The sequence below is a fragment of the Doryrhamphus excisus genome, linkage group LG10, assembly GCF_037039965.1.
Source record: "Doryrhamphus excisus strain RoL-2023G ecotype Guam linkage group LG10, RoL_Dexc_Guam_v1.1, whole genome shotgun sequence".
Taxonomy (NCBI): Eukaryota; Metazoa; Chordata; class Actinopteri; order Syngnathiformes; family Syngnathidae; genus Doryrhamphus; species Doryrhamphus excisus.
Genome location: NC_136366.1, coordinates 5,620,383 through 5,739,560, shown reverse-complemented (window position 1 = coordinate 5,739,560; position 119,178 = coordinate 5,620,383). Strand labels below are relative to the sequence as shown.

The 119,178-nt window shown below is 45.6% G+C and overlaps 12 protein-coding genes and 1 long non-coding RNA gene across 30 annotated transcripts; 8 read left to right on the top strand and 5 right to left on the bottom strand.

Annotated features, from left to right (window-relative positions):
* Positions 1 to 783: 783 nt before the first annotated feature.
* dlk2 (delta-like 2 homolog (Drosophila)) lies at positions 784 to 2,946 on the bottom strand. Its single transcript, XM_058064756.2, has 6 exons — positions 2,731 to 2,946; positions 2,309 to 2,369; positions 2,179 to 2,236; positions 1,987 to 2,117; positions 1,774 to 1,915; positions 784 to 1,715 (listed from the first exon to the last, which is right to left on the bottom strand). Exons 2-6 carry the CDS (start codon positions 2,361 to 2,363, stop codon positions 1,019 to 1,021), a joined length of 1,083 nt encoding a protein of 360 aa, XP_057920739.2. The 5' UTR covers positions 2,364 to 2,369; positions 2,731 to 2,946; the 3' UTR covers positions 784 to 1,018.
* Positions 2,947 to 5,218: 2,272 nt separating this feature from the next.
* tjap1 (tight junction associated protein 1 (peripheral)) lies at positions 5,219 to 17,702 on the top strand. Of its 4 annotated transcripts, XM_058064740.2 has the most exons (10): positions 5,219 to 5,513; positions 6,363 to 6,517; positions 7,595 to 7,623; positions 10,575 to 10,736; positions 11,737 to 11,803; positions 12,293 to 12,322; positions 12,533 to 12,640; positions 15,012 to 15,095; positions 15,175 to 15,846; positions 15,956 to 17,702. In XM_058064740.2, exons 2-10 carry the CDS (start codon positions 6,398 to 6,400, stop codon positions 16,490 to 16,492), a joined length of 1,809 nt encoding a protein of 602 aa, XP_057920723.2. In that variant the 5' UTR covers positions 5,219 to 5,513; positions 6,363 to 6,397; the 3' UTR covers positions 16,493 to 17,702. The 4 variants fall into 4 exon arrangements, with proteins under 4 accessions (XP_057920723.2, XP_057920724.2, XP_057920720.2 ...); XM_058064741.2 differs by lacking the exon at positions 12,293 to 12,322 and having other exon boundaries at positions 5,220 to 5,513; XM_058064737.2 differs by lacking the exons at positions 5,219 to 5,513; positions 6,363 to 6,517 and adding an exon at positions 6,532 to 7,462.
* On the bottom strand, positions 17,393 to 19,058 carry dnph1 (2'-deoxynucleoside 5'-phosphate N-hydrolase 1). Its single transcript, XM_058064764.2, has 4 exons — positions 18,429 to 19,058; positions 18,273 to 18,338; positions 18,088 to 18,198; positions 17,393 to 17,987 (listed from the first exon to the last, which is right to left on the bottom strand). The coding sequence occupies exons 1-4, from the start codon at positions 18,562 to 18,564 to the stop codon at positions 17,851 to 17,853; spliced, it is 450 nt and encodes a 149-aa protein (XP_057920747.2). The 5' UTR covers positions 18,565 to 19,058; the 3' UTR covers positions 17,393 to 17,850.
* LOC144901051 (uncharacterized) lies at positions 18,724 to 23,472 on the top strand. The gene is made up of 3 exons (XR_013629239.1): positions 18,724 to 18,749; positions 18,841 to 19,158; positions 22,672 to 23,472. It is a non-coding gene; the product is annotated as an uncharacterized LOC144901051 (long non-coding RNA).
* On the bottom strand, positions 19,930 to 24,503 carry yipf3 (Yip1 domain family, member 3). Its single transcript, XM_058064761.2, has 9 exons — positions 24,239 to 24,503; positions 22,736 to 22,936; positions 21,486 to 21,592; positions 21,373 to 21,418; positions 21,203 to 21,295; positions 21,002 to 21,133; positions 20,813 to 20,926; positions 20,615 to 20,738; positions 19,930 to 20,542 (listed from the first exon to the last, which is right to left on the bottom strand). Exons 1-9 carry the CDS (start codon positions 24,302 to 24,304, stop codon positions 20,418 to 20,420), a joined length of 1,008 nt encoding a protein of 335 aa, XP_057920744.2. The 5' UTR covers positions 24,305 to 24,503; the 3' UTR covers positions 19,930 to 20,417.
* Positions 24,504 to 24,752: 249 nt separating this feature from the next.
* ncoa4 (nuclear receptor coactivator 4) lies at positions 24,753 to 31,811 on the top strand. Of its 2 annotated transcripts, none has more exons than XM_058064748.2 (10): positions 24,753 to 24,917; positions 25,974 to 26,088; positions 28,521 to 28,661; positions 29,039 to 29,130; positions 29,368 to 29,476; positions 29,812 to 29,913; positions 29,996 to 30,718; positions 30,797 to 30,988; positions 31,054 to 31,146; positions 31,225 to 31,811. In XM_058064748.2, the coding sequence occupies exons 2-10, from the start codon at positions 25,975 to 25,977 to the stop codon at positions 31,228 to 31,230; spliced, it is 1,572 nt and encodes a 523-aa protein (XP_057920731.2). In that variant the 5' UTR covers positions 24,753 to 24,917; position 25,974; the 3' UTR covers positions 31,231 to 31,811. The 2 variants fall into 2 exon arrangements, with proteins under 2 accessions (XP_057920731.2, XP_057920728.2); XM_058064745.2 differs by lacking the exon at positions 24,753 to 24,917 and adding an exon at positions 25,804 to 25,880.
* A 322-nt stretch (positions 31,812 to 32,133) lies between these two features.
* Positions 32,134 to 35,931, top strand: LOC131119628 (uncharacterized). 2 transcript variants are annotated; one of them, XM_058064755.2, is made up of 3 exons: positions 32,134 to 32,306; positions 33,797 to 34,360; positions 34,432 to 35,931. In XM_058064755.2, the coding sequence occupies exons 2-3, from the start codon at positions 33,804 to 33,806 to the stop codon at positions 35,243 to 35,245; spliced, it is 1,371 nt and encodes a 456-aa protein (XP_057920738.2). In that variant the 5' UTR covers positions 32,134 to 32,306; positions 33,797 to 33,803; the 3' UTR covers positions 35,246 to 35,931. The 2 variants fall into 2 exon arrangements, with proteins under 2 accessions (XP_057920738.2, XP_057920737.2); XM_058064754.2 differs by lacking the exon at positions 32,134 to 32,306 and adding an exon at positions 32,839 to 32,999.
* A 325-nt stretch (positions 35,932 to 36,256) lies between these two features.
* prph2b (peripherin 2b (retinal degeneration, slow)) lies at positions 36,257 to 41,590 on the bottom strand. Its single transcript, XM_058064760.2, has 3 exons — positions 40,743 to 41,590; positions 38,751 to 38,997; positions 36,257 to 37,043 (listed from the first exon to the last, which is right to left on the bottom strand). The coding sequence occupies exons 1-3, from the start codon at positions 41,321 to 41,323 to the stop codon at positions 36,849 to 36,851; spliced, it is 1,023 nt and encodes a 340-aa protein (XP_057920743.2). The 5' UTR covers positions 41,324 to 41,590; the 3' UTR covers positions 36,257 to 36,848.
* Positions 41,591 to 41,756: 166 nt separating this feature from the next.
* On the top strand, positions 41,757 to 47,949 carry tspan14 (tetraspanin 14). 4 transcript variants are annotated; one of them, XM_078793904.1, is made up of 10 exons: positions 41,757 to 42,107; positions 42,249 to 42,308; positions 43,911 to 43,991; positions 45,376 to 45,426; positions 45,488 to 45,634; positions 45,704 to 45,874; positions 45,945 to 46,061; positions 47,104 to 47,154; positions 47,227 to 47,340; positions 47,402 to 47,949. In XM_078793904.1, exons 2-10 carry the CDS (start codon positions 42,288 to 42,290, stop codon positions 47,465 to 47,467), a joined length of 819 nt encoding a protein of 272 aa, XP_078650030.1. In that variant the 5' UTR covers positions 41,757 to 42,107; positions 42,249 to 42,287; the 3' UTR covers positions 47,468 to 47,949. The 4 variants fall into 4 exon arrangements, with proteins under 4 accessions (XP_078650030.1, XP_057914878.2, XP_057914846.2 ...); XM_058058895.2 differs by lacking the exon at positions 42,249 to 42,308 and having other exon boundaries at positions 41,761 to 42,107; positions 47,402 to 47,948; XM_058058863.2 differs by lacking the exons at positions 41,757 to 42,107; positions 42,249 to 42,308 and adding an exon at positions 43,123 to 43,425 and having other exon boundaries at positions 47,402 to 47,948.
* Positions 47,950 to 49,105: 1,156 nt separating this feature from the next.
* Positions 49,106 to 67,018, top strand: eml4 (EMAP like 4). 7 transcript variants are annotated; one of them, XM_058064627.2, is made up of 24 exons: positions 49,106 to 49,419; positions 51,444 to 51,626; positions 51,711 to 51,810; positions 54,711 to 54,896; positions 55,220 to 55,360; positions 56,951 to 56,976; positions 57,182 to 57,217; positions 57,716 to 57,839; positions 59,524 to 59,673; positions 59,747 to 59,816; positions 60,636 to 60,746; positions 60,816 to 60,911; positions 61,003 to 61,137; positions 62,210 to 62,345; positions 62,879 to 63,027; positions 63,113 to 63,238; positions 63,333 to 63,464; positions 63,539 to 63,606; positions 63,676 to 63,764; positions 63,846 to 63,943; positions 64,731 to 64,818; positions 64,884 to 64,982; positions 65,075 to 65,205; positions 65,993 to 67,018. In XM_058064627.2, exons 1-24 carry the CDS (start codon positions 49,395 to 49,397, stop codon positions 66,419 to 66,421), a joined length of 2,928 nt encoding a protein of 975 aa, XP_057920610.2. In that variant the 5' UTR covers positions 49,106 to 49,394; the 3' UTR covers positions 66,422 to 67,018. The 7 variants fall into 7 exon arrangements, with proteins under 7 accessions (XP_057920610.2, XP_057920611.2, XP_057920612.2 ...); XM_058064628.2 differs by lacking the exon at positions 57,182 to 57,217; XM_058064629.2 differs by lacking the exon at positions 54,711 to 54,896 and having other exon boundaries at positions 49,107 to 49,419.
* A 376-nt stretch (positions 67,019 to 67,394) lies between these two features.
* Positions 67,395 to 73,335, top strand: setd4 (SET domain containing 4). The gene is made up of 14 exons (XM_078793901.1): positions 67,395 to 67,594; positions 67,703 to 67,866; positions 68,561 to 68,641; positions 68,714 to 68,809; positions 68,871 to 68,908; positions 68,979 to 69,067; positions 69,135 to 69,368; positions 69,441 to 69,500; positions 69,569 to 69,698; positions 69,767 to 69,941; positions 70,043 to 70,121; positions 70,183 to 70,263; positions 71,113 to 71,236; positions 72,335 to 73,335. The coding sequence occupies exons 2-14, from the start codon at positions 67,815 to 67,817 to the stop codon at positions 72,509 to 72,511; spliced, it is 1,416 nt and encodes a 471-aa protein (XP_078650027.1). The 5' UTR covers positions 67,395 to 67,594; positions 67,703 to 67,814; the 3' UTR covers positions 72,512 to 73,335.
* Positions 72,179 to 78,315, bottom strand: cryzl1 (crystallin, zeta (quinone reductase)-like 1). 2 transcript variants are annotated; one of them, XM_058064633.2, is made up of 13 exons: positions 78,107 to 78,315; positions 77,790 to 77,867; positions 77,591 to 77,663; positions 76,653 to 76,697; positions 76,499 to 76,567; positions 76,121 to 76,254; positions 75,927 to 76,038; positions 74,570 to 74,590; positions 74,367 to 74,465; positions 74,192 to 74,307; positions 74,013 to 74,118; positions 73,193 to 73,238; positions 72,179 to 72,865 (listed from the first exon to the last, which is right to left on the bottom strand). In XM_058064633.2, the coding sequence occupies exons 1-13, from the start codon at positions 78,164 to 78,166 to the stop codon at positions 72,769 to 72,771; spliced, it is 1,056 nt and encodes a 351-aa protein (XP_057920616.2). In that variant the 5' UTR covers positions 78,167 to 78,315; the 3' UTR covers positions 72,179 to 72,768. The 2 variants fall into 2 exon arrangements, with proteins under 2 accessions (XP_057920616.2, XP_057920618.2); XM_058064635.2 differs by lacking the exon at positions 74,570 to 74,590.
* A 505-nt stretch (positions 78,316 to 78,820) lies between these two features.
* Positions 78,821 to 117,587, top strand: itsn1 (intersectin 1 (SH3 domain protein)). Of its 3 annotated transcripts, XM_078793898.1 has the most exons (46): positions 78,821 to 79,007; positions 83,504 to 83,561; positions 83,712 to 83,804; positions 83,904 to 83,967; positions 85,352 to 85,512; positions 85,591 to 85,770; positions 85,905 to 85,980; positions 86,073 to 86,182; positions 86,758 to 86,821; positions 86,898 to 87,035; positions 87,167 to 87,261; positions 87,819 to 87,958; positions 88,468 to 88,590; positions 88,666 to 88,815; positions 89,778 to 89,918; positions 89,994 to 90,081; positions 90,198 to 90,337; positions 93,962 to 94,045; positions 97,056 to 97,186; positions 97,260 to 97,534; positions 97,599 to 97,729; positions 97,856 to 97,870; positions 99,985 to 100,238; positions 100,314 to 100,575; positions 100,665 to 100,813; positions 100,971 to 101,050; positions 101,123 to 101,295; positions 102,260 to 102,305; positions 103,141 to 103,262; positions 104,514 to 104,637; positions 104,712 to 104,906; positions 109,214 to 109,335; positions 109,995 to 110,101; positions 110,185 to 110,286; positions 111,234 to 111,315; positions 111,403 to 111,501; positions 111,573 to 111,656; positions 111,763 to 111,846; positions 111,931 to 112,062; positions 112,220 to 112,300; positions 113,859 to 113,980; positions 114,045 to 114,127; positions 114,196 to 114,279; positions 114,347 to 114,411; positions 115,606 to 115,714; positions 116,335 to 117,587. In XM_078793898.1, exons 2-46 carry the CDS (start codon positions 83,534 to 83,536, stop codon positions 116,481 to 116,483), a joined length of 5,337 nt encoding a protein of 1,778 aa, XP_078650024.1. In that variant the 5' UTR covers positions 78,821 to 79,007; positions 83,504 to 83,533; the 3' UTR covers positions 116,484 to 117,587. The 3 variants fall into 3 exon arrangements, with proteins under 3 accessions (XP_078650024.1, XP_057920605.2, XP_078650025.1); XM_058064622.2 differs by lacking the exon at positions 93,962 to 94,045 and having other exon boundaries at positions 116,335 to 117,583; XM_078793899.1 differs by lacking the exons at positions 93,962 to 94,045; positions 97,856 to 97,870 and having other exon boundaries at positions 97,602 to 97,729; positions 116,335 to 117,584.
* The last annotated feature ends 1,591 nt before the right edge of the window (positions 117,588 to 119,178 follow it).

The window sequence follows — 119,178 nt, the reverse complement described above, 5'->3', positions numbered from 1 at the left end:
AAATAATGACATCATCTTGGTACGTTTATAATATGAAAACTTACATACTTACATAACGTTACATCAAAGTCAAATCTTTCCACGTTGTTAAAAATGTATGACTTTACATTCAAATGCTGCTTACCAAAATAAATCAACACTTAGCATTCACAAACAAATGGATACTTATTCAGACCCAGCCAGTATAACCAGTAGTTCTGAACCGAGTATAAAATAGTAATACACTGTGCATACTTTGATAAAATTGATGAATTTTATTTAGTGAACACAATGATTATATATGAGAGCATATTTTTCAACATTGTTATTTTGAAGCCATAAACTGTGTTGTCCTCATATGAATCATTAGTGTAGGATGTTGGCATACGGAGAGAAAAAACAAAGTCACCAGTCAATACCGGGTGGATGTACAGTGGGCTGGACTTTTTCTGGGCCTCCAAAGCCAATCAAATGGTGCAGACGCCCACTGAGGGCGGGGCTGCGTGTCCAGGTGTTCTTGAACATGGCAGACAACTTCCTCACCATCTTGCGGCTTCTGGCTCTGACCGAGAACCACATCAGCCCCAAACTGCAGCAGAGGATGGCCAATCTGCTGACTTAAGGTGAAAGGAAAGACGACAAACGAGGCCCGCCCCTCCAACCTACACCCCAGCATGCCTCCACCAACCCAACCCCGGACTGAACTTTTCAGAAGCTGGCTCGGGTCCAGTGGGTTTAGCTCTGTCCACTTCTTAAACATGTATAGACTCCGCCCCCTGACATATTAGGTCTAGGCGAGAGACCCACCCTCCAACATACATACTTCCTGTTTGTGAGACCAGCCAATCAACTCCTAAATAATAAACAGGAAGTGTTGGATTTTTTTAATACAAACATTTCCAAGACAATCACTGACCTCTGACCTGTAGCGAGGAAGGTGCGAGGAAGACATGTGGCGTGTTGCCACATTGGAGTGGCTTTAAGTCCAAAACGGCATGCTCTTATTTTGAAAAGTCGGTCTCCATGATGAGTGATGACGTCAGTGCTCATTAGCATAATATGAAGGCGGTATGGGGACAGGGTCACAGTTCAACTTCCTGTCAGTTGTGTGCAGAAAGTTCATGCGACAGCCGGCATGGTTCTGCTGCGCTCGCTGTCGCCTCCAGGGGGTGTGGCCACAGGCTCTGCAATGAGCGTGCAGCACGAATGTTGCGGTGAGCACAACCGCGACCGAAGTCACGGCCGCCAGCACCTGCAGTGAAAGCATCTCCGTTCTTGACAGACCAACGCTGCGCTCGCTCAGTGTCACCCTGAAGAGCACATCGACGCCGTCTGTGCTGTTGTCGGCCCCGCCCTTGGTCAGTCGTTGTCCTCGCCACTCATGGCCATCGCCGGTCCTCAGCTCCACCTGGCAGGTGAGACCGGCGAAGCCTGGCCGGCACACGCAGCGGAAGCTTCCGGCAAGGTCGAGGCAGCGGCCGGCATTGAGGCAGGGCCGACTGGCACAGTCGTCCATGTTGACTGTGCAGAAGCGTCCGGTGAAGCCGACAGGGCAAACGCACAGGAAGCGGTTGACGGCGTCCAGGCATGTGGCGCCGTTGGCGCAAGGCGCCATGGCACAATCGTCCATGTCGAACTCACAGCGTGGCCCGCTGAAGCCTGCCAAGCAGCGACAAGTCAGCTGGGCTGCAAAGCCGTGGTCATCTTCGCACTGGCCGCCATTTTGACATGCCGACCTGCAGGAAGTACATCACGTAAAGATGGCTGCTGGTCACATGACAAAGGCGAAGTTACCTGTTCCGCAAGCACGGCCCCGCCTTCAGCTCACAGTTTGGACCGTAGAAGTCTGGTGGACACACACACGTGAATTCGCCGTCGTCGTCCATCACACACGTGGCTCCATTGTGACACGGCCGCCGCGAGCACGCATTGAGGTCTGCAGGAGGATGGAGGTCACGTGGAGACATGAAGCCGCCGCAATGTAAATATGCAAAAGGAGGGACCCACCTTTGTCACAGAAGCGCCCCCCCCAGCCAGGCAGGCACTCGCACTGCCAAGGGCGCCGGCAGCTTCCGTGAACGCAGCCCGGTGTCGGCACGCAGCGTTCGCAGACCTCGCCTTCCCAGCCGGGGTCACACCTGAAGACGAGCAAAGAGGTGGAGTCACGCCCGCGGCTGATTGGACGACGCTATGACTCACCTGCACGCTCCTGAGTCGTCACAGCGACTGTTGGCCCTTTCACAGCTGCACTCGCCTCCTGAAGACAGAACGTCAACAATGTGGATGAAGAACTTTGACAACAAGAAGAAGGAAAAAGTCAAAGCATCACCTTCACTGTCACACTTGGCTGGTAGGATGAGCAGCAGCAGAACGCACGGAAACATGGTCACCTGCAACACACCACATCAGAACCTCCGCTACCTGATCATCAGAACCTCTGTAATGACCAGTAGAACCTTTTAGTAAACACTAGCACCTCTACAGTTCCCACTACTGTACTACCTTTAAAAGAGAACTTTAGTACAACCTCCGAGGTGACTATTAGAACATCTGCAGGGTCCACTAGAACCTCTACCATGATTACTAGAACTTCCGATGCTACAGCATGTAGTTGTCATTAGAACCTGTGCAAAAGGGAACCAAGAACATTTACAAGAGTTTTAACCAATGTTCTAGTGTAAAAAAAACCTGTGTAGAGCTTCTGGTCATCAGAGGTTCTTTATGGTTGTGTGTGTTGAGTGAGGTTCTAACCTGCTAGAAGAAGCGAGTCAGAACAGCCTGGAGGTTCCTCGTCGTCTCTGAAGTGAGCGTCAACATAACACACAAACCACCTGGCAAAGCACAATGGGAGCTTCGGGGGGGGGGGGGTGATGAGCCCACCCTCAGAATGGCAGCTGGACCCCTCGCTTACACACACACACACACACACACACACATTTTAGTATTTAACTGGAGGCTCGTCCTTGTTTGTGTAAATGTGCTAAATAATCACTAGAACCTCTGCAGCAGGAGAACACAAGAACCTTATCACAAAAACCTCTATCGCAGTAGACCACTAGAACCCCGACAGTCATCAATACAACCTGTGTAGCAGTAGAACACTGGAACATCTACAGTTATCACTAGAACCTCTGCAGCAGGAGAACACAAGAACCTCTACACTTATCACAAAAACCTCTATCGCAGTAGACCACTAGAACCCCGACAGTCATCAATACAACCTGTGTAGCAGTAGAACACTGGAACATCTACAGTTATCACTAGAACCTGTAGCAGGAGAACACTAGAACCTGTATAGCAGTAGAACACAAGAATATCTACACTTATAACTAGAACCTATACATTTATCATGTAAACCTCTGCAGCAATTGAACACTAGAACCTCTAGAGTTATCACTAGAACCTCTGTAGCAGAACACTAGAACCTCTGCACTTATCACAGAAACCTCTATAGCAGCAGAACACTAGAACCTCTCGAGTTATCACTAGAACTCTATAGCAGTAGAACACTAGAAAGTCTACACTTAGACTAGAACCTCTACATTTATCACGGAAACCTCTGTAGCAATAGAACACTAGAACCTCTAGAGTTATCACTAGAACCTCTGTAGCAGGAGAACGCTAGAACCTCTACACTTATCACTAGAACCTCTCGAGTTATCACTAGAACTCTACAGCAGTAGAACACTAGAATAGCTACACTTATCACTAGAACCTCTACGGAAACCACTGCAGCAGGAGAACAGCAAAACTGAAATATGTATAATATCATAATTGATATTATGCATAATATAGCTAAGCTAGTTTAGTGTAATAATAATAATAATAATAGTATGTATAATTATATCAATAATCATAGTATGTCATTATAACATCATACTAGCTAGTATAGTATGTATAATGATATCAATAATCATAGTATGTATGATATAATATTATGTCATTATAATATCATACTAATAGCTAGTATAGTATGTATAATGATATCAATCATAGTATGTATGATATAATAGTATGGCATTGTAATATCATACCAATAGCTAGTATTGTATCAATAATCATATTATGTATGATACAATAGTATGTCATTGTAATATCATACCAATAGCTAGTATTGTATCAATAATCATATTATGTATGATACAATAGTATGTCATTGTAATATCATACCAATAGCTAGTATTGTATCAATAATCATATTATGTATGATACAATAGTATGTCATTGTAATATCATACCAATAGCTAGTATTGTATCAATAATCATATTATGTATGATACAATAGTATGTCATTGTAATATCATACCAATAGCTAGTATTGTATCAATAATCATATTATGTATGATACAATAGTATGTCATTGTAATATCATAATAATAGCGTGTATTGTGTGTCATCTTCCTTTATGTTGTCCATGTTTGGAAAAGTCCTTGAACGTCTCAGCTGATGAACGGACACTGGCCATGACCTCTGACCCTGGCATGCTGCCATTCTTGTCTGATGACACACTAATGTGCACACGTGTGTGTGTGTGTGTGTGCGTGTGTGCGGGGCGTCCCGAAGAAAGAGTGAAGTGTGCTGATTGGAAAGATGGCATCCATGGGAACAGCTGCTGCCACCCGGTCTTCAACATTCCTGCCGACGTTCCCATTCCTCGCAGGAGTGTGGCGTCCGATCTGGATTGTTGTGAAGCAGCTGGGCATTGTCCTCGTCTTTCTTTTGCACAACCATAATCTTCTCGGCAGCTGCTGTGTGTATGTGTGTGTGTGTGTGGACATGTTTTGTCCAAGGAGAGTTCCAAAGTAAAGCAACGGGGGTGGGCAGACAATGAAGTAAAGGATCTTCATGTTACTTTCCATACATCTGCAGTTCACTGCACAACCACACGGGGGAGTGCTTCCTGTACGATGTACTGTATTCGGCCTTGTCACTGAAGCGATATTAGCTATTATCCACTATTAAACAATATACAGCTATTAAATAATAATGGACCATGTGGCTAATGGCTAATAAACCAAAATACCTATCATTCTCCTAGTAAAGCTTCGACTAGTTCGACTTCGTAAAAGCAATTACTAACACGTCGTAACACATTTTCAATGGGAGGCAAGAAAAATAAGAAAAAGGTTTGTAAAGACAAAACAGGAACAAAAGCAACTTGATTGATCATGTGATCACGCCCTGACGTCACGGCGAGAACAACGTCACTACGCACAGAGAACGTCGGGAAAGGGGAGGGGAGCACGGGATTCCAGAGGAGGATTACCCATCATGCCCCGCGGGCGAAGATGGCGACAGTTAAGGCGAAGAGCACATCAACTTTCTCCGAGTGATTTTCGTCGCTTGTTCGACGTCTCTTCAGCCACTTCTGGTCCTCTCGCCGCGCAGCTCCGCCACCACCTCGACGGCCGAGGATCGTTGCTCGCTCCCGGCGTCGGATCGCCGAGGAACCCGCCGGGCCGGAGAGCGCAGCTTCGGCTAAAGTTTCCGCTTGTCTGGGGTGCCGTAGGCGGACCACCGGGCCCAACACCGAGGTGAGCAGGTTCGGGTGTGGGCGTGGCTTTGACTGATCGTTACTTTGCCCCCGGTGCGGCTCGGTCCGGGCATGTTGGACTCTGGTCACCGGCCTCTCGGCCCCGCCTGTTTCGGCTTCGGCTCGGTATCAGTTCGGCTTTATCAAAGTGTGTGCGTGCGTGCGTGCGCGTGCTTGTGTGTGGGGTCAGATGGAGAAGGACTGAAGGTGGTGCTGTTGCCCTTTGACCGCCGAGGAAAAGCTGCCTGCTCGTGCGGGCTTGTGTTGCCATGGCAACACATTGAACCCAAACACAATAATGGCATTTCTTGGCACTGAAACGACCATTTTCAACTTAAAGAAGGCGTGGGAAGAAAAACGGAAATAAAACATTGGAAGCAGTTCAAAAATGCCAGCAAGGCATGCTGGGTAATTGAATGCATAATGATTTTTTTTCCTTCTTTTTACCATTCTAAGAGGATGAGGCTGCTTCCAAAAACAAGACTAGTCGCTGGGCCTTTTGTGGGACGCTAAATCCTTTTTCTGTCTTTTGTCAAATGTTGACGCTCTTATGTTGAAGGTTAAAAGTCAGTTTGCTAATGTTAGCCTCATTGAGATCAATGCAGCTGCACTTCCTGTTCTGGAAACAAGCTGAGATCAATGTGTAGCCTGAGGCGCGCACACACACACACACACACGTTTGATGCTGATAAGTTGTGACAAGCTTGGACCTGGTTAGAGTGTGTGTGTGTGTGTGTTTGTGTGTGTATGTGTGTATGAGCAAGCGAGAGCGGGGGTCCCGTCACTTGCTGCTGAGGCGGTCTGAGGGTGCGTGTCTGCTTGGCGTCTCCTGACTGGTCTTCTCTGACAGGACTGACAGGAAGGAAGTAAGGACGGAGGCCCAGGATGACGAGTGCGGCGCCGGCCAGGAAGCCCTATCGTAAAGCTCCTCCGCAGCATCGTGAGACGCGTCAAGCCCTTCCCGCCACGCCGCCCCCTCAGATGCAGCAGCTCGATGACAGTCAGGTAAAGCAACAATCTGTAAACACGCCTCCAACTTCCCTTCAGACACTTCCTGCTGCGTGCAAACCACAACGCAGCATCGGGTCGCCACAAGGCGTCCCTGACGCATCGCTTTCGGCGTCTGACAGTGAACTGGACGTCTCAAGCTTGTCCAGTTTGGAGTTTTCTATTTCGCCCCTGCGGCGCTTCAGCTTTCAGAGCCGCCATGCAGAGATTAGCAACCATGTGACAAGCGGCTCGACGACACGGCAAAACGCCAGGAGACGCTGTGCGGACAAACAGACCCCGAATCGAGCGGCCGTTCCCCCCAAGAGCATCCTGAAGAAGCACGTTCCTCTGGGGGTGCAGCACCACTATGATGTCATCAGGAAGTCCAAGTCAGTGGAACTGTTGGACGGCAGCACGGGGCAGGACACCGGCTGTGTCCCGACTCGCTCTTTAGACGGTGGGCCGGCCTCCAATGTGCGGCGCTCGTCCAGCGTGCGGCGCTCATGCAGCCCGCCTTCACCCCGAAGTAGCAAACACTTGAAGTGGAACATGCACTTCCTGGAAGAGAAGGTTCGCTTCTCCAGCTTTCTGGATGAAATCACCTGCCGTGTCCTGAGCCCCGCCCACCTCACAATGCTTGGCAAGGAAGCCTCCGGAGTGCGAGGAAGCCCCGCCCCTCAGCATCACAGCCACTCCCAGAAGAAGCAGCACCCGGCGGAGTGCAAGTCAGCGCACCGCCGGGAGCGTTGGGATGGGTGGGTGGCAGCACTGCAGCAGTCGGAGCGCTTCAAGCCCCGGAGGAGGGAGACCCCCGAACCCCGGGAAGCTATCACAAAGGGGGCGGGGCATGTAGAGGAAGTGGTGAAGGTAAACGGAGGAGAAAAGTTGGATTGTCGACAGACAGATGATCACAAACAAGGACTTCCGCTTACTAAACAGGATGTAGTGTCACGTACTAAGGTAGGTTGGGACCCCATCCTCGTCCTCCCGACCTTATGTCCTACGTTTCCCACAATGCAACATTGCCTTCTTTTGCTGCCGCTCATCATTGTCCTTGTTTCCTGACCCTGTCTTTTTGGTCTTGTCTTTCAGGACGTTTTATCCGATTCCGACCGCATCAGGTGAGACGTCCTTCATTTTCTACCGCCTTTTAGTACAAATAAATAAAAATAATAATCATATTTAATTTCATGTAATTGCAAGAAATGTTAAAAAAAAAGGTTTCTTCAGTGTTTCTGTTCATTTTAGTGCCTGCTACAACTAAAGGCACTCAAGGTTGGTTGACAAATATCATGCTAAACCTATTGATGTAAGAACTGAAGGGATTTTGGTTATCATCAAGCAAACCATGGAAGTTTTCAGTGGTGGGCAAACTACGGCCCGGGGGCCACATTCGGCCCACCAAGTGTTTTAATATGGTCCGCCTGTTCTTTCCAAAGTATTTAATTGAAACATAACATACAATCTGGCGTCATGGCTTGGGACAACCTTTCGATGGTTTAGTAGATTTTTTTTATCAATTTGGTTATTGGATATGGTCTGCTCCTGAAAAATGGACACAAGCATTACAGGTCACATGACAATTTTACAGATACAATAATTCCACGTGGACTGTTGCATGTAAAATATATAATCTTTTGGCCAATTTAGTAAAATCAATGTGGCCACCCCTGTCTTAAATGAAGCTGCTATCATATCAGTCCAGAAAATGGTGTGTTTAGGTACATTCCAATGGATGGAGAAAGTGAGAACACAAAGGTGGTGTTATCATGTTTTTCAATGACTATAGCATTTTGTTAGGTGTGCACTTTATAATACTTCATAGTATTATAGTACTTTATAATTGGATAAGCGGAGGAAAATGGATGGATGGATGTACTTTATAATCCTATTAAAGTAATCCCCCCCTCCACCACCACCATTCTAGTCTAATTTGCATAATTGGCCATGACACAACAAGTGATTGTGTGTGGACGTGATAGACGCCGCTTTTTGGTTTGTGTCATAAGAAATGTGTGACATTATCGTGTTTAAAGCTTATTTAACAGCTGAACATGAACTTATTGATTTACGGCTGTTGGTTTGAGTTTGTGGAGCAGTAGGCGTGCTGGCGTGGCCCCTTATAACACGCATGGGCGATTTAAAAAGAACAATAACTAAAGAAATTCGCCTTTCCGCTGAGAAAATAAGACATATTAGAGACCGGGAGCAGTTCCTTGTTGGTGTTTTCTGCTCAGCATACTTCTGCTGCAGTTACTGCAGTAACTTCCCTGCAACCTGAATTATCCAATATCAGTTTATTCATTTATTCATCATTTTCTGGAAATATGATGTCATTGTTGAGTGTCCGTGGTGTCAAGACTGGCGGAGCGATGTAATATTGGTCTGTGTGGCAACACGTATCTGATGGCCTCATTCCTCCGATAGACTTAGTGATGCAGGTCAGGTGGTTAGCGTGACGTTTTGGAACATTTTTGGTTAGCGGTGACGTTTTGGAACATTTTTGGTTAGCGGTGACGTTTTGCAACATTTTTGGTTAGAGGTGACATTTTGGAACATTTTTGGTTAGCGGTGACGTTTTGGAACATTTTTTGGTAGCGGAGACATTTTGCTACATTTTCTGGTGGCGGTGACACTTTGCAACATTTTCGAGTCGAGGTGACATCTTGCAACATTTTTGGTTAGCGGTGACATTTTGCAACATTTTTGGTTAGCAGTGACGTTTTGCAACATGTTTGGTTAGCGGTGACGTTTTGCAACATGTTTGGTTAGCGGTGACGTTTTGCAACATTTTTGGTTAGATGTGACGTTTTGCAACATTTTTGGTTAGCGGTGACATTTTGGAACATTTTTGGTTAGCGGTGACATTTTGGAACATTTTTGGTTAGCGGTGACGTTTTGCAACATTTTTTGGTAGCGGAGACATTTTGCTACATTTTCTGGTGGCGGTGACACTTTGCAACATTTTCGAGTCGAGGTGACATCTTGCAACATTTTTGGTTAGCGGTGACATTTTGCAACATTTTTGGTTAGCGGTGACGTTTTGCAACATGTTTGGTTAGCGGTGACGTTTTGCAACATGTTTGGTTAGCGGTGACGTTTTGCAACATGTTTGGTTAGCGGAGACATTTTGCTACATTTTCTGGTGGCGGTGACACTTTGCAACATTTTCGAGTCGAGGTGACATCTTGCAACATTTTTGGTTAGCGGTGACATTTTGCAACATTTTTGGTTAGCGGTGACGTTTTGCAACATGTTTGGTTAGCGGTGACGTTTTGCAACATGTTTGGTTAGCGGTGACGTTTTGCAACATGTTTGGTTAGCGGTGACGTTTTGCAACATGTTTGGTTAGCGGTGACGTTTTGCAACATGTTTGGTCAGCGGTGACGTTTTGCAACATTTTTGGTTAGCGGTGACGTTTTGCAACATTTTTGGTTAGCGGTGACGTTTTGGAACATTTTTGGTTAGCGGTGACGTTTTGCAACATGTTTGGTTAGCGGTGACGTTTTGCAACATGTTTGGTTAGCGGTGACGTTTTGCAACATGTTTGGTTAGCGGTGACGTTTTGCAACATGTTTGGTTAGCGGTGACGTTTTGCAACATGTTTGGTTAGCGGTGACGTTTTGCAACATGTTTGGTCAGCGGTGACGTTTTGCAACATTTTTGGTTAGCGGTGACGTTTTGGAACATTTTTGGTTAGCAGTGACGTTTTGCAACATGTTTGGTTAGCGGTGACGTTTTGCAACATGTTTGGTTAGCGGTGACGTTTTGCAACATGTTTGGTTAGTGGTGACGTTTTGCAACATTTTTGGGGGTCTGTGACGTTTCGCAACATTTTTGGTTGTCGGTGACATTTTGCATCTTTTTTGGGTGACGGTGACAATTTCCAACTTTTTTGGGTGACGGTGCGTTTAAGGGGCGGTTATACCGCCACACACAAATGAACACTATGTTGGAATATCTTCATCATGAAAGTTTGTGACAAGCGTGGATTGTAATATTATGTAATGTTCTGTAGGCTACCTTAGGTGTGATGAATTATCTGTGATTGACGGAGTGTTGCTGGTTACAGAATCCTTCAGCAGCAGAATGAAGATCTGCGCCGACGCCTTTCTCTCTCCACTCACAAGATGGAGGCCATGGAGGCGGAGTTTGATGGTGGCCGCCATTACATGGAGGCGGAGCTAAGTCGAACCAGAGAGGACCTCGACAAGATGAGGGACAAGTTTCGCCGGTGAGGCTTGGATACTGGTGTCTTAGTATGATCTACTTATCATGGACAGTCGTCCCTCGTTTATGGCGACCGCGTTAAGCACATTTCTGCAAAGTAGGGTTCAGTATTAATGCACTGAATACTTTCGTAGTAGAGTGTGGACAACTTTCTGAATACGAGTTTTAAAATGATTAGAGCCCTGTAGACATGAAATGACACTTTTACGCTCTTTACATTCCTGCTAGCATCGCAACCTAGCAAGCCTCTCCGATATACTTATTCTGAACTTAAGCAACGGTTTCAAACGGAGTGTGGTAGAAGGACAAGGAAGCCAAAACCATACCACTTCCACACAGAATGAGGGGAGAAATTCTTTTCCCTCAATCTCAGCCTTGGCGTGTCTGTCTCATAGCAAGCTAGCGAGCTAACTAGTTAGCCTCTCTCAATATACTTATTCAAAACTTTTGTGTTTCAAATGGAGTGGGGAAAAAGGACAAAGAAGCCAAAAATATACCACTTCCACACCGAAAGAGAGGAGAACCTTTTTCCCCCACTTGACCTCAGCCGTCGGCTCAGTAGCCAGTCTGCATGCAGTCCATAGTCCAGCATAAAACAGCGATCATTTCTGAATCGCTACCACGATGATCACTTGACTTGAGAGTACTTGAAGTATTTGCATGGTCGTACTCTGGAAACCTCAGGTTTTCCCACAGGGCTGCAATCTATCTGTGGCTTGGAGTTGTCATGGGCTAACTGGGAGTGCTTCCAGATGCCTTCAGAACCTTCTCCTCTGCTTTCATGTTAGTCTCCAATAAGACCTCAATTGACTAAATATAGCCGTGACGTGCTCCCACGTCTACCAGGCAGGTATGAGGTGCGTTAAGATGCCATCTACTGTACGGAGTCGGAAGGACAAGCTGCATTCACACACACACACTCACACTCACACACACAGTCTCGTTGTAATGTTTTCATGAGCCAGGACCAAATGGAAATGAAGACTATTTTTTTCCCTCCACAGACTCCAGAACAGCTACACGGCGTCTCAGAGGGCCAATCAGGACTTGGAGGAGAAGCTTCATGCTCTGGTAACTCCCGGACTTTGATCAGGCCATGACAGCCAATCAGCAAGCCACTATTTCTCTTTTGGTGTTTAGCTCCATTTCTTTCTTTCTTTGACCTGTCCTTCATTTGGATGAAAGCAGTAACTATGGCAACCACCGACCGTCTCCATAACAACAGCATTTGTGGCCAGCTCCTGATTGATGGACAGCTGCAGAAACGAGGAGAGGGCGGGGCTATTCGCTACATGTGATTGATGAGCGGGCCAATAAGCGATCGATGAGTGAATGCAATCATTGATTACTAATGGTGGCGGAGGAAGTGGCCGGTTGCCAGGGGCGACGGGGGGGGGGAGAAGAGGCTTGGTTGCCATGGTTACGTCCTGCGTTCTGATCCACGCAGAGTTTGCCTCAACTGTTAAATCAATCGATAGATTTGATCACTTTTGTTTTTCCGCTTCCATCTTCTTTCACGCTGCTCTGTGATGGAATCATCATCATCATCCTCATCCTCAGGCTGCCGTCAGTCAGACCTGGGTCCATGCAGTTGGGTGCACCTTCATCTTCCTCATTTCAGTCTCACGGTCTCAAGTTAGCCCGTTAGCGTTGCAGTTCAAGTGTGCATGCTAGTTAGCGTCGTAGCATTGAACGCATCTTGAGTTTGTTGAGTGGTGAAGCGGTGTGTCATGTGGTCGACCCACGGCCTTCCTCATTGGCCGTCCGGTTGCTAATGTGATGCCGTTACTCCTCCCACAGCTACGCAAGGTGGAGAGGGACAAGAAGACCATGGACCAGGAGATCGTGGAGCTCACCAACAAATTGCTGGAGGCCAAGAACACCATCGACCACCTGGAGGAGCTTAATGTGAGGACCTTACTTTACATACCTGGACAGTCAAGCTATGCTAGCACCGGTAGCATTAGCATTGAAGAGCTAAACCTGAAATTCTCAGTTGGTGCACTTGAGGACTTACACTTTTGAGTACATAACTGCTGGTGGACTTATACTTAGTGTACACTTGTCTACTTACAGGCTTTTTGAGTGCACAAGTAAACACATGTCTATGAACACTTAGTGTTTTGAGTGCATAAATGTACAAAGTGTACAACTTTTGAGTGCACACTTGTCTACTTCGACTTTGAGTTCATTGGCGCAGACTGGTGTCATAGTGTTTTGATTGTATAAGTACACAATTTTATTTTATTCATCAGTGCACACCAGTGTACTTACTCTGGGGTATGACGCTTAGAGTGGTGTACTTGGTGTACTTTGAGTGCATAAGTGTACACTTGTCTACTTACAGGCTTTTTGAGTGCACAAGTAAACACATGTCTATTAACACTTAGTGTTTTGAGTGCATAAATGTACAAAGGGTACAACTTTTGAGTGCACACTTGTCTACTTCGACTTTGAGTTCATTGGCGCAGACTGGTGTCATAGTGTTTTGATTGTATAAGTACACAATTTTATTTTATTCATCAGTGCACACCAGTGTACTTACTCTGGGGTATGACGCTTAGAGTGGTGTACTTGGTGTACTTTGAGTGCATAAGTGTACACTTGTCTACTTACAGGCTTTTTGAGTGCACAAGTAAACACATGTCTATTAACACTTAGTGTTTTGAGTGCATAAATGTACAAAGGGTACAACTTTTGAGTGCACACTTGTCTACTTCGACTTTGAGTTCATTGGCGCAGACTGGTGTCATAGTGTTTTGATTGTATAAGTACACAATTTTATTTTATTCATCAGTGCACACCAGTGTACTTACTCTGGGGTATGACGCTTAGAGTGGTGTACTTGGTGTACTTTGAGTGCATAAGTGTACACTTGTCTACTTACAGGCTTTTTGAGTGCACAAGTAAACACATGTCTATTAACACTTAGTGTTTTGAGTGCATAAATGTACAAAGGGTACAACTTTTGAGTGCACACTTGTCTACTTCGACTTTGAGTTCATTGGCGCAGACTGGTGTCATAGTGTTTTGATTGTATAAGTACACAATTTTATTTTATTCATCAGTGCACACCAGTGTACTTACTCTGGGGTATGACGCTTAGAGTGGTGTACTTGGTGTACTTTGAGTGCATAAGTGTACACTTGTCTACTTACAGGCTTTTTGAGTGCACAAGTAAACACATGTCTATTAACACTTAGTGTTTTGAGTGCATAAATGTACAAAGGGTACAACTTTTGAGTGCACACTTGTCTACTTCGACTTTGAGTTCATTGGCGCAGACTGGTGTCATAGTGTTTTGATTGTATAAGTACACAATTTTATTTTATTCATCAGTGCACACCAGTGTACTTACTCTGGGGTATGACGCTTAGAGTGGTGTACTTGGTGTACTTTGAGTGTATAAGTGCACACTGATGTGTGTGTGTTTGTGTAAGTGTGTTCACAGCAGTACATTGTCAGTACCCGGATGTTGTACTCAACACACTCAAGTGCGCCACCCCCAGTCGTCGCCATCTTGGCAATGTAGAGGAAGGGGAAGGATTAGCTTGAGTAGTAGCAAATCACATCTACGCTAAAGTGTGTTGGTGGCCATTTTTAGGAACAAGGGTGATGTGCAGAGCTGTGGCAGCTAATGAGCAATACAATGAAGTTATGGGAAAGAGTATTTGAAGCTAGACTAAGGGCAAAAGTCAGCATCTGTGAGCAGCAGTATGGTTTCTCCTTGGACTATGATGTTTACAGATGACATTGGGCCCTGGAAAGGAGAGGAATGAAGATTAGCCGCACCAAGACGGAGCATATGTGTGTGAATGAGAGGGACCCAAATGGAAGAGTGAGGTTACAGGGAGAAGAGCTACAGAAGGTGGATAATTTTAAGTACTTAGGGTCAACAGTCCAGAACAATGGAGATTGTGAAAAGGAGGTGAAGAAGTGTGCACAGGCAGGATGGAACGGGTGGAGAAAAGTGTCAGTCGTGATGTGTGATAGAAGCGTTTCAGCTAAAATGAAAGGAAAGGTATACAAAACTCTGGTGAGACCAGCCATCTTGTTTGGTCTGGAGACGGTGAAACTGGAGGTTGCTAAGGTTCTCATTGGGAGTGACCAGGACAAGTGCACAGTGTACTTATGGAAGTATACTCAAATAAGTATTCCACACTCAACACTACAGCTTAAAATGCTGCCCCCTGTTGGCTGACGCATTGCTACCGTTAGCTTAGCATCAGCCACTCCGAGCATCCAGGAGCTCCTGACTGAGCATTGTTTTGTCCCTCAGGAACGTTACCGGCAGGACTGCAACCTCGCCGTTCAGCTGCTCAAGTGCAACAAGTCCCACTTCAGGAACCACAAGTTTGCCGATGTAAGTAATGCGTGTGTGTGAGGGGGCGGAGCCAGGGCATGTCGGCTATTGTCCTCACTGTGTTGTTGTTGTCATGCAGCTGCCGGCGGAGTTGCAGGACATGTTGAACAAACACATGAAGAGCAGCCTACCAGAGCGAAGCCCCGCCCCCTCTGGCCAGGACCCGGACACGCTCAGTTTGACGCCGTCCGATGTGGTCCCCACCTCCGTCATCGCTCGCGTGCTGGAGAAACCCGAGCCGCTGCTTCTGAACTCCGCTCAGTCCAGCAGCTGCGGCTGGCCCGTGGCGGAGGACGTCTTTGTGCATGTGGATATGACGGGCCCGCAGGCGGCGCCCGCAGAGGGACGCGGTCGTGACGAGGGCGGCGACGAGGACACGGCCACGCTCAACGGCTCGTGTCAGAGCCAAAGCAGTCTAGACGTAGGCGAGGAGGCGGGCGGCACGCCGTCCTTCGACAAGCTCAACCCGTACCCACCGCCGCCACCGCCCAACCCGCTGTACCCGGGTCGCAAGGTCATCGAATTTTCCTCAGACGACAAAGTGAAGATCCCCAAGAACAGCCCGCTGCCCAACTGCACCTACGCCACGCGCCAGGCCATCTCGCTCAGCCTGGTGCAGAACGACGACCCGCCTCATGGCAGCCCTACCCTCTCAGGCGGCGGCGGCGGCGGACGGATCCAGCCCTCGCGGCACGATGCCGGTGTGGAGCTGCCATCCAACCAGTCTAGCCCCTTCAGCAGCCCCCCACAGGTCAGTAAAGCCCCGCCCACATTCATGATGTCATTGATCATCAAATGATTGGGTGTTAATGTGGCATGGATCAATGATCGCGATCAGATGACTTAAACTCCGCCCACAGGCACCCAGCGTTCTCACTAGCTCCGGCAGCTCGGAGGAGGATCTTCTGGCCAATTGGCAACGTGTGTTCGTGGACAAGATGGCCGCGCAGCCGCAGCAGGCAGCGGGCGGGGCGGCTTCGTCGGAGCGCCATCGAGCGGCGTACTCCGATGGCGAGGAGGGGTCATCCGCCCACAGCTGGACTCCGAGCCGTGGCTCCAGCCTCGACACCGACACTGACACGGAGCCACGCCCCTACGGGAGGGGCCAGTACGGCGGCAGCGGCGACTCTGTGGACGGTGGCGAGCGGCTGCTAATGAAGCTGGATGAAGACGTCGGTAGCGGGGACACCGCGGTCGCGATGACGACGCACCACGCCGACGCACGCCGGGAAGAGGAGGAGGAGGAGCGGGAAGTCCCTCCCCGCCTCCTGGACTTTGACTCCGCCTACGCTGCGGCGGCGCTGCCGCGACCTCACAGGAGTCCCAAGAGGATGGGCGTGCATCACCTGCACCGCAAGGACGGCCTGAGCCACGCCCACCAGCACCTGATGGACTGAAGCCCCGCCCACCCAGGTTAGACATCACACCCACCCAGGATACAGCCATACGTGCACACGCTTTCCGTGCCTAACATCTGCTACCACGTCAGGTCAAAGGTCAGACACAGTCATCATCCACTGTGGGGCGGGGCTACCGTTTCTCATCAATCACAAAGAAAAAAAATAATTTTGAGTACTTTTATTTGTGTTGCGCACCGCCGCTAACATGTTAGCGTGCTAGCATGTTAGCACGCTTGTCTTCTCCTTTTCGTTTCTTGATAGAACTTTTTCTTCCTCACGACGACACGTGAATGATTGATTGATTGACTGCTATTAATCACCGCCGACATCGTTAATGTCAAATTCTGACGACGATCACGAGTCTTATTATTTCAAAATAAGTTATTTTCCGGTTAGGTAATGAGGTTACAGACGGCGCCACTGTTGCATTGTGGGACGTGTGTGTGTGTGTTGTGCTTGGCTAACATCAGGACTGTTGCTGTCCGGAATGTTCGATGGAAAAACGTGGGAGTTGAAACTGCTAACAAAATAAAAGCCTCATCGGCTGCTGCAAGAACACCCAAAGGCAGTGGAGTCTTCCTCATCTTCATCATTTCAATATTTCAGAGGAGACAGTCGGAGTAAAAATAGATTCACCTTCTACAACTTTAATGAGTCATCGCTTCTTGTCGTCGTCGTTTTTATTCTTTCTCTCAGGGGGGCCCCTCCTCTTCCTCGGTCGTCACGGAGACGCCTGGGCCTTGCTCTTTTAGATGTCCAAAAGTCCATCATTTTGTCTTTTAATCCTATTTTGCCATCAATATTTCTGAAAGGACAGTAAATGACATTGGCCACGTCCCACAATGCATCAGGAGGGCTGCACACAGGAAATGCTTGTCACACAAAAACGTCATTGTCAGTATTTTATTTATTAGTCGACGTGCTTTTCACAATCTGTGCTAGCTTGTTGTGTTTACTAAGCAAACATGTGACAACATGGCCGCTCTGCAAAGTGACGGACAGGAACTTTAATGTAACTCCGCCTCCTCGCCAACAGGTGCTCTCACCGTCGCTGACCTTTGCACTGCAAGCGTCCCGACTTAAACGTTCCCGTAATTTCATTTCCTTTACTTCTGTTTGACAAAAGTGCTTCAAATGATGAATGAATGCTTTTATTTTCTCAATTTGTAAGCTGATGTATATTTTCAAATTAAAAATGTCAAGACTTGTGGTGTCTTGCTACCCTAACTGGTCACGTGACCACGTTTGATGCTTCACTTAATCAAATGTGTTTATTGTGAAAAGTGGCCAGGAAGTCACAGGTCCTCTTATATGAGGGGTAGATGACCTTCAAAATAAAACACAGGAAGTACAATTCAGAGAGGCTCGGCTGGCTTTGTTTTGAAGAACTGGTACAGAATCTGGTCCAGAACATGGTCCAGGTGCTCCTCACTATAGTCTCGCACCATCATCAGCTCGCCATCTGCCGCCCCTTGGATCATGGCCGACAACTCTGTGAGCGGAAGTCACGTGGTGTCACATGACAACATAAAGAATGTAACAATTTTTGACAATGTTAGACATCGTTTATCTCAGCTAAACCAAGCACTTACTACGTCCTGATGAAGGCCTGAAGAGACACAGAATCCTCTTCCTCATCACGTAGGCGTGGCCAAGCTCGTAGCCCACGCCCAGCGACGGCTGCGTCACCTCGGCAACGACCGCTGTGGACGAACAACAACAGTTAGCAAGCATCCAACCTTCCAGGTTGACTTGCCGTAATGCTAATGATTGTTACCATCAGCTTGACGGAGCCAGTCCAAGTCCCGGTCGTGAATGATTCGGTCTTCTGACGACCCCTCTCCTGTCCAATCACAGCGGTGACGTCACACAATAAACGCTTCTATCTACATAGTACTCTGCCAAGTTATCACAGAGAGAAGTGACCTCTGACCTTTGTCCGTGAGCGTGTCGCTGCTCACGTGTTCGGTGAGGACGGTTCCGAACTTCTGAAGTTTTTGGACCACTTTCTGGTAAAGTTGCACGTCATCTCTCCCGCCACGGATACTTCCACAAAAATAAATCTTCATTGTTATTGTTTCTTTTATTCACTAAAGCTTTCCCAATGAACAAGCGAGCTCAAACTCCGCGTGTTACTTGTAAACGTCACGTCCGGAAATTAGCTGGCCAATCACAGAGCAGGTCTGCTCTTCTTCGTTCTCGACGGCGAAGTTCGAATTAGTGCATGAGTTGTCTTGGGGACAGCTTTTAAGACGTATGTTTAATTTTGATTACATCGTGCTTTAACGTTTTTAAGGATCTGATTAACATACCTACATTATGCGTCTGAAAATCATGTTCTACAGGGCGGAACCGGCGTTATGCGCAGGCGCCAGTCTCTGTAACCCGGAAGCAAATCATTCAATTCAAAGCAGAGGACGAAGTTTCATCTGCCGGAGCTCGAACTACACATTTCTGGACAACACCCAGAACGTAGGCACTCTGAGGTGCCTACGGTGCTCTTAGAAGGAGGATACAAACGTCTTTGCAGCGGTAATGGAGGAACAATGACTTATTCAGAGTCCCAAACCATCAAGCTAGTACAGTAAATAGCAAACCTGAAGCGGTATCGGGGTATCCTTCCAGCCGGTCTTTGCCACTGACCCGGATCCAGCAACTCCAAGGTACCACAAGCGCCATAGTAGTTCAAACTGTCACTATATTAACCTACTGTAATGACCCTTAGGGGTATTATGTGTTCCGTGTTGTATTTGAGCGTGTGTTGCCATGGAGAGATATGTTCCGGGGTTGGGAAGAAAAAGGCGTGACGGACAGGAAGTGAGGCAGAACCATTGTTCATTGTTCTTGGACCTTAATAAAAAAACAGGTCAACCAGCCAAAACATTTACCCGTGATGACTTTATTTGTTTTGGCTTATATTAACTCGACTATTGTATGTTAACCAGACTGTATTGGGCGTGTGTATTAAACAATAAGGTTAAAGACTTCCGTCCTGAAAGGAGCGTCAGCGCCATCTGGTGTTTTGGAATGCACACAGCACAGGACCAATCATCCAACTAGATGGCGTGCAGCTGGGGCGTTGTACTGGAATGTGGGCACATTGGGAAACCGAAGGATTTCCGTAATCCGACTATTTCAGTACATGGAAACATACGAATGTGTTACTTTGGGGGTGGAGGAAGGCAGGATCACGTAGAAGATATGGAAGGTGGATGGAAAAAGGTCATCATGGCATACAAAGGCGTTCCAGGTTATCGGCTAGGTGTTGTAAACACAGGAAAGGTTGGCTAGGTTTTGCCTTGAAATAGGAAATGTGTGTGTGCACGGTACATGGACACATCCCAATTTATACCAGAACAAATTTGCTCTTTAATGTCCCCAAATGAAGAGGAAATGTAATTATACATACAACACATATACATATATATATATATAGTATCTGTATGTGTTGTGTTCTAGTAGTAATAATAAAACAACATGACTTGTCATGCCTCTGACTCAGTGGGGACACCTACTGGCTTGGAGGCCAAATGGAAAAGGGTGCTGTCACGGCTAGTTACTGCAATGGGGGGCGCTGGCGTTCCAGCGCACTCCATCCCACCCTCTTCCTGGGAGCCGTGAGTGACAGCCATGAACGCCACGCCCCCTTATGGTCATTGTGAAGAATATCAAGCATTTTTTTGTGCAATGTGTTTTGTGATAGCACTGTTGCTAACATAAACTAGCTGGTGGTGCTGTGAAGAGTCATCTGGAGCCAAGGAGGAATAAATACCGCTTTACACGGAGTCGATGCGGACATGTGCTAAAGAATGCAACGTGTGGCTGATGGTTCGATTCCCAGAAACCAGAAGCAGACGTTCCAACTTTAGGCGTCACCACAACATAAGTTTGAAATAGAAATACATAGATGGCTTTGTGGGGCTCAAATGGCGACCGCTGCCATCGCCGCCGCATTCGTCACGGTGGAATTGAGCCTAACTTGGGGTACGTCTCTGGCCACTCTCTGCATGGCGGCGAAGTTGGGTCCTTCTAGGGAGTCCAGAATGCCTGAAAGCACAAAAACAGGAGGTCTTACACCTTGACAGAAAATGGAAGGTTGAAATGTGATGATGGAAGCACCTTCAACAATTTTGTGGTAGGCAAAGTGAAGGTAGAGCAGGAAGAGCATGTGGAGGAACGACACCGTCCCACACAGGAGGAGGCGAGGAGTCCGACCAACCGTACGAGACAGCAGCGCTGCTACCTGAAGAGATGACACACGGGAAAGATGCCAGAGTTACAGAAGGTGGCGTGACAGGTGGCAAAGGTCGCGGTTACCATGCGCAGGGTGGACAGTCCTCCCAGAAGCAGCCACAGGGCGTAGAACAGGAAGTGGAAGTGCACATTGTAGCTCACCAGGAGGACTACACAGTGGCCAAACAAGCCGTAGCCCTGAGCAGACGACAATGTGATGATGTCAGCAAAAACAGCATCTTGTTGGTGGTGGGGGGGGCTCTAGTCACTCACCAGCAGGGACAGCGTTTGCAACATGGTGATCTGAGCGTTGACCACATACGCAAGGAAGTAGATGAAAGACGAAACTCCAACCCAGTAGCCAAAGCACGTTCCGATGGCGGTCCCCATCAGAGTGCCTTCTCTCTGGAACATCATGGAACACCATTTGCTTTAACACATGTGTGGAGATTGTGTGCGTGTGTATCTTCTCACAATGACGGTCCCAGACGTCTTCATGCCGTGCAGCAAGATGGCAACCAGTGTGAAGACCAGCATGAGAGGTCCATACAGCTCGCCTGCAATCTTCTACACACACACACACACACACACGGTGAGGCAAGAGTGAGGACGGTGTGAGACCTTTGGACAGGAAGTGGGCATACCTGAGGGAAGTTGATCATGCGGACGGGGATCAGCGACTCAATTAACCTGCGAGAACACAACAATCAGCATGCAGTTGACAAGAAACTGGACAGGAAGTGGCTGCGACTCGTACCTGCTGCGCACCTGAACGGGTTCCACGTCAAAGTACGGCCTCAGGATGTCGATGTTGCCGTACAGGTTGAAGGCTCGGGAAGCCTGGCGTTTTCCCGCCTGCCACACCTGAAGACAACACATAGCCGTCTTTAAAGGGGGCCTACTATGAAACAAGGTGTTTTTCACCCTTTTCTTGTCGGGAGCTGATATTTTCCTGAAAGTAGTTCTACTGCTGATTACTAAAGAACAGAAAAGGCAGAAACAAACCTCTTTATTTTGTTCCATGTTTTTTTCCATGAACACAATATTCTGTCTGCCTTGAAAGATTAGTCACAATGGTCTAAAATGGCTGCTCCCGAAGGGGTTGTCTTTTGAAAAATGGCTGGGATTGAATGAATGATTAATTCCAGGGCCTTATCCAAACCCCAATGGAGCCCATCAGAGGAAGATTCTGCTAAATGCTCTGCAAACATTCCGTTTTCAGAATTTCAACACTTCAGACATGGCAGCGACGCCCGGGGTTTATTCCTATGACCGCGGCTGGTGTGAATTGCCAGACTGATTCGAACTCACACATCACGTTGATCATACACTTTCAGAGAGCTTCTATTTTTGATGTATTTACATGTAACTTCAGCAGCATACTAGTTGAGAAACACCGGAAAACAGCTTCTGATGTCAAAATAAACTTCCACTTTTTAACAAAATAAAAGCTCAAAAGACCCCACGTTACGCAACCAGCGCTCATTGCGACAAAGACTATGGATGAGGAACGACTAATGGAGGAGTGGGAGTGAGAGGAATTGAACCTCGTATGACCCAAAATAGTCATATCACAAACTGAAGGAGCGTGCTGCTCTTAATTTGAATGATCTCATATTGTGTTGTCTTGTTTGGCCTAGTGGTTAGCATGTAGGCCACACGGTCAGGAGATCGGGAAGACCAGGGTTAAGAGCTAAATGGAGGCCATCTAGAACATATGCTGTAGAACGGAGAAAAAAAGGCCAAAGACCCTAGTGTTTTGATGTGATGTTTTGAATATAATAAACTAGTTATGACCAAAGTTTCATTGCATTCAGACAAAACACTAAGAAACAGGGCCGATTAGAGTTGGGGCCCGTTTTTTTTGGGTCACCCTGTATAATAACGTAATAATTAAATATGTCATGATATCACAAGGCGGTTATACATGAATGTGGTTTCAGTTACCGGAGCCCTCTGAGCCAGGAACAGAACTGCAAACAAATTTGACTGAAAAGTGAGACTCACTTCATCCGCCACCTGCCTGCCCAGCTGGCCCTTTAACCCCTTCATGCCCAAGAACTCTCCGTCGTCTTCGTCGGCGTCCGCCGCCTCTGCCGCCACTTCCTCTTCTTCCTTCATTCTCTGATGTATCTCTCCCATGTCCTCAAAGCTGGAGCCCGATGTGTCGTCCATGTTCTCCATGTCGATGACTGCCGAGCCTCCGCCCTGGGCACAAAAACTGGCTGCTGATCCGACTTGGGTACTACAAGTCCCACAAAGCACTGCAGTCGCTGCTGTCTGGTCATGTTTCAGTCCTGTTGACAGTACTGTCACTCACCTAGCTGGATTTGATTGGCAGTTTTAGGACATGACTGAGGTGTCGGAAGCTGAGCACGTCAAAATTTTAGATCAGGGGTGTCCAAACATTTTCCACCAAGGTCCACATAGTGAAAAATCAAAAGGATGCACGGGCCACTTTGATGTTTTCTAATGAAACCCATGTAGATACAGCGGCCAGAAAAAGTACGTGAACCCTTTGGGATTTCTTTGGCATAACATGTGGCCTGATCTTCATGTAAGTCACCACAATAAATAAACAACATAAAATTTGATGTAATTATTGTGGCAGTTGCACATGGAATCGTTTACCACAAAGAGATTTCCCCTAATTATTATAGATTAAAAACGTACTCCTATCTGTGATTAATTGCGAGTTCACTATGAACAAAATGTGATTAATTGCGATCAAATATTTTCATTGATTCACAGCCCTAATTTATACGCTTTCGTGTGGAGGCTTTTTTAATACAAGGTTGTGTAGACACAATTTTTTCGTAAAAATATGCGGTTTAAAAAAATACCCTGCTACATGCGAACAAGGCCTAATAAGTTATATAAATTACAAGAAAATGTGAGGAAGGGTACTATTAGTATCACCTTTGCTCTTTTTTTTCATTCCCCCCCCCAATATTTTCCGCTGTAACCCTTTACAATAATTATAATTAAGTATTGTAACTGTATTACACTGTATTACGTCTACTGTATATTTTTGTATATTTTATTGTGAAGTGAGACCCTTTCCTCAAGAATAATCTTCGTCAATGTTCTTTTCGTTATATTATGACTTTATTCTACTACTATATTCCCATCGTAAAACTTTTTCGCTTTTCTGCAACCTAACTTTGTATGTTTCTACTAATGACATTTTATTATGGTAAAATTATGACTCTTTCTCGTTAGATTAGAACTTTTTCCTCTGAATAATTGCACTTTACGCTGTTGTAGTTTCCCTGTGAAATTGTGTTTTTAGAATGTGAAGGGGTCCACAAATGGCCGCTGTTCTGCACTTATTGGCTCCAAATTACACCTTTATTCCACGCCAAAAATATAAGAATACTGCCCTTGCTCAAAGCCACCATTCTTTGCCCTTCCTCATTTCCCAGTCAGACAGCCAGTCGACACACAGCACGATAGACAGATCCATGGGAGCCTAAAGACTATTTGCATGGCGTTAGCATGTTAGCTTACCTGGACGAGGTGATCGTCGAAGCTTCCCCATGGTTCCGTGTTCGTGTTCCCGGAGTTCGCAGACATTTTGTGCGCGTCTCAGAGTCTTCAATCACTTTACTCCGTCTTCGTGGCGTTTTTGTAATGGAAGCTCCCTGTGATTTTTACGTACCGATTACCGTTCAAATCTGATGGTTTGTATCTGTAAAAACAAATGACATTTTCTACACAGGGGAAGCAACTGTTTGACTCCGCCCGTGTTGGGGGCGTTACCAAATGACGTCTGTGAGCGATGCTACGTCATGACGTATACAGCAAGAACCCACACAAAACAGTCAGAAACCTAATTTTGATGTACATGAGAGTGATTATACATTTTTAAATAAACAAAATATATAAAAATGCCCCCACATCTTTTACTATTTCTATACGTCCCGAATGTAGTCGTGACTTGGTGCCTCCATGCCACGCGATGGCCATGACACTTCCGTGTTGTGTAGGCAGCTGACAAATGGCAGCACGAAGAAGAGGAGGAAGTCCCGCCCCTCTTCTTTTACGCTCCTCGGAACGCGACCGAGCTGTTTAGAGTGTTGGGGAAAACCAAGACATTCTGAACGGCTTGTCTCGCCAGGCAGCAGTCAAACCAGTCGGGATTGTTTCTGACGACTTTAACGTCAAGTGTCCACAACAGAAGCATCGGGTGAGTTTAATTATCCGTCTTGAGATGTGACAAAACCGGCGTCGACGAGTTTAGCTGCGCTAATGCTAATTTCAAAACGGTGTCTTGGTGTCCCCTACGGTGTTGTCAGTTGGCTTGAACCAATAGTCTTTGACATTTACACTTTGATGCGGAACACTAATTGGAACATTTCTTTGTTCGCTGCGCATGGGAATGCGTTTGTCGGTCGTGTTGACAATTGCTGGTTGCATGTGACGTCATCGTGCGGACGTGCAGGCTGACAGTCGGCGATGGCGGACATGTTAACAAAGCAAACGTTTAATTTCCACGACTAAGCACTTTCGTTTCCTACAGCAGTCGACCGCGTGTACGGGTATGTTTCTTGGTATTTTATCTCCACACCACAAAACAGCCATTTCGACTATTAATGTTAATTAATTAATGTTGTGTTGCTGAATGTTGTGACTATGATGATAGTGTTATTGGTTATTTGACATTGATTAAACCGACTATGCATTAATAGTCGTGTCTACAATGCTTAAAATAATAGTAATGCCTACCAAAGTCAGCAAAATGATCAAAGTGATATTTTTCCGTGCATTATGACGTAAAGAGACGTAAAGGTCAAGCTTGTTTTCAGTGAGAGTGCAGGTTGTTATCAGCTGTGTGTGTTTACAGCTGATAAGACCACGCCTTTTGCCCTGCAGGACATGTCTGCCCCTCCCCGAGTGGCAATGACAACTGTAGCATTGCACTTTCAAACAAATATAGAATGTCCGCAAGACACAAAACACTCCACGTGAGAGCGACCACCTCCTGATCCAGGTCAGAGTGGTCAGGAGGCGTGGCAAGCTGTCAGTCCTTTGGCCGAAGTCCGCTCCTTGTGTGCGATTTAGTCAAAGTGACTACTTAATGTCCCAACCTGAAAGTGTTTTAACTTGGGGGTTTGCAGCAAGTGTTTTTGGACCTGACCTCAACTAGCATGTAGGAGTTGATTTTCTTAGCATCAGAGGTCATGTGAGCCTATTTCCGAGCGTGCTGTGTCATGTCTCCTATTTCCCACTTTCCCCCGTCCAGGATGCCTACAACGAGCAGCAAGCTGAAGCAGTGCCTGCTGGCTCAGGATCAGCTGGAGAGCGCCATCAATGCCGTGATGAAGACTGAGCAGCAGCTGAGGGAGAACGCCAGAGAGGTGAGCATTTTCACCACCTGTCTGTTGTCCTATGTTGTTTAATTCTGCATGTGCGTGATGGTAATGGTACAAAGAGATTTCAACAGTGTATTTTCGAAATACTTAAAGTTTTTCAAAATCAAGTAAAAGCAAAACTTCAAAAAAAATTTCAAAATTAAATCCTCTATGAAAAAGTTTGAAGTCTTAATTTTTCAGGTCATGTGACCCGGCCCTATTTGTTATGCTCACACTGCAGCAAGACCCAAACAGGTCAAAGTCCACATTGATTGTTTTGGTCATGTCAGGTAAGCATGGCTTGTGTGAACCAGTGGTGTGTGTTCCAGAGCTATCGTGGCGTCACGTGCCACACACACTCACCATGTTGCTGTCATGACTGTGTATGGCAGGGGTCCCAACTTTCAGCTGCAATGATTAAAAATAAAATAAAATTACAAAACATTTGTAAATTTGTTGTAAATCAATATTAATTTTGGAAATATGGGCCATTATTTTATTCAAAACTCTATACACAATCAGAAATCCCAAAGTTTTTGTTGTTTGTTGCGAGCGGTGACTTTTTCGAAGGTCTTTGATCATACCACCTTTCTCCCATGCTGTATTTTTCTTTAATCACCTGTTTGGCCCCAAATGTAGATACTCTGCATGAAGGTTGGGTTCCGTTTACAACCTGAGGTTAATTGGTGCCAGCACACTGCCTGTTACCACACGCATCAAACAGTATTGTGTCATACAAACCTGATCAGAAGCTAAAACCAATTGAAAAATTGCTAGAATATACATATGTAGGCAATTCGACTGCAGTAGGGGCGGTCAGGTCGCACATATCCGACCCACACGTCATTTAAAAAAAAAAAACTGTCATGCCGTGCATACTGAGGCTTTGATGAAGGTATGCAACGATGTAGGCAAATGCTCTTCTTGTCATCCAAAAATGATTTTTCAGAGAAGCATCTCATGGTTCCTGACTCACACGCGCTCCTCAGAACAGACACTGCTGCAAGTTCTCCACAAACAGCCATAGACAAAAGTCTTGCCCTCTTTCTTCATAATCTGCTGTGCAGGATCATAATATTGCACAAAATCCTTGAAATTGCCACACTCTGCTGTAATCTTCACTTCTGTCAACACGGAAATGCATATGACTTCACACAAGAAGTTGCATTTCTTTGGTAATATGAAGGACCATATACAAAATCGGATTTTAACAAAACGTCCGAATTGGGTGTCGAATGCTGCATTGTGAATGTAGCCTTGAATCCAAATCTTGATCCTTTGGATACTTCCGTCATTTGAGCTTCTGTCTGTCTGTAGAAACAAAGTCTAATGGTAAACAGAGCCATGTCTGATTTGAGAATAATGTTTTCATTCATTTTTTGAAATTTATTTAAAATACAATTTTCACATTTTATAGGGCTGTCAAAAACAACATGTTAACGGCGGTAACTCATTTATTTCATTAATTATGTTACATTTTTTTGCGTAATTAATGCATGTGCACCATACGCCTTGGGTCCGACGGGTTTGTGGTCATAGAACAGTGGAGCAGTGGCGTGTCCTCAGTCCCAGAGCCTGACACTGTTTTAGAACTTCATTCTGACCTTCTCACCGTGCTCTGGATGGCAGGAGGGGACAACCTAGAGGATTCATATGTTTCTTCTAAAAGACAACCTACGGTGGTGCGTGTAGCACAACTGGCCAAACCACCGCTATTGTGGTGGAGGTGGTGGTGAGGGGAAAGTGGGGATGGGGAAAAAAAATGCGGAATTGGTGAAACTTCTTGTGAAGGTGGAGTGGTGTTCAAGACCCACTGTAAATGATGATGATGATGATGATGGTTGGCTGTGTTGGGTGAGAGATGAGAGAGTAGATGAGCTAAATGGTGGAGACAGGGACCTGACCATTTATGGACATTAGGGGGGTGAATATACTCCCATCACTAACTTGGGGTCCAACTGATGGATTTTCTCTCCTTTACAGTGTGCCTGACGTATCTGGAACCATTTTCAACATACAACCATTTCAAATACTATTATCAAAACTGAATATTTTCTTTTAAAAATAATCTGGCGCCCAAAGGGTTTATTCAGATGTAGAGTTTGCTACATTTGAAATTACTATAAATGAATAAATAATTAGCATGAAATGTTCATTGATTTTATTGATAAATGAATGAAATGTTTGGTATTATTTATGCTATGATGTGGAATATACTACATTTTAAAATTGACCACACAGACACACAAGCTGAATTTGCACCAGTATCGGAGTGGTATCATCCGCATCAGCCTCGATCGCAAATGAAATCATTTCAGTTGCACGTCACTACTGCAGTTTGTATTGATTTTGTGCATTTAATTTGTTGTTGCTTTTGTCATAGTTACATAATTACATAATTCATAATGAATAACGTTTGACGTTTGTGTTTATTTCAGGTGCGCTGGCAGCTGCAGAGCTGCGTAAGCCGGCAGCAGGAGGCGCTGCGCTGCAGGGAGGTGTGGCTGCTGGGTCAGATCGACCTGCTGGAGCACGTCAAGGCTGAAACGCTGCAGCAGCAGTTGCATCGTCTTCATCGGGTGATGACCTCTCTTTTTTTGCAAACACTCCATTGCCCCTCGTCTCCAGTCTAGCACTGTCCACTCTCTAGTCCCTATTGTTTAGCAACTCTCAGAACCAATTCCCTGCTCCTGGTAAGGAATTATGCATATTCATCTGTTAATCAGCCAAAAGTATTAACACAGAACAGTTTAATTACAGTTGGACAAACAGGAAACAATGCAAAAGTCATCCAAAGGATGACTGAAATGGACAAATGAACATTTAAGCTGATGTTTAGCGGTGAACACGTTGAAGAGAGGAGGGGAGGAATGACAGGCTAGTTTTTTAGGTGTTAGACAACCAGTGTACTCTCAACTGAGACTTTACCCTTGACTTTTTACTTGTGTCGTTGCAGCTGCACGGTCAGCTAGATGTGATCTCACAGCAGCTGCAGAACGCCAACAGCAGCAGCGACCTGAGCAACCAGCTGACCACCTGCATGGACAAGTAAGAAGAAGGAGCTTTATGTTGTTTTGTATGTGGCCAGAGCCTGCTAGGTGTTGTGTAATGTTGCACATAAGTTGCCGGAATGCTTCAATGTTTAGAATTTGTGAGACCGACTGGCGTCCAAAACTGCACTAAGCCCCAACCCGACTAACCCAGATGTTCTTAGTGGATTCCTGTTTCACAACTGCACTTGGTTGGACTCCACCATGCATTTTTTTCACTTGTTTGTGTTGTCAGGTTGTCATCTCTGAGTCTGATGCCGGAGGAAACACCTGAGATGAGCTTTGACGCCGACTCGCGCTCCCTAAGGGACGCCATCACCTCATTTGGCAGCATCAGCGCACAGGTAACACACATTGTCATTCCTAATTCTGGAACGTGTGTTTGAAAAGTGTAAATGTTTTGCCTCTGAGATCTCTGTGGTATCTTACCACCTACTCTGAGCATGTGTCTGAATACAGTGTACCTTGCTAGGCCACACAAGGTGGCTCCTCCCCCTCTATTCTCTGGTTGTCCTGATAGTAGTAAATGAATAAGGAATAAAGAGACACACCCCTTTGATGGCTAAGATATGAATATACTTCACTCTCTACTGTTGCTTTGACAGCAAAATACGATTGGACGGATTCAACGGCCAACAGCTGCTTACAATAGCTTTTGCAATGACAACTGTTTGTGCAGAAAATGGAGGCCGGAGTTTTGGGTAACTGGCTGCTGGAAAGTCATCCTACTGGACATCAGGTCAGCAGAGATTCCCAGGATTGGCTGTCACCGAAGGACACGGTAAGGGAGGCGGAGTCACATACACGGCATACAGTAAGAACTGATGTTTTTGTACCACTCATTGGAAATTGTGTGTGTGTAGACTTCCTGTCCTGTCCTGGAATCTGTGGACTTTTTCAAGGCCTGGGGTCAGCTCCGAGACCTGGAAACGTGGCTGCTCCGAGACCAGAAGCCTGTCGTCCGGCAGCGCACTACCAGCTGCAGCAGCTCCTCCTTCTCCATCGAGAAGATTGACGAGTCTGACTTGTGTGACGGCCTTCAGGATGACGACCTGAACGAGTGGCTGATAACCCCGCCCGTCGACCCTGCTGAGTCCGATGCCCAGCGCTGGCGCCAGCTTTTGAAGCCTTTTTCCGAGCGCTGGTCATGCGCCGACTGGCTGGCCGGGCCGAGCCGTCAGACGGCCGACTGCTCATCCTGCTGCCAAACCACCAAAGCCTTGGAGATCGAGAACCTGGGAGAGCTCAAGTGCCTGAAGACCCCATCTCCCGCCAGCCCATCCTCACCCACAGCCGCCATTACGACCTTGCAGGCGTGGCTGCAGCAGGCGGCGCCGGTCCAGCAGACGTGTCGGGCCAACGAGCTGTGCTCCAGCTACTCTGAGTGCGTCTGCGATGAAAACTGCGGCAAAGAAGCATTGAACGCATGGCTGCTGCAGCACGGCACGCTCGACAAGAACGGCGTCCTTGTTGCCACTACTGCCCCGCCCACTACGACCAAGAACACGCTGACCAAGACCTTGAATGCCCAGCCCACTAGCAAGAATGTGCCGCCCACTTTGCAGCATAGACAACAGGAAGAGAAGGTAGACTTGCATGTGATGATGATAACGGAGAGTAGATTCACTGGGTCTTGCTGACAGAACAAAATGGTGTCTTCACAGGTTCAGGCCATCCTGGAGGTGTGGCTTCACCCCTCCAACGCCCCCTGCAGAGGTTCTAACCTCCTCGGCCCCACTTTGTTTCAAAGACCTCTGGATCCAGAGCACTGGGTGCTTCCAAAGAACTCATCCAGTCCTGAAGTGACTTCAGCATCGGAGCAGGACAACAAATGGCTGCTAAAGAAGAAATCTCAGGTAGCCGATTTGAAAGACAGCAATTTGCAAATGAGACTGGTCTGACCGCTTGTCTTCTCCCACAGGAGAATGTGGCTCTGCCATCCGTCTGTGACTTGTTCTCCTGCATGAAAGTGGGCAGCGACAAAGAAAAATGGCTCCACAGGGCTCCGATTCAGGTAAGCGACAACAAGGACAAGGTTAATGGGACTTGTTAGCAGCCATGCTAAGTTAGCTGTCTCTTTCTCGTCTTCCAGATGTGACCACAAAGATGAGCTTTCCTTTGGCCTGTGTCACTTTATTGCTGCTTAGCGCACACAAGTTTCTTCAATCCTGCAGCCTTCTTTCCTGTGGTATTCAGCATTTGCTTCCTGCAAAGGTTCTTCAACTTCTGTGAAGTGCCCGAGTCAAACAGGAAGTGAACTTTTTAAATGTGCGCTGTGATCACTCCGTCAAGAATGAATAGTTGTGAATCTCCTGATCCACCATGGACACCATGGACTATATACAGGGTGGGTGGTGCTAGCAAGGGGCTGGGCAAAGTTCAACTTATTTTAACTCAAATATTTCTATGAAGCATATATTTTTTTGCATTTACATTGAACATTTATTCTGCCCCATTGAGGGTAATACTTCTCAAATTTTCTTTACTCTGCTACAGAGATGTACATGCTTCTGGATGACTTTTAATCCCATTATTTTATTTTAAAATTAACGTTTTTGTTTTAAGTTTGCTCTCTTCCAAGACAAGGATGAAAGCTCCACCAATGATTTTGACTGCGCAATGATGTCATCCATGGGCTTTTGTTATGATTCTCCACACTAATAAAACATGTTGACATCAGCTGTGTGTGAGTGACGTCACTAGTCACATGGCGACTTTGTATTTGAAGAGGAGTAGGCGGCACCGTCTGTGCAAGAAGACTAGATTGTATATGGATATTTATATAATATTGTTGAGTAATTACGCGTACATTAGTGAAGTGATAAACTTGCAGGACGTGGATCTGAATTGCAGCATCAATTTTCCTCCACTGTCTCAACGACACTGATTTGTCCCTTTTGCGTTATCCGTCAGAACAAAGCTTCGCGATAGTTCGTGTCAGTCGCCAGCCAATCAAAAGCGATGTTCGAGCAGCCCGTTGCAGCTTCTGCACCAATCAGAGGCGTCGTACCACTGCGTACGCGCCGCGGCGTCTGTCCCGCCCCCGCCGTGGTGCTGCAGCGGTGACTGGATCCTACGCTTCGGTTGATGTGGTCCAGCTTCGGCAGTCCAGCGACTCTAGTCGTTCCCGATCAGGATCGAAACAGGAGACGCGGTACCGTTCCGGATTAAGCTGTAAGATTCCAAATGAATTCCTTAATTGGCCAATGATGGCTGTGGAAGTTCTGACCGCGAACAGAAAGACGAGCGTAGCATTAGTTGGTGATCTAAAGAAGTTTCTGCAGTAACCAAATGTATCCTTTATCCTGCTTCCGTTTTCCTCGATGGAGGCATCCGATGAGTTGTGTGATTGGCTGGAGATACGCTTTATGATCTTCACGTTGACACAGTTTCATATATGTCAGGTTAATGACGCATACATGTACAGTACATTATTTCTTCTCCCTGCCCTGTCTACTTACCTTCACTTTGAGGCGGGACATCTCCAGCCAATCATAGAGCGCGTTATATGGCATGCTAATTTACATAGTTTTACCATGTCCAAACTGTCAATAGCAGGCGAAAACATAGCATGTTTACTAATCAATATAAGTCATCCCTTGCTACTAAAACAATCGTACTCCTTCATATTATATGACAAATATTCATATTTGAATGTTATTGCATTTATGTATGCTGTTTGGTGACAACGAACTATTTTGTGTGTGTTTCGGGTTTTACTTTGAAGGAGCACCCAGGGCACTTCCGCTGCTCCTAACCATTTAATCCTTTCCCACAATGCTTTGTGTCCACGTCCTCTTCTTCCTGTTTATTGTGACCGTCTCCGCCGGCAACATTTAACGTTCCTATTTGACGTTTTCCAGCTCGGTGAGTTCCTAAAACGCCAAAGCCTTTGTCAGCATTTTCGCTGTCTGCGCTTGGCGGCATTTTGGCCCACTTTACGAGCGAAGGTGGGGGGGAGGAATGCCCCCGCTGCTTCCTCGTCACTGCCGCCGAGCCCAGCAGCCGAGCCCCGGAACTTCATTCTGAAAATGATGTTTTAATGCCCCTCTCTCTTTGAACGACTCCAGATACACACCGGCCACATTTTAATATGTCTTGTGAATTTTGGCGCTTTGCTGCAATATTCGGCGGTGTTTTGCATCTTATATATGTTAGAAATAAGAAAGCTTTAATCATGGATGCACTGCTAGGCGCCTGTCGGTTTTAATCGTGACATCACCATCAGCCATTACATTGAATGCTATGATTCCGATTGATGCTTGATTCTCACTGTCATTTGTATTTATTTTGGCCCACTGCAGTCCAAAAAGAGCGATAGGAATGAAATGTGTGAGGTAGAGGCCCACACGCTAAAGAAGGGCTCTCAGAGACGGATAGTGCTTAAAACGTCCATCATTTGATTGGAGTCCGTTTCAAGTGTCCAATGTTTGCTGCAGCGGCACTCGGTTGTTTATGATGATCGAATTCAAATTAGTTTATTTGTGTCGATACGATATTTTATTGCATACAAGTAATTATTATCCCAAACCTGCTAAGGAAATCATAAATGTCACATTTGTCGCAAAATGGTTAAAACCCAAATGCATATTCTCTTAGTAATCACAGTATTGATTGGCTTAGTCCATCTGCCGACATCACTTCCTGTCCCCGCCCACTTCCAGCTTCAGGATGGAGGACTCCGAGGCGGAGCTGACGGTGTCGGAGGCGGATGCCCTGGGAGCGGACTTCATCACGGTGGAGTTGGACACGCAGCCCATCGAGTATGTGGTCAAATGGGCGGACGTGGGCTCCAAGTTCACCATCTCGTGTGTCAAGAAGGACTCGGACGACCCGGAGCTGAGCGGCGAGCAGCTTAAGATCGAAACGGACGAGGCCTTCTTTGCGCCGTACGAGGAGGTGTACCCCTGCGAGGTGATGGAGCAGAGCGTGGAGATAAAGATGGACTCTGACGAGGAGGACCACGAGGTTCTGGTGGAAGCGGGGAGCAGCCAGCTGGACGGCGAGGCCGACTCGGACCAGGCCCAGTTTGAGCCGGACGAGAGGCAGTACCGCTGCAGCTACTGCGGGAAGTGCTACAGCCACGCCTCCAGCCTCTACCGCCACCAGCAGACGCACGTCGCCAAGACGGCCAACCTCGTGCCGTCCGCTAAGCGCGCTTTGGAGCCCGCTCACCAGGATGCTCGATACACCTGCCAACACTGCGGCATGAGCTTCAAGGGCAGCAGGTGGGTTCCTGGGGGTGGAGTCTCATCATCTCGCTCATCAGCGGCAGGAAGTGAACATGTGTGTGTTACAGGATGCTGGGGAGTCACTTGCGGCTGCACGGAAAGAGGCGGATCCACCCGTGCAACATCTGTGGCAAGGAGTTCAACCACAGCTCCAGCCTCTCTCGCCACCGTCTGGTCCACAAGAAGGGAAAGGTCCTCCCCAAGGATTCCGGCCTCGCTCACAACACGCCCTCCGTGCACCGTTCGCTAAAGATGGGCGGCAAGAACAAGAAAGCCAAGCGGCAGAGGCAACCGTCGGCTATGGTGCAGGTGGCGGGCAGCGACAAGTTCTACGCCTGCCCGCAGTGCGACATGAGTTTCCGCACGTCCACGCAGCTGTCCAAACATCAGGTGACGCACGTGAAGGAGCTGCTGGACAACTACACGCCCGGCAAGGAGAACCTGGCCGAGACCTCGTCTGACCTCAAGATCCGCCTCAAGCTCTGCTCCCGCGACAAGCCCAACTTTTACACGCTCTGCAAGAAGAACCGGCGCCGCCGCGGAGGGCGGGTGGGCAAGCGGGGGCCCGCCCCCTCGGAGGAGGACGCGGGCGGGGCCGAGCGCCATGGCTGCAGCCAGTGTGGGAAGCACTTCAGCCACGCCTCTGGTCTGGCGCGACATCTGCAGAGCCACCGGGGGGCGGATGGCATGGAGCGGGGGAAGGCCCGTCTTCCCGGCGCCAAGACCAAGACCTTCACGTGCACCACCTGCAACAAGACCTTCATGCACTCGTCCAGCTTCTCCCGCCACAAGAAGGCACACCTGGACGCCGCCATTGCCGCTGCCATCGCGGAGAGGGGCGTCTTAGATGAGACGGCGCCGCTCGAAACCGACTCTGAGTGACGTCACATGACTGGTGGTGGTGCTGAGTCCAGGGGGCGGGGCCTGCTTGGGGACAAGGTGCTTTGTGGTCTGGTGTAAAATACGGTCAGAAGTGACGGCGGCCCGCCCCCCACCCTCAGCCACACTCCATTTCCCATCGGCCAACAGGAAGTGGAACATTCCCCAGCGGCGTGGTATCGACTTGTTTCTTCAGCCATCAAGTTGCGCTAAAAGCACTTCACGTCGGAACCTTTATCTCCAAATGTTTAATGTTTCCGCCCACTTCCTTCCCAAGTTATTTGATTGGCTGTTTCTGTTTGCATGAGGTCTCCAACCTGCAGCGGCCATCTTTTGTAGTTTCTGACCCCCGGGGACGTTTGGGATGTTGTTGTCATATTCGAAATATACAAACGATGTTGAAAACATCACCGGCGAGGAAGGAGCCCCTCCTTGTTACCGTAGCAACACGTTTATTCCAAGTTCATCATTCAGTTCCACTCATCGGTGGCGTGAAAACTGCTGGTTGGAGCGTGGCGTGTTGATGCTCGACTTGAACTATCTGACAAAGTTTGTATCAAAAAACTGTTAAAAAAAAAAAGAAGCTTGTGTCGTTCCCCTTTAGCCTCCATGTTGTATTGCATCAGTCTCGTGTTTGCTCATTAGCGCAAAGCAGTTTGACGTGTTTTTGTAATAAATTGTGAAAACAAGGCCTCGTTATGTTTTTTTGGAACCATACATGTTTTCAGTTGGATTTGTTCTTTTTTTGGACTGAAATCCTGTTTTAAAAATGCACTAAATGGTAAGTTAAAATCACACATTTAATTAGCAACATTTCATATATATGTTTATATAACATATTAATCAGCTGTTTGATGTTTCATATGGAGGAACACGAAAGGAAGAACACTGCCCTCTGGTGGCCACGCTGCTCCGGTGCATGAGCTGCTTTGTAGGCCGCGGGCGGGGCTTATCCGAGCTGACTAATTGGGGCGGGAAGTGGCCTGTCAATCAAAGGACCTTCACGGTGTCGCGTATTTGTTGTCTCTTTATTAGGAACATTTTTCCTGAATAAAATATATTTTCAGGATTACTAACATTTACGACACATCTACATCGTCATTTTACACGGCAAACAGCGTCAATCTCTTCTTCTCCAGCCAGGTAGGCAGTGACGGTGACACACTGTAACATGCAACACTTTTATTTGGATTTTTAACTAATAGCTCTGAGCGACAATGAGATCATTTCTAACAATAAAACATCTACAAATGAACACAGTCGCCCCTTTTCCACTGCAGGAACTTTCCTATTTATGCTGGTGTACACCACCCCACCCAGTTCCCACCAAAACAAAGACTATCCGTGTAAAAAGGTTCCCCCTAACAGTTTCGATGTTTCTACTCAGCCGCCATTTTTTGTGTTTGGTTTACCAGGAAGAGTCCCTGGGAAAGGGGCTTTAGTGTGTGTGTGTTTGTGTGTGTGTGTGTGTGTGTACTGCTTTGGCTTACAAGTAAAAAAAACTTTCATGTTAGCTTATTGTAAGAGAAGAATCTTGATGATGTGTTTATTTACAGAGTGTGTGTGTGTGTGCGTGCTAGCAGCTCTCTGCCAGTGGTTGGGGCCTTCAGGTGGCCTCCTCCCCGCCTTCCCCCACGTTGTTGGACTTGCCCGCAGTCTTGACCTTAGCCAGAAGATCCATCAACGTCTCCTTAACGCCTTTCTCCAGAAGCCAGCCTTCGCTCTCGCACTCGGGGTTGTCCGGGTCTGCCATGGTTTCCAGAGCCGTGCTAAGGTACTTCAAGCCCGCCATGTCTAACGACTGCAACACACACACACACACACACACACGGAAAGTTGAGTTTGGTTTCCATCATCACACTTCCTGCAGCCTTCCTAAACCAGGGACAACCAAAGTGAGGCACATTCTAAAAATAGAATTTAACAAGAACACTTCAATAAACAACAGCAAAAATGGAAAATAAAATATAAATATATAAATATATTAAATACCATCCTGCACCTTCCCAAGGTGCACGAGCCAATTAGGCACTGACAGGAACTTATTATCAGCCCTAACTTTAAAAACCAAGGAAAGGTATTTGACCAATCGGAGCCTATCTGACAGCAGGGGGCGGAGCTTGAGCTCAAGTCAAACAGATGTGAGCCGATTGAGTTCAGGATGCGACTCTTAAATCCGCCTCTGTCATCATGGCTTGTTGTTTTGACCCACATTGGCGCCAAACGCAGCAAGGCTGATCTTCCCAGAATGCAACTCGGTGCGGGAAGTCGGATTAACCCTTCTAGAATAGTCTCTGATCCTCAGTGAGCTTCCTTAGAAGCTTCTGTTTTCATCGGCTTCTACGTTTTCCCTGTCCGCACCCAGGAAGCCTTTCTAAATCACAATGATGACTTCCTTTTTTGTGCCGAGTTGTAAAGAAGTGCTCAGAAAAATGAATCATTTTGTAAATAACTACATTACAATTTATGAAAATGCCTATCAATTTTGGCCATTATTTCACAGGAAAAATAATGAAGGTGTTTCTTTTACTCTGATGTCACGTGGGGGTCAAAGTTGGGCGCACGCCATCACGTCTCTCACGCTAGTGGCTTCCATTCGTGATGTGCGATGCCGATTCGATGCCGATCCGATACCGACACTTTGTGTGATATGTCCATAAGGAATAAGGAATCATAGCATAAAGAAGACAAGACGTTTGCTTCATTTATCCATCAGGTCAATGATTTGACTATTATTATTATGATTATAATTATTTAAAAGAAATGATTACATTCAATGATGATTTATTTGAAACCCTGAAGGGGTGATTTACAATATACAAGAGAAAAAAAAAACGGCTGCACGGCGGACGAGTGGTTAATACGCAGACCTCACAGGGTTCAATTCCACTCTCGGCCATCTCTGTGTGGAATTTGCATGTTCTGCCCATGCATGCGTGGGTTTTCTCCGGGTACTCCAGTTTCCTCCCACGTTCCAAAAACATGCTAGGTTAATTAGCGACTCCAAATTGTCCATAGGTATGAATGTGAGTGTGAATGGTTGTTTGTCTATATGTGCCCTGTGATTGGCTGGCCACCAGTCCAGGGTGTACCCCGCCTCTCACCCGAAGACAGCTGGGATAGGCTCCAGCACCCCCACCCAGTGACCCTCGTGAGGAAAAACAGTAGAAAATGAATGAATGAATGAAAGAGAAAAAAACAGGACAAAATCATATCAAATAGTATATAATATATAATGATGACAATAGTCATTTAAACAAAGCAAGTCAATTACTACAATTAGTGAATCATTAAGTATTCCAGAATGAAGACATTATTGCAAATGACTGAAGCATCTAAAGTATCAATATTTTTATTTGAGGATCAATTTTAAAACACAAAGAGCCGGTATCAGAAGTATGGATATTTCCGTATCACTAACACTAGACTATCCACTATCACACATGAAGAAATGACAACAGCTGTATGACGCATGTATGCTTTGTGCTGATTGGCCGAGGCCTCTTACCTCCAGGATGATGGTGGTGATGATGAGCACGCCGATGGAAGTCATCAGGCCGCTGAAGTAGGAGAAGAGGGACTCGCGGCAGCCCCTCGTCCAGATGTTGAGCTCCTCGGTGCGGTGGTCGTAGTCGTAGTGGGCGGAGTTATTGGTCAGGTGATGCTGTATGCAGGGCCGAGGCGAACCGGGATTACAGCAGCTGAACGGGACGCTGTCCATGAGGAACTTCCCTTCCACGTTGCTGAGGACACGACTGCCAGGCGAGAAGACAACCAGGACGTCAACGCGAGTTCAAATCTGACCGCACGCCATCTTTTTATGACTGGCGAGACAATTCTGCATCATCATAATATCATATCTTCACATGAGACACGGCAATGAGATTCCAACAGAGAGTGGAAATGAGATTGAGACGACATGAGACTCCAACAGAGAGCTGAAATGACATTGAGACAACATGAGATTCCAAGTAAGAGTTGAATGACATTGAGACAACATGAGACTTCAAGTGAGAGTTGAAATTGGATTGAGACTTGTTATGAGATACCAAATAAGAGCTGAATGAGATTGAAATGACATGAGACTCCAACACAGAGCGGAAATGAGATTGTGACTTGACATGGGATTCCAAATGAGAGCTGAATGAGATTGAGACGACATGAGATTGCAACAGAGAGCGGAAATGAGACTGAGACTTGACATGAGATACCAAGCGAGAGCTGAATGAGATTGCAATGACATGAGACTTTGAGTGAGAGTTGAAATGAGATTGAGACTTGATATGAGATTCCAAGTGAAAACTGAATGAGATTGAGATGACATGAGACTCCAAGTGAGAGCTGAAATCAGGTTGATATGACATGAGATTCCAAGTGAGAGCTGAAATGAGACTGAGAAGTGGCATGAGATTCCAAGTGACAGTTGAATGACATTGAGACAACATGAGACTTCAAATCAGAGTTGAAATGAGATTGAGACTTGTTATGAGATACCAAGTGAGAGCTGAAATGAGATTGAGACTTGACATGAGACTCCAAGTGAGAGCTGAAATGAGATTGAGACTTGACATGAGACTCCAAGTGCGAGATGAAATGAGATTGAGACTTGACATGAGATCTGAATGAGATTTGACATGAGGCTCAAATTGAGAGCTGAAATGAGATTGAGACTTGACATGAGATCTGAATGAGATTTGAATGAGATTTGACATGAGGCTCAAATTGAGAGCTGAAATGAGATTGAGACTTGACATGAGATCTGAATGAGATATTGAGTGAGATTTGACATGAGGCTCGAATTGAGAGCTGAATTAGATATTGAATGAGGTTTGACATGAGGCTCGAATTGTGAGCTGAATGAGATATTGAATGAGATTTGACATGAGGCTCGAATTGAGAGCTGAATGAGATATTGAATGAGATTTGACATGAGGCTACAATTGAGAGCTGAATGAGATATTGAATGAGATTTGACATGAGGCTGGAATTGAGAGCCGAATGAGATTGAGACCACAACTGGAGCTTAATGAGATAGACTTGAAAACAGGCTGGAAGTGAGAGTTGAGACAGCGAATTGACATGAGACAACATGACAACATGAGCCTTAACTTGAGACTTGAGGCGGGCTTTGGAATGAGACTGAAATACCATGAGGTGCAAGATGAGAGCCGAGGAGCGTGAGGGTGAGTTCAGACGTCACTGACCTTGTCATGTCAGGAAAGATCACATCGTGCGAGATTAGAGACTTAGGAGAACTTTCACCCTCCTAATTCCTTCCTCATCCTCTGCTGACCTCATTCTCATTAGCTCTCTCGTGTATCCTCGCGTGCTCAGAGCTCAAGCAAGATGAGAAATAGTCATGAGCTCATTTGCATCATGCGCCACGGTAACGTAGCATGACAACACATCACATTTGTGTCCCCTCTAGATCCTCGTCCTACCAGGACGGAGATTTCTCTACTCTAGCGTGTCAAAAATCTATGAGGATGCTGAGACTCACTCTTTGATCTCGTCGTTGCTCATGTCCAGGTAGCGGTTGCTGATCCACTGGACCTCAAACCAGTCCCTGAAGTTGTTGTTCCCGCAGCAGCGGAACTCAATCTGCGTCAAGTCCAGAGTTCTTTTCATGAAGCAGCGCCCCGGCGTGTCGGTGTCCTTGTAGAAGCGGATGCTGTTCTTCAGACCTTCGGACAGCGTCAGGTAGACGGCGAACTGCATGAGGAAGCAGAGCAGCGCCACCAGAAGCAGCAGGACGTTGAAGCCGCAGCAGAGCAGCAGAAAGTTTTTGAGCATGGGCTTCCACTTGGAGAACTTGAGCGGGTCTAGGGAGTCGTGGCACACTTTGCCTCCGAAGGCGTTGAGGCCGCAGGCCAGCAGCCCCACCAGGATGAGCAGGTTGGGCACCAGGTGGCTCTCGCTCTCGTCCATCAACTCGCTTCTCTTGCGCAGCTCCACCTTGAAGAAGATGCCGAGGCTGAAGATGAGGATGCCCACGATGACCGAGAACCAGTAGAGCATCCATAGACCCTGGGCCAGCTTCACCCGCTTCTGCAGGTTGAACTTCACCGGCATAAACGGCATCTTCACGGCAGCACGATCCAAACGCGGGAACACAGAAGGCTTCCTCGAGAACCTCGGCGACGTCACAAGAGCTTCACAATGGGATCCGGGTGGAAGCGGCTAAAGCAACTCCAGCTTTTAGATCCATGGCGCCACACTGCATGTCAGGACAGTCCATGCTGGCCGGGGCCTCGCTGGGCTCCCATGGCATCCGCAGCTCCCAAACTTTCCCCAAAGCCTTCCGACTCCTTCCAGGGCGCTGGATGCGATTCCAATGGGAGCCCAAACTTGTCATGGCAAGCTGATAAGCCTGATCCAGTTAACACAGATCAGCTGATCACCGCTAATCAGACTTAGCTCTAATTGGCTTCGTGGAGGGGAGGGGGCGGTAGGAGGGGCACGGGGGGGGGTCCTTTCATGCCCTGGCATGACATCCGAATAAGGAAATAGCATATATGTCATGTATGACATGTACCTATCTACCAGTGGCGTGCAGTCAGGGGAGGATTGCCATGATGAAACATGAATATGAATATGAATGGCAGTCATTGTTCACCATTACTTCCTACCACCGACCTTCACAGCAGCGTCTTTCTTTCAAGCACATCATGATTTTTCATCATCCGACAATAGAACACAGAAGCAATGTCATATGCTAATGCGCACATTAAAGATATTTACATATTTTCATGCTTAGCAGATGGAATACCTGAACTCACCAGGAGGCCATTCGACTTTTACTGCAGCGTGTCAGACGCTTTCCTGGACAAGGACAGGAAGGCTGGACCGCATATCCGGATAGAAGGTAAGAGTTCATAAAATCATAATACATAATACGTAAAATGGGACTTGGAAGTATTTCAATTTGATGACATCATCAACCAAAGTTAATTACTTTCTTCTTTTTCTTGTCATCCTCTTGATGCAAAACCCGGATTAATATTAGAACCCCCCACCCCCCAAGTTTGGACTCCATGTCCCAGCCATGGAAGCCCGTTTCCCAATTGTAAGTTTAAATGATGATATCAAATGTCTAAATGATGATATCAAATGTCTAAATGATGATATCAAAAGTCTAAATGATGATATCAAATGTCTAAATGATGATATCAAAAGTCTAAATGATATCAAAAGTCTAAATGATGATATCAAAAGTCTAAATGATGATATCAAATGTCTAAATGACTATATCAAACGTCTAAATCATGATATCAAGAGTCTAAATGATATCAAAAGTCTAAATGATGATATCAAATGTCTAAATGATATCAAACGTCAAAATGATGATATCAAAAATCAAAATGATAATATCAAAAGTCTAAATCATGATATCAAGACTCTAAATTATGATGTCAAAAGTCTAAATGATGATATCAAGAGTCTAAATGATTATATCAAAAGTCTAAATGATGATATACAAACCGTGGATATGGCGAGTGCCATGTGATGAATCTCATAATTTCGATTTTTGATATCTATTATTATCTATCATTAATCTCATAATTATGGCTTTCTCACTTTTAATCTCAGAATGATGGCTTTCCAATCATGATTATGACATTTTGATCTCATATTTATTGGGATTTTTTTCTTCTATACACACGAGCCATGAATGTCACCACAGGCCACTGATGGATATTGTACTATATGTTTATTTACAGTCCAAAACACGAAACTTGTTCCTCCCACATTCCAAAAACATGCTAGGTTAATTGACGACTCCAAATTGTCCATAGGTATGAATGTGAGTATGAATGGTTTGCCACTCCCATCCGCAGGGTGGCAGTGGTGCGCTCTAATTTTTCTTAGTGCGCGGCAGCCAGAAAGCGATGAAAGAAAAAGTAAAAAGTTTCATTACCACAACTTTCTTCGTCTATTTGTTTATGTTGTTGCCTTTACGTTGACAAATATGCATTGCTTGGACGGGGTTATTGTTGCGATAATGTAATAGTGTTTAATCAGCCATATTCCTGCATTCGGTCAAACTTTACACACTTCCGCTATTTTTTTTACCCTTTTCTTCAACTTTTGGATGGTTAGGACATCGAAAACACGCCATCCGCCATCTCGACACAACAAGGAAAACAGTACGAGTTTCAAACCTATTTTTTCATGAACCGGAGGTGAGGAAGACTGTATTTGAACTTTGACGTGATGCTTTGATGCTTTATTCGCTCATTCTTTGACGTTTGGCAAGCTTGGATCATCTTGGCCGTTTCCGCTGAGACGTGAACCAAGTCAGCATTATAGAGCAGATTTGGTAAAACTTCATATAATAACCTCTCATACATACCAATCTGCAATCCGACATCTTCAACAAGGAAAACAACACATCTGGTGTACTTAGAAATCGGATTCCTTCCATTCATAGGTGATGAAGATTGACGATGTTTTTATTAGTTCATTTGTTGACGTTTGCTAAGCTAGCATGGCTCATCTTCGCTGTTTCGGGTGAGATGCGAACAAAGTTAGCTTCATGATTGAAGACGTTTGTAACACTAAACAACTTCACATACATACAATCTTGCATTTTTTGCTGTTTTTTGCAAATACAGCACTTGTAACGTGTCATTGTGTTTATGTTCATAGCCATTATTATTTGTTACAGATGTATTATTATCGCTATGTCAACGCGGAGGTCAACTGCTGCTACAAGTACATCATGTTCACTTACAACATCGTCTTTTGGGTGAGTTTGTACTTTTGAAAACAGTATTGCTAAACAGGCAGTGTTGCTACAGACACCTTTTCGATATGGTGACATTTTGAGACTGGGATAAAAAGCAAAATTAAATATGAATTACACCAACGACGTCACAGCAGTCCCTGTTGACTACTCATAATATTTACAGGAAGAATAAGAACCCTGAAGGCTTCCATCAAGTATATTTTAACGAAAAGGAAAGTGTTAAAAAAAAGGCGCCACCGAGTGGTCATTATGGGGCACAGCATGTCTCGTGCACACCCAGAACGGTATATAAATACAAAGGAAAAGGTTGTCACAAAGAAATATTACCACCTAGTGGTCATTATGGGGTATAGCATGTCTCGAGCACACGCCTAACTTTGCTAAATGGGACCTTTGATGCTTTCCCACTTCCTTTTCGTGTAATAAAGTGCTTCCCAAATAGTGGAGTGAGGGAACTGTCATGGGGGGAGGCTATCATTTCAATGCAGACCTACCAACATGTACAAATTTATAAATTGTATAAATATAAATAGTACTCAACATGCAATTTGACTCTTAAATTTTCTTCTAAGCTGTCCATCCTTGTTTCACTTTTCAGTCTTTTCTCTCCCTTAGGGGGAGCATGACAGAAATTAATTGAGTTAGCACTGTTGCTAACTTCTGTATCACCCAGCCTTAGTGTATATATATATATATGCATATGTGTATATATATATATATATATATATATACACATACACACACAGTGGTGGTTAAAAGTGTTTGCCCCCTTCCTGGTTTGGTATTTTTTTGCATGCTTGTCACACTTAAATGTTTCATGTAAATGTTTTAAATATTAGTCAATGACAACGCAACAGAACACAAAATGCAGTTTTTAAATAATAATAATACATTTTATTTGTATAGCGCTTTTCAAAATATTCAAAGACACTACAGAAAATGGAGTTGAATAAAAACGAGTAAACAGAGTAAAAGATACGTTAAAATACAACATTCATTCGTTTATACACAGTTAAAACATGAGTAAAAATGTGGCAGGGCACAGCAGTCCAGCACGGAGTGAATGGGGCAAAAAGTGATATTAAAGCACAACTGAGATTAATCGAGATTTATCGGTCTGGAAAAGATTTCCAAAGCAAGCTTAACCAAGCAAGATGGCGGCGTTTGAAGATCTGGCTTCTCTGTGGCACTACAGCGAACCATGACTCCCTCTTTCCAAAGACTGGACTGCACCGTGTTTGTTTACCGAGGAGACGCATGACGCCGTAAACGCTTGCTGTTGTTTACTTGACATGTGTAGCGTGACACCCCCCGTGGACATACCTGACCAACAAAGCCTTCGGCCATCTTCCTGGTGAACTGAACTAAACTGTGTGTGTTGCAGCTTGCTGGATTGCTCCTCATCGCAGCCGGGATTTGGGCATGGAGTGAGAAGGTGAAGCAGTCGTCATTCGCATCCCGTTCACAGACGTTACATCAAGTTTGTGTTTCAATAGGGAGTGCTTCAGAATCTGAGTCAATTGACCCAGCGTAGCGCTTTTGACCCGGTCTGGTTGGTGCTGCTGGTGGGCGGAGTTTCTTTCACTCTGGGCTTTGCAGGCTGCGTGGGCGCTCTGAGGGAAAACATCTGCCTGCTGAAGTTTGTGCGTATGAAAACACTCGTCCACCGCGTCGCCAGCCCTGCTTGTGTCACATTTGTGTTTCTGCATCAGTTTTCCGGCTTGATTTGCTTCATCATCTTCCTGGAGCTGGGGGTCGCCGTGCTGGCGGTGCTTTTCCAGAGTCAACTCCGGAACTGGCTCAGCGACTTCTTGCTGGCAAACATCAAAGCTTACGAAACGGACGACGATCTTAAGAACCTGATCGATTCGCTGCAGCAGACGGTAAAACTCGGGCAGCACGTTGTTGAAGCTTGCCTCCGGGAAAACATGGCCGTGCTCGTTTGTGTGACAGAGATCCTGCTGTGGCGCCGAAGGACCCAAAGACTGGGAGCAGAACCCTTACTACGGCTGTGACAAACCTTCTCTCAAATGTGGCGTGCCATTTTCCTGCTGCGTCGTCGACCCCGCGGTGAGTTGATCTCAAATGCCCGAGCTTTACTCGTGATACCAGATACTAAGTGATGAATCGGAAACTTGGCCAGACGAGGGATGCATTTTGTGTGTTGAAACATGCTAATACTGCGAAGGCTGTCATTTCATTAAAATATTTAATCGCAATTAATTACATTTTGTTCATCGTTAACTCCTAATTAGATTTTTTAATCTATAGAAAGCAGGGATGTAAATGACTCAACTATAACTAAAGAGATCAAATCATTTTCATTCATTAATTTTCTACCGCTTATCCTTACGAGGGTCGCGGGCATGCTGGAGCCTATCCCAGCTATCTTTGGGCGAGAGGCGGGGTACACCCTGGACTGGTCGCTAGCCAAATCACAGGGCACATATAGACAAACAACCATTCACACTCATATTCACACCTATGGACAATTTGAAGTGGCCAATTAACCTAGCATGTTTTTTTCCAATGGGGGGGTAACCGGAGTACCCGGAGAAAACCCACGCATGCACAGGGGAGAACATGCAAACTCCACACAGAGATGTCCGAGGGTGGAATCGAACCTGGGTCTCCTAGCTGTGAGGTCTGCGCGCTAACCACTTTATACTGAAATGTTCACTTCCCTCATCATATTCTTGTAAAATGACATGTACATTTTTGCAGTTTTTTTTTATTAGTTTCCAAATATTATTTATGTTTGATATTCTTTGTAAGTGTTGTTAGAATATTTGGACTTTATTCCCTTAATATTGTAACTTTTTCCAAAAATTACCGCTTTTTGTTGAACTTTATTTTTTTGTTGTTTTTTTCATATTACAGATATGAAGAAAAAAGTAAATATTTCAAATACTAAAATGTTGGTGTTCCTCCAAATATTACAGCTTTATTCTCTCCATTTTCCCTCCACACATTTCGACTTTATTCTTGTAAAACCACCACTGATTTTTCCATTTTATTATATTTGATGATGCTCTTCAGTAAGCTTAAATTTGGCCTGCACTAATTCACTGCATTGTGTGTGTGTGTGTGTGTGTGTATATACACGCTCTAGGACTCTGTGCTGAACACCCAATGTGGATACGGTGTGAGAAAGCTACAAGAGGTGATGCCACTTCCTGTTTCCCGTTGCCTGTTTCCAACGGACCAGCAGCTAACTTAAGTGTTGTTTTGAAAGAGCGAGTGGGCGGAGCACATTTACATGAAAGGTTGCATGGCGGCGCTGGAGGACTGGTTACCTGGAAACCTCTACACGCTGGCGGGGGCCTTCCTCGTCATCTCTCTGCTGCAGGTGCAAACAACACATTGTTGTCATCCTCGCCACTGTCGAGTTACCACATGTCTCCCATCAGATCGTGGGGATCTACCTGGCTAAGTCGCTCATCTCCGACATCCAGAAGGTCAGACTGACCTACTGAGCCTGGCGGGGAGTGTCGGAATCAGCAGTGCTTCTTTGGGAATCACGCCGGGATTCTCTGCCTTGATGCGGTTGCTATGGTGATGGAGAACATGGCGTCCACCTTGATGGGGTTGCCTTAGCTCTGTCGCATCTCCTTAACTGCTAACGCTTGAAGCCTTTTTGATCTATTTTGTAATATTAATTTTTTTCACCAAAATGGTGACGTCAGAGTGACCTGTCACTCAACTTTTAAATAAAGATGGCCAGGAAGTGGAGGTGGGTCATGTGACCCTTTGTTTTTTAACACTGGATTCCTTAAGTTCCACATCGTGGTCATCAAACGTCCAGTAAATGTGACAGTATTACTTTATTAAAGTCTTTTTTATATTCTTGCGTATTAAAGGTTTTTTGGAACAACGTTACCCACAATCCCTTGTTTTCATATGAATGGTAACACACGGCCTAAAACAGAACCATTTACCTCACTAAAAATGATAAATAAAATAAAATTTGTACATGCTGATGATTTTTATCATTTACGGTATGCATTCATCTATGACCATTTCAAGCTACAAGCTTTTGAAAAAGTAATATAAACTTTATATTACTTAACTTTATATAATAGTAATATAAATTTTGGATTTTCTTGAAAAAAAACGCCTAAAGAGTTAATGAAACACCGGGGGTCCCCTAGACCCATCCATCTATCTTCTAAGGTTGGGGGTATGCTGGAGTCTAAGCTAGACTAAAAGCTAAAGCTAGAAAGTTTATATTGCTATTATATAAGTTATATATAATAAATATATAAGATTTTCTAGAAAAAAAATGCCGCCTTAAGGATGGATAATGAAACGCCAGGGGATTTGCCACCCAGTTTGAAAATCATCCATCCATCCATCCATCCATCCATCCATCCATCCATCCATCCATCCATCCATCCATCCATCCATCTTCTAAGGGTGGGAGTATGCTGGAGTTTAAGCTACGGAGACTAAAAGAATGGATGGATGGATGGATGGATCCATCTTGTCAGGGTGGGGGTATGCTGGAGTCTAAGCTAGACTAAAAGTCTAAAAGACTAGACTAAAAGCTAAAATCCATCCATCCATCCATCCATTTTCTAAGGGTGGGGGTCTGCAGGAGCCTCAGCTAGATACCAACGTCCTTAAAATATGATTCAAATGGCCAGAAGTGTACATAAATACTATATTCTCATATGTATTTTTCCACTAATTATGAACCCCTCCCCCACACACACAAGTTTTACGTGTTATGGATGTACCTGTTACCACATGCATTGTCATCAAACCTTGTTGGTGTTTGAGCTGTGAGCATCGAACACCAAACTCCAGAGCTCCAGAGCCACATGTGGCCTTTCAGCCTCTTTGTTGTGGCTCTCTTTGCAATATTTTTTAACACCCGAGTGGGGAAAATGTCTTTGTAATGAGTTTTAAAAAATCCAACTTTGTGTGAGACGATGAACGCATCCTGGCTGAGTTCTGACTGCTGATTGGATGAGCCCGAGGATGATTTTTGTATGTCTTTAAAATGCACAGAAGGTGTGTTGTCATTCAATAACCGCAGGGGTGCGCTGCTGAGCTGCACACGTCCCTCGGTCAAACCGGAAACCCCTCCCCCCCTGCGCCCCGGAGAGCCCGCGCTGCCAGCGGGCGGAGTCGGAAGCTGGCGTGAGCGTCGGTCCGTCCGGTCTGTTCTTCCGCGGCTTCTTCCCCGCGTCCGTCGTCGGATCCTCCCGGAGCGATTTGTGGTCCACGTCGCGGCAGAGCAGGGACCTTTGGGAAGGAGGCCACCGAAGGCGGGAAGGGATCCCGCCAGCCAGCCAAGCCAGCCTGCTTGCTCGTCCGCCCGGCGAGGCTTCACGATCCGCACGGAGGCCCGCCGAGTGTCGCAGCCTGCTGCAGGCCCCCCGGTGCTGAGTGGTGGAAATGGACGGCTTCAGCGGAAGTTTGGGTGAGTGGAAGCTGCTGCCTGCAAAGGTCAGCGGGTCACCTGTGGGGAAAAACACGCGCGTTCGGCGGCGTTACACGTGTCACCGCTCTTCTGTTTTATTAAGGCTCTGCACCGCCCGCCCCCCGGCGGCTTAGTAACCACGAAACGAGCGCAACCCCTGGAAAGCCCTCCAGCTGTAAGAGCAGCTCACATGAAAACATTCTTGGTCTTTATTAACGCTTGGAATTCATCAGTGAGAACGTTTTTTAACCAGTTCAACAAGGCAGTGCAGCCTAAAGCAACCTTAAAACTTCGAATACTTTTAATCATTAACATCATGATATCATCATATTCCCACCAATTCGTTGCCACGCAGTGATTTCTCTCGTGCATTTTGTGTGTGTGTTTTGGCCTTTTAAAAAATTTGTTATAATATAACAATTTGTTATAATGTAATTTCACAAGGAAAAAACAGCAGCAAAAATTGAAAAATAATCAGCAATTTTACAAAAATATAGTAAACCACGAAACCCAAAGAAATCCAGCTGAATAGATGCAGATTCCGGAAGATCTAGAAAGCTTCCTGTGCTGGTTATTGTGTGTAGCTGCTCTATAGGAGTCCACAACTCAATACAACGGGCCCAAAATTAGCAAATAGGCCCCCGTTAACTTATGACACCTTGTTTTCCTTGGAGACCGGGCAGCTAGCATATAGCATTCATTCATTTCCTACCTCTTGTCCTCTGCGGGGGCGCTGGAGCCTATCCCGGCTGTCTTCGGGTCCGGGCATCTTCATTAAGGGGTACCCATGATTGTCATCTTCATTAAAGGGGACACATGACTGTCGTCTTCATTAAAGGGGACCCATGATTGTCGTCTTCGTTAAAGGGGACCCATGATTGTCGTCTTCGTTAAAGGGGACCCATGATTGTCGTCTTCGTTAAAGGGGACACATGACTGTCGTCTTCATTAAAGGGGACCCATGATTGTCATCTTCATTAAAGGGGACACATGATTGTCGTCTTCATTAAAGGGGACCCATGATTGTCGTCTTCGTTAAAGGGGACCCATGATTGTCGTCTTCGTTAAAGGGGACCCATGATTGTCGTCTTCGTTAAAGGGGACCCATGATGGTCGTCTCCGTTAAAGGGGACCCTTGATGGTCGTCTCCGTTAAAGGGGACCCATGATGGTCGTCTCCGTTAAAGGGGACCCATGATGGTCGTCTCCGTTAAAGGGGACCCATGATGGTCGTCTCCGTTAAAGGGGACCCATGATGGTCGTCTCCGTTAAAGGGGACCCATGATGGTCGTCTCCGTTAAAGGGGACCCATGATGGTCGTCTCCGTTAAAGGGGACCCATGATGGTCGTCTCCGTTAAAGGGGACCCATGATGGTCGTCTCCGTTAAAGGGGACCCATGATGGTCGTCTCCGTTAAAGGGGACCCATGATGGTCGTCTCCGTTAAAGGGGACCCATGATGGTCGTCTCCGTTAAAGGGGACCCATGATGGTCGTCTCCGTTAAAGGGGACCCATGATGGTCGTCTCCGTTAAAGGGGACCCATGATGGTCGTCTCCGTTAAAGGGGACCCATGATGGTCGTCTCCATTAAGGGGGACCCATGACGGTCGCCTCCATTAAGGGGGACCCATGACGGTCGCCTCCATTAAGGGGGACCCATGACGGTCGCCTCCATTAAGGGGGACCCATGACGGTCGTCTTCATTAAAGGGGGACCCATGACGGTCGTCTTCATTAAAGGGGGACCCATGACGGTCGTCTGCATTAAGGGGGACCCATGACGGTCGTCTCCATTAAGGGGGACCCATGACGGTCGTCTCCATTAAGGGGGACCCATGACGGTCGTCTCCATTAAGGGGGACCCATGACGGTCGTCTTCATTAAAGGGGACCCATGACGGTCGTCTTCATTAAGGGGGACCCATGATGGTCAAAATACTGGGTTTGAGGGGGCGTGGTCATATTTTGGACCCAGACTGCTGCGTCCGTCTATTCAATAGATGCTAACCTCCAGACCTTTGGTGCAGATGACAGCATGTCGGGGGTGAGCGTTTCGGATGTCAACGATCGATTGTGTGCTCTGGAGCTTCGTGTCCAGCAGCAAGAGGACGAGCTGACCGTGATGAAAGCGGCTCTCGCCGATGTCCTTCGTCGTTTGGCAGCTTCTGAAGACTCCGCTGCCTCCGCTAAGAAGCATCAGACGGGGAAAGGTGCTTATTGGTTTCCTTCAAAACAAGAACATGTCTTGGTGTAGGTTCTTCTAAATATGAACCTTGTCTGCTTCTTGCATCAAGCTTTCTCCAACTCGTGCATCACAAATGGAGGAACGTCTGGACGGAAGAGAGACTCCACCTCCGTCACCAGGAAGGAAACTCTGTCGTCCGCTGCCAAGAGGTAACTTTTTGAAAACATACTTGTTGTTTGTGATCAGGTTTTATTCACGTCAGTCATGAATGATGGATGACTTTGTATTATTATTCATGTAATGGGATTATTGATCTCTTCTGGAATCCAAACCAATTTCCATGTGCTAAATTGGACGTCACAGAGTACGAGAGAACCATTCCATGATCCTTGCAGCCATGACATGAAGCCCAATACAACTCATGTTCCTACCCAGAGTGAGAAGAAGTCCTGTAGAACTAATCTGTGTTTTGTAGAAGACCGACAGAACATATGTATGTTCTGTGGAGACCAGTGGAACCAGTTTGTGTTCTGATTTTCAACCACAGAAGTCGTCAGATGTGCCGTGAGCAATTATCCAATAGAGTTTTTTTTTTTTTAAATGAACACCGCTGTGGGAACTATTAATTAACTATTAATTAATGGTGAGAGAAATGTTTGATGTCTCGTACTAAATTGTGTCAGTGTGATGTGTTTGTGTGTGTGTGTGTGTGTGTGTGTGTGTGTGTGTGTGTGTGTGTGTGGAGGCGGAGGAGCAGTCATCACATCAATGCTAGATAAAACTTAAAACTACGACAGAAACGTTTAAGAAAGCTGAATCTTACTGTGTTCAGTGTTTACATTATACATACATACATATATACATTTACATACTAATAAATATTAGTTTAAACTTCGACCTGTAATATTTGTTATTATCACATACTACAGTATTAATTGGCCCTGTACCCTAGAAACCGCCCATGAATGATACGGGAAAAGGCCGAAATGATACTGTGTCAAAGCCCAGGGCAGTGATACTGATAAAATATAGAGTTTAACCATGTCCAGTATCAGCTCCCGTAGCTGTCCACTCAGAGCGCACTGCTCTGGTATCGTGCCCGTGAAACAACCAATCAGAGAACAGCTCACAAGTGCTTAGTGCCTAGTGCTTCTCCAGTCACCAAAAAACCCAAACTTGATTAATGGAACTTTAATTGTCAGACATTGATATGATAAGACTGTTAAAATATTATTGTTGAAATATTTTTGCAATTATTGTGTTTACACTGTTTAGATATAATACATGTAATAAACTGAAAATTTTCTGGAAACAAAATGGTCTTTTGATTAAATAGTATGTGATAATAAGATCAGTATTGTGCCAGTATGAGCACTGATACTGACACTTGGGGGCATGATACCTGGCCTGACACCAGACAAACCATGTGATAACCTATCATTGTAATTTTTTCATGTAAATTGACGTAGCAAAAGCAATATCGGCCACAAAGGGTGATGGAAAAAAATCTGTATCGGTCTGAAAAAAACCCACATTGGTCGATCCCTAATCCATACCCAGTGAATGAGCCGATGCACTCGTATCGCGTGCAAGCGCATTAATGTATTGATTAATATTGATTATTTTCCACACCCTTAGTGGTTTAAAGGCCAGCAGAGTGATGTAATATTGGTCCGTGTGGCAACACGTAGCTGATGGCCTCGTTCCTCCGATAGACTTAGTGATGCAGGTCAGGTGGTTAGCGGTGCCATTTTGCAACATTTTTGGTTAGCGGTGACGTTTTGCAGCATTTTTGGGTAGCAGTGACACTTTGCAACATTTTTGGTTAGCGGCTACGTTTTGCAACATTTTTGGTTAGGGGTGACGTTTTGCAGCATTTTTGGTTAGCTGTGACGTTTTGCAGCATTTTTGGTTAGCGGCTACGTTTTGCTGCATTTTTGGTTAGCGGTGACACTTTGCAACATTTTTGGTTAGCGGCTACGTTTTGCAACATTTTTGGTTAGCGGTGACGTTTTTCAGCATTTTGGGTTAGCGGTGACATTTTTCAGCATTTTGGGTTAGCGGTGACATTTTGCAGCATTTTGGGTTAGCGGTGACGTTTTGCAGCATTTTGGGTTAGCGGTGACGTTTTGCAACATTTTGGGTTAGCGGTGACGTTTTGCAACATTTTTTGGTGGCGGTGACATTTTGCAACATTTTTTGGTGGCGGTGACATTTTGCAACAGTTTTTGGTGGCGGTGACATTTTGCAACATTTTTGGTTAGCGGTGATGTTTGGCAGCATTTTGGGTTAGCGGTGATGTTTTGCAGCATTTTGGGTTAGCGGTGACGTTTTGCTGCATTTTTGGTTAGTGGTGACACTTTGCAACATTTTTGGTTAGCGGCTACGTTTTGCAACATTTTTGGTTAGGGGTGACATTTTGCAACATTTTTGGTTAGCGGTGACGTTTTTCAGCATTTTGGGTTAGCGGTGACGTTTTTCAGCATTTTGGGTTAGCGGTGACATTTTGCAGCATTTTGGGTTAGCGGTGACGTTTTGCAGCATTTTGGGTTAGCGGTGACGTTTTGCAACATTTTTTGGTGGCGGTGACGTTTTGCAACATTTTTGGTTAGCGGTGACGTTTGGCAACATTTTTGGTTAGCGGTGACGTTTGGCAGCATTTTGGGTTAGCGGTGACGTTTGGCAGCATTTTGGGTTAGCGGTGACGTTTGGCAGCATTTTGGGTTAGCGGTGACGTTTTGCAGCATTTTGGGTTAGCGGTGACGTTTTGCAAAATTTTTTGGTGGCGGTGACGTTTTGCAAAATTTTTTGGTGGCGGTGACGTTTTGCAACATTTTCTGGTGGCGGTGACACTTTGCAACATTTTCTGGTGGCGGTGACGTTTTGCAACATTTTCTGGTGGCGGTGACACCAGAAAACAACAACCTTGGCTCAAAAAAGGTTGAAAAACACTGGTCTAGAAGACCAGTGGAACCACTATATGTTCCGTGTAGTCCATTAGAGCCAGTATGCGTTGTGTAGAAGACCAGTGGAACCAACATGTGAAGCAGTGTATGTTGCGTCCAAGCAGCAGACATGAGGTTGACCAGGTAGATGTTTGTGTCCACAGTGACATGAAGAAGGAGGCCAGCAGCCAGAGGTCTCAGATGGAGGAGATCCATGAGCAGGAGGAAAGTCTGCACCCAAAGGACCAGTCCCCTTCCCCCGCCCCCCACGTTTCCCCAACAACACAAACTCCCCAGAGACCAACACAGCAGACGGTGGACAGTAGTAAAGGCCACGCCCCCCCTAAAAGGTTCCACCTTGTGTGCGTTTGTTTGGCTTCCTGTCGCTTGCTGCTCTAACACCGTGTGGCGCCGCAGTGCATTGTGGGTCTAAGGTCCCGTTCGAAACTCGAGGTGGCGACCTCCTTGGTGCTCATCTCCTCTCTTCCGTTGGCGTGTTTCTCCACTAACCTACTTCCTCTTTTTCCCACTCGTCCAGCAGATCCTTCTTCTCCGCTAACGCTTCCACCCAACGTCTGTCCTTCTCTAACACCTCCCCCTCGCCGTCTGGGATGAAGCACAAATGGGGCTGCCCTCCTTTTTCCTCATTGACACGTGTGTATGTGTGTGTCAGGGGTCCCAGCGTGAAGCGTTCTTCGGGCATGGAACGTTCCCACAGTAGCACCTGGGACGCGTCTGATGAGCACAGAAGCAAGCTGGTGAAAGCTGCGTCCACGTCCAAACTGCTGGCCAAGGTGGTGAAGAATGCGGACAGGTACCAACCCACACGACGTTTGTTGTTTCTTTTAGGAATGGTGGAACACAGGGTCAAGATTGTGTATGTGTTGCATTCAGGGACATTGTTCTCGCTTGGGAAACAGGAAGTTCAATTGAGTGTAGGGTTGGGTGATGTTTTTTCTGTAGCGGTATAGATTCTTCCCATGACAGGAAGACACAAATACTTTGCCTCCAGGTCTGAAATTCCCACATCAGACCTTGATCTGGAACTAAAGACGTCCATAGACGCCATTGAATGACTTAATTATCGACCCATATTCGATCATTTCGACTTAAATAAAACAACTATCATGAAGATTATCATTCAAAGGTCATTGCGGCGTGTTACGTTTACCGGTCTGAGACGTACCGTATTAGCTACCAATCACGCCGCATCACCACGTCACACACAATTCCTACTCCAGATGTCATAAGAACTACACACAACACAACAGGTGGCTAAAAAACAATACAATACACTACCAAGGTATAATGCAGAATATGAACCAACTCTAACCATGTGCTTTTTTTACCAACACAGCACAGCGATGCTACATTAGAAAGATCGTCTCTGTTGAGAAACATGTCGATAAAACGTTCACAGACAGTCATGTAGTGTATTGTTAATATCGTATATTTACGATCTTCACTTGCTAAATGTACTGCAAAAAGGTCAGCAAGGATAATTCATAATTCCGCCTACAGAGAACATACTCTTATTTCTAAAATCACAAATACTTCAACTTGCTGATATAGTTCATCTTCAAACAGCTAAAAATAATGCATAAGGCTAAAAATAACCAATTACCTAAAAATGTCATCCAATACTTAGAAATATGATCTCAGGGAAGAACTAAATTTGAAACACTTATATGCTAGAACTACGTTAAAAAGCCATAGCATTTCAGTATGTGGAATCAAACTATGGAATGGATTGAGTAAGGACCTCAAACAATGCACAACGATGAGCCAATTCAAGAAACAATACAAGCAGTTGATGTTTGCTAAATACAAGGATGAAGAGTCTTGAACCAGTCATGATGTGCTATATATATCACTATATTGACACGCACTATGGTACCCATTATGTCATTGGATGGTCATATCACCTCGTACTTCGGTACGTGATAAAAATAAAATAAAAAAAATAACTTAAATTATATTAGGAAAGCAGGAAGTGAACAAATGTAACAGTTACTGATTGTAAAAGTACCAGATGGAGGGGTAGGATTTAATAAGCTTTGCTTCTTCCTACTCCTTTTGGACATGTGGAACTGTGAACTGATTATGTGATGCATTCACTTGTAATCTGATGCATGTTCAAATGAAATAAAAACATTACCATTACTCCGCTGATCCAGAGCCTGAGTGAGTGTTGACTGTAGGAAGGCTGCGCTGCACAGAGATGCTTAATAACTGACAAGATGCTCACTCTCTTTTGTGTTTATTTCATAGAGAGCTAATACACACAGACACATGCGGAGTGAACACTCTTGTCATCCAGCCTGTGTAGCACAGGGATACTAACAGATGTATTTATTCGCTTATTCATTTACCGATTTATTTTTTTTTGTGTGTGTGCTTGCAGGCACAAAGAGCTGGTGGTGAGTCAAGGTAAACACTTTCTCTTCTCTGGGCTCCCAAAACAAGTCAATAGAAGGCAGGAGCTATCATCATCATCATCGTCATCACGGCCACAGTCGACATGTTCATAGACAATTCATTTTCACTCGCTAGCTCTCAGAGGCAGGTTGTCGTTCTTTTTTTGTTGCTGTCATTTTGTTTTTTGTTCAGTGATGATGTTGTTGTCTCATACCAGCCAAAATGTCAACCCGAGAGAAAAACAGCCAAGCCGGTAAGTGCCGACGACTCACTAGAGCGAGCTAGCGGGCTAACCAGCAGCTAACCTACCAGCATGCTAACAGTTTCTGAGGTGGGCCAATGGCGTCTCTCTTGTCTCTCTCTCTCTCTCTCTGCTCCCACAATCAGCTTCTGTCGGCCGCCTGCTTCTCTGTGATGTCACACCTGTTTGTGGCTCCGCCTCCTGCCCTCATTTGCCGACATTTTTGCTCGACCAGGTGCCCGCAGTCTAATCGATCGATCGATTCCGCACGTGAACTGGTTCAGCAGGTGTATCTGTCACTCGCTCCTTCACCTGCCTCGCCACTTCCTGTCCTTTTCGTCTTTGTGTGTGCTGTTGTGTGGGATTGTGTCACACGGCTCCAAACCGCTTTGTTCATTTTTCACAAAGTCTGTGGCTGTGGAGCTCCAATAAGCTACTAATACATATTTCACCAGCCAGCCAATCAATTCTCTCACTTATCGTGTCTTTTTTTTTTTGGTGTTGGGACAGAGGGCAACCACATCAAGATGTTCATGCGTGGTCGTCCCATCACCATGTTCCTACCCTCAAACGTGGAAAACTACGAGGAAGTTCGCACCGAGCTTCCGTCTGAGAAACTCAAGCTGGAATGGGTGTATCCTTGACTTGCCCCCGGGTTGCATCAGTACATTAGGGCCACATGTTAGCATACACCTGCGCCATGCTGCGTCTCTTCTTCAAACCTATACTGATGATTATCATGCTAATCATAAGCCATAACTTTAATTTTTAGAGCTACTTTTTACATTACCTGTTGGTTTGGACATTATTACCACATCACTACTACCAGGAGGACCAGAGTGTAGAGAGGAGGAACCACCTGGTGTTGCCCAGCAAGGTGCACTGTATTCAGGCACACGCTCCGAGCAGCCGGTGTGACGCCACGGATGTTTCTGGCCAACCTTTGGGTGCATGATGAGTTTTTTTTTCCCTTTCAAACGCAAAATAATGATGGTGCATTCATTGCACCTGGGGAATAGCATATGGGCTGAAGTTGAACATGAATAAAACGGCACTTGCATCGGATTTTACCGATATCCACAAACGCATCGCGATAAATCTTGATTTCTTCCTCGCTGCTTTTACTAGTTTTACTAGTAGCTGTATGTGCCTCACGAGTTCCGTCCGTATTCAATACAAAAGGCCAAATAATGATGGTGCATTCATGGCACCTGGGGAACAGCATATGGGGTGAAGTAGAACATTAATAAAACGCTGCTTGAATCGGATTTTAGCGAAACCCACAAACGCATCGCGATGAATCTCGATTTCTTCTTCGCTGCTTTTATTAGTTTTACTAGTTTTACTGTTTTACTAGTTTTACTAGTAGTTGTATGTGCCTCACGACTTCCGTCCGTATTCAATACAAAAGGCCAAATAATGATGGTGCATTCACAGCACCTGGGAAACAGCATGTGGGGTGAAGTAGAACATTAATAAAACAGCGCTTGAATCGGATTTTACCGATACCCACAAACGCATCGCGATGAATCTCGATTTCTTCTTCGCTGCTTTTATTAGTTTTACTAGTTTTACTGTTTTACTAGTTTTACTAGTAGTTGTATGTGCCTCACGACTTCCGTCCGTATTCAATACAAAAGGCCAAATAATGATGGTGCATTCACAGCACCTGGGAAACAGCATGTGGGGTGAAGTAGAACATTAATAAAACAGCGCTTGAATCGGATTTTACCGATACCCACAAACGCATCGCGATAAATCTCGATTTCTTCCTCGCTGCTTTTACTAGTTTTACTGTTTTACTAGTAGTTGTATGTGCCTCACGACTTCTGTCCGTATTCAATACAAAACGCGAAATAATGATGGTGCGTTCATGGCACCTGGAGAACAGCATATGGGGTGAAGTTGAACATTAATAAAACGGCGCTTGCATTGGATTTTACAGATACCCACAAACGCATCGCGATGAATCTCGATTTTTGATGATTCGTCATTTGCATCCATACCCAGTGAATGAGCCGATGTACTCGCATCGTTGTATCGATTATTGATTATTTTCCACACCCTTAATGTGTATGTGTATTATTTTATATAAATAACTAATTTATAAATAAATAAAGGATATGTTATTTTTAAAAGGATGAACCTGTTTGGATTAATCATCATGGCTAAATAAATCAGAAATAAATGAAAACACAACCAAACCAACAAATCCTTCCGACTTAGCCGCCTTCATCCATCCAAGTTAGACGAGATGTTCCATCAGATGTGGGTTTTAGAATCCCGACGTGGTGCTTCCTTGACCGTGATCCCCGCAGGTATGGCTACCGCGGCAGAGAATGTCGAGCAAACGTCTACCTGCTTCCCACCGGGGAGATCGTCTACTTCATCGCCTCGGTGGTGGTCCTGTTCAACTACGAGGAGCGGACTCAGCGACATTACATCGGACACACCGACTGCGTCAAGTGGTGAGCACCCCGGCCGGCTGGTCTCTCACAGTGCGTTTGATGTTCAATCAACACTTTCTTGTTCTATCTCAAGCCTCGCCATCCACCCAGACAAGATCCGCATCGCCACGGGCCAGATCGCGGGCGTGGACAAGGATGGACGGGTGAGCATAATCCTTGAACACGGAGTGAACACCGAGAGAAAACCCGTCAGGAATGCTTTCATGTTCTCCTGGCGGGGTCCGGAGATTTATCTTTGGGGATTTTGGAGTTCTTGTTCTAACCTGCCACGGCTTTCATCTTCCATAACGTTCCATCGTTTTCACTGCTTCCTGACAACAGGGAGGTTCAAAAGGGAATAAAATGAGACACAAATGCACACCGGGGTCTACAATATGCGGCCGGGGGCCTTTTGCGGGTTGCAGCTTGTTTATTGTTGGCACACTGTATATTCCCAAAACACATAAACAAGAACGTCAATGGAAAAAGAATCAAAAAGCGGAAACGTTAACGGGGTGGAATCAAACAAAACTGCAAGACTCTGCAGTCATTTTACAAGGAGAAAGTCAATCATGCTCCATTTTGTGCAGAACTATCAATATGATTATGTATTGATTAGGAATTGCGTTAAACAGGAAGTAGCCGTAGAATTGGATAAAGACTGAACAACAGCTTTTTATTTCAGGTTTGAACGATCTAACAGCAGGCACAATAATCTTTGACAGGGGCGCCCACGCCAAGCTAAAACTCAATTCCTGAACCATCACTTCCTGTCCCCACCACACCCCACCTTCACCCCCCCCCCCTTCCACCAGAGTACATTTAAAGCAAGAGTCATTCATGCCTTTCTCTTCTTATGTCTACTGTACTGGCTAATAAGAGTGTAAAGGTGACTATAGGGGTGCTATTTCATAGCTAAAGGGCTCTAATTATGTTAAACTGAATTGTCTTGTCCTTTGACCCTCCTCTGCGTTTGGTCTTAGGCCCTGCAGCCGCACGTGCGAGTGTGGGACAGCGTGAGTCTGTCCACTCTGCAGATCATCGGCGTCGGAACGTTCGAGCGAGGCGTTGGCTCGCTGGCCTTCTCCAAAGCGGTGAGTCACGTGGTGACCCAACATGGCCGCCATCTTTGTGGTTTGTCAACGCAAACGCATCTTTTGCAGGACTCCGGTCAGCATCTGAGCGTCATTGACGACTGCAACGACCACATGTTGACAGTTTGGGATTGGCAGAAGAAGTCCAAGATCGCAGAGATAAAGGCGAGTGCCGGTTCAACCCAGCGGCCCCCCATCATTCTTTATATTCCGCCCCGCAAGAAGGTGCTTAATTGAATTTCTTGATGCTTTTCAGACCACCACTGAGGTGGTCCTGGATGTGGAGTTCCACCCCACTGACCCAAACACCATCGTCACCTGTGGCAAGTCCCACATCTTCTTCTGGACCTGGACCGGGTCTTCCCTGGCTCGTAAACAGGGCATCTTTGGGGTGAGCAGCAGTAAGGGCACCCACCCCATTCTGGCTGACTGACGTCAAGGCAAAAGGTGGCCCGTGTTGGGCGGGGGGCGATGACAGTGTTAGTCCCAACAAGGACACGAATGATAGCATCAGAAGCTGAAAGTCATATTTTCAAAGTGGGTGGATGCAATCACGGCTCCATTAGAGGGGGAAGGTGCACGACACGACTCCATTAGAGGGGAAGGTGCATGACGCGGCTCCATTAGAGGGGGGGAAGGTGCACGACACGGCTTCATTAGAGGGGGAAGGTGTACGACGCGGCTCCGTTAGAGGGGGGAAGGTGCATGACGCGGCTCCGTTAGAGGGGGGAAGGTGCATGACGCGGCTCCGTTAGAGGGGGAAGGTGCACGACACGGCTCCATTCGAGGGGTACTCCGCTTCCCTCCCCCATTCCAAAAACATGCTAGGTTCATTGGCCATTCCAAATTGTCCATAGGTATGAATGTGAGTGTGAATGGTTGTTTGTCTATATGTGCCCTGTGATTGGCTGGCCACCAGTCCAGGGTGTACCCCGCCTCTCGTCTGAAGACAGCTGGGATAGGCTCCAGCACCCCCCGCGACCCTCGTGAGGAAAAGCGGTAGAAAATGAATGAATGTTTTTTAAAAAATGTCTGTTTTGGGCTGCATGGTGATTGAGTGGTTAGCACGCAGGCCTCACAGCTAGGAGACCCGAGTTCAATTCCACCCTCGGCCATCTCTGTGTGGAGTTTTGTGTGGGTTTTCTCCGGGTACTCCCACATTCCAAAAACATGCTAGGTTAATTGGCGACTCCAAATTGTCCATAGGTATGAATGTGAGTGTGAATGGTTGTTTGTCTATATGTGCCCTGTGATTGGCTGGCCACCAGTCCAGGGTGTACCTTGCCTCTCACCCACAGACAGCTGGGATAGGCTCCAGCATGCCTAGGATAAGCATTATAGAAAATCATGTGGTTGCTTCATGAGTGAATGATTTCAAAGGTGGGGGGGTGGGGTAGAAATATAAAAGGTTTCCATTCGTGGGGGTGAGACGTCCGACTCATCACACTGCTGATATTTTTCAGAAATACGAGAAACCAAAGTTCATTCAGTGTCTGGCCTTCCTCAATAACGGAGACATTTTGACCGGAGATTCTGGCGGAGTCCTCCTCATCTGGACCAGGAACTCCGCAGAGACCCCCACTGGGAAAGGACCAAGAGGTGAGGAGGGGAAGGGGTGATGTGGTATAGAATGGGACGTCTGGAAGCTGTGGCTTCCTGGTGCAGCAAAGATGTGATTGGAAGCGTAGGCGTGGTTGTACACTCCCCTCAACATTATTTAGTAAGTCATAAGTCAATAATGCATAAGCATGGAAATACAGTATGTACATTTTTACTTGTAGTATTGAAATATTATATATAATATATATATATATAAATACATCAAGTTACATTTTACATTGATTTACTTTCAAAATAGAATACATATATTTAATGTATATACAATTTAGCAATATATAGGAAAAAAAATACATTTATATTATATAAATACATGCAAATATGTATTTAAAATGACTTTAAATAAATATAGACATGTATATAAATATATTTTTAGCACTAATAGTATAAACTTTATACTTCTGATATTACAACAATATTCATTCTTATAAAAATAACTTTTTGATAATATCTGAACATTAAATAATAGAAGAATGAAATAAAAATATCCACCATTCATGAAAATGTGTGTGCAGCATTTCAGATTAGCCGCCAGGTCAAAGGTCACGAGGGCAGTGTGTTCTGCATGTGTGAAATGAGGAGCGGCACCCTGCTGACCGGAGGAGGAAAAGACAGGAAGATTATTCTGTGGGACCATGAAATCCGAGCCGAGCGTGATATTGAGGTTCCACACACACTCAGTGCATGAAGGTCACATGACCCGTGTTGCCATGGAAACGTGTGACTGAATGAGGCTCGTGTTGTTGAAGGTTCCGGATCAGTACGGAAGCATCAGGGCCGTATCGGAAGGGAAGGGGGAGGAGTTTCTGGTGGGGACGTCACGTAATTTCATCCTTCGAGGAACTTTCAATGATGGCTTCACGGTGGAGGTCCAGGTAAGACCACGTCGTTTTTTGCAGCGCCACCTTGTGCATCATGATGCTTTCGGGGAGCCGCCGTGTTGCAATATGCGTTCCACGCTGCATTCAGGGTCACACAGACGAGCTGTGGGGGTTGGCGTCCCACCCGTCACGAGATGCGTTCCTAACGTGCGCCCAGGACCGCCTGGTGTGTCTGTGGAAGTCCAGCGATCACAGCCTGCAGTGGAGCAGAAGCGTGGAGGTTGGTTGGGAGTTGGGTCGGGCTGGTGGGGAATGCAGACTTGTGACTCGGTTTGATCCCCCTTACGCCCGCAGGAACACGGACACTGCGCAGACTTCCATCCCAGCGGAGCAGTGGTCGCCATCGGGACGCATTCAGGAAAGTCAGTAATCCCGCACTTTTATCAGCTCCTCGTGCGTCACGCCATCTAACGCCGCTCCTTCTGACCAAGGTGGTACGTCCTGGACGCCGACACCACCGACCTGGTCGCCATTCACACCGACGGCAACGAGCAGCTGTCTGTCATGCGCTTCTCTGTGGGTGGGTGGAGTCCTGGAGGCGATCATGGAGTGGAGGGGCGGTCTTCATGTGCCTAAAACCCCTCCCCTCTTGTGTCTGCAGATGGCGCTCTCCTGGCTGTAGGATCTCACGACAACTTTATCTACGTGTACAGCGTGTCGGAGAGGGGACGCAAGTACAGCCGCTACGGCAAATGCTCTGTGAGTTGCATAGTGTTGCATCTCCGAAGAACGCCAGTCCTTTTACGAGCATGGAAATATTGCGGAAGTGGTTAAATGGAAATATTGCAGAAGTGGTTAAAAACTACTTGTAGAATGACATGAGTTGTTATGATAAAAATGTATTTAAAATTGAAGTTGAAGACATAGCTGCACCTCACAGCTAGGAGACCAAGGTTCAATTCCACCCTCGGCCAGTTTGCATGTTCTCCCCGTGCATGCATGGGTTTTCTCCGGGTACTCCGGTTTCCTCCCACATTCCAAAAACATGCTAGGTTAATTGGCCACTCAAAATTGTCCATAGGTATGAATGTGAGTGTGAATGGTTGTTTGTCTATATGTGCCCTCCAGCACCCCCCACGACTCTCGTGAGGAAAAGCGGTAGAAAATGAATGAAGTTAAACATAAAGATGTCTGGATGAGGTATGAGGTGGCTTGGGCGTCTGGTCAGGATGCCTCCTGGACCCCCACCCCCGGCTTCCCCCTGTTTACGACCTAAATACATTTTTTGACCCCCTATAATCACCTTTCCACTCCTATTAGCAAACATAGTAAGATATGTTATTCTTACCCTCCAGCTTCTCTCCAGTGTAGCATTACTGACACCTAGTGACCAGTGTAGAATACTACATACATCACAACGTTCCTTGAATGCGTCTTCTGAATGCCTTCTCATGTTTATAATGTCGTTTTAGCTCTAAACATGCTGAAATATAATCTTTTTCTACTTTGAACTGATGTTTATGTTCTCATGGTTGATGTGTTCCAGGGCCACTCCAGTTACATCACACACTTGGACTGGTCACCTGACAACAACTTCATCATGTCCAACTCGGGAGACTACGAGATTCTTTACTGTGAGTCCACAAAGACTCATCTGCGTCACGGCGCGTGTTATTACGGTGTTCTTCCATCCTTTCAGGGGACGTTCCAAACGGCTGCAAACTGATTAGAAATAAATCGGAGTGTAAAGACATCGACTGGGCAACTTACACCTGCGTGCTGGGATACCACGTGTTTGGTCAGTACCTTTTGGTGTCAGTGTTGGGGGAGCGCCATACTCCGTATTTTCCTCACGGGGACACTTCATAATGTCATGTCTGTGGGTGGCAGGTGTGTGGCCGGAGGGGTCAGACGGGACCGACATCAATGCCCTCATCAGGTCCCACAACAGGAAGGTGATCGCGCTGGCTGATGACTTCTGTAAAGTTCACCTGTTTGCTTACCCGTGCTCCACTGCCAAGGTGGGTGAAAGGTCACGTTCCGCCACGCAGCTGATCAATAGTTTGGAATAACCAGTTGGTGTGGAACTATAATCTCAACAGTAACTTCAATTCAGCCTTAGCCTCATCCCTAACCCCCTACTCTAACCTTAACCTCAGCCCCAACCCTAACCCTAGCCCCATTCCCAGCCCGAGCCTTGGCCGCAAAACCAGGTCCAACCCTAACCCCAGCCCTAGCTTTAACCTTAGCCCCGACCCCAACCTGAGGCTTTAAACTTAGTCCAATCCTAACCTTATCCATACCCCAATCTCAACTGCATCTTGCGCCTTAACCCCAGCCCCAAACCCAGCCTGAGTCTTAAACCTTAGTCCAAGCCTAACCTTAACCCTATCCCCAATCTCAACTCTGTTTCAGTAACGCCGACCCCCAACCCACAATTGTAACCGTAACTCCAACCCCCAACCGTAACCCCAACCTCGACCGACAATTGTAACCGTAACTGCAACCCCCAACCGCAACCCCGACCCCGACCCACAATTGTAACCGTAACTGCAACCCGCAACCCCGACCCACAATTGTAACCGTAACTGCAACCCCGACCCACAATTGTAACCATAACTCCAACCCCGACCCACAACTGTAACCATAACTCCAACCCCCAACCTCAACCCACAACTGTAACCGTAACTCCAACCCCCAACCGTAACCCCAACCTCCAACTGCAACCCCAACCCTAACCTCAGCCTCAATACTGTCATAACCACGTATGTGTGTATGTGCATGTCTTGTGTGTGTATGTGTCATTAGGCTCCCAGTCACAAGTACAGCGCGCACAGCAGTCACGTGACCAACGTCAGCTTCCTGTTCAACGACAGTCACCTGATCTCAACGGGCGGGAAGGACACCAGCATCATGCAGTGGCGACTGGTCGAGAAGTCCACCCTCACGCTGCCCGACAGCCTTCCTAGCCCCGCCCCCCCTCGGGTGGATCCCGTCTCCAAACCCGCCAAGGACGCCACCCCTCCCCCGACGGCCAACGGGGCTGAAGAGTTTTTGCCAGAAACCCCTCCGCCTGCTGAGTTAGTACTGCCCACCGCAGAAGTAACACCGCCTCCTTCTGAGGTGACTCCGCCCCCTTCTGACAGTACGATCAGTTTGAAGGACAGCTTGGACCCCAGCGATGACACGGCCACACCCAGTGATGAGGGGCTGCCCCCCCTCGCACTCCCTACATAGAGAGGGTGTCGGACATATTTGGAGAAGTTTTTTAATATTCCTCTCCAATTTGGAAAGAATCGTTTTAACCAGGATTGAAAAAATTCTCCACCATGACTCTTGATTTATTATTTCTTCTGCAAAAGTGAGAATGCATTCCTGTGCATTTTTTTTTACAGTAAACATCTGTAAGACGTGTCTCGTTTGCTCCAAAGTAATCCCTCACTGCAGACTGCAGGCTACATAAACCCCCAAAACTGTGACTAACAATGTTGAGGAGAAACTGAAGTGGGTTTCCGTTCGCAGTTAAGAGTCAGCCAATCAGGAGAGAGAATACCTGGTGGACTCACCTCTGGACCGTTTATCTTCAAAATGTCCTTTGTCTTTCTAAAAGTCGTTTTTTCTTTTTTTTGTACGCTGGTGTCCGAAGTGCCACACATCAAGCTGGATGTTGATGGAGGGGGCGGGGCTAGGACTGCTCTCCTGAGGGAACTTTCTGGATTCAAATGTATGTGACGTTAACGTTAATGTTCAAGTGAGCCATTCTTGTCTTCTGTCATGCATTCCTGTACAAGACGGTGGACCGTGGATGCAAATAAAAACGGATGACAAATTTGACTTAATTGCGTGACTCGTTGTTGTCCTAAGATGAACAAATGGATACAGTGCAGAAGTATCGCTATCTCAGTATCATGGCTACTGTACAGATGCTTGTCAGTAAATTAGAAAACTACATCCTAGATTTTAACTACACTTAAAATTCAGACTAAGGAAGTTGATTTGCTGATTAGAGCATAAACTAGTATTTATATATACACCAGAGTGACATTTTTCCCCACATTTTATGCGGTACCAAATTTAGTATTGGCACTTGTACGTTTGCGTCGTTGCTATCCCATTTACGTCCTGTAGGAGTCGGCAGCGAGGAGCGTCTCAAACGAGTTCCGTCCGCCCAAATCATGAAGAAGAAAACTTCCAAAGTCTGGTAGTGATGGGAAACTCGAATCCTTTAGTGACTCGAGATATGAGTCACTCACTAAAGTAATTCATACTTGATTCACTCATGTCACCCGTCACCGAGCACATGTACACACGTTGCGAATCGGATTCATAATTCACATGTGCCCATGTACAAGAAACCTGCTTGAATCGGGTTGCCTGACTTCCTTTATAACTGAGCTAGCGTTAACAGGGGTGAGTAAGTGAACGAGTTGGATGAAGTCAAATCGCAAAATTTGAACGACTCGTTTAATACTCATACTAACCCCTCTACTGTCTGGGTCCCTTGGATGCCGATGCCAGTAACAGCACTAACAGCGTGGTGACTCGATGCCGAGGAGAAGTCCAACAAAGCTATCCCTATATAGCCGTTTCTGGCGGCATGGAGTGGCCACTGAGCTAGGAGAGCCGAGCCATGGCTGATATCGAGTGGAAAAAAGATTCTCCTTTCATTCCGTCAGGAACTGGTAAGTGTATTCTCATTTGTCCTTCTTCCCCACTCCGCATTTAACACTTAAGTGAATTTGTGAGGCTAACTAGTTAGCTCGCTAGCTTGCGATACTAACGGCGACCATCTCTTATGTCCCTGCAGAGCTCCCGTAGCCTGACCAATGTGGTGTAAACAAAGAATGTCAGTGTAAAAGTGGTTGTAATTTCATGTCTAAAACAGTGTTTTTGAACATTTTTTTGAACCACGGCTCGTTTTTTATATTGGAAAAATCTTGCGGCACACTACTAACTTTATCACGTGCAACACTAAATCTATCGGAGGAACGACCATCAACCTACGTGTTGCCACACGGACCAATATTACATTGCTCTGCCAGTCTTGACACCACGGACACTCGACAATGACATAATTGTAGAAAATGATTAATAAATGTTAATAAAAAATGATATAGGATAATTCATCACACTAGGCACAGTGGTTGAAAATCACTGGTCTAAAGGGCTCTAATAATGCTTAGATCCGCCAAAGCCATAAACAAGTGTGATTTATAAGAACAGGGTGGCAAAACTGGGGATGTAAAGCATTCATTCATTCACTCATTCATTTTCTACCGCTTATCCTCACAAGGGTCGCAGGGGGTGCTGGAGCCTATCCCAGCTGTCTTCGGACGAGAGGCGGGGTACACCTTTTGACCTGTACCTTTTCTGCAGGACCAGGCGGGGCGATGAGAGGTCACGGACGAGCTTCAAGACAGAGAAAGAAGAAGAAACACGGCAGCGTGGTCCAATCAGGTGTGAAACAAGACACGTGTCGCTGATTCCCTGGCATCTTGTGACCTGGCTTTGTTGTGCGTGTCCATCCAGTCTCTCTGAGCCACCAGCGTCGGTGTGTGAGGCTGCTGAGGTTTCTTCACCAGCGAGGATTCACGGCAACGCCGCTGCGCCCGGCCTTCTTCTCTGGTACTCGCACATGTACTGTACGTTCGATTCAGTCGTTGACACGTGTCACTGGTATCTCCAGACACGGGTCGAGGTCTGCAGGCTGTCGGGAACGTAAAGGTAACGATGAAGCTGCATCACCTTGATTGGACGTTACGGTAATGGACGTGTCTTCTCTTCGTCCTGCCAGCCGGGTCAGCTGCTGATTTCTCTGCCACAGTCGTGTCTCCTCACAACCTCCACCGTGATGGACAGCTACCTGGGCCAGTACATCAAGAGGTAGACTGCACATACTACGATGTCAATCAGTGACCCAATGCTTTCTTTTTTTGGCCTGTCACTCCAGCATACCCCGCCCCTCGCCGATGTTGGCGCTCTGTGTCTTTCTGGTGTGTGAGCGCCACAGGGGAGAGGATTCCGTTTGGTTCCCCTATGTGGACGCCCTGCCTGCTGCTTACACATGTCCCGCCTATTTCTCCGATGGTGTTATGGCACTTCTGCCGGCCGGCGTGCGGCGGCGTGCTCTCGAGCAGAGGGAGGTGGTGCGAGAAATTCACTCCTCCAATCAGGACTTTTTTCAGTGAGTGTGGCCAGGTGTTTTCGGGGGAGGGGTGTGAAGGAGATTTCCACTGCAGTTTGTAATGTTCTTCAGGACCCTGCAGCCACTCCTCAGCCAGCCTGTGGAGGATGTGTTGACGTACGAAGCGCTCAGGTACACGCCTTCATCTTTTTGTTTGATTTAGCTGCAATAAAAATCTTAACGTGTGCATGTGTCCCCAGGTGGGCGTGGTGCAGCGTCAACACCCGCTCCGTCTTCATGCCTCAGCCACCCAATGAGTTTTTGCACGGACAAGACGTTTACGCCTTAGCTCCCTTCTTGGATTTCCTCAACCACCGGCCCGACGTGCAGGTAAGCAACCAACCAGAGCGGCGCACAGCGTTCAAACGCCTCGTCAAAAGCCTCTCCTCATGTCTCAGGTAAAAGCAGGTTTCAACCCCGCCACCAAATGCTATGAAATCAGGAGCGTTGGTGGGACGCAGCGCTTCCAGCAAGCCTTCATCAACTATGGTTCCCACGACAACCAGCGCCTGTTACTAGAGTATGGCTTTGTTGCCCCGGGCAACCCGCACAGCGTGGTCTATGTGGACACAGGTTGCCACAGTCCAACATTCGTACAAACACACACTGCTTCATATCCTTCTGTGGATGTAGAACGTTTGGAAAACGTTAAATAAAAAACCTTCATTGTGCAGCAAACCTCTGTGAGGTTCTGAGAGGTGACAGAAGTCTGGAGCAGAAGATGAAGTTCCTCAGAGAGAATGACTTCCATAAGTGAGTCGTGCATTGAGGTTTTGTTGACGTACGGATTCAAACTGTGTTCTCCTCCCCCCAGTAATCTGACCGTGTCCAGTGAAGGTCCCAGCTGGAGGCTGATGATGACGCTCAGATTGATGTCACTGCCACAAACACAATAGTATGACAGCAGCAGCTCGCATGCATCTGCTTGGAGGGTCACTGATATGATTCATCCACTTTGCTTAATTATCTTCTACATTGTTATTTTTTTGAAAGTGAACAGTACATTTGCAAAAATGACATTTGTAGGTCATGGCGCCATGAAACAATAAGTGTCTTTTCCAGAAGTAACTTCAGCGGATTAACGCCTCTCAGCTGAAACTGAGTAAACAATCCTGATTCGGTATATTTTTCATCAAAATATTAGCCATAGCAAAATGTTGTGTTGCTGCTGGATGTTTGTTTTCTTTTGCAAAAGACGAACGTGTAAGACGACAATGGATGAAGCAAGTACAGAGAATGAGAGACAGATGGTCGCCCACCTCCAGTTCCGTTCTCTGCACTGACCATTTCACCTTTCTTTACAAGAAGTATTTGGCTTGAAAGTATGGTAAAAATACATTTTGTAAAAGGATGCTATTTTACTGATGAAAAACAATGTTCGCTTTCCAAAATGTAACAATGTAGACCTTAATTCCAAACAACATAGTACTAGCAAAGAAAACATTCAAGCAATGTGGATAAGTCTTGTCGGGGACCCTGGAAAGGAAAAGTGCACTTACTTGGAATTGTGTCCATCATCCACAATCCTAATATGAAATGTGAAATATGAACACACATGCCTTTTCCACCGACTGTAAACGGTTCCACAGACCAAGGTGTCCCTACACCAAAAAATACTTCTCCTACAATACCAATGTCGTAACAATGTTTCACAGAAGGATTATGGATAATGGCAAAGTTCCCCAAAAGTGTAATTTTCCTTTGCACGCGAACAAATGAGCTCGGAATTTGGGTTTTTTGGCAGTCACCAGTGGAGGGCAGTGTTGCGCGGCCAGGAGATTGGCGAGGAGACCGAGCGGTGGAGCCTCCGTATGGCAGTGATGCTGTGTGAACGACTCCTGCTTGACACACTCAGAGCTCTGCATCAGGTGTGTGACCACACACACACACACAAGGGTTGTGAACGATACACCTATACGATGGATATCGGGTTTGACAAGTGAGAGATCGATTGATAAGAGTCGATCACTGGGCAAAACATACATTATAGCCATATTATTTATCTTAGTTATTGTGTAAAACTAAATGAATACAGAGCCACCAGTACCAGCCTGGACTTTTGTTTTTCAGAGAGACTGTGCACTGAACAAATATTAGCACTCCATAACGTCATCAAATTGAACCCTTATGCCACACGTGTTGACAGCCGGTGATTTCATTGACAAGCTCCTTCCCTCATACCAAAGGAGGGTTAATCATTAAAATCTCCTGCTTTAGTGACCGGCTGAGTTTGACACCCCCATTTGGGACAAATAAAAGTAGAGTAGGGCGGCACGGCAGTCTAGTGGTTTGCGCGCAGACCTCACAGCTAGGGTTCTATTCCACCCTCGGCCATCTCTGTGTGGAGTTTGCATGTTCTCCCCGTGCATGCGTGGGTTTTCTCCGGGTACTCCGGTTTCCTCCCACATTCCAAAAACATGCTAGGTTATTGGCCACTCCAAATTGTCCATAGGTATGAATGTGAGTGTGAATGGTTGTTTGTCTATATGTGCCCTGTGATTGGCTGGCCACCAGTCCAGAGTCTACCCCGCCTCTCGCCCGAAGACAGCTGGGATAGGCTCCAGCACCCCCGCGACCCTTGTGAGGAAAAGCGGTAGAAAATGAATGAATGAATGCTATCTGTGCAGTGTGGGAGAAAGTTCAAGGGCAGTTGGAAACTGTATCACTCATACTTCATGACTCATATTTCCAAAATTGATATCCATTTACATAAAATGTGATGATTTGAATTCTTTGAAATCATTGTGGACCCCCCCCGGGCTATGATGTGCTCCTTTACATATCTAAAGACACTTAGCTAATTGATTTCATAATGGAAGATTAATGTCTATATCAACAAATTTAATCATAGAATTGTGTCAAATCGTTGTTTTTAAACGACATTGTTGTTTTATTGTATTGTACCACTAAGACGTTTACACCCCTAACGCGCAAACACACACGCTGGTCATTGCTTATTCTTTCAGATCTCCAGGCTTCTCCAGCAAGGGGAGGAACCGAAAGAGCATCTGCAGGTTGTGGAGTCACTGCGGCTGGAGGAGAAATGCATCCTGGGAAGCTGCCTGGAGTCGCTACGACAATCGCTTGGCGAGGCAAGTGTGTCGCCAAGTCAACCGATAGGAAGGATGCGAGATGATGTTTGACTGCAAGCATTCGGAACGACAGCCAGAGAGACCGACCTTGACTCTGACATTGACAAAGATGACTTTAATCACAATGGCACCAAACATAGTTTTTATCCGTCCTTTAAAATGTCACTGTGTTGTTGTAACGCTCAACTTGGAAGTGTACCAACAAGATGCCTGTCCTGAACCGATGTGGAATATCTTCGCCTCAAATTGTGTCCTGATAAGAATGGAAAGGAAGTCCATCAACGCCACACACCTTACCCGTCGGCTGTTCATAGTTGCACAACAGTCTTTTTCATGTGCTGAAGCTGCACACTCTCCATGGCAACTGTGGCTTCCTGGAGAGATGCCGCCGCCTCGGGCTGGGGTCTGCAGAGACAGCGGATTTCCATACGGTCAATGGACAGCTTTTCTCCAAGATGTGGCTATGTCATACGCTCAAGAAAAAGGTAAAAGCAACCCTTTTTATCCCCACAAAAAGACCTATTTCTATTAAATATTGTTGAGCAGTCCGACGAATTCTGTGTTAGCGAGCCCTTCTCTGCTGAGATAATCCAGCCACCTCACAAGATGGAATTCCACAGGTGTGTCTTATGCTGGCCACAATAAAAGGCCACTCACATAAAGAAAAGTGTTGTGTGCACTCTTGTACAGGATTTGATTTATTATTAAAATAATCAGAATCATGCTCATTACCTGAGCACTCCAGATGACATCTTGTCCATGATGTCCTTCAATATATCTGCCAGCAGGCGGTTAAGGACTCCATCACTGTTGCTAAAAATACATACGCTCCAGCAAAATGTGAAGATGTGTTGAAAATTTGCAAGAATGTACATTTTGCACTGTTGAATCTTGAACATGTACTAAGTAGAGCTTCACAATGCAAAAAGAAGAAATGGAGTAGTGAGGAAAAACATTTTAAGTAATTTATTACCAAGAAGCATTAAAGTGCACTAGGCTGTTCATCAGCTGAATAAAAGGTTTAACCTTGGCCCAAATGATTTAGTGTCAGGTATTCACACTGCCATGATCTCTGGATGGGAAAGACCAAAAAGCTCACCTCGATCCAACAGAGAACACTTGGGGATGGATTGACTAAAATGGCAGATCAGTTCCAGACAGTGGATGCCCTCTGTGGAGCCATCTTCACCCCCTGGAGCAACATTCCCAACACTGGCATCAAGCATGCCCAAAGCCATTTTTGGGTGGGGGCGGGGGTTACGGCCTTAAACATTTGATGAACAGCCTATTTTTAATGCTTGTTTGCGATAAATTGCTGACTCGGTTTCTAAAACCTCACTCCATTTCTTGTTTGCATTTTGAAGCTCTACTTAGAACTTCCTAAAGATCCAACAGTGTAAAATCTACGTTCTTGCAATTGTCCGAATGTTTACTCGTTGGACAATTGTAGTAGTAGTAGTAGTTGAGTGTAGTAATGAATGCAGGTGCGACAATAATGTTGTGTGGTTTCATGGTTGCAAGCCATAAATGCAACACTATTAGCCAAAGATACGTAGATATCGTCCCTGCTGGGCCGCCGCCACCAACCAGGCTTCAGGGTTGAGGAAAGACACGCAGGCAGACTTCAAGAAGATCAGTCTGCAGTCAGGCGGGTCCAACTGTGAAACATAAGGACACAAACATGAGCATGTGATTCCTTCCTTCACTTCTGCAGTTATTTTGAAGACTCACTTGCAGGTCTTGGTGGGCCGTCACCCAGTGCCCCCCTACTGCTAAAACACTGATGATGTCATGCTTGTGTGGGAGGAGCATCAGCTCCTCTGGCTCCTCCTTTTCCTGCAAGAGTACTAAGACAAAACTAAATGTCAGCGCTTTATTTAAGGTGGTCTTTCATCCGTGTTTCTACCTCCAGAGTCCACAACTATGTCCACTCCCAGGCCCCCGGTTTCCTCCAGGACGACAGGAAGGAGGTCTGATGGGTTTTTGTAGACGGGAATCACCCTGGCTACCGTGGGAGGGCAGAAACACTATTAATGTGGAATTCTAGTCAGAATGGAATGTAAGAAGGGAGGATGCAAGCAGGGAATAATCAGACGGAAAAGGTCTCACCGACAAGAGGCTCTTGAACACCTGAGGAAGAATGACAAAGGCAGGAACAGAAGAAATTGATTTGTTTAAAAAAAGATAGCATTTTTCTCCCATCTGTCCCTGGCAGCAGTTAGACCTCTTTGTGTGTCCAAGCCGCCTTCGGTCCTACTGCTGATCAAGGGGGGGCCACTTCCAGGCCGACACGTGAAAGGCATAGTTGGGACGATCTGACATGAACTTGTTTGACATCCCATCAGCAGTGGGGTGCATCAACTGTGACTTGTATATAACAGACTTTTCTGTGATTTTCCCAGAATGACAACATCATTTCTTTTCATAATATGACTCTACAATAATGTATGTTTCCTTGAATATTTACACTTTATGCTAATATGAGGGTATTTTTTACTCATAAACCATTTTTCTTATTAGAATACAACTTTTTTCGGTCATAGTTTGACTTAATTCCTGAAAATCACAGCTTATTACCTCCATTTCTGGTCGTTTTTTTCAATCTTCTCATAATTCCAATTTTATTCCCATTATATTTAGACTTTAATCCCATAGTAGTAATACTTTCTCATCAACCTAACCCCCCCCCCCAAAAAAAAATCACCTTTTTCATAATGTTTTTGAATGATTTCTTGAATATTTACATTGTATGCTACTGAAATGACATTATATTCCCTCATATCACCAGTTTATAGGTTTTGGCTTTATTCTTGTAAACTTCCTGGAACTATTTCAACCTTCCTGATTTTCGGCCCATGCCAGACTTTATTCTTGTATATAATACAAGAATAATATTATTGAGTAGATTATAATATTATTGAATAAAACATAAATATTCCTGTAGCTTCCAATAAGGGTCTGGATTCTGGTTGAAGATATTTTGGACAATTCCTCTTTCCAAATTGCCAAAACATACCACTTCCACACAGGACGAGAATAGTTTTTTTTTCCACTCTATCATTAGGGACATGCCATGGCTGACTTCATGACTTCATGCAGTGTTAAAATAATGTTTCAATACTAACGCCTAGTGGCCAGAATACTACATATCGCTTGTATTTCCATATGTTTTGACTAATAATAGACCTTAGCCTGCCTCCATTTATTCATGTATTCATTTCTGAAAAACTGATTTAGCAAGGGAAGCACACAATGCAACGCCTAGTCAAAACATCTTCCTGCTGGAAAATGCTGAATGATGAGAAAACGCCCTCTGCTGGATTCGTACAATATGTGCAGCACTCATTCAAGTCAGCGTTTAAATAAAGAAATCATTTACAATAGTGAATAGAATAGTTGATCGGTATAATCAAACTGACAATGCTATTTAGTATTAGTACCTACTCCAAACGTGCACGTTACATACCTACACTGGGCCTCAGCTGCTCCAAGAAGGTGTGCTGCTGCTCTGAGTATGACGTGGTCAGAACCTTCACGCCGTGATAACACGCCAGCTGGATGCACATCAAACCAAAAGACTAAAGGTGGTGGACAGAGGGTCTCCATGAAAGTCTGTTTGTGACATGTGCACTATTGTTGTGACATACAGGATGCACGTACGCTGGCGCCGTCCATCACCAGGAGCGTGTGCCCGGCCGCCATGTGAGCGTGACTGTGAAGGGCGCTGTACGCACGGAGACCATCCTGCAGCGCTCCGGCAGCATTTACGTGGCTGAGCTTGTTTGGCTTCTCAACTGAGGATCACATTCACAGGTTTGTAGAGTTTGCTGGCAGCTTACAACCCCCTGACCTGAACATTGTGTGGTTGCACATGCAGAAACGTTCTCTTGTTCTGCATTCCTCATGACATGAACTGTTTCACAATATCTACTGCTTAGTAGTAGTAGTAACTATTAGTAGTAACTATTGAAATTTCACTCCAAAGCCCAGCATCCCTAACGTTTTGTGGGCAGTGTATGAAGGAAAATAGTTTGTTACCTAGATACTGTTCATCAACGTCGATGACATCACACAGGCCAGAGCAGGTGGAGTCCAGAGGAAGAATACCTGGTGTGCAAGGGGAAGAGACAGCGATCAGATAACCACAGTCGATGGTACAGGGTATGGTGCATCATGGGTAAGAGTCCCCTACCGACAACCTCATCGTCTGGCTGGAAGAAGGAAACCTTGGAACCCACTGCAGAGACAAACAGCCAGCAAATTATGTACTTATTTCTAACTTTTCCCATCATCCCCTGTCACAAGAACACATTACGCTGGACAATAAGTGTCATTCTAATTATTGCCCATAAATTATATTATTATCAACATTAATTTGAGACCCTTTTTGCATGGATGTAATGATAATGTATGAAATAGTAAGGCAAACACACTGTATCACAAGCGATAAACTTTAATTTTGAGTATTTAACATTGTGACTGGAATGTTAAGAGCTTTTAAAATCAATTTAACAAACAACGTAATACATAAAAAAAAATGAAAAAAAACACCAATTAAAATAAAATTGACCCTCAGTCTCTTTGGCAATACTTGCACTTAAATAAAACATAAAAATAACCAAAAACAATACAAAAATAGACCCCTATGTTAGGGAGAAAAGGAACTCCAATTGAAACAACCACAACTGGCCACCAGCCGGCTGGTAGCTAGCCTGTAGAAGCCCAGTAGCTAGCCAGTAGCTAGCCACCCAGTAGCCAGCCAGTAGCTCCCCAGCCAGTAGCCAGCCAGCCAGTAGCTCGCTAGCCAGCAGCTAGCCACACATTCGCTAACAATGCCTCATGCCACTAGCCAAAGGTACCGCTACATATTGGAGCTGCCGCCACTGCTGCTGTGTTTTTGTTTTGGAATTTGGAAAAGTTAAGACTAAGTGTAGCGTTCTTTTCTATGTTGCTTGTCGTGGCTGAATTAGCTGCCTCTTTTAGCTGTTTTTATAGCTTTAGAACACAGAAAGATGTGTGTTCATGTCTCACATAAGGATGGCGGATGATGGGCATAATTCCATAAGAAATGCACTTATCCTTTAAGACAACAGCATGAATGTCAACAGTGATCATTGTTGAGCTTCCAACCTTCTCGTACGACGCCGGCCACCTCCCTGCCCACGGGTATCAAATCCCTTTGCATGCCCACATCTTGGAGAAACTGCAGCAAGCAACAAATGCAAGGACTTCAACCTGATGCACCACTTGCACGACAACTTCTAACACATAGTGACACAGCAGAAGCGACGTTGGGAATATTTACATGAAATGACATGATTCCTGTTACCTTGAGGTCCAGAGGGCTGAGTCCACACGCCTTCACTTGAACTCGGACCTCATGGCTGCCTAAGACCTCAGGAAGAGTCTGGGGGGTGGTACATCACATAAAGACATTGCGTTAATGCGTTAATTATTACACAAATAAATAACAGATAACACACCATCGTTGGATTATAACCAAGATTAACTTCGTCAGTACCTTTTTTGTAATATCGTCAGACAAAAGTGTCGTCAGTTTTAGCTTTTAAATGAGATTTATTAATTAATGTCTTGTATTTACATCCATGAGCGAATTCAAAGACAAGCTTGACAAACATGACTCACCGCCTCCTGAATGACGAATTTCAGCTCGCCCCCATTGGTTCGGCAAAATAAGCCTTTCATGCTATTTCACTTTAAATGCCCGTTTACTGAAACTGTAAAATTTAATTAATTGTGTATATAGTTTATAACAGAAATGTGGTTAGAAACTGATATAGTTATCTCTCATTGCTCTGTTTGGTTTACTTCCTGTATCATGTGACTGCTTCTTCTTTTTCGCTCAACGCAATGGCTGCAGCGCCATCTGTCCACGAATATTGTCACTACAATAATTCGCTCATGCCATAAAAACATTTTACACTTTAAACATGTCAATACGATCCACATTAGTAATGCAGTTTTACTGGTATATTAATAAGATGTTAGCATATACATGTCTTTCATTGCAATCATACATGTTGCATATATGTTATTTTTTTCTACCTTTTATTTATTGGGTGCAGATTTTTATTCACAACAAGGTGGCCTCAGGATGTTCTAACAGCCTTAAAGTAGGCATGCCAATATCATATCTCTATCTGGATAATTTGTGTCTTTTATGACCCTCTTGTAATAGAATTATGCACTGTTAAATAAAGTAAAAAGTGTCCCTTTTATGTTAATAAGTAGTAAGTGTTTTGGCCGTAATCCCCAAAGGTCTCATAAAGCCTTCATGTAAATCCATCGCGAGATCACGTCATTGCCCTTTTGATTAACGTCAGGTCTCGCGATACTTTGTGGACGTTACCCCATTTTCCAACTGTCCGTTCAATCAGTCGGGATTTTGGTGCCGCTGGAGCGTCTCAGGGAAGCTTCTTTGGAATTAAAACTATACGAACAGGGGCCGCGTACGCCATTAAGTATCGACGGAGACGCAGCGGAACCTACTTTATGCAGTCTTTGACAATGAGGGTGTTACTATGAGGTGAGTTTGTGTGAGGATGCTAAAGAGGAATGTCCCTGAGCGGGCTGACGTTAGCCTCCGCTTTAGCATCGATGCTAGCTGTGTTTATGTCTTCATTAGATCCTCTGAGCTGTCATTCCGAGGTTTGTTGTGATCAAAGTGCTTCGTCTGCATTCCAACAGGCGTGTGAATCTGCTCAGTGCAATAAGATGACAAGGAATGATTCGCCACAGCCAGGAATTCCCAGCCAAGTGTTAGCCGCTATGCTAACGTTCAATCACTGCATCTGCACTGCGTGGCGTTCACGTTCCGTGAGCACTTGTCATTTGATGTCGACATCCTTGGTTGATCGAACACGCGGGAATCAGTCAGGAAGATGAATACTTTAATTTTTTTTAACTTAGTGGCCATTCCACACTAGCAGGATGCTAGCTGGTCAAAGCTGCCCAACCCTGTCAAGTGTTTCCTATTAAAAGGCAAGACAGGCATCTTGTTAGTGAAAATACAGCAGGAAATGAAGATTAAACATGCATGTGATGTCAACTTCACACGCCTGCATTAAGGGTTTTGCAAAGCTTTTGCCCGTGCTGAGTGGTTCCTATGGTAACGATCGTCCGCCCAAGGTTTGGAGGATTGCGCAACCATGAAACTCAATCTAGGCATTTCGATGCTTGTCTGGTGATGGCATATGTAGGCCTTTCGATGGGGTTAGGGATGGATGGATGGCTGGATGAGATGGGGTCACCTCTGTGACCTCTTTACTTTACAGCAGTGTGATAAGTCTGGTGTGTGTGTGTGGGGGGGGCATGTCAGCAGAGTGTGTCATAGTGAAGTGTGTGCCAAGCGGGGTGTGTAAAGAGATAATATGCTCATGTGGGGGTGGGGGTGGCTGCTGTACTTATAGGAACAAATATGTTTATCACATCTACTAAATACACCCCCCTTGTGCAAGATTTAGCACTGTAATGCAGATTTCCAAGAATGACCTCCTGCTGTCGGGACAACACTTTCTGTTTCCTTTTTATGTAGCTTTTAAATCAGTAGGTGTATCATGAGAAACCAACTTGACAAATTCACTTGCATGCCTGTTTGTTTTCCTCCTCTTGTGTGAGTCATTAAAGAATTTATCATCGTCCCCAGCTGAGTGCCCACAAGACGAGAAATTGTGTCCCGTTTTAATCTCCCAAGATCTTGAGACACCCTTATAGATTCGTGTGAATTGTTGTGTTTGATGTTTATGATGCAGTTTTTAGATGCATAAACATTGGACCATGAGAGGGGTCATGGGGCATAAGTGTGTGGGGGGGGAGAAAGTTTAAACCTTAATCTGTATCAGGGGGAATCTATGAGTGTGTGTGTGTGTGTGTGGGCTTAAACAGGCATCTGCCACAAGCCCGATAGCAGTCCATCATTCCAGTTCCATTCCAGTGCTCTAATTATGACGACTAATCCCATCAAAACAAATCCACCCTGGGAGTCGACACACAATAGAAATAGGACTCACACCAAGAACTAAGCCTTAGTTTTGTATGAATCATTAAATCTGACACAAGTTTCAGAGAAGTGACGCCGGAGATTGTGTACTCAACAGAACACAGTGGAACCCGTTGAAGTCAACAAAGAAAAATGGGTCGGTTTATGTCAGCATGTCTTCCCTGCGACACTTCAGCGTTTGAAATTTTGCAGCTCCATTGACGAGTCATGCTGTTTTGTCAGGAGGCAGATTAGTTTTACCCTACTGATGATGTGTTGTTGCAACAGTAATCGTGCTCACACATTTCTAGCAACAAGTCTTATTTGTGTCTTAAATGGCATATTTTTTGTTAATATGTCTACTATATTGGGTAATACAAATGTAAAGGTGACTATAGGGGTGTTATTTAATGTCTAGAAATCGCTACCAATGTAAAAAAACATACTTAAAAGGTCATAAACAGAGTTTCTATGCTTTAACGGCAGAAATATTCAACTGATGAAAAAGGAACCTTACTTCACTGAAATTCACTTATCACTTGATAAATGAGGGATGGCTGTATTGCAGCATCAAGAACCACAAAACAACCGGACAATTATATCGGACAGCTGCTACTCTTGACGAAAACTTTCTATCAGTCTTTGTGTTTATTATTTTCATGGTAATTAGACTTGGCCATCCACCCGTTTTCGATGCCACTTATCCCCGCTAGGGTCCCAGGTGTCTTTGGGCGAGAGACGGGGTACACCCTGGACTGGTGGCCAGCCATTCACAGGGCACATGTAGACAAACAACCATTCCCACCCATATTCATACCTATGGACAATTTGGAGTGGCCAATGAAGCAAATTTTTGGAATGGGGGAGGTAGCCCACGCACACGGGGAGAACATGCAAACTCCACACAGAGATGCCAAGCGCGGAATCGAATACAGGTCTTCCCATCTCTTGACAGTGTGGCCTACATGCTAACCACTCAACCACCGTGTGGCCCCTAGCCGTGTCACGATAATAGATATATAAATTTAACCCCCTCACATGCATCACTGGTCTTTACACCACTGACACTCGACAATGACATAATTGTAGTAAATGATTAATACATTTTAATTAAAAAAAACCCTCTATTGGTTAATTCTTCAAGGCACACTTGAAATTAGGTGGTTGAAAATCACTGATCTAGAAAGCTACAGAGTCCACAATTCAATAGAAAAAGTCAAAATTATCCAATACCTATCCAAGAATCGATAATTAATAGCACAATTACGTCTACTTGATGCTGCTGTTTTGAATATTCATTGTAGAGCACAAGAGCAGAGAACCACTCTTTCGCAACTGTAAACGTGTGTGTGTGTGTGTCCTCCTGACCCACTTAGGCTGGTTACTTTGTCCTCCAGTGCTGACGATACAGAGCCTGACGCGGTGTCACCAAGCTCCGTATGCCAGGGACACTTTTCTCCTGAAGATAGACGTTGCCTGAGGTGGGAAGCTGTTTCTACAGAGTGTCTTATCACTAAGTTTTGCGTGGAGAGTGTTTTAAACGCTCATGCTGAGTTTTAGTCGGTTTAGTGGCTTGCTTGGGGGCTGGGTGGGCGCTGCCAGGTCTGAATGTGATGAACATACCGACTGGTGCTGAGTTATGCACCACTTCCATCACACTTCCATGCAAGCTGAATGGTAGCTTGAGAGCCGCTATGTGAGACACACCAGCAACTTTACATTGAAAGAAGTCAATGTGAGTGTACACAACTATTGCATAAGAAGTGTTTTTACTTGATATAATTATACACCTATTTAAATAAGTTTACATCATTTTAATAACTCATTAATTTGTCTGTTATTTTTTTGATGAATTAGATTTTTAAAAACTACACTTTTAACTGCCACTTGTTTATTCTATTGAAATAATGTGAAATAATTTATTCATTCATTTTCTACTGCTTTTCCTCACGAGGGTCGCGGGGGTGCTGGAGCCTATCCCAGCTGTCTTCGGGCAGGAGGCAGGGTACACCCTGGACTGGTCGCCAGCCAATCACAGGGCACATACGTATAGACAAACAACCATTCACACTATAAATAATAAAGAATCTAAATGTTAATCTAAGCTAGTTGTTTCAATGAATGAAGTAATGGGTTAGGCAATAGATGGGCCAAATGAATATGAAGCAAACGCCCGCAGTTAGTGGCTGGGTCCGCCAAAATGTCAAAGCTGATATGAGTCAATGATATCAAGATCATAGGTCTGCTTTTATGGATCACTCAGGAAATTCACAAATCAGTGGATATTGACATATTTGAAACTAAAAACCATGAATCTATGACCAAAATCGTTGTTGATTGTCAACATGACCCCCCACCACTACTAACCTAAAGGTACCAAATACCACCCAGAAGTGCATACAGTTCTACACAAGTTCCCAAGCCTTACTTACTTAACCGTTTAAAGCCAATGTGAATGTTACACTGTCACTGTTAACGTTAGCGAGCTAATGCTAACAGAGCCAAAAGGAGAAGCCCAACCCCAGAGGTAAATAGCAACTAAATGCACCCCAACGGAATCATCACCCGGTCAAACTCCGCTATTACTGAAACCCAGTTGATGTGAAAGGTTGTGTGTTTACAAAGCAAAATACGGATGCTAACTAACTAAGTTGACCCTCCTCTGTTGCTGGGAGGCGCAGGCAGACCCCCGCCCCCGACTGCTGAACACCAGTCATCATTTAATTGGCTGATCCGGGCATGCACTGCGGTCTTACCAATAAACGCAGCTTTCTGATAGGATGTTTTCATTGTTCCCCAATACTAATATTTATAAAGTATTTGTTCCAATTCATTATTCCTAAAAAAGTCTTTATTCCTGCTGTTCCGAATATTGTATTAGGGTTCGGCCCCACCCCTGATACTTACACTCCCTGCTTAATAGAGTTGTTTTTTTGCACTTTTTTTTTTTTACTTGAACTGCATGCCTATCCTGGTCAATAAAAGCGGTCTTGGTCTGGCTGAGCTGTGTCAAAAACTCTTTTTTCCCCTTTAAATGTTTCCAGGTGTTGTTTGTGAAGACGACTGAGTGAACCATGGCGCAGTTCCCCACCACATTCACGGGTCAGTAAACTCTGTCATCCTGCACCCTTTATGGTCCCTCCAAAGGAATCCCCTCAACGGGAAGTGAAACTCATGACTACCACACTCTCCTCATGCCTTCCCTTTTCTTCTCCTTCCTATTCTTTTGTCATCGTACCCGTTCATGTTCAGGTCCAGACATGTTCCTGATCTCGGTGGATGAGCGAGCCAAACATGACCAGCAGTTTCACAGCCTCTCCCCCACAGCGGGGGGTTACATCACAGGTAAAAGATGGCGTGTGTTTAGTTGTTTTTTCAAAAGTGGTGTCACTGTCCTCGGGTCGTACTGTGAACTCACTTCCCTGCGTCTGTCGACCTTATCAGGTGATCAGGCCAAGAACTTCTTCCTCCAGTCTGGACTGCCGCCGCCCATCCTGGCCCAAATCTGGTGAGTCAGCTGTTTTATGACCGCCATGTTTGCTGTAGCAGCCATGTAGCAGCCATGCACATACACTGCTGATCAAAACAATGTACATTTTGCACTGTCGCAATCTGTTGTAAGGAGTTTCTAGGTAGAGCGTCAAAAGGCACAAAGAAGAGGAAAAAAACATTTTAAGTAAGCAAGTTATTACCAAAAGGCGTTAAAGTTGAAATGGGCTGTTCATCTGCTGATCGAAGGTTTACGAGCACAGCCTTTCAAAGACAAAACCTTGGCCCAAATGTGGATTGGATGATTTAGTGTCAGGTATTCACACTGTCATGATCTCTGGATGGCAAAGGCCAAAAAGCTTTCTCTCTTTGAAGGCGGTGGGATGGTTGAGCTGCATAAGCAAGGCCTCTCGCAGCACGCCATTGCTGCTGAGGTTGGACCCAGTAAGACAGTCATTGGAACTTCTTCAAACATCCTGTGGCTCATGGAACAAAAACGTCAAGTGGTAGACCCAAAAACAAGCCGGAGGATCCCATTGGCTGTCCGTCAAGACACGGGACCATCCTCGGCCCAAATGAAGGTTGTTACTGGTGCCCGGTGCAGTCCAATAACCATCAGACACCACTCGTCTCCTTCAACGCCACACAATTGGAGGTTTGGAATTTGGAGGAGAGGACCAAACATGGGACAGGTCGTGTAGGGGCGTCAACTGGCATCCGGCTATGTGGAGATGTTGCAGGGGACATCCCTCATGACTGAAGGCCCTGGTCTGTGTGGTAACGACTGGCTTTTTCACCAGGACAACCTGCACTTCACAAAGGACTTCTTCCAGAGGAATAAGCTGACTCTTTTGGCCCATCCTGGGTCTTCCCTTCATCTAGATCCAATGGAGAACATTTGTGGATGGATTGACAAAAATGTCCATCAGTTCCAGACAGTGGATGCCCTCCGTGAAGCCATCTTCACCCCCTGGAGCAACATTCCCACTGGCCTCCTGGAAACACTGGCATTAAGCATGCCCAAAGCCATTTTAGTCTGATGAACAAGAATGGCACACAGCTACTCTTTACTCACTCCTTTTTACAGTGTTTTATTTCTATTTTGGGGTGGGTGGGGGTTATTGGGGTATGGTCTTCAACCTTTGATCGGCTGATGAACAGCCTGTTTCACTTTAATGCTTGTTTGCGATTCGATTTAGTTCCACTCCTATTTCCCCTTTGTGGATTACGAAGCTTTACTTTGAACCTCTTTGATGATTATTTAATGATTATTGGATCCCACCTGAAGAGAAAATTCTTTATTAAATCCCTGTTTTCATAAATGTTTTGCACATGGACATATTTTTGTTTTAATTTTAAACCGCTCCTTCCTGTCACATGATCATTGTCTCGGTGCGTTTCAGGGCTCTGGCTGATATGAACAGTGACGGTCGCATGGACATCCACGAATTCTCCATTGCCATGAAACTCATCAAACTTAAACTCCAGGGTCACCCTCTGCCCCCCACACTACCCCCCAGTATGAAACAGCCCCCACTACCTTTACCCCCACAGAGTGGATTTGGTAAGGTTGTGTGGGTATGGATCATAGTGCATAGATCTGCTTCTGTGTGTCCACTCATGTCGCTTTGCTTCTCTCCAGGCATGCCACCCATGGCACCCATTGCCCCTCCTATGCCCGGTGTGCCCCCGCTCCCTCCTCTACCTGTCGGGGTTTCTCCACCTCTGGTCTCGGCAGCGCCGCCGCCCCTCCCTCAGCCCATGGCCAACGGTGCCCCTCCCTCAAGCATGATGCCACCCATGTCGGGTTTCTCCCACCCAGGTGAGACAGGCGTGATCACAGCAATACACATTGTAAACGCCCAGCTTCTGTATTTATGCTAGCACACCAAGTTGTATCAGCTTTATGGATGAAAGATGGCATGATGGCTGCAATGTGTTGTTTTACACCCTCAGCTTCCTCTGTCAACAAGGCCTCCTTTAACCGTTCCAGCACCAAGTTGCAGAAGGGGCCGTCGTTTGATGCTGCTGGGTAGGTACCTGCAGACGTCACATTGTCCATAAAAGTCGCCATTGAAGGTGCATTTGATCAGATGTGTTTTTTTTCTGGGTTTCTTGTTGTAGCGGTCAGCCTCCTTCATCACAACCCGACTGGGCCGTTCCTCAGTCGTCAAGGCTCAAGTACAGGCAGCTCTTTAACTCCCATGACAAGATGATGAGCGGTCACCTTACAGGTATACTCGCCCACACATCCATGTTGTGGTTTGGAACAAAAGAAAAATCTTGTGTTTCCACCTGGTGGCACGTGGGGGGCATCAAAGCAAACACACACATGCACATGCAGCGTAGCCTACCCCAAAGCTCCTCTGCTATTACATTTGGGGTGCACCCCAAACCAACACAATCACACACACGGACGCGTCGCCGATGATAGCAGCATAGCTGACTTTATTGCAATCATTCTTCTACAGTTACAGTTGTATGAAAAAGATTGGGCCCCTCGATGATTTCCAGCATTTTCATGAATATATCAATGGATGTGTTAAATTTCTACAACATTAGGGACTGTATGGGCTCACTGCATTCACGCCCTTGTTCTATGGAAGAAACACGCCAAGGTACTGAAACCAATGCACAGAGTGAGCTCTCTTTTTGGAGGCGAGAAAAAATGGACAAAAATCATCCATTAGTTTTTCCTTTATTGTGTCATTAATTTAGTCATTTATTGTCATCGCAGGCCTAATACCACCAGACTTGTTTCCTTGTCTCATTTTGGGACACCCCTAACCGTTTGCCTTTTGTGTTTCAGGTCCTCAGGCGCGCACCATCCTCATGCAGTCCAGTCTTCCTCAAGGCCAGCTAGCCTCAATATGGTCGCTACTTTGGATGTCTGCTATTTCAGCTGCACGGCAAACTTAATAATGTATTCCTACTCCGTGTGTCCAACAGGAGTCTGTCAGACATCGACCAGGATGGGAAGTTGACTGCAGAGGAGTTTATCTTGGCTATGCACCTCATAGACATGGCCATGTCTGGCCTGCCCCTCCCCCCGGTGCTACCATCAGATTACCTACCACCTACATTCAGGTGTTTACTGTTTGGAAAGATCACATTCCCTCTCCTGTCATCATAATCATCATGTGACCTCAGACCTTACACATGTAAACATAGACGTGTCATGTAACAACACTAAGCTTGATTTGGATTGCGTTGTCCAGGCGTGTGCGAAGCGACAGCGTTCAGCTGGACCAGAAGATCGTCCCGGAGGAGGCAGAGGAAGAGGCGGAGAGTAGCCAGGAAAAGAAGCTCCCAGGTGCGGGGCATCGTAGTCATCCCATGTTTGTCCCACTTCAATTGTTCCAGATCCGACTGTGATAAGGGAATTTTGACCAAGAGGAAATGTACTTATTAATCCAATATTTTTTTACAGCTAGGTTTTTTACAGTCACGTTTACCAGTCCTATTACCCAATATAGTAGACATCAATCCCAATTAGGATCTTGTGCTAAACTGGAGCCTGTCCCAGCTGACTTTGTGTAGAAGGCGGGCAACACCCTGGACAGGTGGCAATATAGACAACCATTCACAGTGATATGTTTCCTGTAGGAACAGGAAGTACTGAATTGGAGTAGTAACGTCAATGCTAAAATCACGTTTTGAAGTTTTATGCATCGTTTGTATTTTGACCTTACAAATCTGAAGTAAATTTGAACTCAAGTCTCTCTTCATAGCCAACGAGCTACACATTTTTTCTTTAAATTTGGTGGGTGGGCTCACAAGTGGGGAACTTGATTTGTTTGCCAAACAATTAATGCACTTTATCCTCTGCAATAATAATGTTTGTATATACTTGCTTTTGCCTCCCCAAAGTGACATTTGAGGATAAAAAGCGGGAGAATTTTGAGCGAGGAAACCTGGAGTTGGAGAAGCGACGTCAGGCTCTCCAGGAGCAGCAGAGGAAAGAACAGGAGAGGCTGGCTGCCCTGGAGAGGGAAGAACAGGAGAGAAAGGTCAGTCACGCTTTATTTATTTACTCACTCAATTCCAGCCATTTTTCAGAAAGGCAACGATTTAGACTGATTTATTAAGGCACACAGAATATAATGTTCAATGGCTGTATCAACATGGAACCTACCAAAAGAAATATTAGAGTTTTTTTCTACCTTTAATGATTAACCCTCCTTTGGTTTGAGGGAAGGATCTGTCAATGAAATCACCCGCTTGGAAAGAAAACCTGTAATGTCTCGGCCCTCCATGGCATGAGTTTGACACCAATGTAAAAGATATAGAAATACATCTTTGGGATTGGATGTTCTGGTTTATGAAAGCGTATATCTCTTTTATGAGACATTATTTGATGAGTAACAGGTACAGTCAGTCAAATCCTAATTGGTTCCAGTCCTTCTTACTTGCAGGTTTACACAAACTTACACAACGCACAGTTACATCTAAATTTTAAAAAATTATCGGGATCATGTTAGTTTTGAAAATAGTCTCCCGGCATCTGTCTGTGTGACAGGAGCGTGAGAGGCTGGAGCAGGAGAGGAGACGACAACAAGAGTTGGAAAAGCAGCTGGAGAAACAGAGGGAGCTGGAGAGGCAAAGAGAGGAGGAGAGACGCAAAGAAATTGAGAGGAGAGAGGTGGGAAGGGCTTGATTATGACACGCCCACAGTGAACTAATAAGTGAGCTGTGAGCTGAACTCTGTGCTGCCCAGGCTGCTAAGCGGGAGTTGGAACGCCAGAGGCAGTTGGAGTGGGAGCGCCAGCGTCGCCAAGAGCTTCTCACTCAGAGGAACAGAGAGCAGGAGAGCATTGTTCTGCTTAAAGCCCGCAAGAAGACGCTGGAGTTTGAACTGGAGGCCTTGGTAATCAAACACGCACACCCAGAAACTGACCCAAAAGGTCGAAGACTAGTTTATTTGTAGTTTGCACACTTGGCATGCAATTCCTGACTGGGAATGGTGCACATTGGCGCGCAATTCCCCCCACTTCCTGCATCTGTGAAGCAGCTGTGGCATTATTTGGTCCCGCTTGACACCACGCAACAGCAGGCATCACCTTTAGCTTAACAAACTCCTCTTTGCAAAACACCTACAGGATTCTGACCCCCAGAGAAGTAGCTCTCATTGCAAAAAAAAGAAAGGCATCAATTGCGATCCACCGGTCATTATTTGGGACTGTGAGAATGTTAGAAAACATCAACGTCCTCCCCATAGACACGGGATCCACCCTCTGAACATTGCCGTTAGGCCTCGCTGCTCCCCAAGCATGCAGCCCGCAAACGCCAGCCAAGAGCCCACTCCACCGCACACAGACCCCCTGGCATCTCCAAGTAAGCAACAAGCGTGGAGCGACAAGAGGGACGGGGAGAAGGAGTGACAGAGCGGCAGTGTACCAGCACACAGCATTTATAACGTGTTAGTGTGGCTCGACATCTGCCTTGGCTAGCTCACTTGGCTAGCTTGGCTGCCTTGGTCACGCAACTCGTGAGGGTTGACTGACCACCCCATCCTCCCCAACCACCAACAAGCCGAATAGAGTTGTGCCGACGCCCCAAGCACGTCTCATTCTTTGATATGCACCGCCTGCATTATTTGCTAATTGGAAATGATGCCACAATTTAGGCATACTTGACATTGTTTACGACCAATTGACTCATAGGCACAGGCATAGGTCATCGGCAAAATTGCTACCAGTGTATGCAAGTGTAAACAGAACAACCAGGAGATAGCAGCCTTGACAAATGCAAACGGCTCAACAGGAAGAACAGCCCGGCTAATTGCTGTTAATGAACGAATCTAATGACGTGCTTCCTCCCATTTCACAGAATGACAAGAAGACCCAGTTGGAGGGCAAACTGAAGGACGTCAGGTTCCGTCTGTCGGCTCAACGGAGAGAGGTGGAGCAGACCAACCAGACGAGAGAAACACGCATTGCCGAGATCACCCTGTTGCAACAGCAGCTGCAAGTACGCACCAAGATGTCCTCACAGCTCTGTCTTGATTATGAAGTGTGATCTCACACTTGGGGCCTGTTATTGCAGGACTCCCAGCAGTGGCTGGGGAGGCTGATTCCTGACAAACAAAGCCTGAGTGACCAGCTGAAACAGGTTCAGCAGAACAGTTTGCATCGTGAGTACCACTCACATCCATTCCGTCTTTCCTACGTTGGTTTGGATCCCTTTATTAGGCTTTGGTGGTCCAGACACAGTGACCGGCTCACATTGTTTTTCTCTGTGCATGTGCAGGTGACAATCTGTCGTCCCTGCAGAAGGCTGTGGAGCAGAAAGAATCCAGCAGACAGCAACTCAAAGACCAGCTCGACACAATAGAGAGAGAAACCCGGGCCAAACTGCTGGAGATAGATGCTTTCAACACACAGCTGAAGGTAAGGAAATAATGACCGCACAACACCATTTTCTGCTTCTTAGTCCAAAGTGGCAGTCATACGTTAGTGTTTCCCTGAGATTTGCAGTTTTGGGTGGGGCGGGGGACACAAAAACGTATGCAGCATAGCGGACTCTAATGCGATTGCTTCTCTATAGTTCCACATTGGGTGTGCACGTGTGCAGCATGTGAGTGTGTGGGTTGGAGGGTTTGGATTGACAACTAATTGTGAAAAACATGGGCACACATGCACGCACGCAGCATAGCCCACTGTATTGCAGTTGCTCCTCCACAGCTATATTTAACAAACGTTCATCATAGATGCAGGGCAGCCCCCCCCAGTATCCCAATATAAGGGTAGGGGAAATACTTTACAAACACAATGTACTGTAGTGTTTGAGCCATTCAAAAGCAATGCCTTGGCTTGCCATGCATTATCTGTCTAACCTCAATTACTGCACTGCTTTAACATTGTCCTAATGCAGGGGTCTCAAACTCCATTTACCTGGAGGTAACATTGTGGAAAATAATCGATATTAATCAATACATCGATGCGCATGCGCGCGATGCGAGTGCATCGGCTCATTCACTGGGTATGGATGCAATTGACGGGTGAAATCTAAATTCATTGCGATGCGTTTGTGGGTATTGGTAAAATTTTATTATAATTTATTTTAATGTATTTATATATTTATTTATTAAATTTATTATAATTATATCTTTATCTCTCTTTTTAGCAGTTTTCTATCTTATTGCACCAAAAAGAAAGTGTTCATGTGGATTGTGGATGTCCGCAAAATTCCAAAAGTGCAGTTTTTAATTTCATAAGAAAAAACTGGTTAGCTTGCGAGCTTGGTATTTAGCGGCCGCCTGGAGTCCCTGCAGCATCAGAATTGTGGGTGTCTAACAATGAATCATAGGAGTGGAAAGTTATCGTTGCTGTGTTTTAATGTCTACGGGGCTCTGATGATGTTTGAAAAGTCATAAACCGTTTTTTCTCTGCTCTAACTACAAAAATAGTTAATTTATTAACATCGAATCCTATATTTCAGAAATTCATTTATCAGCGTCTGGTGTGGAACCAATTAATTAATAATAATAATTAACAATTATAAAGGAGGGACAACTGTACTGCACTACCAAATTCTCTGCAACGATTTTGAGACAGATTATCGAATTCAGTTTTACATTTATGAAGTGGCCTTTCATTGTGGCCAGCCAAGGACACACCTGAGCAATAATCATGCTGTCTCAGCGGCAATCTTGATATGCCACACCTGTGACGTGGATGGATTATTTGTGCAAAGGGTAAGTGCTCACTAACACACTTTGATACAGATTTGCTACAATATTTGGGGGAGAGAAAGAGTGAGAGAGAGACCTTTTTTGCACATTTACATTTTTGAGTGCAGTTCATGTTCACCTCCTAACAGTGCATATTTAACTGTGTTCTACTTCTCATACTTAACCTAACAAACCTACCCAGGTAATAGCATAGCATAGCAGCTGGCACATATAGTGCACTGACTGATAACGTTGAAGTGTTTCTCATTCATGTCTCTCACTGTGGCGTATTCTAACCCTTGTTGCTGGAAACGTCAATGCCATTTAAATTTCACCTACATTGGTCTACTTTGGGAGGAAGATGGAGTCTTTGTGATACTTGTGTTCCCTCTGACCTGGGCTCTCATCTCTAAAAGCGTGTGTATGCACCAAACTGACGTGAGAATGTGTGCACCAGTACGCTACTTTTTGCAGCTGGTGTACACACAAAAAGGCGACACACACGAAGTGTATAACATGAAATGGAAGCCAATAAAAGCTGATACAACATCGCATGAAAACACCACGCCATGATTGACCTTTCGTGGAAAGCGTTGCTATTTGACATGACGCTCACAGATTTCATTCATTCATTCATTTTCTACCGCTTTTTCCTCACAAGGGTCACAGGGGTGCTGGAGCCTATCCCAGCTGTCTTCGGGCGAGAGGCGGGGTACACCCTGAGCCAATCACAGGGCACATATAGACACACAACCATTCCCACTCACATTCATACCTATGGACAATTTGGAGTGGCCAATTAACCTAGCATTGTTTTGGAGTGTGGGAGGAAACCGGAGAAAACCCACGCATGCACAGGAACATGCAAACTCCACACAGAGATGGCTGAGGGTGGAATTGAACCCTGGTCTCCGAGATGTGAGGTCTGCGCGCTAACCACTTGACCGCCGTGCCGCCCCTCACAGATACCAGTTGTCAGTCAATGTCAAAACTAGGCCGGCGGTCATTTTGCTTGGCAATAGTTGTCCTAGAAATTATTTTGAGACATTTTTTTCATGAATGTAAATAAATAAATATATATCTCATTTTTAAAATAGCAATATTTCTGTTAAGCGCGATAAGGATGAACCAACAGTAAAGGGTGCAAAGGTGGTTCCCCTGACCCCCATAGCGGCACACAGGATGCATGGCGCATGTGTCCGAATACGGTACACCTTGCTGGGACCCAGCAGGTGGCTCCCTCCGCTCTATGTGGTGGTAGTAATGTCATGATAAACCATCAGGTACACTTGGTGTAATCCTAATGTGTTCCAGCCCTTCTTCCCCCCCCAAGTGTGTACAAACTACACTTCTATCTGAATTTAAAAAGTAGTTCTAAAGAAGTTATTGGTGTCATGAAGCAGCCAGTTATCAGTATCGGTATGGGATAAATATGGTGCATCCCCGCTATAAACAACAAATTGCGTGAATGTGTGCGTATACACATACAGCACTTTTGTCCGTACGTACGTTTTGGGTTTGTAGTAGTCAGATTCCCGCGTACCGCAGACCTCACAGCTAGGAGATCAGGGTTCAATTCCACCCTCGGCCATCTCTGTGTGGAGTTTGCATGTTCTCCCCGTGCATGCGTGGGTTTTCTCCGGGTACTCTGGTTTCCTCCCACATTCCAAAAAGATGGAATGTTAATTGGCAACTCCAAATTGTCCATAGGTATGAATGTGAGTGTGAATAGTTGTTTGTCTATATGTGCCCTGTGATAGGCCGGCGACCAGTCCAGGGTGTACCCCGCCTCTCGCCCGAAGACAGCTGGGATAGGCTCCAGCACCCCCCGCGACGCTCGTGAGGAAAAGCGGTAGAAAATGAATGAATGAATGAGATTCCCACGCACATTTTTATCAATGAGGCCCATAGCATTGGATCGACCAAGAAATGCTGAGCCAGGTCAGAGAGATACAGACTCATGGAGACCTGCCGTGCATTGCTGACAGGAAGAATGTAGGAATTTTGAATGTGGTTGCCTGAATATTTCGCATCTCCGCGCGTGAATGTGGGTAACTGTGAGGCGCCAACAGCAGACCTACAGCGTAACATGCATGCCGCTGTAAGCAAAGAGGATGAAAACACTGTTTGATTCTGCTGCCCTCCGTCTTCTTTTTTTGACTCCACTGCCCCCCTCAAACTCGCCACTGCTGTGTGTTCTTTTCCTGCACCTTAACCCTTCACCGTGACCTCCATTCCCTACCATACTTTGTGAGATTTGCATAATGAACCCTTCCTTCTGCTTTCTATTCCTTTATTTATTCCCCGACACTGTCCCTTTTTGCTCCATTACCCATGCCAGTCTCTGTGTGAGTTCTATGCCAGCCACTGTGCCAGGATAGAAGCCCTGCGACGCCAGCTTGAGGAGGAGCAGAGAGGGAGACAGGTAGAGCACACTGCCACTGGTGGACTGGGGTGGTACTACAAGTGGGATGCAGCCTGATGGAAGAGAAAAACACAGACTTAAATGTTGCAGCAGTACAGTTGGGCAGGTAGTTTGAAGTAGGTACAGTGTTACATCACTACACTTTAAAAGTAGTTTGCCTTCAAACAGAGAAACAACAAAAGCAGACAGAGCAGATCAGTAACAAAAGACACAAAGAGGGGGATTACCGTAATTTCCGGTGTATAAGCCGCTGCTTTTTCCTCACGCTTCGACCCGTGCGGCATGTGCGTTGATGTGTCTAATTTGTGGTGGCGTCGTGGTCTGGCTACACCTGGTGTAAACCAGAGCAGTCATTTTGTACTTTGTCATTGTTAGTTATGTGCGATACCACCGATGTCAGGCTGGTATCAGCCATACTGATGCGATACCAATACACTCGGGGTGCATGATAATTATTCGGCCAGTATGAGGGGATTTATGACATAGTAAATCACAAGTTGTCATAAATCATATACCACGCCTGGGGCTTATTGTCCCTTGGCAAATTAAAAACTGCAAAAAGACTTGTCGGAGATCTCGGTGGGGTCACTCCGGCTGCTCAGAGCGTGTGCCCGGATACAGTGCACCTTGCTGGGCCACCACAGGTGGCTCCTCCCCACTCTACACTCCACTTGTACTGATATCGGTGATGCGGTAGTAGTAATGTCATGATATTCCAGGTGTGTACAAAAGGTAGATATAAAAACTTATTATGGTTATTGGCAACATATTGGTTGGGAGAAGCAGAAAGTTATCGGCTTGAAAAAAAGATACCATCTGATACACCTCACGTGGGTAAATTGTAAAAGAATTGTATTTGAAATCATAGCATAGCTATATATAAGGAGTGTTATATATAGCCTTATATATAAAGACTATGTACTATAAGACTGTATATAAGGCTATGTATAAGACATATATAGCCTTATATATGACTATGTATAAGACTATATATAAGGCTATAGGACAGTAAGTAATGTATTCATTCACTGTGTTCCTGCTAATGATACACATAACCTCAAATGACTAAAATATCAAAAGTATCGATATTTTCATTTGAGAATCCATTTTAGAGGCTAGAGAGCTAGTATGGGAGCCACCCATATGTCAGTATCACGTCAAGGCCATTGATCTGGCGGCATTTGCCCGGGTCTGCCGGTGGACCTTGTGTCGGGAGGTTCACTGTCGCTGGGGAGTTTTAGGTCGCTGGACTGCTGCCTACTGGGGAGGACAGCACGATCTTAGGCACTAATTTGCCTCGGGCGGTCGTGGCGCTGGGTTAGAAGGAGAAAGACCGGCGGGAAGTGTGCTGAGGGAATTGTGGGGCTGTTCCGTTCCGACGCTTGCAGAGGATGGTTTTAGTTCCTAGGAGGAAGACGAGGACAGCGACACCGGTGATCAAAATCTTAAAAGCAAGAATTTGCTTTGTGTCTTTAGGAGGTTCTAAGTCAAGCTCCAAAATGCAAAAAGAAGAAATAGGGGTGAGCCAAAACACATTTTGAGATCAGCAATTTATTGCAAACAAGCATGAAAGTGAAATAAGTCGTGAAATAGCATCAGGTTGTACAGGGGCGTCAACGGCAAATGGCTATGGAGATGTTGCAGTTGGCATCCCTCATGACTGAAGGCCCTGGTCTGTGTGGTAACGACTGGCCAACGGTCTTCCAGAGGAATAAGCTCACTCTTGTCTTTTTTGCCATTTTTATCTGATAAACAAGAATGGCTACTCATTCATTCATTTTCTACCGCTTTTCCTCACGAGGTTTGCGGGGGTTGCTGGAGCCTATCCCAGCTGTCTTCGGGCGAGAGGCGGGGTACACCCTGGACTGGCTGCCAGCCAATCACAGGGCACATATAGACAAACAACCATTCACACTCACATTCATACCTATGGACAATTTGGAGTGGCCAATTAACCACTCAGCCCAAGAATGGCTCCTCTTTTTTTCAAAATTGTATTTCTATTTGGGGGGGTGCCTATGGCTTTAAACTTTAGATCAGCCAATGAGCAGCCTCACTTAAATGCTTGTTTCCAATCATTTCATCCAAATTTCTTCTTTTTGCATTCTGAAGCTCCACCTCCTAAAACATCTATCTTCTTGCAATTTTCTCTTTAAATGTAGCGTCTGCGGTCCATTTACCGGTGTGCTTTATAGTCCGGAAATTACGGTAGAGTGACAGCATGAACATGTTACGGTCCCGTTTGGTTTTTGTTGGTGTTTGCCGTTGCTGACTGCTTGACATGCATGCACTGATCCTGGTGTGCTGCTTGTTTGTCGTCTGTCCGTAAAACATGAGTTGATCCAGGACAAACCAGTGTTCATAAAGTGACCTTCTCCCTCCCCGGTACCTCCACCATCACCTTCTTACCCCCTACCTCCTTTGTTTTATGCTTCTTAGCCCCCGTCACCTTCTCCACCTCCGCTAACATTGCCTATCACCTCCCATGTTTGACGCTGATGAAGCAGTCATAAGGTGTTGGCTGCGTTATCAGATGAAGTGTGGCTTCAGCCGCATTTTCACCTCTTATGTCCTTCTTGTGCCATCACGTGTGCCACGGGACGATTAGCGAGCTGATGACACCGAGTCGTAACAGAGAAAGTTTTAATGTGCTTCAGTCAAGTGCATTCAGGAATGTATGCATGGCACATTGTGTCCATCGCTTCCTGTTTCGGGAGACTTGGAGCCTTGATATAGTACAACAGTTTAGTCTGCTCCTATTGGTTGTTTGGCCGCATCACAACCGATGACAGAGTTTTCTAACGGCACAGCTGGTTGTCATGACTGCACATTGATAACATTGATCCCCTCACTAACACATTTTGCTGTTGTTACTGATGCCGTCGTTGCTGATGCTGCTGTTGCTGCTGTTGTTGTTATTGTTGTCAATGGTAACCCGTAGCAACCAGCCACCCGATCCCAATCCCCCTCCTTACCGGTGTGCGTTCCTGTATCCCGTGTTGCTTTGCAGGAGCTGAGGGAAATCCACAGCCGGCAGCAGAGACAGAAACAGAAGGAGCTGGAAGGAGACGCACACGCACTGATGCACGCTCACATGCACGCCGCGAGTGACAGGAAGTCTGCCGAGCTTCAGGAAAGCAGGTACGATTGCAGCAACGTTGCTCTTCCGCATCAGGAGTTGCGCGGCTGACGGCCAGCGTGGTGCTCTTGTCAGGTTGTCCTCGGACGAAGGTTTGACTTGGAGGGAAGATGTGGCCATGAGTTCTGCCCTGAAGGCGCCGAGCCCCGCCTCTGCGTCCCACGCCTGGCTCAACAGGGTAACCCAAGAAGAGGAGGAGCGGAAAAGGAGAGGGCTGGAAGAGGATGAAGACGGTCGGAAGGCTGCAGCGTCAGTGGAGGAAAAGGACGACGAGGCCAGAGGCAAGAAGGACATGCAGGATAAACTCAGCAAGGTGTTCAGCCAGCCTGCCGACCCGTGGGCTTCCACAGGTAGTGGACATTTACACGCGACTTTGGTGTTTTGGTGGCTGATGCACCTTGTCTTCATTATCAGCAGAGAAGGGTCCAGTAGCAAGTCTGTTTGAGCAGCAGCAGCCAGTGAAGGTGGTCTACTACAGAGCGCTCTACCCGTTTGACGCTCGCAGCCACGACGAGATCAGCATCGCGCCCGGTGATGTCATCATGGTATGGATGTGTAAATTACCCACAACACACCGTTTTCTCTGTGTTTTTTCTTTTGACCTGCGTCTCTTCTTGGAATGTATGGCATCCATTAACCCTTTGCTCTCTTCTCTGCTGTGCTGGCTGAAGGTGAAGGGGGAATGGGTAAGTTCTTAGCCCAGCCCTGTGTTGTGCTTCCACCCCTCCCTCACAAGACCGCAGACCTCATCTTCACTTTCATTCATCAGCCATTTGGATGGATCTTAATCAGACCTGGTGTTGTGCTTGGCTAATTTGTGACGTCTATGCTACGCTGTACACTTGACTAACTGTGCTACAAAGGGACAGTTAGCACATTATAATAATAATAATACATTTTATTTGTATAGCGCTTTTCAAAATACTCAAAGACACTTTACAGAAAAATGGAGTTGAATAAAAACAGTAAACAGTAAACAGAGTAAAGCATATGTTAAAATACAACATTCATTCGTTTATACACAGTTAAAACAATTGTGCAACAATAGAGGCACTTTTGTTATAAATAATAAGAATAAATAAATGATAATGAAGGAAATGCCAATCAGAAACCCCAGCAACAGGGTTTGTTTTTCCACATTTGTGTAATATTGCAATGCAAACACCTCCTTTCTGGAGGTTATGTTTCCTGCTGCGGAGTAGAGACGCTCGGATGGTGCTGAAGTACCAGGCTAGTGTTTCTAGCATCGGGCCAGTTAGCAGAGAAACTAACGTTACGCTTCCTCACAAAGCTAGGATGTTGTCGTGACTTACCCTGCTGTTGAGCTCCCTCCATCCCAACATGCTTCACTTTCAGGGTTTCAGTGTATTGAGTGGCACATAAATCGTGCGACACAATGGATCGATAAAGAAATTAGCTGTGGACACTTTTAATTGTCTAATTTATTGATTTGATGCAGCCCAAGGTGTTATACATCAAAATGACACTTTATTTACAAATAAAACAACCATGAACTATTTACAATTTCACATTTGGAACTGAACATGTGTGTTTGTGCATGCCTTAAAATGTCCTTACATTACGTAACTTTCTGCATGCTACACTCACTTCCTGGTTCCTTAACACGTACCCTGCCGAGATCTTATCAAAGGCACTTCTGCCCCCCTGTGGTTGCTGTTTTGGCTTAAACGTGCTCTGAAGTGTTAATGCATTAATGGAGAGTTGCATCATCACCTCTTTTTGCACAAAAAACATACAAAAAGATGGATGAATACTTGTTTGAAGAATAAATGTTTTAGCAATATTAGCAAAGAAGCTCTGCTTCTTCCTACTCATTTTGGACATGTGGAATTGGTTTGGATGCATCATATTAGCAGAATCTAGCAAGAATGCTTGCTCACATGCTTAGGTAAGATTTGATGGCATTATTGCGTGCTAATGTATTTCTTCGATGCACAGCTTCTCTGAAAAAGCTAAGTCCAGGCTCGTAGTGGTGGATGGTGGCTCTGTATTCAATTTGGGCTTTTAATTTGATGTTGTTGTCTTGGTTTTATACAATACATGAATGTCATCGCTATAATGTACATGTACGTGTTTTGTTGATGTGGCTAGCTAGTGCACTACTAATGCTATTTACATCCATTCTGGTCTTCAGCCATGCTAGCTACATAGCATGCGCAACATGCAAACAATGCGCAGCCCAGGCTCTAGCATTCTTTAAGAGACGGACTGTCTACCGGGTGCTAGTCTTGAAATCCTCGCTGCATGTCTCTACAATCTGTTAGTCTAAGGATTTATGGCTGAGATTTACTATGCAGGAGGCTGATGTCAATGCAGTCGCATCTCTTGCTTGTCAAACTGGATATCAGGTCGCATGGGTATATTGTTAACGATGGGTTTATTGGCCAGGATACTAAAAGTTTGTCAAACTGGATATCAGGTCGCATGGGTTTATTGTTAACGATGGGTTTATTGGCCAGGATACTAAAAGTTTGAAGACCTTTTTTCTTCCTAAAATCCTTCTCTGCCAGATGGTTATTGGACTGCACTGGTCACCAGTAACAACCTTCATTTGGACAGAGCAGCCAATGGGATCCTCCGGCTTGTTTTGGGTCTACCAGTTTTTGGGTTTATCAGTTCTGGTTGAGCAGGAAGTACGTTGAAACGCTAGCGTCCCCATTGCAATACCTAACCATGATGGACAGCACCTTTACAAACCTGACATGAATCCACCATGCAGGGCCGGTGATGCTAATGTGCTAATCACATGACCTGCTAACTTTCTCCTCTGCCCTGATAGGTGGATGAGTCTCAAACGGGTGAGCCTGGTTGGCTGGGAGGAGAGCTCAGAGGGCGGACGGGGTGGTTCCCAGCTAATTACGCCGAGCGAATACCAGACAGTGAAGCGCCAATCAGCCTGCGTGCAGCCGCTTCAGCAACTCCCACCTCAGCCCAGCAGCAGCAGCAGCCCATCAGCACGCCACCTCCCGCACCTGGACCGACCTCCTCATCCACATCGTCCTCAAACAGCAACTGGGCCGACTTCAGCACCACGTGAGTCTTTATTGATGTACAGACATGATCCAACATGACTTTGATGGATGTCATGTGTGTCTAAAATATTCCCAGCTGGCCCTCAAATACGAGCAGCCAGATGGACAGCGAGGGATGGGACGCGTGGCCCACCTCCTCAGCCGCTCAAAATCCATCCCTCAGCGTCCCGTCAGCGCAGCTGCGGCAGCGCTCCGCCTTCACCCCCGCCACCATGACAACCGGCTCCTCCCCCTCACCCGTGCTTGGACAGGGGGAGAAGGTGGAGGGTCTGCAGGCTCAGGCCTTGTACCCCTGGAGAGCCAAGAAGGACAACCACCTCAACTTCAACAAGAACGAGGTCTTGGTCATGCAACTTATCCCGGGACTTAAATACTACAAAAAAATACTGCATCATAATCTGGCATCTTGTGTGTTGTCATCTCACAGATTATAACAGTGTTGGAGCAGCAGGACATGTGGTGGTTGGGAGAACTCCAGACTGGACAGAGAGGCTGGTTCCCCAAAAGCTACGTGAAGCTCATCTCTGTCGCCATAGCGCCACCAGTCGCAGCCTCAGCACGCAGCAAAAATACTAGGTGCGGGTCAAAGTAGAGTCATCAGTATCGGTTTGAAAAAACAAAGACACTGTGCACCTCTACTTAAACCTATTGAACTACTTAGTGAAAGCCGGTAATTCAGTAAAAGTGCAACAAATGAAAATGAGGTAATATTAAGGTTTCCTTTTTTCATCAGTGAGACCACGGTGTCAGAAAGCCCCCCAAACGGAAAACGTCCCTCTCCCACTCCAATCAAGCCCACAGAGTCTGGGGAAGGTAACCTCGACATTGCATTCATTCCTGCTGTGTACGTGCCACTCACCCTCTCCTCTTGGCGTTTTTGTGCAGAGTATGTGGCCATGTACACGTATGAGAGCAGCGAGCAGGGCGACCTGAGTTTCCAGCAAGGTGATGTCGTCATGGTGACCAGGAAGGAGGGAGACTGGTGGACGGGCATGGTCGGGGGCAAGACCGGAGTCTTCCCGTCCAACTACGTCAAACCACGAGACTCCAACTCAGAGGTGAGATGTCCCTCAGACACCCATGAGGACCAACAGGAGTCTGAGGTGTAGATTCCCAGTCATCCAGATCATGGTAATCCACACCAGGCAGCAGAGATGTTTACCTTACGTACAAAAGGCTTCTTCACTTCTAAAATATTGGGTGCATAGTTCCTTATTTGCGTCCCCTGGGGGTGGTCTCAATAAGGTTCCTGTTGTTACTGAAGTGATTGACACTACCCACATGACTCCCATCACCCACGAGAACACAAGCCAGGGGTTGTCAGATAACTCGATAACGGAGCAGAGAACACCAGGAAGGGTCTTTCTTACTCCAGGGCATCATCACTGTCAAATCCACCAGGAGAAGAAGGGCCAGGGGATACAGCAGATGAAACGTGGTTGCTCCCTTGGTGGCTGCTGCAGTTTCTCCAAACATAACATACCCACACCTTAAACCATAGACGGGAGAAAGTCACTGTTTTGCAAGAGACCAAACATTTCTTTCATCCCCAGAGTCAGCAGTCCACTTCTATCTCAAAAAGAAAGGACATTTCAATGATGGCCAAATTTGGATAGAGTGTCACTGCCTTTAAAGTGTCACTGATATATCCATTAGAAAGACCCTCTCTAAACCACCACCTTTCAATGTCCTTACATCTCTACCCCAAAGATTGTCTCATTCCACGGAAAGAGTTGTCGTGCCACCAGATAGGTGAACAACGTACCGTTGTGCAGCAACACACCATAATGTGAGCACCCCCAGGTGACACACCCACTAGAGACATAAATAGGGAACTCCACACCTAATATTTTTGAACTGTAGAAGCCTTTTGGACCAAAAGTGAAACCTAACTTGCCAGAAAGCTAATAAATTACTAAAAGTCTGTGTTGGACTGATCTCCATCAAAAAATACCTGCAAATTAATCGGCTGCTGTGGCCAATGTGCTTCAGAGACTCTCATTTGACTGTTTCTGTCTCCAGTCTTTAGGATCAGCAGGGAAGACGGGCAGCCTAGGAAAGAAACCAGGTACAGGTTTTTTCCCTAGCTTTACAGCTGTGCATGTGGTGTGTGTGTGTTGGGGTGGCACGGTGGGCAGGGATTGGGCTGATAATCAATCCACCCAGCCATCCATCGTCCGCTTATCTGAGGTCAGGTTGTGGGGGCAGCGTGAGAACGGAAGCCCAGATTTCCCCAGCTATTTGGGCCAGCTTCTCCCGGCGAATCATTTGCAGAACAGTTGAGAGAGAGTCTCTGCAACTTGCCCTGGGTCTTACCCGAAGCCTCCTACTAGTTGAACCCCGATACAAACATGTGAAATGGTCATGGCTAATCAGTTGTGTAATAAGAAATCAATATTTAAGAGAGATGAATTCATTCATTCATTCATTTTCTGCCGCTTTTCCTCACAAGGATTGCGGGGAGTGCTGGAGCCTATCCCAGCTGTCTTTGGGCGAGAGGCGGGGTACACCCTGGACTGGTGGCCAGCCAATCACAGCGCACATACAGACAAACAACCATTCACACTCACATTCATACCTATGGACAATTAGGAGTCGCCAATTAACCTAGCATGTTTTTGGAATGTGGGAGGAAACCCATGCATGCACGGGGAGAACATGCAAACTCAGACACAGAGATGGCCGAGGGTGGAATTGAACCCTGGTCTCCTAGCTGTGAGGTCTGCGCACTAACCACACATCCTCCGTGCCGCCCAAGAGAGATGAATGATTAAAAAAAAAGAGATAATGATATGGGTAACATGGAAAACACTTTTGTCTTTGAAAGTCAATACTTTGATACTGTTTTGTTAAAATATGACCCTCTGAATCTCCACCCTTATGTGCTCTTGTCCCTTCCTCAGAGATTGCCCAGGTCATCGCCCCCTACTCTGCGACAGGAGCGGAGCAGCTGACATTAGCGCCGGGCCAGCTCATCCTCATCAGGAAGAAGAACCCTGGGGGCTGGTGGGAGGGCGAGCTTCAGGTACGCAGCTCATATGATACGGCACATGATAGCTCCCTCGTTGCATCACGGTTGTTCGGAACTGAATGAAATGATGGCTGTTTCGTAGTCGACTACAGTCTATTTAGTCAAACGTATTGAAATACAAGTGACGGGTAGTATTCTGGCATCAAGGACATTGAGACATTAGCTTACAAAAGTTCTCCTCCCATTCCGTGTGTAGGTTTTTGGTTTTCTTATAGGGGAGAGATGCACTTTGTTGGGAATTCCCATCATTCCCAATCCTTGTGAAACATGAACACTTACTGCATTGCTTTCCCTTTTCTGTGCATTCTAGCGTGAGAAAATTAGTTAATATGAGCTAGCTAACAACAGACATTATGGGAAATGCCTATTTTAACGCTACAGCCCTCACAAAAAAACCCGCCAACAGTGTTCCATTTACGTAACTGACTTATATATGAACCAAGCCACAGCCAAATTATTATTGTAGCAGCTAACATGGAAAACTATTGTTGCGGACTAACACAACGCTCTGCTAATTGCTAGTCTCAGCCTCATTAACAGACGAAAGAGTGTATTGCTAGCTCTCTATTTAGCTGCAAAGACTCAACAAGCTGCTGGTTTGCTGTAAGCATTTTTGACCTGAGGACTGAAGCACACGTCTTGTGCTGGAAGACACAGCCATTCCAAGGAGAGTGGACATTGTGGACAAGTGTTGTTGCTGTATCTATGCTGCTGTTGTGTACGTGTTAATACATGATCACAGCATGTATATCAAACGTTAGAGGTTTTTTTTTTTTGAGGGCTTCATAGTCTAAATAGGTGAGTCCCAATGGCAGCCTTGTTAGCCAGCTTATATTAACTTGTTTTCTTGTGTTCTAATGCACAGAAAAATGAAAGAAATATGTTCATGTTTCACCTAAGGATTGGGAATGATGGGAAAAATTCCACTCAAAGTGCTGTTCCTCTAACTTCAGAACAAATAAATTCAAAGCTAACTTGTTAGCTTGTGAACTTGCTACCTAGTGGCCGTGTTGAGCCCCTGAAACATAAGAATTATGCAACGGGATTTAAACAAATAGGAGTGACTATAGGGTGCTATTTAATGTCTACAGTGCTCTAATATTGTTACAAACAGCTTTTCTATGCAAAGATTACGATCAGGAATTAATTAATCATGCTGCGGTCTGGAACCAATGAACTGCGATAAACGAGGGATGACTATATTCCGAATATTTTATTGAGCATTCTGTGTTGTGATTGACCCAGGCCCGAGGGAAAAAGCGACAAATCGGCTGGTTTCCAGCCAATTATGTAAAGCTGCTCAGCCCCAGTACGAGCAAGACCACGCCCACTGAGCCCACCCCGCCTAAACTGGCCCCTGCCAACACAGGTACACACACACACACACACACACACACACTTTTCACGCTAGCAATGCGAACATCTGGAATGTTCTTTGCACAGCTGTGTGCCAGGTGATCGGCATGTACGACTACGTGGCTCAGAATGATGATGAACTGGCCTTCCAGAAGGGTCAGGTGATCACTGTGCTCAGTAAGGACGACTGTGATTGGTGGAAAGGCGAGCTCAACGGTCGGGAGGGTCTGTTTCCTAGCAACTATGTCAAGCTGACGACAGACACTGACCCCAGCACGCAGTGTGAGTGCACACACACATACACACACATAACATGTAGAGGTGTGATAAAAAGTTATCTAAAGTACACAATACACAAGCTCACTGCCCTTTACACGCATTCACACACACACACACCAGAGTCAGGAGTGGAGACGGTATCCCTCTCACCATCTGATCCAAGGTTTCTGACCTCGACTTACTTGGGCCTCCTTGATAACATCTCCAACCACACACACACACACACACACACACCACATTTGTGTGTATTCATGCATGTTTTTTATTTGTTAGCATTAGTGTTTCCGCTCTTCCCGCATGATCCACCATAGACGTAGAGCTTCTAGAGCAATGCATTGAACAAAGCCTGTAGAAGCTGAGCATTGTTTAAATATTTCTATGCCACCTGCTCTAGATGCTCTACTTCTACCCACACGCCCGGCTATGTCTCCACTGCATGCTCCACCCACCTAGCACCCAATTTGTTGTTGTTGTTTTTGTTTAGTTGTTTTTTGTTGATGTTGTTGTTGTCGTCCTCTCTCTAGGATCATATCATTACCCAGAACCCCCCTCTCCTCAAAGCCCTCAAAGAGACCCACTAGGCCACGCCCACTAGGCCACTCAAGCAATGGGACAGCAGCAAGAGGTCACATGACCCGGAAATGGCGAACCTCCACCAATAGAAGCCAAGAGAGACAGACAGACTGTAAACGTTAAGAGCGCCCACTGGTGGCGAGACTGTCTGTCTTGTCTGCTCGCCTCGCCGCCATCTTTCCTCCTCCTGTTTTGAGCAAACAGTGAGAGGAGAGGCAAACGAGGAGGCGTGACTCCCTGATTGGACTCATTTTCATGTAGTTGTTTTAACTGTGACTGTATTGACACCCACACACCCACACACCCCCACCCCCGTTTACACGGCCCAAAGCTAGCGTGGTGAAGTGGATAGTGGGTCGTTTTGTGGCTTTAAGGGAGATTCTGTCACTGTTAGAACCAGTAGCCCAGCTCTCATCCCCTATTGCTTCAACTTTTATTTTAACCTTGCTCTGGTTCAGCAGCTTTGTTCACCTGTCAGCCAAAAGTGCTGGCTCCGCCCCCCCCTTCCCCACTAACCCCTCCCCTCCCTGCAGATTCACAGAAAGACCCACTATCTGCTGGAGGGACGACTTTCAATGCTACATTTTCAAGCAAAAGGCTCGTCCCCCGCTCCTTTCCTCTTTGCGTCTGGGAGGGGGGGGCAGACAGTATTGAGATACGTCCCGCAGCAGCGAATGTCACACGGTGCAAGGAGGGAGGGCGAGGGAGCGAGCGGCTCACTGCATGAGTCGTTTAACGCTAAACAAACAAACAACATGGTACAAAGTTTGGGACTTTGGACAGCACAACAACTCAGTAGATTGAACGATTGAATACCGACCTATTTACTCTAGTTTTATTTTTTATTGCCTTGTCTGTTACTATGATGATCACACACACATTCGGTACTCGTGAATCATTCCAGCTCATACCATGTTTGAGGAAACCTGCACTTTGCTCTTTCTCCTTGCTGTGCCTTCTAAAGATATACAAAGAGCTAAAAATAAGCAGGTAATTCATGCATGTAATGGGACACACCTACTTGGCGTGGAAAGCCCGATATGAAAACCTCTCCAAAAAGCTTCCAACTAGTTTTCTGCTTTTCTCTCCATTCCGTGAGCATGTAGTTACGGGTACCGTTGTGGTGACATGTAATACTTATATTTTGGATTGGATTGTTGCTGGATTTTGTGGCCATTTTAAGCATGAGCAGAACTTCCAAACTCCAAAACAAAAACACAGCACCAGTGGCGGCAGCTCCAACATGTAGCGTTACCTTTGTGAGCGAGTGTGTGGCGGAGCTAGTAGCTCTCCGGTCTGGTGTGGCAAGTTGTCACTACGCCGGTAATGTCGATCTTGGGACTAACGATGTTAATAACAATGGTAATAACAATGTCGTTGTAGCCTGGCTAGTGTGCAGGTCACATTATGGAATGGAGAACTTTAGGCGGATTAGCTGCGTCCCATTACGTGCCTTCTTAGCGGCCTCTTTTAGCTGTTTGTATATCTTTAGAACACACAGTAAAGAGAAAGACGTGTGTCTTCATGTTTCAAGTAAGGATTGTGGATGATGGGCAGAAGTGAAACAAAAAGTGCACTTTTCCTTTAACGCTTGCTGCAAACCTGGAGCGTTAGCTAGTGTCGTTCACGTTCACTTGTCACTTCAAAACCTCAGATCAGTCTTCTCTCTCTCACACACACACACACACAGACACACAGAAAGCCTTCATGCACTAAAACCTTTTAGAATTAGCTTCGGTTGAAACAGTCGAGTCATATTGCACGAGTTTTATCAGAAAGTATTAACAAAGTTTCTCGGAAGGCATATAATATTGACAGATGGGTAGAGAGCACAGTTACCATGGCAACCCTGCCCATTTCCCACAGGACAAGACTCGCCCCCCTATTTGTTCTCTTTGCAACAGACTTATTATTATATTTGTTTATCCAGATGACAGTATTGTGATTTTAATGTTTACGCTTGCTAAGGCAATGGAATGATGATGATGAACATTTCTTTTCATTTTATTAACCCCCCACATCCTGTTGGTGGCGGCTGAAGATGACGCGTTGCAAGCGAACTCGAGCGTGCGTCTCAGCGGGTCAGGGAGCAAGGTGATCGGGACCGACTATCTTTTATTGAGCCTGGAAACAAACAACCAGAGTACCGTTTTTAGAAACATGCACCACAGACTTGGCGAGCATTTTTACCAGTTGCAAACCCGATCTACCAATGAATGGATGAACAGCCAAATGAAACAAGATTGCACTTGTCAGTGCGTGTGAAAATGATCAAAGATTTTATTTGCATACAGGATGAATGAAATGTACAGAATGGAAGCGTGGTGCTCATTGCCCCCAATGTGCTCACCTTTTATGGGTGGAGATTGGCAACAAGCCGTGAATCTGACCCCGTCGTTATGATTAAACGCTCTGACACACACTGGCGTCCACTGTTCTTGTCACACACACACACACACATTCAAAATGTGGATGTGTACAGTCGGCCTTCGTTTATAGCAGTTATTGGTTCCACACCCAAGCATGTTAAATACAATTTCACTATCAAGGCCTCAATGTAATTTTTTTTTTGAGAATCTTGTTACGTTTTAATCTTGTGACACCCCTACTAAATACTTTTTTTAACATTACGAGAGCCCTGTCGATGTGAAATAACAACCCCATAGTCACTTTTACACTACTGTTACCCAATATAGGCGATATAAGAGAAAAGACGCCGAAAACCTGTTTAATCTAAATGTTTTTTTAACATTATTAGAGCCCTCAAAACATGGAATAACACCCCCATAGTCAGTTACACTCCTATTCCCCAATATAGTAGACATAGTAAGACAAAATAAGTCAAATGTTTTTTTATACCATTATTAGAGCCCTCTAGAGATGACATAACACCCCTATACCCAACTTTACACTCCTATTACCCAATATAGTAGACAAAATAAGTTATGTAAGACACAGAAAACCTGTTTATGGCCTTCTGAATATTTTTTTGACATTATTAGAACCCTGTAGACATGAAGTAACACCCCTATAGTCAACTCTTACACTCCTTTAAATTTCCCCACTGAGGGACGAATAAAGGCATATCTTAATCTTAATCTTCATTGTTTACACCACCCTGCAACTCATGCTGCTTTTTTTGCACAGCATTTGTTACAACATTTATGCCAATTATGTCATCTAGCGACAGCCAATAGCAACAGTGCTCAAGATCAACTAGCGAGTCAACCAGTTGCCTCAAATTTCTTATAAACTTAAGAAGGTTATAACGTACCACTTCCACACGGGATGGGAGGACAACCTTTTTTTACACTGTCATGTCAGAAATGTAGGGTTAAGGTCATGTCAACTAACGTCTCAATGTTTTGTGTCATTACTGCCGCCTCGTGACCAGAATACTACATATCACTTGTATTTCAATATGTTTTGACTAGTAATAGGCCATTAAAATTGAATTTTTGAAAAACCACCATACAGCGAGGGATGACTGTACTGCAAAAAGATCTAAGGTCATCAGAAGGTCATAACACTTACAGCCACAAGGTGGTATATTAGCAGCACATTGTGATTGTACTAGGCTGCAAGTAAATGATGTGAATTGCTTATTTTAACAATGAAATGACCTCTGACCTCAGGTATGTATGTATGTATGTCATCTCCTCTGCATTGTCTGCTGGTGTGTGTCATCCTGCTGCTCCTGTGTGTGTGTGTGTGGGTGGGTGTGTGTGTGCTTGCAGGGTGCGCTGACCTCCACCTGCTGGACATGCTAAGTCCTATGGAGAGGAAGCGGCAGGGATACATCCACGAACTCATTGTCACCGAGGAGAACTACGTCAACGACCTGCAGCTTGTCACTGAGGTGAGAACACACTCAAACCAGTAACACCAGTGCAGGAGGGATCAGAATATGGAAGAGTGGTATAATTCATTCCTTTCTTCCGAGTACGTTTTCCCCTAGAAATAATATGAATCCAATTAATCCCTTCCAGTTTTATAGGTTTACATTTATATACGTTTTATTGAAAACAATAACAAAATTAAAGTACTTCCATCCATTATTATTATCTTTGGACGAGAGGCGGGGTACACACTGGACTGGTGGCCAGCCAATCACAGGGCACATATAGACAAACAACCATTCACACTCACATTCATACCTATGGACAATTTGGAGTCGCCAATTAACCTAGCATGTTTGTGGAATGTTGGAGGAAACCGGAGTACCCGGAGAAAACCCACGCATGCACCGGGAGAACATGCAAACTCCACACAGAGATACCTGAGTGGGGGAATCAAACCCAGGTCTTCTCGCTGCGCTAGCCACTCAGCACCGTGCAGATTATTTACTTATAATGCTTCTCATCTTAGAAATGTAGGTATTGCCCCAACTATAAGTTGCACTTTTTTCATGGTTTGGCTGGTCCTGCTACTTATACTCCAGAGCGACTTGCATACTATGTTTTGGGTTTTGTTTAAATTAATCTATATCCTGCACCTGCATTTGGACTTCCTGTGCAGATCTTCCACAAGCCTCTGCTGGAGTGTGAGCTGCTGAGCGAGAAGGAGGTGGCCATGATCTTCGTCAACTGGAAGGAGCTCATCATGTGCAACATCAAGCTGCTCAAGTAAACCACAATGACGCGTACCACAGTATTGAACGTGCTGTACTTTGACTTACGTATCACCCGAGCAAACGTGATGTCCCCAGGGCTCTGAGGGTGAGGAAGAAGATGTCAGGCGACCGCATGCCGGTGAAGATGATTGGCGACATCCTGACCAATCAGCTGCCGCACATGCAGCCGTACATCAGGTGACCTCACGCATACAAACACTTTTCCACGTGTACACAAAGTGTACATTCATGGACACAATTTTGATATGAATATTTCAAAAAGTTGTAAATGGTTCTAGATTAAGGCATACGGTAAATGAGAGACCTCATCAGTATGAGCCAAAAGAAATACACTCATCTAATTTACATATGGTGACGTCACCAGGCTTAAATGGTCAGGTTCCTGTCTCCACCTTGATCCACTTATCATCATCATCATCATCTGTAGTGGGATATTGAACTCCACTGCTGCTTTCTATGCATTTCCTGCAGCAAATTCTCCGTCAGTACAGAGCGCAGTACAGAGCTTTCATTTTTGGAGTGTCCGTGAATGCATCTCGCAGTTGTCCTATGACAGTGAGAAAGTATAGGAAGTATCGTTATCGACTGGTATCGACCAGAGATGTTGGTGGAGACACACGGTGTTGGAATGACACCACTGTTGGGGTCGGGATGAAGTTATATAAGAGCGCCACACTCATAGTCACACGCATAGCCTGGTGTGGACACCAGACTATGCTTGCGTCCGGAGGTGTGGCTTGACATGATCCGCATGAATTAATTACACTACAAAACCCAACTAAAGGCATATTTCACACATGGTTCATTCTTTTTAAAAAAATTTTTTTTGTTTATTTCGAACATGAAAAACATCCAAATAATCCAATAATTAAAAACAAAACAAAACAAAAAAAAAACAAAAAAACAAAACAAACAAAAAAAACCTTAAACTGTATTATGGAAAGCAGGAAGTGAACAAATGTAAGTTACCAGATGGAGGGGTAGGATTTAATCAGCTTTGCTTTTTCCTACTCCTTTTGGACATGTGGAACTGTGAACTGATTATGTGATGCATTCAATTGTAATCTGATGCATGTTCAAATGAAATAAAACCATTACCATTACTGTTGTCAATGTGGCTGCAGGTTCTGCTCATGTCAGCTGAATGGGGCCACGCTGATTCAGCAGAAAACGGACGACAACCCGGAAATCAAAGACTTTCTCAAGGTATCCGTGCATCTCATCTGTTCAGTAAGTTGATGAAAGTTGTCCAGAAGGCACCGAGGAGCCATCTTGTCTGTTGTCTCTGGGCAGAGGTTAGCCATGGACCCTCGATGCAAGGGAATGCCTTTGTCCAGCTTTCTGCTTAAACCCATGCAAAGAGTCACACGCTACCCGCTCATCATCAAGAACGTACGTGTGAGCTCCTTACACACACACACACACACACACTAGCTGATCCTCCTGCTCTCTGTCACCAACAGATCTTGGAAAACACCCCAGAGTCTCATCCCGACCACAGTCACCTGAAAGCTGCTCTGGAGAAGGCAGAGGAGCTGTGCTCTCAGGTGAGAGCGGCAACAATTGGCGAGCACGCCACCTTGGAGCTGCAGCAGAACGTTCTCCTTGTACTTGGAACTGTGAACCAGTGATGCAGGTCTCGGTTGTGTTTAGGTCAACGAGGGCGTGAGAGAGAAGGAGAACTCTGATCGTCTGGAGTGGATCCAAGCTCATGTTCAGTGTGAAGGCCTTTCTGAGGTTCTCTATCTTGGCTGGGTTTCCGTTTGGCACCATATTCGTCTAATAGCAAAAATATATTTATTGCTACGTGTTCTCTTTCAGCAACTGGTCTTCAACTCGGTCACCAACTGTTTGGGTCCCAGGAAGTTCCTTCACAGCGGCAAACTTTTCAAAGCCAAAAGCAGCAAGGAGCTCTACGGCTTCCTCTTCAACGACTTCCTGCTGCTCACACAGGTCAGGATCCTCGCCTACCATACAACTTCTACTTCTATCGCTCTGTCGTGATCATGCATGGTGTTGATGCAACCTTGGTGTTTCCTGGAAAATGGAGAACCACAAGCTGCAGCGCTGTAACGGAACATAGTGTCCTGACTTTCATTGCATCCATCAGGTGACCAAACCTTTGGGTTCTTCTGGCTCGGACAAAGTCTTCTCGTCCAAAACACACCTGCAGTACCGCATGTACAAGACGGTGAGACAATATCACGTACACACTTTTATCATGGCGGCTTTGACTTCCTGTCTGCAGGTTGAATATATAAACCCTTTCTTTATCCAATGTTCTTCTAAAGATGTTCCTCTTTCATTTGATTTACCGTCTCATCATCATTGAGGATTTGGATTTGTTGGCCTTTAGCTATAGCCGCCCCTTGTTTATAGCGCTCAATTCCTTCCAGACACGACCGTGTTAAATGAAGTTCTGTGATATAGGATTCAACGTTAATAAGTGTTAATGTTGATAGATGTTAACGTTAACATGATGACATCTACTCCCGGCTAGTAGCTACTTTTCTTACAGAGTTGCCAACAGTGCCTGAGACGGCTGCTAGCTAGCAAGCTAACCAGTTAGCCTTGAATGCATTTCAAACTTATGAAGCCAAAAGTTTACCACTTCCACACAGGATCGGAGGAGAACGTTTATTTTCCTTTCATGCCACGGCTGACTTCATGTGGTGTTGTGGATCGATACTGACATATCGATACTTCCGATACCAGGTCCTCATGCGCTGAAATCCATTCTCAAATGAAAATATATAAAATATAGTATATAAAAATACCATTTTGACATATTTGATAGGATTTTGTCTTGTTGATATTAGCTTGGCCATGTTGCAGATCCCCATCTACCTCAATATGAAAATAGGCCAAAGAGATGACTTACATCAATTATTCATTTATTTCAGTCCACTCATTCGGTACCAGACATTTCTCTAAAGACACCCCCCCCCCAGTAGCGGCCTTTTTAGACCATCTTGACTGGTCTAAAAGGCAGGTAGAATATTGTCTTGTATGGCGTCATAAAGACGGAACCTACCACAAGAAAGCGTCTACCTTTTTCTGTTCTTTAGTAATACTTTGTTCTCCACGTTCAATATTAAGGCGCTAAGTGCAATATATTAAGTTCTAAGTGAAGTATTTCTATAATGCCTCATATTAACTCACTAGCAAGATCTCGTAGTGTATAGACTGGTCATATATTTCATCTCATTTCATATTATCTGCAAACTGTATTTGTATATAACTCTGGGTAAAATTGTTGATTTGTTAATACTTGGGTTGTTTATATTGTTTATTTTTTTATATTGTGTATTATAAATTTCCCTTATCTTATCTTAATCAGCAGTACAACAAATGATGGTAGTTTTACATGAAAATAACACTTTATTTGCAAATATAACACCATGAACTATTCCATGTTTGACATTTGGAACTGTGCTGTGTTCAAAACTGCAAAACACTCCTGCACGCTGCCCCCCCCCCCTGCTGTGGTGCTGTGGAGGGATACAGGGAAAGGAGCCACAGCCATCTCTTATCAAATGCAAACATCTTGTCATCTCATCTCAGCATCATTACTGCCGCCTAGTGGTCAGAATACTGCATACCACACATTTTTCCATCAGTTTTGACTTAATAGACCTTAGTCTGCCGCCAATCAGCCACCATTATTGATGGTAGTATTGATGAATGAATATACTAAAGAGGGTCTTGGGATGCACATTAAGGGATCTGTGGTCTGCCCCCACCCCCAGCCCATCTTCCTCAACGAAGTGTTGGTGAAGCTTCCGACGGACCCTTCGGGAGACGAGCCTCTCTTCCACATCTCCCACATCGACAGGGTTTACACGCTGAGAGCCGAGAGCATCAACGAGCGGTGAGCGTCGCCACAGATGCTGCAGACATTGACCTGTCATGTGACGCGTTCACCGTGTGTGCAGGACGGCGTGGGTCCAGAAGATTAAGGCGGCCTCGGAGCTCTTCATCGAGACGGAGAAGAAGAAGCGAGAGAAAGCTTATCTCGGTATCCCTTTTGTTGCGTTTCTTTGTGGCCTTTTTTGTGTCTAACCTTAACTCCGCCCCCTCACTCAGTGCGTTCCCAGAGGGCGACGGGCATCGGAAGGCTGATGGTGAACATCGTGGAGGGAATCGAGCTCAAACCGTGTCGCTCTCACGGTAACGAGGGCTTGTGTGGCCTTTCTGTGGCAAACCAAGATGTTGATGAGGCTTTTTGGTGTTGCAGGAAAAAGTAACCCCTACTGTGAGGTGACCATGGGCTCCCAATGCCACATCACCAAAACCCTGCAGGTAGCAACCCTATACCTCTTGTATGTCTTATTTTCTCTTATTATGACTACTACCTTGGGCAGTAAGAGTGTGAAGGTGACTATAGGGGTGTTAGTTCAGGTCTAGAGGGTTCTAATAATGTTTAAAATCCATATGTAGAAAGTCTTAAACAAGTTTTCTGTGTCTTGTATGTCTTATGTTCTCTTATTATTTCTACTCTATTGGGTAATAAGAGTGTAAAGATGACTATAGGGGTGTTATTTCAGGTCTAGAGGGTTCTAATAATGTTTAAAATCCATATGTAGAAAGTCTTAAACAAGTTTTCTGTGTCTTGTATGTTTTATGTTCTCTTATTATTTCTACTCTATTGGGTAATAAGAGTGTAAAGATGACTATAGGGGTGTTATTTCAGGTCTAGAGGGTTCTAATAATGTTTAAAATCCATATGTAGAAGGTCTTAAACAAGTTGTCTGTGCCTTGTATGTCTTATTTTCTCTTATGTCTACTACCTTGGGCAATAAGAGTGTAAAGGAGACTATAGGGGTGTTATTTCATCTCTTGAGGGCTTGAATAATGTTTAAAATCAATATGTACAAGGTCTTAAACAAGTTTTCTGTGTCTTGTATGTCACATTTTCTCTTATTATGTCTACTCTATTGGGTAATAGGGGTGTGAAGGTGACTATAGGGGTGTTAGTTCAGGTCTAGAGGGCTCTAATAATGTTTAAAATCCATATGTAGAAGGTCTTAAACATGTTTTCTGTGTCTTATATGTCATATTTTCTCCTATTATGTCTACTCTATTGGGTAATAGAAGTGTCGATGTGACTATAGAGGTGTTATTTCATGTCTAGATGGCTCTAATAATGTTTAAAATCCATATGTACAAGGTCTTAAACAAGTTTTCTGTGTCTTATATGTCATATTTTCTCTTATTATGTCAACTCTATAGGAGTGTAAAGGTGACTATAGGGGTGTTATTTCATGTCTATAGGGCTCTAATGCATATAGAAAGACTGTAAAGAGGTTTTCTAGAATATGTTGGTTAACCACTTTGACAGTCTTAACAATATCCAATTCTTCCACCATTTTACATTTCCCAAAATTCAGGTTCAGGTCTTCAGGGTCCACATGTCCTACTCTGTTCCTACTCCTTCCCATCATAGTTTAATTCTACAGATGTGCTCACGTTGATGACTCGATGATGTTGTTGCAGGACACGTTGAATCCCAAGTGGAACTCCAACTGTCAGTTTTTCATTAAGGACCTGGAACAGGACGTCCTGTGTGTGACTGTCTTCGAGCGGGACCAGTTCTCACCTGACGGTCAGAGCTCAAAAAAAGTTGTAATCTAACACATTTATTTTACAATAACCGAGTCATTTTGCCAACTTAAATTTGAAATCTAAGAAATGTATTTTTTTTTTTGAACTTGTAGTGACATTATGAAAACCAACAATGAATATAATTGGTTACTATTGTACGTTATAATAGTAACAATAAAGTCCAATATTATGGGAATAGAGTCATCATTACAAGAAAAAAAGGAAGTTTAGTTGGAAAATGGAACAACCAGCTGTAACTGTATGAGAATAAAGTCCAAATATTCACAGACAAAAGTTGGTTTCTAATAAGGAAAAAGTACCACAGTAAACTTGTAATATTTGAATATCATTTTATTCACATAGGCTTGAAGTATTAAAGCAATAATAAATATGAAATAGATAAATTACATACGTGTATATACAGTACATGTTGAAGTCGTCATTTCAACATCATTGGAAGCTGAAATATTTGGAGGATATGAATAGAGAATATTATTATATTATTATTATAATATTATTATTATTATATTAATATATATGAGATGGATGGGCGGATGGATGGTTCCGGCTGGAAGAAACCGTGTCCAAAATGAAGGTGGTCCGTGTGTTTTGTCCCCTCAGACTTCTTGGGCAGGACGGAGATCCGACTGGCAGAAATCAAGAAGGACCAGGGCTCCAAAGGGCCCATCACCAAGCGCTTGCTGCTCCACGAGGTTCCCACCGGTGAGATCGTGGTCAGACTGGACCTCCAGCTCTTCGAGGAGCCGTGAGATTCGGACCACACGGGACTTAAACCGGATTGTCCGGCTGGGGGTCGTGCTACTTTTATTCAGTTATTGATGGACCGCAAAGGAAATGACCCGGAACGAAGTTGGATCACGGCAGCTTGCAAACCTTCAGGGTCTGTTTTGGACCAGGACATGACTGCAATATTTCATTCCACTCACGTTCCTTCTTCAGAGAAAACCCCAACAAAGCTGATGTTTGAGGGGACAAGCTGGTTAGACGGTCTGGTCCTGCTCCGTCTCTTGGCTGCTTGTCTTCCTCCAGTGACAGTCCCAGTCCTCGTGTCCCTGTGTCCCCGTGTGTGTGTGAGTATTAGGTCGTGGTCTGGACTGGAACAGACCTTTTTAAAAGAGTCCGGTCATGTCATGTTCTTAAAGTGCCACACGTGTACAGGTTCAATGATGCTATGCTAACAATGCTACTAGAAAACAAGCGTTTAAAAAAAAAAAAGAAAACAAACTTTGTGGCTGAGCTTTGGCCCCCCCCCAGGGAACATTTTGGTACCTTTTTTTTAATGTTGTGTTTTTAGTTTTTTTTAGATATTTTTTTTACATCCCACATCTGACCTCTGACCTTATGTTGCTGCTGAGAGCTGCCACTGTGGACGTCGCTGCTCAGACAACAACACCCCCCCCCCCAAACCTAAACCTAAAGTGGATATGACACAACAACCGTTACCTTAGTGACCAGCCACTGTCCAATCAGACGTCAGTATGTGTGTGTGTGTGTGTGTGTGTGTGTGTGTGAGATGGTGTAGACTGAAACAATCCTAGAACTGTCTTGAGCCCCCCCCCACATCCCTCATCTTGCTCCGTAGACTCTACTAAGAAGTCATCCAAATCACTTTGGACCCCTTCTTACTGTCCGCCTCCTGGCTTGTGTATAAATACTACTGAGAGTTAATATATCAGCTATCATGTACCTGTACTGTCTTTTCAGTGTCAATAAACTCCAGTTGGACCAACGCACAGGCCTACTTCCCTTTCAGTCAACATGAAAACCAGTAAAAGACCATCAAGGAGCACACTTGTCCTCGTGAGCCGCTTGTCCTGACTAGTCCTCACTAGCCATTTGTCCTTGTGAGACGCTTGTCCTTACTTGTCCTCACTAGTCCTCACTAGCCATTTGTCCTTGTGAGACGCTTGTCCTTACTTGTCCTCACTAGTCCTCACTAGCCATTTGTCCTCACGAGCTGCTTGTCTTCACTAGTCCTCATGAGACGCTTGTCCTTACTAGCTGTTTGTCCTCACTAGCCGCTTGTCTTCACTTGTCCTCACTAGTCCTCACTAGCCACTTGTCCTTGTGAGACACTTGTCCTCACAAGCCGTTTATGCTCACTAGCCGCTCGTCCTCATGAGGCGCTTATCTTCACTTGTCCTCACTAGCCACTTGTCCTCATGAAACGCTTGTTCTTACTTGTCCTCACGGGCCGCTTGTCCTCACTAGTCATTTGTCCTCACTAGCCACTTGTCCTCATGAAACGCTTGTTCTTAATTGTCCTCACGGGCCGCTTGTCCTCACTAGTCATTTGTCCTCACTAGCCACTTGTCCTCATCAAACGCTTGTTCTTACTTGTCCTCACGGGCCGCTTGTCCCCATGAGGCGCTTGTCCTTACTCGTCCTCACGAGCCGCTTGTCCTCAGTAGTCCTCACTAGTCCTCACTAGTCCTCACTAGCCACTTGTCCTTAGTTGTCCTCACCAGCCGTTTGTCCTCACGAGCCGCTTGTCCTCACTTGTCCTCACTTGTCCTCACTAGCCGCTTGTCCTCATTAGGCGCTTGTCCTTACTTGTCCTCACTAGCCACTTGTCCTCATGAGGCGCTTGTCCTCACTAGCCACTTGTCCTTGTGAAGCGCTTGTCCTCACTAGCCACTTGTCCTTGTGAAACGCTTGTCCTTACTTGTCCTCACGAGCGGCTTGTCCTCAGTAGTCCTCACTAGCCACCTGTCCTCATCAGCCAGCCGCTTGTCCTTAGTTGTCCTTCACCAGCTGTTTGTCCTCACTTGTCCTCACTAGCCACTTGTCCTCACGAGTCGCTTGTCCTCACTTTTCCTCACTTGTCCTCACTAGTCCTCACTAGCCACTTGTCCTCGTGAGACGTTTGTCCTCACTAGTCCTCACTAGCCGCTTGTCCTCACTAGCTAATATCTCCAGCCTGCTATTCAATAGGCACCTGATTTGTGTTGAAGGAAAATGTTTCCATCCGTGAGTTAGCCTGTTATTTGTACGCCTGTGGGGCCCCGGTAGAACCCAAACTTTTCCGAAGGTCCATCTTCATCCTTTTTCAGGTCTGCGATTGTCGGGAAATTGCATTTTTACCAAGGTGCTGAAACAACACTCTTCTGATCCAGGGGATGGGGGGAACCTACCACACAAGATGGCATCTTTGCCCAGTGTCTTTCTTATGGTCGAGTCATGACCACTGACCTTAACTGAGGTGAGTGAGGCCTGTGGTTCTTTGGATGTTGTTGTGGGTCTTTTGTGACCTCTCGGATGAGTTGTCGCTGAGTTCTTGAGGTCATTTTGTCTGGCTGGCCCCTCCTGGGAAGGTGTTTTGTGTTTTGGCCATTTGTGGATAATAGCTCTCACTGTGGTTTGCTGGAGTCCCAAAGGTTTAGAAATGGCCTTATAATCTTTCCCAGACTGATAGATATGACTATTAGCATGTAGCTGCTTGTC

What these genes read in the sequence shown, in the direction of transcription:
- tjap1 (XM_058064737.2), top strand. Translation starts at nt 7,052, where the DNA reads ATGCACTTCCTGGAAGAGAAGGTTCGCTTCTCCAGCTTTCTGGATGAA. An exon ending in ATGTAGTGTCACGTACTAAG is followed by an intron (nt 7,463 to 7,594) that starts GTAGGTTGGGAC and finishes CTTGTCTTTCAG; the next exon opens with GACGTTTTATCCGATTCCGA. An exon ending in CCTTCAGCAGCCCCCCACAG is followed by an intron (nt 15,847 to 15,955) that starts GTCAGTAAAGCC and finishes CTCCGCCCACAG; the next exon opens with GCACCCAGCGTTCTCACTAG.
- tspan14 (XM_078793904.1), top strand. Translation starts at nt 42,288, where the DNA reads ATGGAAGCCCGTTTCCCAATT. An exon ending in TGGAAGCCCGTTTCCCAATT is followed by an intron (nt 42,309 to 43,910) that starts GTAAGTTTAAAT and finishes TATTTGTTACAG; the next exon opens with ATGTATTATTATCGCTATGT. An exon ending in TCGTCATCTCTCTGCTGCAG is followed by an intron (nt 47,341 to 47,401) that starts GTGCAAACAACA and finishes GTCTCCCATCAG; the next exon opens with ATCGTGGGGATCTACCTGGC.
- ncoa4 (XM_058064745.2), top strand. An exon ending in TGAGGGAGAACGCCAGAGAG is followed by an intron (nt 26,089 to 28,520) that starts GTGAGCATTTTC and finishes TGTTTATTTCAG; the next exon opens with GTGCGCTGGCAGCTGCAGAG. An exon ending in TTGGCAGCATCAGCGCACAG is followed by an intron (nt 29,477 to 29,811) that starts GTAACACACATT and finishes CTGTTTGTGCAG; the next exon opens with AAAATGGAGGCCGGAGTTTT.
- cryzl1 (XM_058064633.2), bottom strand. Translation starts at nt 78,166, where the DNA reads ATGAAAGGCTTATTTTGCCGAACCAATGGGGGCGAGCTGAAATTCGTC. An exon ending in TCAGCCCTCTGGACCTCAAG is followed by an intron (nt 77,664 to 77,789) that starts GTAACAGGAATC and finishes TGCTTGCTGCAG; the next exon opens with TTTCTCCAAGATGTGGGCAT. An exon ending in CGTTGATGAACAGTATCTAG is followed by an intron (nt 76,255 to 76,498) that starts GTAACAAACTAT and finishes TGTGATCCTCAG; the next exon opens with TTGAGAAGCCAAACAAGCTC.
- eml4 (XM_058064627.2), top strand. Translation starts at nt 49,395, where the DNA reads ATGGACGGCTTCAGCGGAAGTTTGG. An exon ending in CACTGGGAAAGGACCAAGAG is followed by an intron (nt 62,346 to 62,878) that starts GTGAGGAGGGGA and finishes ATGTGTGTGCAG; the next exon opens with CATTTCAGATTAGCCGCCAG. An exon ending in GCTTCACGGTGGAGGTCCAG is followed by an intron (nt 63,239 to 63,332) that starts GTAAGACCACGT and finishes CGCTGCATTCAG; the next exon opens with GGTCACACAGACGAGCTGTG.
- dlk2 (XM_058064756.2), bottom strand. Translation starts at nt 2,363, where the DNA reads ATGTTTCCGTGCGTTCTGCTGCTGCTCATCCTACCAGCCAAGTGTGAC. An exon ending in AGCCAAGTGTGACAGTGAAG is followed by an intron (nt 2,237 to 2,308) that starts GTGATGCTTTGA and finishes TTCTGTCTTCAG; the next exon opens with GAGGCGAGTGCAGCTGTGAA. An exon ending in GGGGCGCTTCTGTGACAAAG is followed by an intron (nt 1,916 to 1,986) that starts GTGGGTCCCTCC and finishes ATCCTCCTGCAG; the next exon opens with ACCTCAATGCGTGCTCGCGG.
- itsn1 (XM_078793898.1), top strand. Translation starts at nt 83,534, where the DNA reads ATGGCGCAGTTCCCCACCACATTCACGG. An exon ending in GTTCCCCACCACATTCACGG is followed by an intron (nt 83,562 to 83,711) that starts GTCAGTAAACTC and finishes GTTCATGTTCAG; the next exon opens with GTCCAGACATGTTCCTGATC. An exon ending in CAGCCTAGGAAAGAAACCAG is followed by an intron (nt 102,306 to 103,140) that starts GTACAGGTTTTT and finishes TCCCTTCCTCAG; the next exon opens with AGATTGCCCAGGTCATCGCC.
- dnph1 (XM_058064764.2), bottom strand. Translation starts at nt 18,564, where the DNA reads ATGAAGATTTATTTTTGTGGAAGTATCCGTGGCGGGAGAGATGACGTG. An exon ending in CGACACGCTCACGGACAAAG is followed by an intron (nt 18,339 to 18,428) that starts GTCAGAGGTCAC and finishes GTGATTGGACAG; the next exon opens with GAGAGGGGTCGTCAGAAGAC. An exon ending in CAGGCCTTCATCAGGACGTA is followed by an intron (nt 17,988 to 18,087) that starts GTAAGTGCTTGG and finishes TTCCGCTCACAG; the next exon opens with AGTTGTCGGCCATGATCCAA.
- LOC131119628 (XM_058064755.2), top strand. Translation starts at nt 33,804, where the DNA reads ATGGAGGACTCCGAGGCGGAGCTGACGGTGTCGGAGGCGGATGCCCTG. An exon ending in ATGAGCTTCAAGGGCAGCAG is followed by an intron (nt 34,361 to 34,431) that starts GTGGGTTCCTGG and finishes TGTGTGTTACAG; the next exon opens with GATGCTGGGGAGTCACTTGC.
- prph2b (XM_058064760.2), bottom strand. Translation starts at nt 41,323, where the DNA reads ATGCCGTTTATGCCGGTGAAGTTCAACCTGCAGAAGCGGGTGAAGCTG. An exon ending in AGCAACGACGAGATCAAAGA is followed by an intron (nt 38,998 to 40,742) that starts GTGAGTCTCAGC and finishes CTCGCCTGGCAG; the next exon opens with TCGTGTCCTCAGCAACGTGG. An exon ending in TCACCACCATCATCCTGGAG is followed by an intron (nt 37,044 to 38,750) that starts GTAAGAGGCCTC and finishes TGTGTGTTGCAG; the next exon opens with TCGTTAGACATGGCGGGCTT.
- yipf3 (XM_058064761.2), bottom strand. Translation starts at nt 24,304, where the DNA reads ATGTCTGCGAACTCCGGGAACACGAACACGGAACCATGGGGAAGCTTC. An exon ending in TGCAAACGCTGTCCCTGCTG is followed by an intron (nt 20,927 to 21,001) that starts GTGAGTGACTAG and finishes TCGTCTGCTCAG; the next exon opens with GGCTACGGCTTGTTTGGCCA. An exon ending in CTACCACAAAATTGTTGAAG is followed by an intron (nt 20,543 to 20,614) that starts GTGCTTCCATCA and finishes TTGTGCTTTCAG; the next exon opens with GCATTCTGGACTCCCTAGAA.
- setd4 (XM_078793901.1), top strand. Translation starts at nt 67,815, where the DNA reads ATGGCTGATATCGAGTGGAAAAAAGATTCTCCTTTCATTCCGTCAGGA. An exon ending in GCGCCCGGCCTTCTTCTCTG is followed by an intron (nt 68,810 to 68,870) that starts GTACTCGCACAT and finishes TGGTATCTCCAG; the next exon opens with ACACGGGTCGAGGTCTGCAG. An exon ending in AGGCTGTCGGGAACGTAAAG is followed by an intron (nt 68,909 to 68,978) that starts GTAACGATGAAG and finishes TCGTCCTGCCAG; the next exon opens with CCGGGTCAGCTGCTGATTTC.